Source organism: Equus quagga, chromosome 17 (genome assembly GCF_021613505.1).
Source record: "Equus quagga isolate Etosha38 chromosome 17, UCLA_HA_Equagga_1.0, whole genome shotgun sequence".
Taxonomy (NCBI): domain Eukaryota; kingdom Metazoa; phylum Chordata; class Mammalia; order Perissodactyla; family Equidae; genus Equus; species Equus quagga.
In genome coordinates, this window is record NC_060283.1 from 52,670,034 (window position 1) to 52,803,830 (window position 133,797).

Below are 133,797 nucleotides of genomic sequence, written 5' to 3' on the forward strand. Positions count from 1 at the left end.
CCCCAGCACTCATGGCCAGTAGGTGAAGAAGCTCAGATTGAAACTTAGGCAAACTGACTTCCGAGTCTGCGCTCTTAAGCAGTACTCTGTACTGCTTTCTTATTTCTCATGTTTAGGTGTTTTTGTAATGGGAAACTATTTAGACTCTATGCTGCAGTTTCACACTGCTTCTCCCCAAGCAACTAAATCAAGAATAACTGTGTGAATAGACATGCTTTCTGTCAAACAGACAGACAGCCTGGCAATTGTCACTAGCTAGTCTCATAACGTTGAAGCCTGCATCTTGGAGAAGAAGCCAAAATCCAGGCTCCATCATGGGCACTCTTGCTTGCTCAAAGTAAATGACTTACATCCGGGGAGACTGTAGTACATCAGGGTCATCAGGGACTTCAGAGACAGTCTTTTTCAAAGCCTAGTCCACAGACCATGTGCATTAGAATCAACCCAAGCTACTTCTTAAAAATGCAGATTTTGAGGCCCTACCCCAAACCCATTGAATCAGAATTCCTGGGGCGGAGCCCAGGAGTCTGCCTATTGAAAACGAGCTCCCATCACTTTCTAATTCTAACGTAGAGTGGAGTTTGAGAACCTCCGCTGAGCATTCGCTTTGGAGCCCAACCTGGGTCCAAGTTCCTCCTCGAGCTGTGACCATGACAGGCACATCAAAGCCCCCTCACCTTCCTTTCATGATCTGGTGCCACACACACAATACACAGATGAGGAAGCAAGCCCACAGGAGACAGCCCTCTGCTGGGGTCCCACTGCACCTGGGCTCCTCTCAGCACACCAAGTGCCACCTTGTGGTATAATTAATTGTCTTGATTGCTTGTCTCTCTCCCCATACAGTCTGGGAAGGTAGACAATATTCTGGCTCAGCTTTGCATCCCCAATGCATAACATGGTGCCTGACACGTTCTAATGACTCAATGTTTTAGAACGAATGGATCAATTGATTTGAATTGCTCAGGAGCAACCTGCTAATCACTGACGCTGTGAGGGTTAGAGCCCAACATTTAATTTTCCCAGGAAGCCTTTAAATCATCCAATCCTGTCCTTCCAGTGGACATTTTTCTCCCATTCTTTTAGAGGCAGTTGGAATTTCCTTTTTTGCCGAAAGGAGATCACACCAGCTTTGCCCCAACATCTCAGCCCCAACTTTGGCCAGCTTGCTTAGCATTGCTCTTCTGGGAAGAGGAGACTCCGCCCACTGAAGTCTTCCAGTTTGTTTCCACGTGAAACGTTTTACTGCAGCTCTTTCTAAGTGCAGACAGTGTCTGGGTTCCTCTGCAAGTCACTGGGATGAGGGACTTGGACCGTGCACCCCCTGCCCGACCATTCAGACGGGAAGACACACATGCACACACACTTCACACGCCCTTCGCCAGGGCATCATTCAGGGGACAGTTTCAGGCCTCACCTTCTCCTGCCTCAACAGCTACAACCCTTTGACGTCTCTCTGCAGGTGCCGTATCTTGGGTGGTGGTGTTTTAGTGCTCACAGGCCTACGTGATGCAGGGCATGGAACCTCCAGCGCTGACCGGCACGCTCCAGTGCCGTGGAATCCTAGAAAAGCTTTCCCATACGGGAATCCAGAAACAGCGTCGATGCTCCCACCTCCCTCACACCGCCTCACTCCCACTGTCTCTCTGTGGTCTCTTCCTCTCCCTTGTTTCACCTGTGACTCACACTTGACCGTAGGTCTAAGTTTTCGCTAATCTAGAAGCCTCCTGTGACGCCGTTACAGGGCTATTGCAGGCAGGAGTAAGAATGCTCAGCAGTTATCAATTGTGCTACTGCTCACCCCCACAAAACTTCCGAGGGATTAAGGAAACTGGTGGCTCTCAGGACGCTAGGACCAAGCAGCAAGCGGTCTGCTTAGCAGTTCCTGCCCTCTGTCCATAGACACTGGAGTTTGTTTATTTGTTTGTTTGTTCAAATGGATTTATTTACAACAAAAACGAATGTATGGGCTCAGATGGAAGCCAAAACCCCGGGCATGGAGCTGAGGCATGATGCGTGAACATTAATTATTTCACCAGGCCCTGATTTCTTTCCTCATCTCTCGGCTCTGCTAACCCTGCTGGTTCCATCCCAGCCCTGCTCTCCCTGGGGTGGCAAGGTGGCCACAGCAGCCCAGGCTCCACCTTCCCTCCATCCCAGTCCAAGGCAAGTGCCAGGACCAGTTCTATTGTCTCTGATTGGTCTGGATGGGGTCGCATGACCCCCCTTGAGCCTATTACTATAGCCGGGATGATGCAATTCACCCATTGGCCAGACCTGATACAGTATATATACTATTATCTATATTTAATGATAGGAAAACCCAAATTTCACCCCAAATGGTGGAGAAGGGGTGAGAACCCAGGTCTTTCTGATTTCAGAGCCATTCTCATTCCATTTTCCCTATAAATCCTCCACCTACAAACCACTCAGTCTTGAAAATCCAACGTCTTCTTCCACCTTCTTTCTCCCTTATCCCCCACATCCAGCTGTCACCAGATCCTCTTGTTTTTACCCCCCACCCCGCACACACACAGTCTCTACTCCGTCTGTCTTTGCTCTGCCATCCCACTGCCTCTGCCCTAGGTGGCTTTCATTACCTCTCTCCGAGATAAAGACAGTCACTTCCTAAGGATCCTGGAGTCCCTACCACGGGATCGCACACTGACGGGTTCAGAGTGGACACAGCTCATAAACCTGCCTCATTTAGCCTGAGTTTGAAAAACTTTTGAGCCAGCACTTTAAAATTGGAAGATGCCTCAAACATGTTATTATTTCCAGCTTTTCCTGAAAAATTGGAAGACCTGGCACTATTACACCTGTATCTCCCCGTGCCAATAACGAACGGATAAGAGGGCGCAGCCCCTGCCCGCCTTGAACAAGGTGTCCATGCTTCCGTTTCCAGAGTTCCCACGTCCCCCTGTGGTTCTTCTTTTTAAAAGTAAGCTTAAAATATTTGAAGAAGTACTACACCCACAGGTTTAAAAGTCAGAAGCTACAAAAGGTTATACCGTGGGCAGTGTCCTGTCACCTCGTCGCTCTCTGTAGCCGTCCGGAGACATTCTGTACATGAACAACTAAACACACACACAGCCATTCATACTTGTCTCTCCTTTTCTTTACAGAAATAATAATGCATTAAGTTCTCTGCTCTTTACCTTGCTGCTTTCTCTTAACATCTCCTGGAGATTATTTCACGTCTGTCCAAAAAAAGCTTCCTCATTTTTTCTTTTTAAACTGCTGGATAGAATTCTATTCTATGGATATACCACATTTAACCAATACCCTATTGATGGCCTTTGGGATATTTCCGATCGAGTGCTATTATAAACGTTACCATAACAAATAGTTGCATACAGGTGCTATTCCATACATAAATAAGAACAAATTCTAGAAGTAGAATTGCAGGGTCAAAGACTATATGCTAAAGTGGAGCTTTTATCTGCAAAGGACAAAGCATGATATCAGGAAGATTGAAGACGGCTCTTGCTACATTACACCGACTGGCCCAAATTGATGCCTCGCATGTCTCTCTTCCACCAGACTGTAAGTTCCAGCAAGGCAAGAACCCGTCTGTCTTATTTATCACTGCATCCTTGGCATCTAGCACCATGCCGAGAACATAGTGTCAATAAATAGCTACTAAAGGAAGGGAGAGAGAAAGAAAGGGTTATTTTAAATAGAGTCTGGTCCTTGGGTACAGTGACCCCCACAGAGGTCTTGCTCCCTGAAAGGCCCTGGTTCTATGACCATATAGAGTAAGAAATCATCAAGCCCTCTAAAAAATCTCCAAAGCACACCAGAAGAAAAATGAGAGTAACTCAGGGCCAAGGTCAGGCCATAGGAGAGTGAACATGCTTCCTGCTGAGACGAGGAGCCGTATTAAATGCCACTCTCCTGGTTGGCCTGAGTGAGAAAAGTATTGTGGAAGCCAGCCCCTCTGTTCCAGGATGGGAAAGTTGAGATGGAGACAGAAAAATGGTCCATCAGGGGAAAAGACAGTCCAGCCTCTGGCCTCATGTTCGTTTCAACTAGAGCCACGTTTGCTCTCCAGCTTGGCAGAATGATGTCGACAAATGCCTTTCCTTTTCATCCAGATATCCCCCAGATGGCTTCAGAAGTCCCTGGACAGTATGTTTTGGCACAAGTCTACCCATAGGATCTTTGAGAGGTCCTAGTCCTGAGCAAATTCAATAAAACAAAATGAACAAGCCCTTGGCACTAGCTGGAATTTTCTCCAAACCCAATATTGAGGCCTGATGCACTTTTCAAAAATGGAAGCCACCAGTGGGCCCTTGGTAAAATGTGCTGAATGTATGAATGCATGAAGACAGAGTGGGGGAGGGGAGGGAGATTACACTAAGGGTTTGAGAACTTCTTCCCTCTCAACCCAAGAAAACCAACCAAGTTTGGGAGGAGGAAGCAGAAGAAGGAGTAAGAGAAAAGGGGGTAGGAGAGAGTTGCCCCTGCCTGGAAAGAGGTGGATGACCCTGGAAGGGAAGCAGGAGCATAGTGAGGTGGAAGTTTTCTACATTCTGGTTCAGCCAGGAAGAGAGAGAGCAGAGGAGACGGGGAGGAGAAGGGAAGAGAGGGAAGGGAGGGGAGGGGAAGGGAGGGGAGGAGGAGAGAGGAGGGGGAGGAAAGGGTAGGAAGAGACGAGGGAAGGGGAGTGAAGGGAGGGGACAGGAGTTGGGGACACCCTGAAGACCTGCAGGGCGACTAGGGCACCTTCTCCCCAAGCTGGAAAGAGAGCATGCCTAGATCACCCTGAATCTCCTTCATGGAAAAGGCAGGTCTTCCTGGAGGAAGAGCACGAGAGTCCACAAGGGGCTGCCTCCTGGGAAGTTATGGAAACAGGGGCTGTTTCCGAGATGGTTTGCCTTGGTATGTGAAAAATTTTTCCTGCTTAGATAGTTGGCAAACATCTTAGAGGCAAAATGGAATTTATTAACAGAAAATATTTGTCAAGGATTGTTTCCTCCCCCCTCCCTCTGTTCTTGTCTTCCCTTTCTTTCTCTTTTTTTTATCTTCCTCTTCCCAGGGTGGAGGACTTCATCAACAAGCTTCTTTCATCTTCCTTTGCGGTTTGGATATTTAAGCCTGGCTTGAAAGAAGAGGGAGATGGCTTTAGGGGAAATGCTCGGCCCTCTGCCCACAGGATGGCTTCCTTCTCTAAGTGCAGGTGTCAGCTTTCTGCCCCAGGAAGAGCTGGGACTGATATGCAATTGCCTTTCCAGAGGAATTCCTTCTGTTCACACTGGCATGGTCTGGGAGCCCCGCAGACCCGGGCCAGAATCCATGCTCTACCACTCATTAGTCGTGTAGCTCTCATCTTTCGTGGGCCTCCATTTCCTTAGGAGTAAAAGGAGTGGTGGCTGATCCTTATCTCTTGCTTGTCCTGAGGATAAAATGAGAAAGTGCCCATTAAGTGTCTGGTACAGCATCTGGCCCAGAGTAAAACTTCAGTGGATGTTAGCTCTTCTTCTGACACAGGACAGAGATCCTGGTGGTAACCTGCTCACGGGGGTACCCAACTAAAGATTAGAATATGGTGGCTTTGGGCATCAGAAATAAAGGAGAGGTAAGATCCAGCTTTCATGAAACCTATGGTTAACGAGAGGTAGCAAAAACAAATAACGTTTATTGAGAGTTTACTAAGGACCAAGTGTTCTAAATACCCTACTGGCATTATTTAACCCGCCATCCTACCATTATCCCAAAGTTAATGGTAGGAAGTGGCTGAACCAGCATTTGAACTCAGACCATCTGGTTCCCTAACCTGCTTTCTTAAGCATCGTGAATGCTCCATCCCTGCAGCAATGAGAGGGAACCACGGAATCAAATCATTCTAGAAACTGAAGAGGCTTGAGAGAGCAACTTTTCCAGATCTGTTTTGCAGAGGAGGAAAATGAAGCCCAGAAAGGGGAAGTTTTCACCCAAGGCCATGTAGGTGGTGATGGTGGAGCCAGGACTAGAAGCCCAGCATCTAAAATCTCAGGTCAGCTGTCCCACCACTGAGAAAGAGCGGAATGGTCAAATCCACTGGAGAGAGAAACTGCTGGTCGGCCAGACTGACCTTGATAACTGCCAAGTCTTAACTTAAATTCCCAAATGGGAATTCAACCCAAATTTGACTCGCCAAAAAAACAAAAATTTCTTTCAACCACATTTGATTGGGTGTCTGCCATGAGGGAGGCATCAGGGGGTGCCTACACCACGAGGGAGGCTAAAGATGGAGGACCCCTCATGTGTGGAACTGGCAACAGGCTTTGGGCCATGTTAAGCTCATCTCTGATGAGCTGGAACATGGCAACTGCTGCAACATGACTCCAGAAACTGGTGTTAGGCTCTGTGTGGAGATGCAGCCTGTGCCGTGTCTCTTGAGGGGTCAGGAAAGACTCACTTGCAAGGATCCTGAGAAATCATGGGCAGGGCTCAGTTTTTTCCCATCTGGGTGGAGGCCAGCCATACCTGTACACACGGGTACAGCCATACCAGGTCTTAAAACAGTGAAAACACCTGCCCCACTTGGTAAATAACCACTACCTTGAGCCCCACTAGTGCTCCTGGCCACCCCACTTTCTCTCTGGGTGCCTTCATACCTCCTCCCAGTCCAGCAACTAAAGAGTTAACACTTGCCCCAGCAGGGCTCCTCTGGAAGCCTGCTCCTGCCTTCAGAGCTGGCTATCTGTTAAGATTGGTCCAGAACTAAACTCTTTCCTACTCTTTTTAAATAGTTTGACTGTCACCCCTAGATGAAGCTACCCAAATGGAATGAGGCATCTAAACAGAGCCACATGGGGTCCATCTGGGGTGGCTCCCCGGAGGACAAATTCTGCAAGGGAAATCTGAAGGGGTAAGAGATGCAATTTAGTGGCTAGGAGAGTGAGGGTTTGGACAAAAGCTCTGATTAAGGGGCAATCCTCCTGTGGCGAGCTGGGCTTTAAACATAGGGTTCAGGCGCCTTGCACACCCCTCTGCCCTCGGCTGCCCTCTGCGCCCCTCCCTGTGACAGACTCTGAGGGCAGGCCTAGCAGCCAGCGGCCACATTATTAATACTCCTTGATCTGCTGGACTCCCTGTGGCTTCCCTGCCAGCGGCACCCTCCCTCCCCTCATTGCACACGCCTGGGGCTTATGCTCCTAGACAACACGTGCTGGAAGAATGAAGGTCAGAACGGCCGCAGAGGGCTCTGCGGCAACCCACGAAATCCTCTGCCCCGCACGGTCCTCCGAGGTCATCCAGGCAGGGGCGAGGGCAGGAGGCTTTTACTGGGATGCAGAGTTCTTGCAGGGAAAGAGTTTCAATAACTTCCAGGGGACGATGTCCCATATCTTGTGACAGTTGGGAAAGGGTTCCTTAGGTCTTCATCTCAGTTCCTCCCATTCCAAGGGAGAAGGAGCAAATTCGGACCAGAAGGAAGGGAGAGCCAAAGCCCATTCGCCTCCCTATGTTGCTGTGGACATGCAGGGGCCAGATGGCAGCTCACTGCACTGGCTTTGGAGCTGGACAGTCCTGGGTTCACATCCGGGCTCTCCCCCTCACCAGCTGACTGCGTGCGAAAGCCCAGGCTCCTCGTCTACAAGATAGGAGTAATAATAACACAGGGTCCTTGTAAGAATTAAATGTGGTAAGGCTAGAAGGCATGGACCCATGTGACTATTGTTAGCTCCCTTCTGTTCATCATATTCGGCCAGACAAGAAAACGAAAACTATCTCCCATGCCACTCAAACATTCATTAAGTGAGTTCAGAGGTTTTTCTGCCAGCTACGTACTTTCTCACATCTTCACCTGGTCTTCTCTTCCCTTGTTTTCCCCGTCTTGGTCCCCCTGGGAATAAGAGTGAGAGACTCCCAGACAGTCAGGACGTGGTTCCTGAGGCCATGCTGACGTTTCAGAAGGGTGATCCCGGCCACTGTGTCCTCCACATCAGGAGCCTCCCAAATGTGTATGGTGCTTCACCTGGAACTTCTACTTCTAGGAATCAAAGTGAAAACAGTCAAAGATTCAAAGGTTCAAAGATTTAGAGATCTATGTACAAGGACATGAGAGCCATATACATGTATATATGGATATATAGATTCACACGCACATACATATTTGACACGTTTATTTGACATATATATCACGTATATATGTATATATTTAACATATATATCATACATATATATGTCAAATAAATTATGTTAAACAGATTAAATAATTAATTAAATAAATATTTATTTATGCTAGAACACTAAGCCATTAAAAAATTAGTTTTGGGAAAATATTCTTTTAGAGAGAGAGAAAGACTCTCGATATATAAAGTACAGGGAAAAGTCAAGACAGAACTGTATTCGTGGAATGATCTTAACTATCCAATTAGATGTTTGAGTACAGGCAAAAGGCTGGAAGGAAACTCACCAGAATGTGAATTCTGGTCAACTCTGAGTGTTGAAACTGGAAGTGAGTTTTATTTTCTTCATTATGAAAGTAATCCGTGTCCGTTGCAGAAAATTTGAAAAATGCAGAATGGTATAATCAGAAAAGTTTGATTTTAATTTTAAAATATCTTAAAAGAAGAGTGGTTGGTTTCCAGTTGACCCACCAAAAACATCAGCAATCAAAATGATGGCTCCTCTACTACCCGCTATCTGCCTGCAATGTACGCCACATTACCCCATACACACGCGGGCGCGCTCACACGCGCACCCATCCACATACACACGTGCACACACGCACACTCACATGCATGCACACGCACAGAGCACCCCCTGAGATTTCCACCAGGCCTGCGGTGGAGTCCTTTGCAGAGCTGCAAGACCTGAGGCGGAGAAGAAGGTGTCTGCTGGAAGGAGGGACGAGAAAACAACAGGTGGGGCGTGGGGATGCTGAGGGAGAAGAGAAATGAGAAGGGAGGGAGGATGGGCTCCTGGGAATAGACTTCCTGCTGATCATCATCTTCATCCAGAGAGATGAGCTGAGTCTCCAGAGAAAGGAGTCTCCGGGATGGTGGAGGTGGGCGTTGCTTTAAGGAACGCACAAGTGACTGTCTGGGAGGACTTGCCGGGCTTGCTCCCCACTGCCAGGTACGCCAGCTTTCTCTTGCCCAATAATCAACCACCCTATGACTTAGTGGCTTAAAAGAACAGCAGGCACATCTTGTGCTCGTGTATCTGCTGTCTGGGCAGAGCATGAGCAGGCAGCTCGTCTCTGCTCCACATGCCGTCAGCTGGGGTGGCTGGACTCGGGGCTCCAGCTCGGTTCACTCCTGGGACTGGCACGTTGGTGCTGAGCGTCCAGCCAGGGTCATGGGCTCAGAGTGTCGGTTCCTCTCCACGTGGGCCCCTCGTCCCCACCAGCTCCTTTGGCTTCCTCTCCGCACAGTGGCTGTGTTCCAAGAGCAAGCATCCCAAGAGACAGGAAGTGAGAACTGCCAGTGTCTGAAGACCTGGGCCCAGATATTGGCCCAGCACCTCCTCTACCGTATTCATTTGTCAAATAGTCGCACGGCCAGATTCAAGGGGAAGGGAGACGTCCCACCTCTCAAGGGGAGGAGGATCAAAGAATCTGGGGACCATGTTTTAAAACTGCCACAGAGGAGGACAGACAAGGTCAATTCTTGGGGGCTCCTCTAGGCCTAGCTGTTTCCAACATCATGGCGCTCATGAAGATGGATGGGATGAGAAGTTTGTGGGGTGAGCAACATCACACCACATCCCAGGCCTGCTCTGGCCTAGGAAAGGCAAGCCCAGTTTCTCTCTTTGGCCCACTTCCCCAGCCCCCATGGCACGGATCCCTCCAGCCTCTGGGCTCTCCAACTTCCGCCCGCTCTGTGCCTATTGATTCGGAACAACCCCCCATCCCTGACAGTCCCCAGGGCCTGTGTGAGCACACAGAACATGCTGTGACTCCTCAGAGCCAGTTCTAGAAGCCAGAAGATGTCAGAGACCACTTAGGCGTCCCTGGCAGGAGAATCAGGCCACCGCCTCTCAGTGGGAATGATGAAGGGGAGGAGGGAACCGGTTGGGCTTCGTGCAGTCGGCGTGTGGCCCAGTGGGACTGGTCTTCCCATGGCACTTTAACTCCCATAAGCCACCAGATCTCCTCGTGGCTCCTTTACGCCATTTGGCTCTCTGCTGTAAGAAGGAACCTCACTGATGGAGTCCAGCCGCTCGTACTCAGACGACACTGAGGATCAGAGCAGGGTAGAGGCTGACCTGGATCAGAAAAGCCAGGACCAGAACCCCATCCTTCTGACTCCAAGCAGTGCCCCCTCTGCCACCCCATCTCTGAGGGTGCATTCATTCGCTGCTCTCTACGGAGCTTCCACTGTGAGGGAGGAGCTCATCTTTGATGAGAAAATGTTTTCAATCCAGCTCCTCCACCCAGAAACCCCTAACAAGGCATCTGAACGCCTCCTCTGAAGAAGCCAGTGGCTGAGGAGCGCAGACCTGCAAAGCCAAGGCACTCTGGTTCCCATGCCCAAGCCTGTCATCCGCCCCCCCCACCACCCAAAGGGACACTTCCCCAAGTCACCATGCCACCTTTTGTAAAGGTGAGACTTGTGCTTTCTATGACATGACATAGTCAAGGCTGACATACCGTAACTATGATGCTTCCAGTGAATTGCATTAGATCAAGGGATGATGCGGGAAGCTGTGACACGTTGATAGCACAGCCACTCGTGCCCCCTGCTCGCACACACACACCACCCCAGAGGTCCCATGCCCAGGGTGAGAAGCACAGCCCTGGGTGGGGGTTTGGCTGTATCACTCGAGTACTGTGGCCAGCACAGTGGCGGGAAGACTGACACCTGAATGAGGGTGTCTGGGCATGAGAGCCAGGAGCGTGGGAGTTCTGTGGCCATATAGCACACCCCTTCAGAGCACCTGGATGAAGAGGCAAGTGAAGCTGAAATTCTGCTGGGGACCAACTTGCCCAGACATGCCCCTGCAGGCGGCAGGGATCCTGTGCCTCTCACCCTTCCCCCGTGGCAAGCAGAATCCACTCTCCCAATACGAATCCACTCTCCCAATATTTCTGGTTTACGACCATTTACCAAATACTTATTGAACATTGGCTGTGTGCCTGGAGCTGTTATAGACACTGGGAATAAAACGTAAAAACAGGCAAACAAAATCCCTGCCCCTGTGAAGCCGATGATCTCACGGAGGAGACGCCACAGTGTCAGGGGCTGTCAGTGCTATCAAGAACAGTACGGTGCTGGGGGCGCTGCTATAGACACCCTGATGCGGGCAGGTCTCTCTGAGGAGGTGATGTTTGAGCAGAGACCTGAATGGAGGAAAAGAGCCACGAGGAGACCTGATGGCAGCAAGACCCAAGCTGAGGGGGTATCAAGCATCGATGCCCTAAGTGGGGAGGAACTTGGTATTTGAGGCTAGAAGGAAGTAAGGAACGGGGAGAGAAGTGGGAAGTGAACCTGGAGAAATACTCAAGGGTCCCTGTTCTCTCCATGCGGGTGTAGGACTGAAAGGAGGAAGACGTCACTGGCGCTGTTTAGTGTCGACCACGCACCAGGCATCTGTCTTATTCAATTCTCAAAGCCACCCTAAGTGGGCACATGTAGGCTCAGAAGAGCTACTGGATGACACGATATTTAACAGCAAAATTGGGATTTGAACCCAGGTACATAAGATTCCACAGCCCATTCTGTTTCCACTATGGCATGTCGCCTTCTGCGAAACACGCATTTTCTCTTAGAGAATCGAGGCCCTTTTATCTAAGCGGTTACTGGATGGGACACATTGACCCATTGTCTGAACACTGGACAAACCCAGGACAGACGCCTGTCCTTCAGGCCAAATGCAGACAGCAGAGACTCACACTTCCTGGGCACTGAGAGCTCAGCTTCGCCTTCTTTCCCAGGCTCCAGAAGGGCTGCAGGTTGTGTGGGCACGAGATACCCAGCGGCCAGAACAGAGAGAAATGGGGCTGCTCAACGGGCCTATGACCCCACCTCCTCCAGGTTTCTGGACCTTTGAGTCCCCTCTTTCCTGGAATCGAAGGAACACTGAGCAGGCAAATGAAGAGATACACAGGGGCAGAGCCAGGGAAGCAGAGGGCATGCCGCCATTTTTAAACCGCAGAGAGCTCTGTGTCAGTTTTATGGTAACGCCCCAAAACCTCTGTTTTCTAGAGTGAGGGCCTTTGAGAATCAAGGTCAGGAACCGCTGAGTGACTTAGATGGGATGAGTCAACCATATCCGCTCTCCTCCCCCTATCGTGGAAGGACCAGGGACAGGCCAGAGTAGGACAGAGGCTGGCCAGGTAGAGCCCAGGCCTCCACCCATTTGGTCAGACAGTTGGAGCGCGGTGGGCAGAAAGCACAGGTTGAAGCCAGGTTGCTTTAACTCAGCCTAAATGCCAAACCACCAGCCTATGTTCACCCCGTCGGGATATGAAAAAGATTTGGGGAGGGCTGCCACTTAAGACGATAATTGCTTTCCCTCCAGGTGTGAAGATTCAAGATGTATTTTCCATCCACTTAACAGACACAACCTTCTACCAAGCTGCCTTCCAGTCTTCCTCTACTTCTCTTTTTCTTCCTTAGTTTTTTTTCTTTATATACCTTCCTCATCTGTGCTTGCATGTTCTCTCTCTCTCTCTCTCTCTCTCTCTCTCTCCTCTCTCCCCCTTTTCTTCACTATCTAATGCAATGGAATATTTTTCTTTTGGGTTCATGAGGGAATTTCTGACATCTGGCTGAGGCATATGTATTTGTAATATCTGAGTTCTGCCCCAAGAATCTGCCTTGTGACCCCGTTCCTTTGACATGAGATCCCCGGGCAACATCAGATACCCCCAGGCCACCTCTTACCAAGCAAAAACTTAAGAAGAGCTGAGCTTCCAGAAAGATAATTAGGGTATTTTTAAAGAGACGTCAATCATAAAACTTGCTCTTAGCTTCTTTGAAAAAAGTAAACATTAAAGTAGATCAATTTGGGATTCAAGTTTTCAGGGTGGGATTAAAAGAAGCAGATATAGCAGTTCCTGCTAGCAATGGTTCTAAATGCACACCAGCTTCACGTGTCAGATTGTTTTTCTGACTCAATGCTCTTATGCACACCCTCCACCTCACCTTAGAATCAAGGCATGGAGTAGGGAAAGAGGCTTTGTGACCAAGCAACTCTGGTTTCGAATCTTGACTCAGTCACTTACCAGCTATGGATGTAAAAATACTTCTCTGGGCTTCAGTTTCCTCATCCCTAAAACAGAGACAAAAAATAGCCACCTCTTCAGGTTGAAAGGATTCAATGAGATAATGTCTTAAAGCCCTGGATGAATGTGAATTTCCCTCCTTCCCACATCCTTGCCTTGGGTGCGGTAGAGAGATGATTCAAACAGGTATTACCACACCCTTACCACCAAGAAGATTACACTCCTGCTGAAAAGACGACACTTAGTAATATATAATAAACCGCCAAATTGGTGCTAGCTTGAGGATACTCAGCACACCAACGGGAAGGCATAAAGGGGGTGGGAGATGGGCCTTGAAGGACTGGTAGTTTGGAGCAGAATGGAGGTTGGCACTTCAGGCCCAGGTGTGGAGGGAGGAATCAAACGGACATGCCTGTGGGAGGGCAGGAAGACAAGGCAAGACTGACAGGGAGGAGAAGTTGGGGAAGGGAGCCGCACAAAATGACATGGCAGAGGAGGTGCAGGGGCATGATGTGGAGACCTGGGGAAGCCTGGCAGAGGCTGGTGAGCATGATTTCATTGCAAATGGGGTTAATTGTAGGTTCTGATATCATGAGGTCAGAGTCTTCTGGAATGGAATGACAAAGGCCTCCCCTCTACCCAGACGAGAGGCGTGTAGGAGCCGCGAGGGGGAACCATCAGCAAAGGAGGGAATGGTGAGGCTCAGCGAGCAACAGCTTGGAGGAGGAGGAGGTGAAAGGGAGGAGGCACCAGGGATGACTCCTGGTTTGAGTCTGGATAGCAGGGGAGGCCACTGACAACACTGGGGTCTGAGGAGTTAGAAAGGGGGGGTGCCTGAAGAAGAAAGCCGCTGGGTAGATTTGGGGCAAATCCATGTGAGATGGCTGAACAAGGGCCCTCTTGTGGATGTCTCCAGCGAGTGCGCGCCCCTGGAGGGCAGGGCCGGGTTCCCTGCTGTTTAATCCTATCCCCTCCTCTCACTTTCTTCCAGCATGTTTCTTAGAACCTCAGCTGAATTCATCACTCAGCCTGGTGGAGGCAGGAAGTTGTGCCAGCTGTGCAGAGGAAGGCAGAGGTGTGCTCAACACCTGTGTTTCCTATGTCTTAGTTGGGTCCCTGAAACGGCCAGCTAGCAGTCCCTGAAATGTTCAGAGTGTTCAGACTCCCTCACCTTTTTGCTGAAGAAAAATAGGAGTTTCTGGAAAGGATTTGACTCCATATCAGGCAAAGTTCCATGTCTCAGGGAGAGTCAATGCCATAGAGAATCTTAAGGTCCTAAGGTGACTTGGAGGGGCTCTTTATGAGCTCTGGATAATATCCTTCCTCGATTACGTGTATTCTAAAATTCTCCCAAGGTGGTAAGCCGTCTTTTCTCTTTCTTTCAGGTATCTCGGATGAACGGTCAGGGATACCTTGGATGAGTCCTCTTGCCCATGCAGCTGCCCCCGGAAGCCCACCCTTACCTGCTGCCATAGTTCCCCACAGCTTCAGCTGGCAGAGCTGCGTGAGACTCTGGGCACCAGAATAGCAAGCAGGCCCGGAGGCAGCCAGCACCAGGAATCGAGGAAGGGAGTTCCAGATGGAAGCAGCAGAGTGTAAAGATGCTTGACTGCAGGCCAGCCCCAGGGCGGGGGAGAGGTGCGGGGGCTTGGAATGCCCTAAAAGGTTCCAGACCAGTGGAGAAAGGCTGCTAGGAAAGGCTGAGAGCATCGGCACGCAGACCCAAAGGAACGTCTGGTATTCAGCGTCTATGTTAATAAGATTTGGGGACCTTCGGACTCCCCAGAATTGAAATCACCTTCACCCTAAAATTCTCATGTCCACCCTCCAGCCTCCTGCCAAGACTACCAAAGCAGTGTTTCTTGAACAGAGATGAAAATCTGCCACAACTCTTGCAGGTCATTTGTTCAAGACCTCCTAATACTTCTATTTCCTTCTATGCAATTTTGAGAAGGGTGGAAAATTCAACTTCAGATTTTTCTGGACAACCGGAAGGAAACAGATAAATACAGAGGAAATGACTTACATCAACAAAATGCACAGACAGAAGAGAAAGAAATTCTCAGGAGTCTGAGAGGGTGAGAGTACAGACCATACTCTCAAAAGCAAGTCTCGGTTTTCTTCCGTGGAAGAAGCAACCATATTGGGCCTCCGGTTCCTCATCTATAAAATGGGGAGACCATTGTCTGCCTTGCCTCATTGATATCACAGAGAGTAACGCCCATGTGAGATGCTAAAGACCTTGACATGTCGAAAGGACCCTTCACCTTTAGATCGTCTTCTGGAAGCACTAGATGGTAAGTGGGGCCAGAGCCATCTGTAACATGCTACCAGACTGTGCTTATCTTTTCGGCTGCCAACACTCTTCCTGCTTTCAGATGACAACCTACTTCCTTCCCGCCAAAGGAACTGTAACTTGAGCACTCCCAGGACTTGGTGATCCCAAGCATTCCAAGTCCACTTCCCACCAGCCTCCATCGGAGCTCCTAGGTAGCAGGTGCAGACAGACTCCTCTCGGAGGTGGGAACCAGCCACATGCCCAAATGGAAGTGAAGAAAGATCACTTCTGACTGGCTTAGGGCCAGGGAAGCCTGAAGCACCATCTCAACCTGTGGGTTTCAACTGAGGCTCCAGGGGATCCCGGAGTTCCAATGAGGTGTTTCAGAGGGCGACTGGGGGTAGGCCAGGACTAGTTTTGGGTATCTCACCCCTGCCTCAACCACAGCAGACCTGATGTTATTGGTCTTATATATTGGGGTTCCGTATATGCTTTTGTTTACAAAGCGGGTCTTGTGGTTCTAAAAATGTTTATAAAACATCCTTCTGCACTAATGTATTTTATAGCTAAAGAAACCAAAGCCTAGAGAGGAAAAATTAATTGTACTCAAGACTTCTTTAGAATCAGATACCAAATCCAAGAGAAGAATTCTATTGAAAAAGTACCCATGCTAAATAAAAAGTAGCCACATTGACCCCAAACTAATGTAACACGCCCATACAGACCATCTAACCTTATATTCTTGTTGTGTTTTCAGCTCTCCCCATACCCTCAATTCCTAAGTGCTTCCAGGACAGTTAGAGATGCTATTTAGGAAAATGTCCCCTGTGTGTCCTCACTCTAGGGCACTGCAGACCCTCCCATCAGCGCTGCTTTAGTCTTCCTCCATTGTTACTGTATTATTGGTTGATCTAGACTATGAGCCGCTTGAGGGCAGGGGCCAGGTCTAATTCCATAAGTCTGTGCAGTCTCCATGGTAAACACAATGCCAATAACTCGGGAGAAGCTCAATAGATGGTTCCTGAATGAATGAATGAAGATACTTCTCCTGCACGGACATAATCCCCGGTCTCTCTCCTCTAAGTAAGCTAAACTCCTCCACAGTTTTTTTCTTCTGGGTTACAGAGGGCACCTGCTGTAAATTCTCTCCAAGGGGAAAGCTGGGCAGATGTACTTGGGAACATTTTAAAAAACTAGGTTGGCATTGGAGAGGAAACAGCCAATATATTTAGCTACCCATGGCATGCCAAGGCCTTATTGAGACAGAAATAAGCACTGTAGGAGGAATCTCAATTAAATATTTTTCTAAGCAGTCAGTTCTGGGCTTCGCCTGAACATGGATATAGAGCTGGGGTGAAGCACAGGACAGAACGCCGAGAGGATTCTGAGTGGGGCTCCTGAATCATCTTGGGGGTTCAGCTGCCTACAACATAAAGCTGGTGACCCCAGGGGTAGGGGACTGGCCTACTGTCTATGATCCAAGGAGCAGAACAGCCTCCTGTCAGCCACTTTGCAGAACCCCCTCATTGAAGGGACCCATCCTTTCTTCCACATCTATTCTTAAGTGGCACCATATATCTGAAATATTCTTCCTACAAGCTCCACCCAACCATTTCCATTAGTCAACACTCCCTAAATATTCTGCCTCATCGAGAAAGTGTTTCTGGAATGACCCGAGGGGAAACAATGACCTTTGGGCATGGAACTCCGCCACGCATCCTGCTTATCTTTGTTAAAACATGCAGCCCTTCAATCCAGAAGCATGGGGATGACCAGTCCAACCTGATTGGGATGTGAGGATGGGCTCTCGTGCACGCAGGGTGAGGATGAAAGAGGGTACCTGGTGGTGGCACAGGCAATCCAATGCAGAAGCCAGATCCGCCTGCCAAGGTACACACATGTGAATAATAACAAATGGCTTTCTTTTTCAAATTTTGGATCATACTGTTTTGAAAACAGCTTTTCTCACTTAAAAATGTATCATTAACATTTTCCCATGTCATTGAGTATTCTTTTACAACGTGATTTTTAACATCTATATAGCATGCTCTCATTTGGAAGTCAGACTTTATTTAGCCAACCTCCAGCTGTTAAGCATTTAGATTGTTTCCTGTTATTATAATGCTAAAATGCACACCCTCAGGGCGCAGCCTCGTGTTCACGTCTAATCACTCCAAGAGGCAGGATGGCCTGGTGGCTAAGAACACGGGCCTTGCAGCTGTTTTCCCAGATCTCCATCTCTTAGTTGTCAGATTGTGTTCAGATGACATAACCTCTCTTGGCCTCATTTTCTTTATTTATAAAATGAAAATTTGCTTGTGAAAAGTATTAGTACTTAAGCTTATAGAGTTGTCCTGAGGACTAAATAATTCTTAAATGTAAAGTGCTTAAAACAATGCCATCCTTGACATTGTCATCGGTTGAGAAAGGACTCAACAAACTTTAATTCTTATGATTTGGGGTTCTGTTCCCTGAAGACGTTTTTCTGGATCAGCAATTTTATATATTTTTAGGGCCTTTGAAAGATACTGCCCTCCTGCCCTTCTGAAGGACTGTGCCAATTTACATTCCCACGAGCAATTTAGAAAGACATTGGATTGTCCACAGTCTTCCAAATCTCCTCTTTTAAAATACCCACGAAGTTTGCTTTGATCGACCTGGATTTCTCTATAATGCAGGCGTTTAGCACTATTGAGGTTCTTTCCTGAAACCCTCAATTCCCTGGTTCTCTCTCCCCGTTTTCTAGGTTCTCCTTTTGTATCTCTGATCTTTCCTCCAGTTCTTCTGTCGCATCCTCTTTCCTGGGACCATGTCATGTTGGAGGTTTCCTCAGGTCCAGACCTCAGCAGTCTTCTCTTCTTCCTCCACACCCTTTTTCTCAGAGGTCTCATCCCCTCCAATCACCCCCTCAGCTTTCTAGTTGATACCTCTAGTTCTCACTCGCCACTAATGTCCCAATCCTACATTTCCACATGGGGGTCCAAGTCTAACACCCAATCCTCCATATCCTGCTCCCCATCCTCCACCTCCCCCAGGCAAGTTCCTGGTTTCCATCTTCCTGTCACCAAAGCTTGAAACTTCAAAGGCACCTCGGACTCCTTACCCTCCAAGATCTAAGCAGTCATCAGACCAAATACCTTTTTTTTCCTCAGTGCCTCCTGGAATGTCTCTCCCTTTCTATTTATAACACTATCACACTTATTCAAACTTTCATCATCAAGCAGAGCCTCTTGCCAGCCAGCTCTCTCCTCCCGCACAGTCCTTCCTTTGATCGGCTTTAGGATGGATCTCTCTCAACACCCGGCCACTCTCCTACTCGTGGATCCTCTGCAGCCCTCGTTGCCTGAATGAAGCCCATACCCCTCCATTTGGGTTCAAGGACTTCAAGGACCTGATGCTACTCTATATTTCCAACCCTGCCTTCTGGACATTTTCTTTTGCAATTCTCTTTGCCAGGAATGTCCATTTTCTCTAAACCCTACCCATCCTTCAAGTCATTCTCTTTCCTGAAAGCTTTTCTGATCACTCTAGCCCACAATAATAACTCGTTTTAGTTAGGACAGTTGGGCTACAGGTAATAGTTTGAGAAACAGTCAACTGGCTTTGACTATAAAGATATCTGCTAGCTTGCCTCAACGGAGATCCATAGGTACAGCAGCCAGCGGGGACAGCTGTAGCCAGCACTGTTGCTAACCGATATCCATTTCTTTCTTCCTCTTTCCTAACAGAACTTCAACTCTGTTCCAGTCCCCACCTCTCCTTCTGAGCCGTCAGTCCACCACTGAGCCCCATGCCCCCAGGAGGCTGACCTCATTCTTAACTCGAGTAAGTAGTGATGAAGGAACACAGGTGCTGGAGCCTGAATTCAAAACTTAGTTCTGCCACTTCCTAGCTGTGTGGCCCCAGGCAAATTATTTAAACTCTGTGTTTCAATTTCCTCATGTATAAAATGAGGATACCAACCGTACTTTTTTGAGAGCATTATAATGCATCTAAAGTAAGTAGAACAGTGTCTGGAACATAACAAAAGTCATATGTGTGGCGCACTTGCTGTCTTCACCCCAGCTAAGACAATAAGATGATCATGGCATTCCCATGCCACTTGCCATTGCCTGGTTTGGGGTAGCCATAGGATCTAGTGCTGGCTAAAAAGTCATGAGGGCAGTCTGCTGGGGACCTTCTGGGGAGATTATCCTAACTCTTGAGGACCTTGTATTTTTCTATCTGAAGTCTAAGGTCTGGGATGTGCAACCCCAGGAGGGTGGGCCTCAGTGTTGGCTGAATGACACCATCCAGGACCAGACTCTCTCGTCTCTTTGCTCATCCTCTTCCATGTGTTGGCTTCTTCCAAGCAGCAAGTTGGCTGCAGCAGTCCCAGTCATCATGGTCCAGGCACAACAACCAGAGGAATAGAGACACTGCCCCTTCTTGTGGCTCTTCAGGAGCAAGAGAAGTTTTCCCATAGGCTGCCCCACAGACCCCCATTCCTACCTCATTAGCTAGAATTGTGTCAAATGGCTTTTCTGGAGCCAATTAGTGGCAAAGGAGATAGGATTTTCCATAGTCCAACCAGGGCAAGCTTAGAGCTGGGAGTGGGGTCCTCATCCCCTGAGACAAAAATGGAGCATTCAGCAGCATCTCTACTGGCTCCTCCATCCACTGGGAGTGGTGTCAAGATGAACGATTTCCATGTAGGGCTCAAGACACCCGCGCTCTGGTCCTGGCACTGCTGCTAGCCAGCTGGGTGACTGTGAGCAAGTTACTTAACTTCTCTGGGTCAGTGTGCTCCTCTTTAAGGGGGGGGGGCAGTGACCCTGCCTTCTTGCTGTGAAGACGCAACGAGAATCTGTGAGACAGCACTTTGTGGGCTTGGAGCTGCTCTCTAAATGTAAGGCAAGTGAATTTTAAGGGGCTAGTGTTCTCCTTTATGCATCCGTTCTCAGGCAACAGAGCTCTACAGCCAGCAGCCAACTCGGGAAGTGAGTCGGGAATCCGTCTCCTTCTCTCGGCTGCTCTGTTGCGCTGTCTCATCTCAGAACGCACTCTTGGGTTAGCAGCCCACCCCGGGTCATCTGTCCATCTCCACCCCTGGAACCACAGGCTTCTTTGGACTGGAGAATCTTCAGGGAAGAAAAAATGTCCTGCCTCCTCCAGACGCACACCCCGATCTGCCTGAAATCTCACTGTCTGGAGGGCTGGGGTGCTGCATTTTCACCTGGAAGCTCTGGGCCGTCTTTCCTTTGACCCAGTCCCCCGACATCTGTAAAAGCCAGACAGGAAAAGTTTTAGAAAGCAGCTGTGAAAAGCAAGAGCCCCAGAATCAGGCAGTCTCTGAGTCAGAATCTGGACCTCTATGCTCAGTAGCTGGGTCATCTAAGCAAATCATTTAGCCTCTGAACCTCAGTTTCCCCATCTTTAAAATGGGGCTTCAAATGTGTCCCTCATAAAGCTGCTCTGAGACAAGAAAAAACATGTAAACCACTGAGCACTCTGCTTGGTGTGTGGAAAGAACTCACCAAGCAGAAGCCAGGCTTTCTGTTCTATTTATAACAATGACCAGGGAGCACTTGAAGGACTGAAGCGCTTGAGGGCTAGGAGCCTTGGACAGAGAACAGGAGCTGTGGATCCCAGACCTGGTACTACCGCCGTGACCTGTGTGGCCTCGGTCACCCCTGTTCTCTCCAAGCTTCCATTCCTGATCCATGAAGGGGCAGGGGCTGCACAGGGTGACCTCTGAGGCCCCTCCTGACTCTGGATGCTCACGAGCTTACTTTCGTGGCTTTCAAGCTCTTCCATGACAAGACTTCCAGAGTCTCGTCCTGTCTCTCTGATTTTCAAAGCTGGCTCCCAGGTCTGTCGCCGTGCAGGCGTCTCCTCCGGGGCTTCCTCGCCATTTTCCAGCACAGAGACCACATGTTCAGTGCTGTCGCTGCCCTTTCCCTCTCATCCAGGGCGCTTCCTGGGTTTCCCGGAATGCTGTCCCTTCCCCGCCCCCACCCCAGCCCCCAGGCCTCTGTGTCCTCTCACTTTCTTGTCTTCTGCCAAAATTCCTGGCTCCCTAAGCCAGGTAGGAAAGCGGTTTAGTTCAACCCAATCTGGCACTTTCTCAGAACCTCCCCTGCCTCTGGCACATTCCTTGTGTCTGGGCAGGACCCAGAGAGCTAGAGAATTCCTCTCCCTCCTTAGCGTGGGTCCCCGTGTTGGCATGCCAACAGCCCCAAATATTTAAAGCAATCATGAAAATGAGCTCAGAGTCCCATGCCAGAGCCTTGAAAGGAATTAGGCTAAAAACAGGACAAAGGAAGAGGTGAGGCCAAACGGAAAATGCCATGAAAGGCACTGCCCAGCATGGCCAGGGCCCAGAGTCCTCTTCACTGGCTTCATTCATTTGTAGCCAGGCCCTGTGCTGGGCGCCGGGCATGCAAAGTTAAATGAATCACCGTGTCTGCCCTCGAGGAGCTCCCAGTCCAGCCGGGGAAGCTACACAATCGCAGTCCAGTACAGTAACCAGGGACAAGATGCTACCAAAGGCACAGGGAGCCCCCAAGGAGGGGAGCATCAGCTCAACCCGGGGAGGTCAGCAATGCATCTCCTGGAGTCTGGGCCCAGCCTGACTTAGGACAGGCATTCACCAGGGGATAAGGCAGAAGACGAGCTCCCAGGCAGAGGGGAAATGGCAGATGCAAAAACACAGAAGCATGAGACAGGGTGGAGGAGAGAGAAAGTGCTCATGCATGACTGCTTTGTAAACTGTGAAGACCCGGCGTCTCCATCGGGCATGTTTATGCACATGTCATGCACAGCACAGAGAATGGAATTAGACCCGTCCTTACCATTGAACATTTTAAAAAATACTGACAGAGATGAACACTTGGATGCACGTAGACAGGAGGAAAGCCTCGAGCCCTTTTTTCAGAAGGGGCTTTGAGTGCGAGCCAAGCGTTGTGTGTGTAGGGGAGGGTGGCGGGGCTGCGCACCCCCATGGCAGCACGTTTCCTGTGATCAATCCAGAGAGATTGATCCCCTGCTGGAGGGGAGATGGGATTTCCTAGGTCACTTGAGTGATGGAAGAGTCAGCTTGGCAGGCTAGGAGAGCTGGCAGTCCCCCAGGTACCTGGCGCAGTGCAGAGGAAGGTGCCAAGGTCAAAAGCAGATGCCTGAGTGAGTGAGTTGTGATTAAGGGAGCCCCAGGGCCCACTGGTTACCCAAAGGAGATGCGAGAGGTGGGGCGGGCCCAGTGCCTCCTCCTGCGGAGCGCTCAGAGTCCTCCCAGCAGGAGTGGAGAGTGGCTCTGACATGAATCTTGTGCTGAGCAGCCCCAAAGAAGCCTCTTTCAGAAAGAAATGAGCAAAATGAAAGTGACACGAGCACAATGATCATCAGGTGCTATCAAAAAGGAAATCTGTTACGACTGAGACATCTGCCAACAACAGCGGTGCTGTTAGCATCAGCAACAGCAGCATCTGTGTTTATTTAAATGGTTCCAACATTGACTGGGCACCTACTATGAGCCAGGATATGTTAAGCCTCATAGGCACTTACTCCTCACAGCGACCTCAAAAAACCAGTACTCTTGCCAAGCCCATTTTACAGGGGAGGAAATGCCTCCTCAGGAGCCTAAATGAAGGTCCGGGAGGCCCTGCAACTCGGCATTGGAGATTTAAAAAGTGGAAATGTTAGGGGCCGACTTGTGTCCGCTCAAATTCAGATGTTGCAGTCCTAACCCCCAGTACCTCAGAATGCGACTGTATTTGGAGACAGAGTCTTTGAAGAAGTCATTAAGTTAGAATGAGGCCATCAGGGTGGGCCCTAACCAGATCTGACTGGTGTCCTGATAAGAAGAGACCATTTGGATGCAGACGGGCACTGAGGGAAGACCATGTGAGAACACAGGGAGAAGATGGCCCATCTACAAGCCAAGCAGAGAGGCCTCAGAGGAAACCAAGCCTGTCAACACTGTGATCTCGGACTTCCAGTCTCCAGAATTGCGAGAAAATAAATGTCTGTCGTTTAAGCTGCCCAGTCTGTGGTGTTTGTTATGGCCGCCGAAGCTGACGAATACGGGAGCAGTGGCCCAGAAGAGCCTCAGAGAAACCAGGAGAATCAAGTCTGCAGGGAGCGTGTGGTGCCTACAGAGGGGAGCCAACCACTGCATGCCTTGGCCTTGTCTTGGCTGCAGGGAAGCTGAGGACCCCTTAGCATCCTCAGCTGAGCACTGAGGGTGACAAGCCCCAGATGGCGTGGAGTTGTGCAGCAGCAGCACAATTGGTGTCTTCCTTGACAAGATCAGGGCTTGAAATCAATGGGATGAAAAACTGGGGTTTAAAGAGACTAAAAACACAAGACCTGAAGAAAGCCAAGCCATCACGACCCTTCCACTCTACAGACGTTTACACACCAAACCTCCACGAGAGGTGGGGTCAAGAGGGCAGATCTGGCTTGAGACGCAACACTGGTGCCCAAAAGGAATTCACGTTCTCACACGTAATGAACCAGAGCCCTGAGGATGGACCCGCATGAGAGACATCATTAGGATGGGTCAGTAACTAGGTTAGCAGTCACTCTGTCTGGCCTCTCGAATTCCTTGAAGCAAGTTAATCATTAAAGGGAATAGGCAAAAATATAGTCTTGAGGTTTGGTTAAACTAAAATTGGTCTAGTCAGAGAGTGGGGTGGGAAAGAGGGTTTCAGGAATTCCAACCCAAGTTGCCCTGGAATCTGCAATCAATATGGAAATCACCAGAAGTACAGAAGGGGTGAGGGCTCCGGGTTACAGGATGGCAGGGTCTGGAGATGGGGGCAGAGGGAGAGACATCCTAAACTTTAAGAAAGTTGGATTTCTGTGTTGAGGGCAGACTTTAAAATAGGTACAGGCTACTAGGACAAAGAGAGGGTTAGCCCAAGACTGGGGTCTGAAATAAGGAGGACGTCCTGGAGGGGGCGCTCTGCAAGCTGGACTCTGGAGGAGGAAGGAGATGCAGCTCAGAGGACAGAGGAAGGTGCTTTTTCCCATGGCAAATGGAAGAGAGAAACTCTAGAAGGTTTGGTGGACAGCAGGCAGGAAGTCTTCAACGGAGAGTTTAAGGCTAGCAGGGCGCCACGGGCCGCACCTGAGAGAGGTGTGCGCGCACTTGCGCAAGCGAGCACCAGTCCTGGGGCTTCAACCGCCAGGATTACCGGGGCAAACCTCTCCTGTGGGAAGTCGGGCTAACGGAGCCAGAGCTCACAATAGCGGGATTTGGAGAGAGCTGGAGGAATTCAGCAGGCGCCTGCAGCCCAGGAGGGGGAGCGGGAATAACGGGTCAAGAAAGAGGCCTGCTGGATTTTCAATCAGACCTGCAGTGTCAAGTTTCAGCTCAAGTGATATCCAAATGTCTCCTATTTCTATTTTATCATTTCCACACTTGCTTCCAGTAAGCAGAGAACGCCATCTGCACAACGTCGGGCCAAAGAAATAAAACCCGAGAGGAAATTGCGCTTCGGCGCAGTCTAATCGGTCCGGTATGGCCGGGATGTGAGCTGACACATGTGGTCCTCACTCATCTCGGCACTGACGTCCTGACTGCTCCAGGCGGATGTTTCCGCTTGGGCTGGCCGGGAGGCGGCTCCAGAATGAACGGTGAAGCGCCGTGTTCCGGCTGCGCCGAGCTCCTCTCCCTGCTCCTCAGCCCCATCTCTCCGCAGCTGCTGCAGATGACTCTTTGTGGTGACGGGCTGGACCGCGCAGGGCAGGACGCCAGCAGGAGGCCGGGTTTGAGTGCGCGCAAGCAGCGCGGCAGGGGGCAAGGTGAGACGATGTGAAGTGACACGGGCAGGAGGTGGCCTGCCCGCTCCTCCCTGCCGGCTTCTTCACGGCCCTGCTGACATGCCCTCTGCAGCCGTGGGGCAGTGGCTCATCTCAGGCAAGTCACGTAAACTCCTCAGATCTCAGTTTCTTCCTTTGAAGAGCAGGCTGAGTAAGGCCTGCCTTGTAGGGCCGTAGGGAAGGTGGAAGGGTGACATAGGAACGGCTCTTACACATCGCGCAGCACACAGTGTCCACCCAAGGAATGCTTTGAATAAAAATGCCAAGAGTGAACGCTTATGTCATGCTTACTGCGTGCCAGGATGGGTTTTAAGCCCTTCATATAGATGACTAATTTAATCCTTCACAACCCTGTAAGGCAACTCCCTTATTCTCTCCACTGTACAGAGGAAGACACAAAAGCACAGAGAAGTTCTGTAACTTGCCCATGGTCACAGAGCTGGCAGATCTGGGATTCAAATGCAGGCAGTCTGGTCCCAGAGGCTAGGCGTGAATAAATAAATGACCGACTTAAATAGCCGATGTGTTGGTGGATGGATGGACAAAGAGCACGGGTCCCCTTGAGCTGCAGAGCTGCAGTAAGGGGCAGATTATTTAAGTCGCACACTGACAACTTGAAGGCTGGAAGTTCTAATCCCGGCCCCCACGATGTACAGGAACTGCAGGTGATCCTCTAATGTCGCCGTGCGTGCAGTGGCCTCACCTCCTCTAAGCTAGAAGTGAAGGCTGTTTCCCCCACCGAAGCAGGGATCCTATGCCATAATTTGGAAGGTCAGAACTGGAAAGGACCCAGAGATAACCTAACCCCTAATTTTATGTTTGAGGGAACTGAGGCAAGAGAGAGGAAGTGACCGGCCAGGGTCACTCAGCGCCTGCTGAGACACGGCCTGCTGTCACCATACCACACGGCCTCTGTTGCACACTGGGAAAGTCATCTGGAAGTTGGGAGAGTAATTATGGACGAAAAAAGCAAGTCTGCAGAGCTGAATACATTGCACGGCAGATTGTTCTACAACAAGAAGGTCTCGTTGGCTGCAAGGAAGTTCCTATTTATGTGAGTCTGGGAAAGTCATCAGGCCTTGCCTCTTCCCGGCCTCTGCCGGAAGGCACAGGGAGATCCACGGAGGGCCAGGACTCACGCCCGCCAGGGACATTTGCTCATATTGTTCCCTGAGCCTGAATCCTCCCGCCCCCACCCCTAAGCCCCCATCAACAGTTGGAGAAACCCTCCGCAGCCTCTTTCTGTGAAGCATCCCCAAATATCACAGCCAGAAGGGACTCTGGGCTCCAGAGGCCTCTTAGGCCAGCAGGTAAACTTCTGGTTCCCGCATGGGCCCCACCTGGGTGAACCTCCATCACCGGGGTATGACCTTTGGCAAAACCTTCACAGTCTCCCTGCCTCCATTTTCCCACTTTTCCAGTGGGGATAATAAGCCTCTCCTCGTGGGGTTATGAAAACGAGATTAACATGTGTACAGAAAGGATTTAGCACAGGCCTGGCTCTCAGGACATGGGAGACACCATTGCCTCCCTGGGAGCTCCTCTTCTACACGCCATTTTGCTTTACGGTTGTTAGGGTTTGCATCTTATCTCCCCGCCTAAGGAGGTACCATCTTCCTGGCAGGAACTGGGCCCAGTTCCTCCTTCCACTCCCGCTGCACTCTGAGACCTGCACAGAGGTGGTGGCCGGTGACCGTGTGTTCGATTGAGGTGAACTGGACACAAACAGGATGAGTTCATTGTAGCCACGAGCACGGGATTACAGCTTGTGTGAAAAGCCTGTGGTGACTGCCTTTTTCAATAGGCTTCAGAAGCTCTGGGATAGCTCTCAGCTTGCAGTGCTGGTTCTCCTATGGATGATGAAAGCAACAGTAATAACCTCTGCTTGTCAAGGGCCTCAAACAGTCCATGTCAGGTTCTTCATACTCTCAGCCTCATTTAATGCTTACTAAAACTCTGTGAGGTGGACATTAGTTTCCCTATCCACAGTTAGGGAAATCGAGGCTCAGAGAGATGATGTCCCCTGCCACCGGTCAGATGCCAAGTGGACAGCTGAGCCAGGCTTGGAACCCAAGGCTGTCTGACTCTCAGGTCCGCGCTCTAAGCAGGGGGTCTGGAAACTCCCTCCCAGTGTCTGCCCTGGTGCCTGTTTCTGTATGGCCATCGAGCTGAGAAGGGCTTTGACACTTTTAAATAGTTGGGGGGCAAAAAATCAAAAGGAGACTAATATTTTGTGACACACAAAATCAAATGAAATTCCAATTTCAGTGTCCATAAATAAAGTTCCGTCAGGACGCCACTACGTCTGCTCATCTCTGTATTGTCTGGCTGCTGTTGTGCTAGAACAGAAGAGTTGGGGTATTTGCAGGAGAGACTGCATAGCCCGCAAAGCCTAAAATATTTCCTATCCGGCTCTTTGTAGAAAAAGCTTGCCACCCCCTGCTCAATGCCATGCTGCCTCTTACAGATAGACTTCCTGCAAAGAAAACGTCCCTTTCCATGAAAGCCCAGCCAGAAAGGGCACCCGAGCCTGCAGCCATCCATCTGGGTCTCGGATTCTGACTTTCCCTGTGCCTGCAGAGCCAGCCCGGGCTCTCGCAGCCATCAGCCGGCTCCCAGTGCCATCTGAAAGGCAGAGCTCAGGGCAGCCTGCAGACTCCGCCCGGCGGGGGACAGGCCAGAGCAAGCCTAGCAGGGGAGGGAGAGGGATTTAGACCAGACGTCAGCTCCACTTCATTCACGCCTTCACCTCCTTGATTCATGGTTTCCTGTCGCATCTTGTTCAGTTGTGAACGTGCCTGGGCCCAAGCAGGGACAGGCAGGCCAGAACCAATGAAAGCACAGGGCCCCCAGCCCCACTATGCTTTGTCTAGCCTCCACTCTGGCCAGCCAGCAGAGGCCTCTCTGCGGGCCTCGGGCAACTCCCTCCCTGTCCCGAGCCTCAGTGTCCTCATCTGTAAAATGACAGGTTGGCCGGGCTGTTCTGGTCCCCACCTGCCCCACGCACCTGCAGAACGCAGGCCTTCTCCTTCAGAGTGTGTAAGCACTCCAGGAGACTCTACAAAACCCTTTGCCCTTCCATTGCCCCCTGTGGGGTGAGTTCCAAAGGGCAGATTTTGCTCTTTGTGACACTGTGTTATTCAGCAAGGATCTGTGAGCACCAGCTGTGTGTCCAGCTCTGTAGAGATAGAAAGGAGGTAAAACTAACCAGAAGCTTTCACTTTGTTTCAGGATAGGAAATGTACCAGACGAGAAGCTGCAGAACAGTGCCAGCAAATTCAGATTCCCTGGACAATGCTGAGTGCCCGGTATGTAGCTGGCATGTCCCAGGTGCCTTCACATCAGTGCTTTTACCTAAGCCGCAAAACAATCCTGTGGCCCAGGTGTCCCTAGACTCCTTTTACAGATAAGGGAACTGAGACTCTGAGAGGTTACTTGAGATCAAATGGCTGTTAAGAGATGAGCAAGACTTTCAATGCAGATCTCACTAGTTCCAAAATCTGTGCACCTTCAAATAACAGGGCTGCCCGCCTTTGCCACGGTGCAGCTGAGTGCCTGAGTGGGTGAGGGACGGGGATGTTAAGACAAATTTCTTAGAGCAGAAAAATCTTCTTTTCTTTTTGTTTTTGTTTGCTGAGGAAGATTCGCCCTGAGCTAACATCTGCTGCCAATCTTCCTCTTTTTGTACTTGAGCTGCCACCAGAGCATGGCCGCTGATAGTGGTGTGGGTCCACGCCCGGAAACCAAACCTGGGCCGCCGAAGAGGAGCTCACCAAACGTAACCACTAGGCCACTGGGGCCAGCCCAGAGAAGAATATCTTAATTGAGCCCTTACTCAGTAGCAGAAAGAACATTGGACTGGCAATGAGAAATTTTTCTAGACCCAGCTCTGCCTTTGAATGAGCCATATAGCCCCGCCATGAGATATTTTCCTCCCTGGGTCTCAGTTCCCCATCTGTAGCACTATGTGGAGAAGCTGGACAAAGCTATCTCGGAACACCACCCACATTCATGCTTCTCTCTCTCCTTACTTCACAGAGGCTGCGCCTGGACGCAGGGTGCACGGTTCAGCTCTGACCCTGGATCGCAGAGCTTAACCCTGGTGTCTCTATCAGAACCTTAAAAAGACAGAGCAGTCCTAATAAATCTCAGATAGTTGAGCTATATGGGTTCAAACCACAAAACTAAATTTTAAGAAAAAACTGTTGACTAAAGATATTACGTAGAGGCTGTCTTCCCTTCCTAATTTCATCCTGCCTGGCTTTTATGAAATACTCTTTCCAAGGGTACCTTGGACTTCTATTGAATTTGAGTTTTCAGATCCTCTCACAGCAGGAAACAAGAGACAGGGATGCAGAAAAGGAAGCTCAGGTGGGGGTGGGGTGACAGAAAGACTGAGGCCTGAGGGATGGGAAGGATTTAGGCAAGATGTGGGCGAAGACTCAGAAGAAGGAAGGAAGAGAGGGCGGGAAGGAGAGAGAGAAAGAGAGGCAGGGAGGAGGGAGGGGGAAGGGAAGGGAGAAGACTCCGAGCCCTCCTGAGGAAACAGTGAGGTCACCAGTTGACTTTGATGGGCATATCAGGGGTTAAGAAGGAGAGATGGGAAATATGGGCGTCCTGAACGCTTTCAGTGAATTAAACATGTGACTTGACACCCCAGTGGCTACAAGCGCACCTAGCACCCGGATCTTGGCACCCAGATCATTCTCCAATAAAAGGAACCAGGGCACTTTGGAGAAATAACTGATTCTAAGACTGCAGCAAAAAATAGACGAGATGCACCTAGAACAACTTGTGATGCCAGAAAGTAAGGAAGTCCTCAAAAAAATCAATAAAAGTTTTTTAACCAAATTAATATGGCTGTGTCAAAGGGACACAAGAGCCAACTGAAAGAGCTCCCAAGAGACAAAGCTGGAAAAATCTGAGCAAGAAGATAAATAAAGTAGTCATGATTTCTCACCCAAAGTATAAAACAAATGTCCTTGAGTCCATACTGATATAATATATAATTACATAATATGATATAAATATATGATTAAATACATAAATGGGAAGAAGAGAAAAATCTCTTACTGAAGAATCCCAAAGGATTTATATAGAGAGTCGCCCCTCAAAAAGGGGGAGCATGACCCCCATTCCTTAAGTGTGGGCTGTGCATAGTGATTTCCTTCGAAAGCGCACAGAATAGAAATGGGGGCAGACAGTAACTTCACAGCGCAGAAACTTGACAAAGATGGCTGCCTCCTCGTTGTGTCCTCACACATCTCTTCCTCGTCTTCTAAGGGCACCAGCTCTATCGGATTAGGGTCCCACCCTTGTGACCTCATTTAACCTTTATCATCTCCTCATAGGCCCTATCTCCATGTAAGTTTTGGGAGGACACAAACATTCAGTCCACAATGCTTATGTATAAACCAAATGACATACAGGCTGGAAAATAAAATGATAGAAGAAAACACAGCCAGACTATTCAGATTTTTAGATAGAGATATATTCATGATAAATTATTGTAATAGCAAAGGATTGGAATAAACCCAAATAGTCATCAAGAGGATGTCTCGTTTAAATAAATTCTGGTAGAAGTAGACAAAGAAAATACTACGCAGCTGTTAAAGAAACAAGAATGAGGATGCTCTTTATGTAATGTTATGGAATATCGCCAAGGTAGATCGTTAAGTCAAACAAGTATGTGCATATCTATCTAACTTGCAAAACTTCTGTAAAAAAAGATGGTGTGGGAAGAATAAGTATAACTTCATTTTTTTATATGTGCATGAAAAGACTTGAGAAGGTTATACAAGAAACTGGTCACTTTTTGGCTATGAGAAGGGAGTGGAAACGGGGGGATGGGAGCAGGGCAGGGTCAGGATTCTAACTGTATGTCTTTTTCTGTTGCTTTTTAAAATTTGTGAATCATGTGAATGTAGTACTTTTTCAAAAAATAAATTGGAAAAAACCAAATAAGATGGTTTACAGAAAACTATTAACTTAAATAATAGTGAGACAACATGTGGATGTGGCAAAAAGTCACAAAGGCCCTATGCAAATGACTGGGGGAGAGAAACACTGCCAAGCTCTTGCAGCTGCCTCCCGGTGGAGCCTCCGTCTGGTTCCGATTCATTCACTGATTAGTGATCATCCTTCAAATCTTACGAGCTGAAAAATAAAGTGATAGACGAAAAAACAGCAAGAGTATTCACTGATTTTTAGATGGAGAAGAAACAGGGAGCTTCTAATTCTGCCCCTTCACCAAACAAAAAGAAAGTGTCGGAGAAGAAAAGCTCGTGGGCGGCCGGTGAAGGGCCCCTTGGCCCTGGGTGCTTGTTCTTTTGGTGGCTCTACCTCACATCAAGCACGTCCAAATGTACCCACGGTGAATAAATCTTGTCCGCATAATCTCTAAAGCATATTTCTAATTTTGCTTTTGAAGTGGTTTGACTATTAGTAACTTATTAAATTTATGGCAGCTTGTGATTCCTGGGTATTTTAATAATTGTGTTCCCTGGAATTCCTGCAAAGTATGAAAGCCTCAAGGAAAAGTTGTTTTCATAAGAAATTTTTAAATGTTAAATTTGACAGTTAATGGAGGTGACATAAGGAGAAGTTTTAGTTAAACATATATTAATTTTGATCTTGCGTTTTGCTTTTGGTGTCTTCTTTTTTCAGGACTCAAGTTTCCTAATGCCTGCAAAGCTCCTAAGTCACAGACACTGTGAGCTAGTGGCAGCAGAGGTAGGAGCCCACACCCACTGCCTCCCAAACCAAGGCACCCTCTGAGATCACCAGTCCTCAAAAGGGAAGAGCAGTGTGTGCCCCCTCCATGGGCACTACCAAGCGGAGCCACTCCCCTGCCCTCCCACCTACACAGATGCTGCCGATACTGGAGGTGGGGGAGCCAGGGGGTCTTCCTCCCCACTGCCCTGCCCCACTGTTCCTGAAATAACCTGCTGCCCCTCCCTCTTTCAGTTTAGCCCATCAACCCTTCCGGTGACTCCATAAATCACCAAGGCTCTGCACAAAACCCCCTTCCAAGGTTTCCCAGAAAGAATCACTATTAAGTGAAACAAATGGGGGAGGGTGGTGCTTCCTAAAGGCTGACCCAGGCACAAGTAGAAAGAAATTGAGAATGTCAGCGAGCGACTGCAAGCAGATGCCGACCAGGCCTTCGTTTTCAATAACAGAGTACAGTTGCTCTCCTGCAGCCTCATTTTCATTTCCACTTGAGGTTGGGGATGGGGGAGGGGGAGCGCCTGGGAGTGGCGCTGGGAATATACACACAGATGAAAGTGAGTCAAGGCTGGAAGCGGCCAGATGGCCGGGACGACAGCCTCCTAGTCACAGAGTCACAACTTCTCTTTCCCTTCAGGGACCCGAGGGAGGACTACACGGCAAGAGGAAGAGTCTGCTTCTGTCAGTTATACAGGATGCCGCAGCGCAGGGATGGCTGTGTGAGTGCCTTACTCCCACACCTCAGAGAGCACACAGGGGACAACGCCACCCCATTACATATGCATTTACCATCCTTGGTATGTACAAGTGTCAGGGCGTTATTCCTTGACTGCATCCGTTTTCCACTTAATTAATCCCTGTACTTGCTCAGTGCTTACCCTGTGTCCCTCAGGCCCATGCTGCCCAGGCTCCGTGAGCAGAAAGCACGGGCCTCAGCTCAGTCCACGCAGTCAAATGTAATCTGTAGTAATAGCCACTAACGCTCACAGGCTTCTTTCTCGTGCCAGGTATTTTGCTAAGCTCTCCACTCCTGTCTCATTTAAGCCTCAGAGCACCTCACTGAGATAGGGATTGTATTATCTCCATTTTACAGATGAGAAAACTGAGGTTGGGAGAAGTTAAATATCCTCCCAGAGTCACACAGCTAGGGAGAGACAGAGTCGGAAAAACCCAGGCAGTCTGGCTCGAGCTTACTCACTGAGCCAGTCCCCTCTCCTGCCTCAGTAATGGTCTTCTGATTGCTAGTACAGGTGAGCTGGTGACCTGGCTCACACTCATCATGGGATGAGATACAAACCCTCCCCCAGACTCACGGTGTGCATTCATAGATCCCCTGTCCTCAGGGACTCCACGTGTCCATTCTGACTCCGCACCACTCCCCCGTGGCACCTTTGCACGATGCAGCTGGTCCTTGCTTAGCTTCGCACATCCTCTCCTTTGAGTCTCACAGCCATCCTATGAGGTGGCAGGGCAGGCCTTTCTATCCCCACTCACACATGGGTGAATTGAGCAGAACAGGCGTGAACAGACTTGCTAAAGGCCACTGCGAGCATTTGGTGGAGCTGGATTTCCAGCTCAGCTTTCTACAGCCAAAGCCGTCTCCCATTGCTGGTACTACCTCTCAACATCATGATGAGGAAAGGGAAGGAGGCTCTCCGGCGTCCTTGGTTCTATAGCTTGTCCCCCTCTCACTGAGGTCAGAAAACAGATCTCTGGGCTTCTCCATGATGACTGATGATGGCGATTCCCTCCCAGCCAAGACTGTCCCCTAAATCATCTGATTCTTTGGCTTATGCAGTTCCCGAAATTGGTCTTATGCTCAAAGCCCAAACATGCGCCTGGGGCGAGTAACACACCAGCTCCCTAATTCTTTCAGGTTGAGAGAGTTCACAGTCCCTTTGGGACAGAAAGGAGACCACCAGCTAAAAGTTAGGCAAGAGGACAGGCATGAAGGAGACAGGTTTGGGGTGGGTGGGGAGTGAGGAAGACTGCAGGCCATATAAAACCTCTTTATAGTTTTGTCAAAATTGGTCCAGCAAACTACAGACAGCCTGCTGAGTCAGGGAGTGGGAGGGGAGGCCTCCATCTTCTGACCTTTTCTTTAAACTTCTCTTCTGCGTCCTCTCCCTCACACTCACCTGGACAGCCTCATTCTTGCTGATCTAGCAGTGGGAAAGGATGCCAGAAAAATTCAAGAGAGGGATCAAGTGACCAGGGTGGGGCTCATGGGGTTTTCTTGAAGGAGTGAGCTCTCTGTCAGAGGCAGCCTGGCTGTAAATGAGGCAAACTATTCACCCAGGATCCTTAGAGTCAATGGTGTAATCCCAAAGGCCAAATTCTCAAAGAAGCCCATCAATTTTCAGCACAGCTAGCTTACCACCTCTCTCTGTGACCTTGGGCAGATTGCCTGTCCTCTCCAAACTGGTTCCTCGGCTGAGAAATGAGGCTAGTAAGAGACCTACCTCCACAGTATTAGGTGAAGATCAAATGAGACAATCTAAGGTCTTTGTAAACTCTAAGCCAACAGAGAGACGTCATTATTCCTCATTCACTAATCACCTTTACCCAGAATTGGCTGTTGTACACAAAATGAGTACCAGATTCTGCCATCAAATGATTTTACTGGATGAGATTTAAAAAAAAAAAAAGCAACAAAAACCAAAACAAAACAAATAAAAAACCCAAACATGTTAGCCTAAGAGATCAGGCTTGGAGAGACGGTTGTGAACCAAAGTCAACAGCAGCCTTGACAAAGAAATGCCAAGTTCCCTAACCTTTGTACCACACTTCAAAGGGCATTGGTCCCTGACTCACAGGGAACACAAATATTTTTTACTCCAATGTATTTCTTTGTTCAGTACACTCATCCCATTTTCCCTGGGCCCTCTCTACATTTATCAATATTATGACTGCCTTTTAAGCAGGAACCCTGAAATTTCAAGTGTGATGAAAATATCATATGCACTTGTTTAAAATCCCAGTTTCTGGGTTCCACACCTAGAGACTCTGGGCTGGGCCCCACAAGTCTACACCTGTGGGTGACCCCAGACCCATTCTTTCAGAACCCCTACTTCAGTTTAGCTAAGTCTCAAAGGGCACGGACTCTGTCATTTTATCACCACTGCCCAACACTCAGAAAAGATGCTTGCTAATACATGAGAAACACCAAGAAGTCTGACCACTTGCTTCTTAAAGGATGTAACACTTTGTCCCCAATATCATTTCACAACTTCAACCAGTTGCATAATTCCCACCCGTCCTTAGGAATGAAATTCCAGGAACATCAGCTTTCCCATACTGAACTTTTCTGACCCAGGCTAGATTAAGCGACCTTCCTTTGTGGTTCCACAGCTCCCAGACCATACCAGAGCTTACCTTACATTCTATTTGTTGACTTTACTGCTAGTCTGTCCCTACTAGCAGGAAGTTTGCCCCCTTCCTTGAGGACAAGGGCTGTGTCCCCTTCTCGTTTGTGTTTCCACTGTCTAGACCGGTGGTAATCATTAAATCAGCAGTGGTTAATGGAGTGGACCACAGAGGGTATGGAACAGGATGGGATGTGAGGTAAACACTTAGTATGGGAGAGAGAGGTGAGCCCTCTGTTGTGTTCTAGCACAAGGACCCTCTCATCCTAGGATGAGCCTCATGACTATGTGTGGTTCATTTTCAAGGAATGGAGATTTTGATCTTGTCCATGGTTTGGGGGTTTTGAGAAATTATTTCAAGGTTTGGGCATTAGTAGGTGTTCCCTTTAATGCTGTGGAAGGGTCTCTTAGTTTTTCATACCAATTTTGACATCTTGGGGTAGATGTTTCAATTGGCTCATCAGAGGATGGCTCACACTAAGATTATCTTTAAGTAGCAGATCGTCATAAATTGTACTATTCTTCACCAATATCTGGTTACCTCCTGTAAGGGGATCATGTTTACCCACATTGTTGAACTCCCATATGGCCACGTGCCTTGCTTTGGCTAAGAAATGTGGGCAGTCATGATCAGAGTCACTTCCAGATGGATGATGTAAGAGTAGGTTTGCAGTTCAAATGCCCAGGTCCCAGAACGAGGATAATAATGATAGGAGCAGAACCCCAAGCTGACACACAATGGACACTGAGTATGGGCAAGAAATGTATGTTTTTATTATAAGCTCTGACGTTTGGGAGTTGTTACTGTCACATAACCTGGCCTTTCCTGGCTCTTGTCCAGATGCCCACATGTTCCCTTTTTTTAATCAAGAAAAATGTTCACACACAACTAGGCTGGTTTTGTGATTTTATGAAATATACTTCTTAAAATATACCTGTTTCCTTAGTTTCCATGTCTGTAAAGTGAGGGAAAGAATAATAACATAATAATAATATCAAACATTAATTGAAGGCTTATCATGTGTCAGGCTGAGCAGTTTAGAAAAAGTATCTCATTTTATCCTTACAACAACCCTATAAGGCGGGTATTATTATTATTATCCTCACTTTGTAGACAAGGGAACAGAGGCTTAGAGAGGTTAGGAAACTTGCCCAAGAGAATAGAGATACTCAGAATTATTAGTGATGGAATGCAAACGGTCTGACACCAGAGCCTCAGCTCTTGACCTCCATGCTACATCTGTGGGGTCATTGCTAAGACCCTGTCCCTCTGGATCCACTAGGACGCTGTGACATTGCCGTACGGGAACAATTGACCTAGGTCTTCAGTTATGGAACCAAGACCCATTTTCACCACCGTCTCACTCCTACAGGGTTAAGAAAATCATTTGTGCTGTGCTCGGAACTTCTTGGGGAAACAGAATGGATGCCCCCGTCCACAGAGGAGGATATGCCTCCCCCTGGGTACAGGGGTCCACTCCAGCTACTTTCCTCTCCAAGTGGCTGTCCTGCTGTGTGAGAATTGTGCCGCCAAAGCAGAAAGCCTTTCTGCTCTTGCCGGGAGATTTTTATATATGGATGAAAATCGCTTACTGCAGAAGCGGTGGCCTCTCTTGGGGAGGCTGGGGTGAGGGGGTGGGGCCTCATTGTGTGGCTCTGGACTCAGTTTGCAACCCCTGGTCCCAGGGAATTTTGCTCATTTTATCCTATTAATCCTCACAACAGTCACTCCTCAGCCCCTTAAGAAAGGAGCAAGGGATAGTAATTTTCCCAAGATGGAAGCCCTAGGCCTTTCATAGCATGGCATTGGTGGAACACACACAGACTTCCCCTATTTTGTGCCCAGTTAGACCCTGCAACAGAGACCCTCCTGCATCCATCTCCCTTCTTCTCTTAGGCAGAAATTCGGGGCTTTTTGAGAGGGCATTTTCACTCTCTGTGGCCCTCTCTCTGGATGACCTGGCTCTTGAGAATGAAAAAAGCTCAAGTCCAACTGACCTGAAAAGAGACTGGTTCATTCAGAGGAACAGAAATGTCAAACCAAGGACATCCAGGGTCTCTCAGCCTCTGGGCGGTAACGAATTTTTCACCTGTAACCCTATGCCCCAATGACTCTGAACTCCCAAGGGCTGCTGCCCATTGACCCTGGTTTCTTGTCATGGAATGAGCCCTGAATCAGGCTTTTGGCTCTGTCGCCATCTAGTTGTACGACTGTGGTGAAGTCACTTCGCTTTTCTGGATCTGCACCTCCTCTTTAAAATGATGGAGTTGGATGAGACAACCTCTAAGTTGGCCCTCAGCAATATGACTCCAGGATGCCATAGGTCTATGATTTGGGGAACAACACTGGCATAACTGTCTTGCCTGACTGCTAGCAAGAATAGCATCACTGGTTTACCTCTTCCCAACCACTCCTTCCTCCCTAAATGGTATTGGAAGGCTCATTTCTCTTACCTTCTGTCCCTCTACCTACCTTCCAAGCACATCCACCTCTCCTCCTGCCTCCTCTACCAGTGTGTACAAGCTGTGGATGGTGGAGTACAGAAGGACGCCACCAAATGTCATCAGCCACTTTGTTTTGACCCTCAGCAGCTCTCGCAAAATCAGGACACAGCTGAATTGCTGGTGGGGTGTATCCGAGAATTTCACTCATCTGCCTTCCTCTCACCTTCCATTAGCTGAGTTCATGGAGATTTGGTTTCATTTTGGCATCTCTAAAAGAGTAGCACTGAAGCACGGAAGGGAAAAGACTGGGATTTTTTAGGGCCCTAAGCAATATGATTTGAGTAACCCCTTGTATTCTCAACAAGAAAGTGTCCCACCAACAGCTGATGGTCAATGACATCAACAGGTCAGCCCCCTGCTCAGGCTCCTCTGACCACAACCCCAGTACCCTCCATTCACAGGCGCCTTGCCATGTCATCCTTTGGGCCACTAAACTCCTACTTCTTTCCCAAAGTCCAGCAGTGAGTACTCCCCCTACTCCCCCCTACCCCCAGCGGATCTTGGCCCTGACTCATTGGTGCTGACTCAACAAGGAAAAGCAGACCCCCAGGCAGTCGGACGGTGGACCTGGGCCAGAGCTTGCAGGAGTGGGCAGGAGGGCAGGCAGAAGTGGGGAATCCATCAATCAGCCTGTCACCAAGTCTTTGCTGAGCCCCACTTCCTCCCCTCCCCCCAGGACTTGGTCCCATGCCGAGCTGCACAGTGGGGTCCCAGAAGAGGAAGGGGAGAAGACAGGAGTCTTTATTTTGTAGTAACTCAAGATGTGAAGTTGGAGCACTTTTGCTTGAGGGGTCTCCAAGCTGTGCTAACCCACCGTCACTCACAGGGGGAAGGTTTGAGTATGGCCAGTCAGGCTGCCACAGTGGCGTTTAGGGAAGATTGAAGGGGGCAGCCAGGGTAGGCTTTTGAAACTGTATTTGCAAAGCTTTTGGACATTAGATTAAGATAATGTCAGTTGTTCATAAGAAAGAGACAGAGAAGGCGAATGGAAATTTTGGGGGAATTTTAAAACCTGCAAATCCACACCCTTGGTATTGCCATTGCAACGAGCCCCACATTTCTCTCCTACAGGCTTTCTGGGTGTGCACCTCCTTTGAGTTAAAGCATTGTGTTTTTAAATTGTCCATGCTAAAATGAATCTAGCCAGCCCTGGTGGTCTAGTGGTTAAGAGTCGGCGCTCTCACTGCTGCGGCCCGGGTTCATTTCCTGGTCAGGGAACCACACCACTCGTTTGTCAGTTCAGGCTAAGACAGACTAGGAAGGACCTGGCCACCCACTTCCAAAAGAACTGGCCATGAAAACCCTGTGAGTAGTACTGGAGCATCGTCTGAGAGAGCGCTGGAAGGGGAGAGGATGGCGCAAAAAGAGCAGGCAGGGTTCCACTCTGCTGTGCACAGGCTCAGAATCGACTCGACAGCCCTAACAACAAGAAATGAACCAGCCATGCCACTCTAATACAGTGTCTTTCTAACCCCATTTGTACCCTGGATCGCATTTGCAGAGGGAGAATATCGGCCCATAGATTCAGGGGTACAGAAAAGCAACTTTGAGATGACGAGGCTGCACTTTCAAATCCCAGAGCCCTAAGGACTGCAAGCCTGACTCCACGATTAGCAGTTGTGTAAGCGAACTGGGGGCAGTTAGTCAATTCCTCTGAGGCTTGGTTTCCTCGACAAGTGAAGAGGAATTAAGCAGCAACTTCAAAGGCCTTGCGAGGAGAGGCACAACTGCCAGCACTGCACAGGCACTTCAATTAGGGAAATGATAGGCGGGAAGCGAGTAAAGAGGAAAATGGGTAGAAATAAGCTCACGGAAGGGGAGCACAAAAGAACGTCACTTTCTCCTTCTTCTGAGGCCAGACTTGATGGGCAAAACTTACCAAGGGCTCCCTCTGCTGTCCATTCTCTACACTCATCTTCCTAAAATATGACATGCCCAGATTCCTTAGTCGGAGGCACAGAATGTGCGTGTGCCCTAATTTAATCAGTGGAGTCCTGTGTGTACTTCATTAACATAACTCTTTTTTTTTTATTGAGTTATTGATAGGTTACAATCTTGTGAAATTTCAATTGTACATTAATGTTTGTCAGTCATGTTATAGGTGCACCACTTCACCCTTTGTGCCCACCCCCCACCCCACCTTTCCCCTGGTATCCACTAAACTGTTCTTGGTCCATAAATTCCTCAAATGAGTGGAGTCATACACAGATTATCTTTCTCTTGCTGGTTTATTTCACTTAACATAATTCTCTCAAGGTCCATCCATGTTATTGCAAATGGAATGATTTTGTTCTGTTTTGCAGCTGAGTAGTATTCCATTGTATATATGTACCACATCTTCTTTATCCATTCGTCTGTTGATGGGCACTTAGGTTGCTTCCGCGTCTTGGCTATTGTAAACAGTGCTGCAATAAACATTGGGGTGCACAGGACTTTTGGGATTGCTGACTTCAGGCTCTTTGGATAAATACCCAGTAGTGGGATGGCTGGATCGTATGGTAGTTCTATTTTTAGTTTTTTGACATTAACATAACTCTTGAAAACATTCTTTCCTTTCCATTCTGTTGTTCTTCCCCTAATTTTATGCTTCTGTCTCATGCCTAGGCTGCCCTCCCATCACCAAAATCCTTCACAATGTATTACTCTCAGAGAACATTAGGCTCTTTATCTGTAAAAAGAGAATAAACGTTCTCTAAAGTTCAAGCCAGTAAATGACAGAGCTGAAGGTGGATAACGTAACTGGGTTATGGGTCCAAAGCTCACCCTTTTTCCACATTATCCCTCTCTGAAGTGTGTGACCTTAGACATAACATTTAATTTCTCTTAGCTTCTTTTTCCTCGTCTGTAAAATGGGAGAAACAATCATATTAATCCCATGAGTTTGGTGTGAGGACAATGCAGGAGGAAAGGAAAATTGACAATAGAAAGAACACGATAAATACTAGCTATGATCTTAAAGCACAGTGCATTCAAGAAACCAAAGGAAGTTTAGTATGGCTGGTGCTTAGAGAGGAAACAGGACATGACAACAGATAAGGGTGGAAAGGTTCGCAGGAGTCAAGTCTTGAAAAGCCTTGTGAAACAGGGTCCTACAGGTACCCAGCGCAGGGCCGTTGGGAGGAGTGAGTGAGTTTCTACAAGTCAAGCCATTTGAACACAGCCCAGTGCATGTGTTAGGTATTCCTAATAAAACCCTCCCACTGCTAATGACAACTTAGAAACTAAAGCAGGGAAATATATGAGCACAACAGCCCTGAGTTGATGAGTTAAAGAATAGTGCTTGGGAGGGAAAAAAAATTTTAAAAGACCTAGAAAAAATAGTACCAGGAAAGAGAAGCGAAGATCAATATGTCACCCTATAATACTGGCCTTTGAATCTTAACAAATCACACCATTTCATGCATGCACACACACACACACACCCCTTAACAAATCACACCATTTCATGCATGCACACAGACACACACAGACACACACACACACATACAAACTCCCCCGGGACAGAGAGAGAAGGCCCTCTCCTACTGGCTCCCTTCCAAGTCATACTTCCACTGAGCATCCCATTGGCTCTACACAGTGGTGGTACCATTAGGGCAACTCGACTCCCTGCATCATTGTAACCTTTTGACCCACTTTTGGGCACCGCGCTCTCACTTAGCTTCCTGCATTGGCTCATATCTTCATTGCTCAAGTTACTCAATTACGAAGCCCAGTGTTTATGATTGTATATTTTATACTTTCTTCCTGTACTGATCTTTTTAAGGGGAGAAAATTCTTTTTTCTAAAAAAGATTTTATTTTTCCTTTTTCTCCCCAAAGCCCCTGGTACATAGTTGTGTATTTTTAGTTGTGGGTCCTTCTAGTTGTGGCATGTGGGACGCCGCTTCAGCATGGCTTGATGAGCGATGACCATGTCTGCGCCCAGGATCCAAACTGGCGAAACCCTGGGCCGCCGAAGCAGAGCAGGTGAACTTAACCACTTGGCCACGGGGCCGGCCCCCAAAAATTCTTGAAGACTCTGAAAATGTGGTCAGAGACCGGCACACTCTAGTTTGAGGAGTGCTTGATAAATAAAAGCATATTCAATTAAATACATTTTAACAATGTATCATCACTGCAGAAGAGTTTTTTCAACTGATAAAAATTTTTTTTTAAATTTCAGTACATTGGTTTATAACATTGCATAAATTTCAAGTGTAAAAACAACTTTTAATATTATCAGCAAAATGAAAATATTAAATTAAAATTTTCTCTTCAACTAGCAGACCCTAGAAAACACACCCAAGTTCATCTTGATTATATATCAGAGGGTTGTTTGTCCCAGATCTGTAATTATTAACGCCTTTTGGTCTCCTTTTTTCTTTACTTTAGTCTGTTTGGTCACATTATGGCATTATGGAAATTTAAAAAGAACTTGGTCCCTACTAAACTGTAATTTTACACAGCTCTTAACCATCTTAGATATGCCCTCAAGATGAATCCTGCAACTGTACACCTGCTTGTCAAAGCTGTGTTCCTTTCTTCTACTTATATTGTATCCCCCCCTAGTGTTATATTTGAGTCTTGCAGCCAACACATGCTGACAAAGTTCTTCACTTTGTTGAAGGAATGAATATCTGTAAATAAGTATTTTCCTGATTTACAGATCAGGTTCCCAAAGAACATATATAAATCCACTGGGTTCCAAGGCCAAATTGCACTACATAAACCTTCAAAAATATCTAGAGAACCAGTGACTATACCACGACCCCTTATGAAGGTTGTTTTCCAAAGTCAATACACAAAACAAACAGTGAATATAGTGACACACACACACGACAAGGATTATTCTGTTTTCCCCCGTTGACATTTTTAGGGATACATCAATATTTAATGCCAATCCAGGAGACAAAACGGAGCGGCAGGCTTCAGTAATAGAGAACAAATCATAAACAAACGCAAAAGGAGTTCCCCTTTAAAAAAATTTTTTATTACTTTTTTAAAAATTAGCGTTACTATTATACTGCTGAAACATTTCTTGATATTTTAAGTTTGTGCTTCATAGAGATATCTATTACTTAGAAATTAACTAATTCACATATTTTCTAGCTTATAATGATTCCAACTTGCTGGGTCCTCTCGGTCATTGGGATTGACTTTGTAGAATTTATCAGTTCTTGATTTTCTCTAGTCAGTGTTTCTCTACATTCTTCAATTTGCTCCTCAAAAACATCTTAGGAGCCATCACCACCTACTCATCTAGTGTTTCATATCTTTGCCAATAGCCCAGAAATACTGAAAAATCATCACACATTTTTTCTTTACATTTATATAAACGCCCCTCTTTGTCTCTAGTAATGCTTTTCTGCCTTAGAGTCCACTTTGTCAAACATTAATAGAGCTTTCATTTCATGGATTAGTTTGCAGGTTATATCCTATTTCATCCTTTTAACTTCTCTGCATCCTTATATTTTATTATTTATACCCAATTCTTTATGCTTTAGGTCTCCTTTAATCTTTATTCTTTGGGTATGCAATCCAACTTGCCTGGTTACTTTTTAACTGAAGCATTTAGTCTGTTTACATGTAGCGTTATTTCTGACACATGTATCTGTGTATACGTATACGCTTACACCTACCATCTTACTATGTACCATTTGTCCTACTAGTTCTTTTCCTATCCCTTCTGATTGCTTTTTAATTCTATTTCCACTGTATCAATTTGTTAGTTATACATCATTTTCTATTCTTTTAATGATTACCAGAGATTACAACCCATATTTGTAGTTTGACCTCTTCCTGGACAATGCAAGAACTTTAGAACACTATTTACCCTCTTTCTTGATCTACATGCTGATCCTGTAATAATTTTAATGTTACCCCCAAAATTATTACTATTACTTATAGTCTATATTCAACTGTATTTACCTGCATATTTCCTTTTTTTTTTTTTTTTTGAGGGAGATTAGCCCTGAGCTAACTACCACCAGTCTTCCTCTTTTTGCTGAGGAAGCCTGGTCCTGAGCTAACATCCGTGCCCATCTTCCTCTACTTTATATGTGGGACACCTACCACAGCATGGTGTGCCAAGTGGTGCCATATCCGCACCCGGGATCCCAACCGGCCAACCCTGGGCCGCGGAGAAGCGGAATGTGCACACTTGACCGCTGCGCCACTGGGCTGGCCCCTTTCCCCCCCCTTTTTTTTACCTTCATTCCTTCCTGCATCTTCAAGTCTCCTCCTTAGATTATTTACCTTTTGTCCAATGGGTGGGTCTGCAGTGATAAATGTTCTCAGTGGTTTGTTTCAAACTGTCTTTATTTCACCTCCATATTTTAAGGATATGGTTGCTGAGTACAGAATTTGAAGGACTTTAAAGACAAAAATCTATCTTCCAGAGTCTATTGTTATTAAAAAGTTGACTTAGTGCTGCTGCTTTTAAGGTATTCCTTTTGTCTTTGGTATTAATGCTACGATATTCTTACATGTGCTTTTCTTTGCACTTATTTTGCCTAAGGTTTACAGGGATTCTTAAATCTGTGGCTTGCTATTTTCACTGGTTTTAGAAAATTCTTAGCCATTATCACCTCTCCTCTTTCTCCTTCTGGGGCTCCAATTACACATGGATTAGAGCTCTTCATTGTATCTCCTGTCTCTTACACTTACTCTTTTCCATTGTTTTCTATGCTTCTTTCTGGATTTAAAAAAAATCTATTCACTGATTCTGTCAATCTGCATCTAATTTGCTGTTAAATCCATCTAGAGAGTTCTAACTTGTTAAATTTTTCAGTTCAAGAACTGTCATTTTTTGTAACGAAATCCTCAATCCTGTCTTTTATTTCCTCGTCCATATTAAGCAGTTCCTAAGTCACTGTCTAACTCATTACTTGTATAGCCTATGGATCTGTTTCGGTTGTCTGTTTCTCTCGGTTTTTAAAATCAAACTATCTTGTCCCTTTGTACACTTGGTTATCTCTACTTGGGTGCCCCGACATCACATATAAAACAGTATAGACATAATTTGAAGCTTGGGATGTCCTTTCTTTTTCCAGAGAGGATTTACATTTTTCTTGTAGACAGCTAGGGCACTAGTAATTCTAAATTAACTAAATCATAGATTAAGATGATTTGGAACTCATCTTCAGTCCCTGGAGGGCTAGTTTATTTCTTGCTCACTTCTACCCCAGACTGAAGCCCACTGGAGTCTTCCTCCACACTGGGATCTCACCAAGTCAGAGGAAGAGCTAACACCCAGGAAAGAACCAGGGCTTCAGGGAATCGTAGAGACAGAAAGACATGGTCTTTCTCTTAGTCTTCCACTAAAAGACTCAATTCCAACTACTTACCTCTGTGTGTGTGTGACTCTGGCCAATTTATAAATTCCCAGAAGAAATAATTTGTTTGATCAGTTATGTCAGTTTGTGTCTTGCGACATCCTTTTGTAGCCAAGGGAAAGAATCCTGTTGTCGGTAATCCCACTGTAACCAAATGGAATGGAGGAAGTTGCTCAAAGGAACAGATTTGAGGAGACAAAAATAAGCTGTCTACTACAGAACATAAGGAAGAGGAAGGAATAATAGATGACATAGGATACGAAACAAATTTGGAGGATATAATTTCAGCTCTAAAAATGTCAAAATGGGGTTGTGAAACATCTGATTTGGTCAGGGTCCCAGCAGAAAACAGATGGGACATTCATATAGAGTAATTGAGGTGAGTTGAATAACCTGTCCTTTCCTTCTATCCTGTGAAGGACTCTATTATGCTCCAATAGAATCTCTCTTCTGCTTTAGTTAGCTTGAGTCAGTCTCTACTGCATCCAACCAAATGACACAGGTAGGAATTTGGGCAGCTCTGGGATCTTGGCAGCAGGAGTCCATGAACTTTTCCGACTTAGTGCAACTCAGCTCTTGTATCATTTGATTGAAATTCTCTAAAGAGATTTGCTTGGTTTCATTTACTCTATCAGTTGTCCACACCTTTTCCCACAGTGTTTGGGGCAATCTTTTTACGGTTCCTGTGCAAATGCAGCCAGTCCATAACTTATTTTCTCCATGCCTGGAGTAAACTGAAGAGAGACTAAGTCATCTAGAATTAGACTAAAATACCTATGTACAAAGCACGTGGAAAAGTTACTGATTCTTTGCACAAATTTGCTAGAATTTAATCCACAACATAACAAGTCCACATGACAATTTCACATGGACAACATAAACAGCACAGGCAGATCGGATGCAAAGGAGCAAAATAAACCCTCCCCTTACGAGGAATATCACAGAAACCCAAAGAAATCTCAACCATGAAAAAAGAACACTCCATATTCTGGACATGCCATGTAGTCACATGCATTACACACACAGGACATCACGCAGGCTTCAAATTATCAAAAATCTTGCTTTAGTTTCTTTCCCCTTTGGCCAAAAACATACCTTATAGAAGTTTCCTCAGCCTCCTTCCCCAACATTGTAATTCATCCTTTTGCCACAGGCAGTTTCCCTCCTGATTCTGTCTCCTTTGGTCTAACATTCCCACTGAAAAACAGCACCAGTGTCTCCAAACATCCCCTCTCCAAAGCCCAGGACTCTACTTATCCTGGCTTCCTGGACCCCACCATTAGCGTGAGTTCTGGAACAAAATTTACCTAATTTGTCCTGTTTGAGGGAAAAATTATATCCATCTTACAGATGAGGAAACAAGTTCAGAAAAGGAATAAACTCCTACTTCTGACTCTAGAACCCACGTCCTTAACCACTATGCTACACTGACTTTCTTATTGTCCTAATTCTGTTGTCTCCAAATACATTTTACATTTTGCAGAGTCCTGGGGGAAAACTAGCATTTTGATTGGAAATGCCATATATAATTACTTTGGAATGCTTTTCCAACCCAGAAGTTTGTAAGTTAGTTTAATGAGGCATGTTTAAGGGTGGTGCTCACATGTTGTCCACACTGCAGGGAGTTGTCAATGCACGCTTGTTTAATGAATGCTCTCTACCCTCAACTATCCCCCTTCTGGATTAGTGGAACCCACACAAATACCTGTGGGTGTGTGTTCGTGTCAGCCATACCACCCACTCTCCTGATACTACTCTCAAGGGCCCTGGCCTACAGGGTTGAATGTGGCATGACATTAATTTGACCCTTCACTCATTTTGACTTTTGTATCCCAAAACATATAATCAAAGTTTCCCTTTCCATTGTTGAATTTTGGCCCAAAGTGCTATCAACAAAATGGCTTTTGGTTTTCTAGAGGAAGACAGTTCATAGTGAAGATTTTTTAACTTTGCACAGACTACTTGGTTCTGGTTGCTACACTTCAAAGTTGCTGCTGCAGATGTTTTCATTTCCAATCTGAGTTGGGTCCACCACCCTAGTCCTCCCAAGATACCTCCTCATCCCCATTCTTGATTCCAAAACTTGATCTCTAGTCCTCGTCTCTTGCTGACAAGGCTTTAAAACAAAGCTCAAGGATCCCCATCCCTCATCTCCACACCTAAATCAAAACTTGCAATCGGATGTGCTCCTGTCCTGGCTACCTGGACATTTATCACAGCACATACACAAATAATTTAAGATATGAGATGACCCGTAAACTTGGAGTCTAAATAGTGGGAAACACATCTTATTCACCTTTCTATCCTGATGCAATGTTAAACTACATGACTTAGATTCAAAGGCTCAGAAAACCACTGCGAAAACAAGTCAGAGGGTGAGGGAGAGTAATGAAGGTGGGATCTTTAATCTATAAAGAGCCAGTTTAACAAGGAATATACTCTGAGCCCATAAAATATAAAGCAGCCTAATACAGAAGGAAAAACACGGATTAGAAGTCAGAAATGTAATTTTCAGCCCTATCTCCACCAGCTGCCTCCTGTAATCTTGAGAAAGTCACTATTTCCTTAGACACAAAAATATTTACTATTTCAACAGTCCTCTAAATAGTCTCTGTGGCCCCCATCCACTCCTTGTCAACTATAATTAAAAAACAAGTATGTTAAAAGCAATGTAAAGTGTCTAGGATTATCAGCTCTGAAGCCAAGAACACTGGGTTCAAATCCCAGCTCCAACATTTACAAGTTACCTAACTTTCTCATGTGTAAATGGGAATACTATCTACACTTCATAAAGCTGCTGTGGGATTACATATTCTGTGCTTAGGATACTCAGGCTCAACCAATGTTAAATATCACCTCACAGCTTGCAGAATTCTAATGGTTTTCTACTCCCTACACTCACACTCCAACTCCTAAGCAAAGTAACACAAAGGCGTTCCCCAAGTAAGACTCCAAATTAGTAATACCAGCTCCCATCATATACTCTATTCTACCACCAGGCATTGTTCAGGCAACCGAAGCCGAGAGGTTAAATAACTTAACATGACTACACAACCACCCAGACAGTCTGGCTGAGTTGGAGCCTCTTAACCACAGCCACCTCTCACTTAGTCAACTCTCTATGCTGACGTGAAATCCTAGCCTCTCACCTGCGGATGCCTGCAGACCTGTGCCAAATATTTCTATGAAGTCTGATAATCCTGTCACTCCTGGTCCTAATCCTACTGACCCACAGTACTTTCTGATGTTTCATAGTACAAAATCAGTTAGAGGTGCCATTTTGTTATAAAAATGAGATCCACACATTTACTCAACAAAATACTTAAACCTACTATGTGCAGGGAATTACATTAGGTACGAGGGATACAATAATGAACAAAACTGTTGGGAGCAACAATAATGCAAACAAAAACCCAACAAGTACTACTTTGGGTCTGATAAGAGCTCGACAGTTAAGAAGTGTTACCTTGAGGTAATGTTTGTGCCAAAGCCAATGCGGAAGCGAAGGGGAAAATCCGTGCACAGGCCTTCCAGAGCATTCAAGAACTAGTAATGGGCCAAGTGAAAGACAGGGCCAGCCCATGACAAGCCACAATGGGTTTTACTCTATCCTAAAGGTATAAGAAATCCATGTTTTCCTCACATCAGATTTGCATTTTTAAAGAATTACTGTTTTTGGAGGGGAGAAAGGATAGACATACCAATCAGAGTCCATATTGCAGATAGCAGCTTAGACACGTCTGAAAAGAGGTAAACAGGCAAAACTGACAGAGAATTAACTGATGGACTGAATAAGGCTAACAAAGAAAGGCTAACTCTACTCACAACTCCTGAATTCCTCCAACGAACTTCATTTTTTATTAGTGTGACCATTTGTATCAACTTGAATAATTCAATCCTATGAATCCTCGTGTACAAACTGAAAAATGGAGCAGGCTGTAGATATTTGCAAAATTTGTTCTCAAATTCTTAGTTTCATGTTGATTTTGAAGATGCTGATACATGTGATAAGACAAAACACCAACAGTTAAGAGGCAGTATACATCGCCCTACCTTTTAGAAACATTCTTAAAAAATATTAACTGTGATTTTTTAAAAGTCTGCACAATTTGAACCAATGCATCTCAAATCAAACTCGCAAAAACAGACTTAAAAAAACAGACCATTTCTCCTCCATGTCTTTTTCTTTTTTAAAGAATAGCATCTGAGCTAACTACTGTTGTCAATCTTTTTGTCCCCAAATCACCCCAGTACATAGTTGTATATTTTAGTTGTGGGTCCTTCCACTTGTGCAAAGTCTTTTTGAGAACGCAAAATCAATGCAATGCAACGCAAATCAGAACATCTAATTAATAAAATTAACAAACCAAAGTAATCTTGTTACATAAATTAACCCATTTATTATAGGCCCAGCAATGTTTCAAACGGCGGAGCTTCTACTGGTCTTTCAATTCCTTCAGTCTTCTGATGGCGGACTTTACTGTGACGGCAGAAGTGGTGCTGGAAACAAAAACACATTTGGTTCCAACATAATTCAAACAATGTTAACGTGTGAAACGGCAAATGAGTAAATCTGCCTTATTTTTACATTTCAATATTAATTTGGATGGCATCCCTTAAGAGTCACATCTTCAGGCTCTTGCAGAATTAGGCAATCTCATGCATCTCATTTCTCAAACAGAGCATAAAAAAATTAACAGGGAGGAATGGCTGCAAGAGGCTGACCTAAACCCATTAAAAGGGAATGGACAGACAGACTGAAAAAATAAACTATAAAATGGTACAACAAACGAGAGAGAATCAAGAAAATAATGTCTACAGCAGGAGAGCAGACTAAACTACATTTTGGAAAGACAGCTATCAAAATGAGCACAAGATCCAGGAACTGTCCCTCAAACACCCCCCCGCCCCCACGGAGGGCACGAGCGCGAATTCGTTTTCCTTTCGCGTCGGAGAGAGCACACTAGTCTTTATTTTCCCTTTTGCCCTCATGAAACCCCCACCCAAGGCGCTTACACGATCTTCATACTATCGCTTCACCATCTTCTGATGTTTTACACTGCTTCCGTTTTGAATTTAAATTAACCAAAATTAAGAACCTCAACTCTTCAAGCACACCAGCCACCCCTTCCACACACAGGGGCCAGCGTGCTGGAGGCAGGAGCGCGGACGCGGCCGGGGAAGAGCACCCGGGCCTCGGGGCCAGCGAGCGCCCAGGTCCGAGCCTCCTCTCCCAGGAACGGCTGGCCCCGAGGACCCCAGGGCCACCCCCAGCCCAGGCTCAGCTCGGCGTCACCGCGAGGCCTCGGGTTCCGTCCACGCTAGGAAGCTCCCCGGCTGTTTTCACACCGCAAGTCGAACGGGAGGGGTCACGACGACCCTAACGACTCTGCCAGACTCTAAACCACGTCATCCAGACTTTAACTGTTACCGCCCCAGCTTTGTTTCTATTCCCTCGATAACTGGAGACAAACCGGCGCCTCCAGCGTCCTGAGAAGACGAAGCACCCTTCCCCCGCGGCCCCGGGACTCACTTGTAGGTCCAGGCGCCGCCGGCCACCGTCTTCATGCAGGAGCCGCAGTGCCAGATGCCCACCGCACGCCGCTTCATCTTCGTCTGCAAAGGGCAAAGCGACTCCCCGCCACCGCACCAAAGCCTCTCGCCCCGCCGACCCCAGGCCAGGGACCACGCGGACCCCGCGCGCCCGCCGCCAGGCGCGGTCCCAGCCGGAAGTGTCGGCGCCCACCGCGCCGTCTTCAAGCCACGCACGTCGTGCAGAACTCGAGTCACCAACGTCTCCAGCACCTCCCGCCGGCCGCCGCCCCCCTGGGGACCCCGACACCGCCTCACCTTCCCGCAGAAGGAGCACGTGTACTTGGCGTGCTGGCTGATCTCAATCTTCTTCACCATCTTCCTCAGGGAGGCGCCATACCGCGTGCCGTACTTGCCGACGATCCCGACCTTCTTGGTGCGTTTGGCCTGTTCCGGGTGCGTTCACAGGAGACCCGGCTCTCAAGACCCGGGAACGGACACCCGCCGCCTCCCACACCGCTCCTCCGCCCGCCTGGCCCCCGCCTGCGACCAGACTCCCCCCAGCCCCTCCCGGTAAAACCGGCGCCCTGCGCGGGCCCGGGCTCCGAAGGCATCCTGTCAACCCGGCCGGATGGGCCAGAGCCCGCCAAGCCCCCCCGCCCCCGCCCCTCCTCCCCTCCGCCCCGCTCTGCGTCCGAGAGGAGCGGCGAGGGCACGGAGGCTGGGACAAGGCGGGCAAGCGGAGGCCAGCTGGGTTCAAAAAAATCAAGAAAAGGACAGATGCAAACGGATAGACATCTAGGCCTCACCGGGACCAACACTCACCATCCTGCCGTGAACTAGGTCCTAGCCCAAAGAGGAAGGGATGCAGTGCGCAGGCGCGGTTTTAGGCCGATGAGCGGAAGTGGCGAGCCGGAGGCTCAGCTAGGAACTGAGCTCTATGGTCCGGGGGTGTCCTTGCCCCCGCGGCCTCCTGGGAAATGTGGCAGGACGTCTGCCGGCCAGGGTTATCCTGATTTCGCAGTATAGCAGCAAATTGGAGTGAAAGCGCCTTCGCACACCCACTGTGTCCTACACACATCTCACAAAACCCCGCAAAGCGGGTACGATGTGCTCTATTTTACGGACAGGGAAAGGTTCAGATGTAACGTTGCTTAGGCCAGGGAGAGGAAGCTCAAACTACTGGATGAGCGTGGAAGAGAAGATCCGAGATTTGGGAGCCAAGGAAAACGTGGGGCTGTGTGGAAACTGGTAAAAGAAACCTTAACTAAGTTGGAGACGGGAAGGCCTGCAGGGGGAGCTCTCAGGCCCTGGCGCACACGGTCAATTACACCAAACAGGAAGAGAGAGACGCTCGCATCTTGGACGGGAAGTAAAACCACTTCGCTGCTGCAGGAGGATTTCTCTCCTGGCTCTGTAACCGCCCAATGAGAACCCGCTGCCGCCCTGCACTGCTACTTTCCCCCAATGGACATCCCTTTAGAACAGCCCCTCCCTACTCCCCTTTTCTCTTTTTCTCTATAAAGGCAGCTCCCCGGCTTTGTTTTCTGGATTTGCCTATGGTTTGCCATGCAGGCACGTCCGGAATTGCAATTCTTTTGGCTATTCCTGAATAAACTCATTTTGAGATAAAATAACAGGCAAATTTGCTTTTTCAATTGACAGTGGAAAAGCACTGGGATTACCTGGCCTTGTGTCCAATCAGAATTCTGGTAACAAGTGGCTTCAGTTCACGAAGTTTAGCGTTAACTAATGATTTTGTTTATGTCTCAAATGGTTTTGCACGTGTTCGTTTTACCTCACAGGTATACTAAAAGCACCTTGCAGACAGCTGCATACTTCCTACTTCCTAGGTTTACAATCTTTGGACCTTCATGAGTTGAGTACCATACTGGGAAAATCACTAGAGCTTTAAGGCAGTAGAAGTGGTATTAATAATAATGCCAGCTGGTGTTTGTTAAAAGGTAACAAATGGTAGGCACTGTTCTGAGTGTTTTACGTAGATGTTCTCATTTAATTTTCACTATGATCCTTTGAGATAGGAAAAATCAATATCTTATTATTAAGATAAAGAGAGGAGGTCTCATGTAACAGCAACAAAGGTCTGGGTTCAAAGCAGGGCTCTGCTACCTACCAGCTATGGGACCTCCAACAAGTCATTTTACTTTTCTCTATGTTGGTTTCCTCAGTTGTAAAATCTGGATAATTATAACACCTACCTCATGAAGTTGTTAAGAGACAATGAATTAAATGCATGAAAAACGTTTGCCACAGTACCTAGAATATAAACACTATACAGTTGTAACTATTACTATTGTTACTCCAAATGAAAAAAACCAAGGCTCAGAGAATTTAAGTACCTTGCCCAAGGTCACACAGCAATAGGTGGTGGAAACAGAACTCAAATTCAGGTCTGTCTGATCCTAAAGTCAGTTCTCTCTTTTTTTTGCTTAGGAAGATTGACCCTAAGCTAACATCCGTTGCCAGTCTTCTGCTTTCTGCTTGAGGAAGATTCGCCCTGAGCTAACATCTGTGCCAATCTTCCTCTATTTTGTATGTGGGTCACTGCCACAGCATGCCCACTGATGAGTGGTGTAGGTCCATGCCCGGGAACCAAACCCACTGAGCACACTGCTAAAGTCAGTTCTCTTAATTGTTGGCTTGTATCACTCCAAGTCATAATATTTAGTGCCCTGAAAAATCATAGCAGAAAATGTACTTGATTTGCAGTCTGGTCTCTGGCACTCGGTCCAGGCCAGACTCTGTGACTTCCTTGTGGTATGGCTTTGGGTTAGTCATAGTCCCTGCCTGGCCTGGAGAACCACCACCTCCCAGCAGTGACCATCTTTACAGTGAGGGGCTGGAGCGGCTGATTTCCATGATCCCATCCAGTTCGTATGTTCTGTGGTTTCAGGATGGGCTTCCAGACTTTGAGAGCTGCTGGGGCAGCTGGCTGACCAGGCAGTTTGTGTTGTCAGCATCCGGTAGATTTTTGTGGAACAAAAGAATTTCTCCCTTCACTCTCCCCAGTCTGTTACTCCAGCTCTGGCTGTGTAAACCCAAGGAGGAGAAAAAGCAAAATGTCTGCTTTTTGTGTTTGTGGTTGTGGGTAGTGGGAATATTTAAGATGATTTTTGTCTTTATACATTTCCTCTGATAATGAGCATGCATTTATTTTATAATCTGAAAAAATTACAATTAAAAACAACAGGGGCCGGCGCCCGGCCAAGTGGTTAAGTTCGCACGCTCCACTTCAGCGGCCCAGGGTTGCGCCGGTTCGGATCCTGGTGAGGATATGGCACAGCTCATTAGGCCATGTTGAAGCGGCATCCCACATGCCACAACTAGAAGGACCCACAACTAAAAATATACAACTAGGTACTGGGGGGATTTGGGGAGAAAAAGCATAAAAAAAAAAAAAGATTGGCAACAGTTGTTAGCTCAGGTGCCAATCTTTAGAAAACAGCAACAAACCCACTGGCAACAAGTACACTTAGCACCCAGATCTTGGTTTCTAATACCATTCTTCGATAAAAGGTACCAGGGCTTCAAGGACAAATGGCTGATGCTAGGACTGGGGGAGGAAATATACAAGATGAACCTGGAGCGTCTCGTAGTGCCAGAAAGTAAGGAAGTGCTCAAAAGGCAAAAAGACCCTATATTGATGGAGATATGTCAAAGGGACACGGGAGCCAACTGAAAGAACTCCCAAGAGACAGTTTGGAAAATTTTGATCAAAAAATAAAGTAGTATTGATTTATAGCCCCAAGTTAAAAATAAATACCCAAAATAGAAAACATAATAAATATAAATATAACCCAAAGTAGAAAATAAATAGGGTCCACGCTGATATAAATAAATGAAGGGGGGAGAAGTGGCAAATCTCTCTTGGAGAAGAATTCCAAATGATTTATGTGGATTCTCTGCCTTCCAGGATGGGGGGTTGACTCCCCACTTTTTAAGTGTGGGCTGTGTAGAGTGACTCCTTCCAAGAGCACATGGTGGAAAGAGGGGAAAAGAGTAACTTTAGAGTGGAGAAACTTGACAAATACTATCAAAGCCAGGTCAAGGACGCTATCAACAGTCGTGAGTCATGTAGACAGTATGTACCCTTCATGTGATGCAATGAAGGCAGCACTTCACTTTTATGATGCTCTCCCTCCCTCCCCCAAACCCACAACCCCAGTCTAATTATGAGAAAAAAATAAGACAAATTTCAATAGAGGGGCATCGTAGAAAATACTTGACCAGTGCTCCTCAAAACTGTCAAGATCATAAAAAAAAGGAAAGTCTGAGAAAATGTCACAGCCAAGAGGAGCCTAAGGAGAGATGATGACTAAGTCTACAATGGGACCCTGGAACAGAAAAAGACATTAGGTAAAACTAAGGAGCTGATAAACAAATGGCAAGCACTCGGATATATTGGAGTACATGAGGAAGCCATTTGGTATAAACCTAATTCGGCCTGACCTTGTTCTTCCAAATGGACCCAATGTGGCTGGTGAGCATGCACTGTACATCTGCTTTAAGCATTTGCTATGTCCCAAGGACAAGAAGAAATGCCCTTAAGATCAAGGTGCAACTTCCCTCACATTGGCATGTCCTTAAGGATAAGCTTCTCTCCCTAGGCTAGGAATTGATTGCTGTGCCCACCCGGCTCCAGACAGGAGAACTGCCACCTGCTATGTGAATAGCTGTGCTGTACCCGCTAGCCAATCTCCTGACTGCTGTAAAAGGGACATTCCAATCATACGTGATACATGCTCTTTGAGGGTATATAACCACTTTCTACACCCCCACTTCTTTGGTGCCCTTCCTTCCTTGGGGAAGGAAGACCGTAGGCTAGTCCTCAGATGTGGCTCATAAGAAACTCACTCCAATTTTGATTTAAAGATTGGTTATGGATTATTCGCGTCAACAAAGTTCTGAATAAACTATAGGTTTTAGTTAATAATGTATCCATATTGGTTCATTAATTAAAGTAAATATACCAAACTGATGTAAGATGTTAATGACAGGGGAATCTGGATGAGAGGGTATATGGAACTGTCTGTACTATCTCAACTTTTCTATAAATCTAAAACTTTTCTAAAAAATAAAGTCTATTTAAGAAAACAACCCAAGGTCACCACAAGTCAACCCGATGCGGGCAGGGCCACCTCGGCATCCCAGGACCGAGCACTGAGCCTGGCCTGTCAGTGGTAATGATACTTGTTGAATGGGAAATGCTACCTCGCATAGTTTAACGGTGATGATGGGTTGATAAAGGGTTTCATGTGTCTAGGCTTCTCTGCCCTATACGCTCAATCCACTTACGTTAGAACTACACAAGGCATTAGAGATAATCTAGCTCAAACTGGAACCTGAGGCCCAGGGAAGGCAAATGACTTGCCCAAGGTCGTATAGGCAATAAATGACTTCCAGAACAATGTTCTTTCTACTGTTTTCACAAGACTCAAGCTGTTTCCTCAGCTGCAAAATGAGTCTACTATACACCTTATAAGGTTCTTGGGAGGATGAAATAACTTTTATGAAGTGCCTAGTGGGCATTTCTAAATGATGGTTATCCTCATCGAGATGATGAAGATACCTGATTTCAGTGTCTCTTGATGCCTTTTCGATGCTATCTCCTCCTCTGCCACACAGCAGACCAGCTTTCTACTTTCCCTTAAAAATATGCCCATCCCTTGTGTCCTTAATTTCTTTAGCTTGGGCACGATGAGACTCTTATAGTCACGGCTACTGCAACCTGAGGCCCACTGAGGAGCAGGATGTACTCAAGGTCTCTCACTTCCACCACAGGCTCCATATACCCTCTGCCCCTTCAGGGTGAAGAATAGCGAGAGACCAAGGGAGCAAGTCCCTCCCTGCCAGAAGAGAAACACACTGCGTTGGGGACGATTTCTGGAAACCTCTTCACCAAAACTATGCCCTGCCTCCAGAAAACTACAAATTAAAACAAAAATGTATTCATATTGGTGCAAACGAATGGGACTGGTGGACGGAGTGTGGAGAACCAAGCACTTTAACGGTTCTCCTGCTCCAGTCCGCGTCTCTAGACCAAGCAGGAGTGGTGCTCACTTGCCTGGGGCAGGTGGGTAAGCGCAGCCAGCCTGGTGCTGGGGCAGCCCAGGCAGAGCCCCTGGGCTGGCTCTAGAGTCTAGTTCAGGTCATCATTTAGCCAATTTACCACCTCCCCTCCTCGCACCCTGCATACCCTCCTTCACCTCCGGCCTTTAGAGGGTCTGAGAGATGGAGAGCAAGAGAAGAGAGAATGCAGGAGTAAGAATGCAATAGTGTGGCTGAAAATGCGACTCTCCATAATAGGAGGAAATTGTTCATGTTCAGAGCAATTTTGTCAAAACGGAACAATTCTCTTTAAATAACAAGCTTGAGGGTGTACAAATAGAGCTCTCATGAAATCAGCTCTAAGTGGCTGCAGAGAATTGTGCGGCTCCTAAAGTCTCCATCTGTCTTATCTGTGGGCTGATAAACCTCCGTCCCCATCAGAGGACCATCAGGTGTAGCGATTGTTAACTGTAATGCGTACCCGTAAAAATCTCAGTAAAAATCTCTGTAATGCGTACCCGTAAAAATCTCAGTAAAAATCTCTGCTGAGTCACCCTTGCTCCTGGGGGCACTCAAAAATCACTTTTTCCCTTTAGAAAAACAAGTTAAAATCACTTCCAGAGAAGAGTTCTTTCAGCTGTTGAGTCAACCAGTTCTCTTGGGGGCACGTGGAACGTTTTATTCTCAAAAGAAATCTGAGGAGCAAGTATCCTCCCAAATTCATCTCATGCCGGAGACAGGAGGGTTTATCCTGGAGTCCCAGGCTCCATGTTGTTCCTTCATTTCAAGCCTAAAGAGCTCTGGCTTGCTCTTCACTAAAGTACCCAGAGGCCACAGACAGGGGCAAAGTCTGCACAGAACTGTCAAGAGGCCTGTGGGCCAAGCCCCGCAGGGAAGGGCTGACTCAGCAAGAGGGGCCAAGGCCTGCCAAGGCCACGCCCTGGACACCTAGAATCAGGTGTCTGAAATGGACTCAGCACAGGGATTCTTTCCTTCCTCTCTTCTCTCCACAAATTTACTTTAAATTCATTCTAGTTCTTGTTTTTTCAATGGACATTTCACGGAGCATTGACACAAGCAATACATCCATCAGGATGGGAGTTAGTGACTCTAAAAAGGAATAAGGTAGATCAGTATGAAACAATGACCAAATCTCTTATGTGAAATGAGTCATTTTCAGTAGGAAGAGCTTGACGCAATTTTTGTAAAAACAAATTCTACATATATTTACATATACTTGAATGCATAGGGAATAATTACCAATAGCTCCATCTTAAATTGTTTACATTAGTTAGCATTTCTAGGAAGTAGGGCTAGGAGTAGAAAGGATGAGACTGTACGACTTCCACTTTTTTACTTTTTCTAGATTAGTTAGTTTTTACATCAAATTTATAGTAGTGGAAAGAAGGCACTGCAGAGCAGTGGATGACGGGACAGTCTTTTCCATAAGTGGTGCTAAACTGACTGCATATTCATGTGGCAAAAAATTAACCTTGACCTTCCCTCACCCTATGTACAAAAATAAACTCCAGGTCGGTTGTATAGCTAAACATTAAAAGCACAACAATAAAGCTGCTAGAAGATATTATATTTATAACCTTGGGGTCATGGTTGTACCAGTGTTTGTTCTATAACGTTTTGTTAAGCTGTGAATTTATTTCATGAACTCTTTTCTGTATTATATTTCATCTCCAAAAGGGGGGGACTGTAAAAAAGAGGAAGAGCGTCTGGTGTTCAAGAAAATCTGTTGAATGGAATGCGGGAGGAACGTGGGCAGAGATTGTTGCAAAATCGAACAACTGTTGGCTGTGATAATACCCAAAGACTATGACTCATAGGCTTCTCGATCCTTTCTGCTATGATTAGGAATCCATTTCCTTCACTGAGACACCACAGGAAAACACAAAACCAAAATAAAGCACAGGTATGAGAGACAGCTCCAATAAACTCCCCTTAAACTTCCAAGCCATTTTTTACCTTGTAGTCCTGAACCTGGGAAGGACTAAGAGGATAGGGTAAAAAATAAGGTTGGACTTCTCTTTTATCCCCTTTGCAGTTTAAATTTCAGCTCAAAAGAACTTTAGAAAGCATCGAGGTTCTAAGAGACAAGAATGCACAGACAAGGCAACACCCCAGAGCAGGCAGTGTGGGGACCACATCTCTGGCTCTTTCTCAGCTCTCCCTCTGACCTAGAAAAAGACTCCTGGGAAGCCAAGAAGGAAAAGACGTGATTAATTCAAGCACAAGTGGATCAAGGCTAACAGGATCCCTTGCTGCCTCCTGGAGTCTTCCTGACGCCAGCCCTGGAGGCAGAAAGTAACCAAGGTCACTCAGGGAACAAGACTCCAGTTAATGACCCTGGACAAGGGAGGCAGAGACAGCTCCAGTGGGCCTGGGGGGCCTTCAGTCAAACCCTTTAAGGAGATAATTAGGGCAGGGACCAGAGTAGGATGAGATGGGCCCAGATTTTCTTCATCCCAATTGACATTTCCAGAAAACACAGTGGATGGGGTGTGGGGGGATTATCTAGACTGAGCTTCCAAATAAAGGAGGAAAAGGAGTTGGTGTGGAAATGCTTCCGTAAGCCCAAAGGTATTCACTCTCTCTGTAAATGAGTCCAAGAGCCTTTCACTGAATCACACAGAAATGGCTGGACGGCTCTCAAAAAATTTCAGGGTTACATTTCGGATGTCCTAATTTAAAATACACAGCCTACATGGTATAAATAAAATTTACTTGGGAGGACCTCAGGGACATCTCAGAGAGAGAGAGAGTTTTTCACCAGAGCAGCTGAAACTGAGGTTCAACCAGAGGCCAGATGGAGGCTCCACAGGACGTATCTGCTGAGGCCACAGAGGAACAGAGGTTCACGACCACCAAATCGCGAGGACCAAGGGCAAACCCTGCCCATGGCAGGCACTGGGCCGACACTCTGCAGCCCTGCACAGGCCACTCCGTGCTGCAGGCCACGAGGTGACCAGAGCAAGGATCCATTAACTCAACAATGGTCAGTACTCTCGTAAGCAACGCTGGGTAGCTGTGTGTCAAAATCACCACACAGTTCACTTTCACTTTTCAAGTGTACGCACTGTATCCTAGCCACGTCCTTGGAGTGGGGAGGAACTATTAACAGAAGTAGAGACCCTACCATCACGTTATCTAAGATATTAAGGAACTTGACTAGACACCAGTGGACCCCATAGCTTGAAAAGCTGCACCACGCAGTGAAGTTTGCACGTTCCACTTCAGCGGCCCAGGGTTCACCAGTTCAGATCCCAGGTACGGACCTACACACTGCTTGTCAAATCATGCTGAGGTGGCATCCCACATATAAAGTAGAAGATGGGCACAGATGTTAGCTCAGGGCCAGTCTTCCTCAGCAAAAAGAGGAGGACTGGCAGCAGATGTTAGCTCAGGGCTACTCTTCTTCAAAAAAAAAATCAAAGCTGCACCACCCTTCTCTGGATGCTCTGGGGGCTGAGTGAGCAGTGGGCAAGCGGCAGTGTCCCTGGATATGTCCACAGGCTCGTGGGAGAGGGCTCCTTAGCGTTTCTCCAGCCCGTGATGTCAGTACGCAGCACAGGGGCTGTGGATGGGCACCGGGGCGGGCGAGGAAGAAAACACTTCTTTCTGAAACTCTCTCAGGACCTCACTGTGACCCAAAAACCTTTCTGCTTCCTGGGCCTTAACTCATGCCAGAGATTTTTTTCCCCTAATGAAGTGACTATGTTGTTTCCATTAATGCAAGACTGCAAAAACCACAAGGGCAAAGTTTATGTAGAATTGTCAACATTTCTTTTTGTACAGGTTCTGTTCCCATTGGGCCACCTCCTAGAAGGCCACCCAGGGCACGAGTGACAGCGTCCTCCTCCATCTCTGCACAGCTCGCTGTGTCCATGGCAGATCACGAACCTCCAAGGGCAACAGCCATGACATGATGTAACTGGCTTTCCAGAGCACCCACTCATGAGGACTTAGGAAAGCTTCTTGGGTGAAACAGCAGCCACTGCTCTATGTTAATCACTGCTAGAGAAATATTGAAGTGCCCGTTTGGGGCAAAAGTATAGTAAAATTTAGATAGACCCAACACTTGTCCTCTAGAAGTTTCCACCAAGACTAGTCACTGTTAAAAGCAAACATGTCGAGCTGGTACAGCTACCAAAATTTAAAAAATAAAATAGAGAGCTGGGAGTGAGAGGGTATGAGACAACCTCAGGTGGCCCAAAGGAGAGCCCGACAAGTGCTCTGTCCCAGGCCATTGCCCTGGGTTTTCTCCAGATATCGTCACGTAGTTCTCATTTCAACAGGTGCTGAGGAAGCCAAAGGGGTAATTATCTGTGGAGATCTGGAGCCCAAGCAGAGCCTTCATGGCAGAACATGCCAGCAGGAAGCAGGCCCAGGTGCTGATCTCCACTCTCCTCAGAAAGACGAGAGAAGCAGCTGGAGCCCCTTAGACCCAGGCGCTCAGGCTGGACTTCCTGAAGAGCTCTGACCCTGTGGAGAAGCCAGCAGCAGCAGATCAGCACAGAGATTAACAGGAAGCACAGCAACCAAACGCCAGGTCTGACCGAGGAAGGCAGAAAGGTCAGCATCTTCCTCATTATTTCCCGAGGCTGGAGCCTTACAAGGGACATGGACCCACCCCGAGTCCAGACTGGCGGAGAGGTCAGTGAGCCTGGCCTCCCCTGGACAACGGCGAAGGGGCTGAGGCAGCTCCCAAAGATCCCTTCTCACAACTGGAGCTGTCTGGCAGCCCAGGAAAGAGGACTAAAAGGCACAAGAAAGTGGTCCATTCCAGGGTCGTCATGTTCTACTTTGTTGAGCAGAGAGCCAGCAGGGGCCTGCAGAGGCCAGCGCAGGCTGACAGCCAGGGCTGAGCCCCTCAGGAAGGGAGCCACGTAACACACTTGCTCACCGACCTGCCAGAGCACCAGCACACTACGCCTGCAGGTGGGCTCTGGGGGGCGGCCTGAGTGCAGGTCCTGCTCTGCCACTTCCCAGCAGAGACTCCACGTGTGCAACAAAAATCTAACTACCCTCCTCCAAGGTGGGGTTCACCGTGTCAGTACTTTGGAAGTGCTCAGCCCAGTGCCCAGCACCCAGGAAACAGCACTAAAGGGAAAACGTTCGAGTCTAACAAGCAAATCCACACAATACCACATGGGAACAGCTGGGCATCTTTCAGTGCTGCCAAGAAACTGGGCTAACTCTACCCTTCACTTAGGCCTGAGCCCGCTGTCTTCCTACAAGACCAATTAAAGCAGCAACTCCTTCCTTTTTGAAATACTTAAAAAAAATCCCTTTCCTGGACACCCATCTTGGTTTTCTTCCTCCTTTAATTTCCTGCTTGGTCTCCTTTCTCCTCTTCCCTACCCCAAACGTTGGAGTGTTGGGGGACAGTGAGATCTGCTTTCTTCCTGAAGCCACCAGGCGCCCGAGGCGCTCTCACCCAGCCCCAGGGCTGTTAACCACCACCTCTAGCTGGGGAGCGCAGAATCCACAGCTACAGGCCAAAGACTCGACATCCCACTGCCTACAGAACATCTCCACGTGGATCTTGCCACAGGGTGGGTTTGCTGGAAACACACTGAGATGGAGTCTGGGGTGCAAGGTGTTATTAGAGATCAAGGCCTGTGACAGGAAGCGGGAGGAAGCAGGGCTGAGGCACGACGCAGGCCTGAAAGAGCCTCAGACAACCCAGCAGGGAGTGGGGAGCTCTGCAGCAGACCCAAATGGCCCGGCCTTTATGCCCGCCTTGCTCAGTCACCGATGCAGGCTGCCCCAGGATGGGTGTGACCTTGGACAAAGTGGACTTCCGTGGACTGAGTCCAACCTGGAAGCTGTGGCCAGGCAGAGGCCATCTGCTTACTGCATCCCTGAAGCTAGGCAGCAAGTCCCTCCAGGGAGGGGGAGCTGGGCAGGGTGGCTCCAGGTCTGCCACAGGCCATCTACCAGCTATTCCAAACTCCTCAAGTATATAGCAAACCCCTCACTCACCCTGCCCCCAACCTATTCTTCCCCGTCTTCTTATCTCAGTTGATAGCACTACCACTTTGCTCAGGCAAAACCCTGGGTCTCAGGATTAACTCTTCTCTTCCTCAGATGCCCCACGGTCGATGCATCTGCAATTCCTTTCAGCTCTACCTTCGAAACAGACCCAGAATCTGACCATTTCTCACCTCCTTCACACTGATACTCAGCCCGGCCACCCCAGCATCTCCTCCAAGGTCGCTGCAATGTCTCCTCAGCCTCCTCCCCAGTCGTTCCCCCCGTCCATCCTTCTGGTCTATTTCCTACACACAAACTGGGTGATCCTTTGAAAACAAAATCAGATTGCCTCACACGCCTGCTCAAAACCAGTCAGTGGCTTCCATTCATGTTCCAAGTCAACACGGTCCCACTCCTGACCAGGACCTCGGGGCTCCACATCATCCTGCCCGTCTGCCTCTCGACGTCATCACCTAGCACTCCTCCCACCTCATACTTGGCTCCCTCATCACTCTCTACGCCTGGCTGTCCAGCACAGGAGCCACCAGCCACAAGTGGCCACCAAGCACTGGAAACGTGGCTAGTCCAGACTGAGATGTGCTGTTAGTGTCCAATAAACACTGGATTTTGAAGACTTAGTAGGAAAAAAAAAGAATGTAAAGTTTTTCAATAACTTTTTAACAGTAACAGTATGTTGAAATGACAATATTTTGAATACATTGGGTTAAATAAAATATGACCAATCTGATCTTTATTTTTTAAAATACTCTATTAGAAAATTGAAATCACATATGTGGTTCATGCTGTATTTCTATTGGGCAATGCTGCTCTAAACCAGGGGTCAGCAAACGATGGTCCGGGGGCCAGATCCTGCCCACGGCCTGTTTCTGTATGGCCTGTGTAGCTGGGTGCAGATTTTGCATTTCTAAATGGTTGGAAATAAATCAAAAGAATGACAATTCATGACACGTGCAAATTATATGAAATTCAAATTTCAGTGTCCGTAACGGAGTTATATTGGAAAAGAGTCGTGATCATTTGTTTCCAGATTATTTATCATTATTTTCTCACAACAGCAGCAGAGTTGAGTAGTTTCAGCAGGGATGTCCTGACCCATAAAGGCCAAAATATTTACTATCTGGCTATTTATAGAGAAAGCTTGTCGCCCTCGGCTCTAAACCCTTCCTTTATATTTCTCCACAGGACACACAACTATCGCTTCTCTCATTACATGATCGTCTCAGCAGAGGAGTACGTGCTTCTCTGTTGTTCGGCGAGTTACTGCCAGCACCTAGAACATGCCTGGCGCCTATGAGGTGCTCGATAAATACCTGTTGAATCAATAAACGTTAAATATCCACATTTGGGGGGCTGAGTGGGAAGCACCTCGTTATTTAAAGAATGTGAATTACCACTACAACAACCTCCTGTCTCTTTTCTCAGCCAGAAAAGCTAAGGCTGATTAAGACCCCCGCAAACCCGCACATCATGATGTTGGAAAGGAGACACTGACCCTCGGCCTGGTCCCTCCCCCGGGTGGGAGACCGAGATGCTGCCATAATGACAAGAGAAGCACAGGCTTTAAAAACGAAATGTCTTATTTTATTTTAATGAATTCCGTGATTTTTAAATGCTTTTTTTGCCCCTCTTATAGGGGAGAGGTGAAGCTGTCCCAGTTATCAAAAAATTCAAACCTCCTTTTCTTCAGTGGACTGCCCGTCGACGTGCTTTCATCCAGGGTGTCTTCTGTGTCCTGAGAACCACTTCCGGGGTCAAAGGACTCCACTGCCTCCAGGAGCTCCATGTCACTTCCGTCTTCCTCAAAGGACTTCTGGAATAGGTCATAGATCTTCTGCTGCTTTGGGTCCTTCACCACGGAAAGAAAAGAAAACATGAAAAGAAGCTGCTAGGCTCCAACAAACTGACTCTCCCTTTGCTGCTCTGGCTGGCGAGAAGCCACAAAGGCAAGGGACCAGGCATCCTATCACGTCCAGCGCTGCCCGACGGCCAGTGCAGACCTGCCAGGAAACTATTCATCACTAAAGCAGCCTCACCGCCATGGTGTCTGATATCTTATCTTCCCGGCTGCTTGGTGGGTAAAGAAAAAAAAAAGAAATGGTGGTGAGAGCATCAGAGAACCTGATCTCATACTACAATTTATGTTGGAAAGGTTTTCTCCCTTCTAACTTTGCAAATCAGTATTTCAGTATTGAAATAGCTCCCAAAATCTCACTTCCTCCGAAGCCTTTCTCCGCTGAGCGGTTAGTTCAGTCGTAGTTCACCTGCCAAATCAGTGTGCTTCACCATGGCTTATGTCTAATTTTCAGGATGGTTAATAAAACCACACATACTTAACATACTGACAAGTAGACACCTGTACCTGTTTCTGACCATCTTAAAGTTACAAATGCCCACAACTAGAATATACAAGTATGTACTGGGGGGCTTTGGGGAGAAGAAGAAAAAAGAAGATTGGCAACAGATATTACCTCAGGGCCAATGTTTTTTTTTTTAAAGTTACAAATGATCAAAATGCCCACCCACTGCACCTATGCATTGACAAGAGTCTAGTATCAAAATCATGCCCAGTGGTTACAACCACAACACACGATGGGCTCGCTATCACCCCTTTGTTGACCTCTCCTAAATCTAATTCCTGATCGTGATCATCTGTCAATCCAGAGGTACATTTTCAATATCTCCACTGACATCTCAGCCCTGGTAGTCTAGCTTAAGACTAAGATTCGGCACTGTTGCCAGTGCAGCCCAGGTTCGTGTCCCAGTCAGGGAACCACACCACCTGTCTGTCGGTTGTCATACTGTGGTGGCTGTGTGTTGCTGTGATGCTGAAAGCTACACCACCAGGATTTCAAATACCCCCAGGGTCCCCATGGTGGGCAGGTTTCCATGGAGCTTCCAGACTAAGAAAGACTAAGAGGAAGGACCTGGCCATGCACCTCTGAAAAAAATCAACCATGAAAACCCAATGAAGAGCAGTGGAGCATTGTCTGATAAAGTGCTGGAGGGTGAGAGGATGGTGCAAAAAGACTGGACAGGGTTCAGATCTGCTGTGCACAGGGGCTGCTAGGAGCTGGAATTGACTCGATGGCACCACCAACCACAAACTGACATCCCACAGTTCCCTAACACTAGACTTGTTTGAAAGCCAAAACCCTCTCTCCTCTCGCGCCCACATCCTTAAACCAGCTCCTCGTCCAGAGAAGCCTAGTTTTGACAATCTACCAACATTCTTATAGTCTCCCCAGCTTGACATCCCCAGGGGATCCTGACTCTGTATCTCGTATCTCAAACTGGCCCCCAGTTTGTTTCTCCCATCTGGTCCCTCCCCGACACTTCACAGCCACGCTCCTTACTGGCCAGATCACTTTGTCCCTGTGCGGATTTGCAATGGCTCGATGGCACTGCCCGCTTCGGGCCTCCTCCCACTTCAATCCCTGACAGGTCCCTGTCAGGCTCACACTATCTTTAAGGTTTTCCTGTCACATCCTTGGGTCCCCCTGTGTCTACCTCATCAAGTCTAAAGCTGCTCCCCCAGCTTTCCAGCCTCTTTGTAACCAGGTTCCAACATGACTGGCCTCTCTTCCTTCACAGAAGCCCTCCACACTACTGAAGTGAAGTTGCATGAGAACTGATCACGGGAGCTGGTCACGTAAGAACTCCAGATTATTCAGTTAACCTGCAGCCTTCATTCCCTCGCCTTTCAGACAGGAAGTGATATTAAGGTCATTAAGGTCAAGCCCACACCATCCACGCGTCCTCCTCTGGGACGGCCTCATCAACTTCTGTCTGAGCAACTGAAATGTCCAGGAAATGCTACCCCGCCAGGCAGCCTATTCCACGCAGAAATAATGTCGACATGCCCTTGATTATGACAATGGCAACACGGTGTGTTAACGTGGAGCGAGCAGTGGATGGAAAGTTTCAAGGTCAGGGAAGTATACTTCACTTCCCCTCTCAGAAGGCAGCTTATCTGAGAGACATCACCTCTTTCACTTTTGTCTCCTACATAGGAAGCAACATTTTCTAGCCCCATTTTAATAAAAAAAAATAAATTGATATAATTATTAATCAAAATAAATATTGATAAATCCCATTTATATTATCTTGCACTTGCATTTTAGGCAGAAATTCTTACCTAATTCAGAGTAACTGAGGGTGAGGCCAGTATGAATAAATGAGTTATAAGTAAACATTCTTATTGGTCGAGAATCATTTAAAAATAAGGCTCTTTCTTTTCAAAGGGCATATAATAACCAAGGCTATGTCAAAATATCTGCCATTCAACTGAATTAGTTCTTTAAAAAGCTCAAAAAATAAGGTTATTTTAAAATTGGCTTATTAAACTGTCTATATCTATAAGGATAATTTACACTCTACACTTAAAAAAATATGATCTCGGAGTCTTATTTATTCCAATAATTACATTTGGAAGAAAGGTGCTAAGTGAATGTCAATGAAAGATGGAATTCTCAGATTCTTAAGTCTTAGCGTTACCTACAAGAGTCTGTTGATTAACTCAGCGTCTGAAGCTCAGTAATTCCACAGGAGGAGAGGTGCCTCATTTCCATCAGGCCACCTTTCTGGGTGAGGCTCAGACCTCTGTCCAGGCTCTTGCTAGAATCGATTCACTCGGGTCCCCCCAGCAGGCAGGACCTCCCAAGTTCCACCTTCTGGTCAACTGCCTGAGCTGGGGAAGTCTCTGTGCCTCCTGCTCCTCCCCACTGAGTTTCACTAAAATGGAGGAGGAAGAGGCCGTGGCGGCCACTGGGCTGCAGTGCTAGGCCTGGGCAGACTTGCTGAGCCCCGGCTGTCCTCTCTGGAGGCAAACAAGCCTTTGTCCCAGCACCTCTGACAAGGCCCATGTGGTCACGGAAGGAAGCTCACCGGCCTCTTACTTTCCGTGATAACAAGAGGGGCTGTCACAGAGGGAATGCTGGCTGGGCTGGGCAGCCTTCTGCTTTGGGCTGGCTTCACAGGACCTGTGACGCGGGCAAGTCTTACTCTTCTGCATGTCTCTGTTCACCCCTCTATAACGTGGGGAGACCCAGAATAAAACGCAACAACAGAGGGGGCAATATGTTACCTAAAAGCGACACCCTATTTTGAACACTCCTACTCTGTGCTTGGAACACGTTCCTGTCGCAGCTGTGTGTGCGGCGTTGCTATGTACGTATTGCAGTAATTCAAAAGTTGCCATGGGGAGCTTTCTGTCAGTTTCTAATGGACTGATGGAAAATGCAGCAATTAAAAGCCCTGGTTTTATGAGAATCCAGAGGGCATGTCAGAAGCAGGAGGAGGATTTTCCATAAAGGAAGGTACATATGGATTGAACTGAGAAGGACTGCAGGCCATCATTTTCAGCTCCTGGGCTGGGGGAGGTCCCCAGAGTGATTCACACCTTCCCACTCAGACCCCAGGGCTGGGCAGATGGCTTCACGCCTCCCTCCACCCCAGCGGGGAGAAGCCATGTGCTAGTGTTACCTTGTAGAGGTAATCGGTGGCTTCTGTCATTTCTGAAAACTTGGTCTCAGAAAGCCCGGCTTCACTCAGAATTTTAATCTTCTCTTGAATCAGGGGCCTGTTCGGGAGAAATGAGCTGCAGTGAATACAACCCGCACAGAACCAGCAGACTGAGTGAAACGCCGCCACCCTCGTCTTTCTTACGGGATTGCGACATGCTTACTGCTTCACCTCTTCGCATGCCTTGAGGCACAAACGCCCATCCTGAAATAATGGCCCCTCTCTACTGTGCACCAACCAAGCTGGGCTCATATCACCAGGTTCAAAATTCTTTCTACTGGAAGACATGCAGGAAATAAAGGCTGCCTCATTACAACCAATCTTGAACCTAGTGTTGTTATGAGCCACCCAATTAACAAATCTGCTACACAAAGCGGAGGGGGGGTGGGGGCGTGCAATGTGCACACATTTAAAGGTAAGACCCGTTAGTCATAAGCCTGGGAACAGAGGCGAGCAGTGGAAACTAAAGAGAGAATCAAGAAACTGCCTATCAGGAAAGGGGATGGGATTGGGAAGGAGCATTCTGGGAACTTCTGCTTAGGTAACAGACATGAACCCCCAGGGTTGGAAATGTTACCCCTGCTCTGCTAACGAACCCTAAATGGCCCAGGGTGAGCCACTTTCTCCCGATGGCCCAGCAGCAGCACTGTAAGATGTGACTTTATCATACCAACGTGTGTGACAAAGGGGGACAGGGGCCATCTCAACAAGTGCCTTCACAGCTGGGAACAGTGTTTCACAAATGAAATTCCATCTACACTTCACCACAATCAGTTCCCCTCCCATGTCTCAGACCAGTGGGCAAGCAGCCACATCCCCTTATGCCTACACGATGTCCTCATGCACCCTGCAAGCCACCAGTGAGCACTGTGACGGGGGCCACACGTGGTCATGAGAGCGGGAGGCATGACTAAGGGTCTTCTGTGTGGGTCCCGAAGACCTTGGCAAAAGCAGAAGCACCGAGGGAGCAAAGGAAACACGACATCGGGTCAACTGTGCTCAACCCCCACCGCCGGGCCACGGCCGGCCGTACCAAAGGTAGTCGTCAGCTGTGCCTCTCGCCACGAGGTAGTGGATGCCCACAGATCTCGACTGTCCGATGCGGTGCACCCGGTCCTCAGCCTGGATCAGCACCTGCGCAGCCAGGGATCAGGATGCATGCAGGTCAAGGCCCGAAGTGGCTCAGCCACCACTGCAGGCAGCCCCCTGCCCCCGACCCCATGTCAGCCCTCTCTCCTCAAAGCTCTTTGCTGCCGTGTCCCGAGCCTCTGTCTACAGGAACCCGTCATCTGACAAGAGAGAACCAAACAAACGCTGCCTGGGGAGCTAAGTCTGCAGCTGGATGGCTGTGGACGGCCCTTCAGGGCTGGGCGTGGTGCAGGTCCTGCGATCCTGCGACAGACAGCGGCTTCGGCCCTGCCATCAGGCTGCAACGGAGGGCAAATGAAGGAAACCTGGCTCGCTCCCACTCTTCTCTCCACAGAATAAAAAGTTATCTTCTAAATAAACAAACATATCGCACCCAAGGGAGAAGCCATGTATGATTAGGGGGTAGGGTGGTTTTTCTATATAGTGGCAAGCCCTGCAATAAATAAGGAAAACCAAGAGCCCTGTTTCTATTACAAAATGCCTTCAACCTTGAAGTTACCCATCATTAAAGCAGTCACCGACATGACCCATGTGGCCAGTGAAAGCCACACGATGTCAGAACTTCGGAAGGGAAACAGTCTCTTTCTGGAGCTCAGCAGAAAATTTTATGAGTCCAAACAAATGTCTTCTACCTGTTGTCCCAGCCCTCAGCTGATGAGGTAAGGCCAGCGGGCACAAGGACCATGCTCAGGGAACACCATGGCGGTGGCCCGGTTTGGCTCATTGGCTAAAGCAGCTCACAGGGATGGTTAATAAAAGGGGCACCTGCTGGCAGCCTGGCCCCCTGCGCTCTGCCTGCTGCTGCCACGCGCTCCCCTTCAGGGACAGCTGTGCACTTGAGCTGTCTGTGCCCCGACTTCCTCAGGGAAAGATGAAGTCTAAGATTCCTTCTAGCCTTTAATCAACTTCCGTTTTCCCACTGATGAGATGGAGTCTGTCATCCTGCTTCCTAGCAGGTCGTTCTGATGACCTAATGAGGAGCCAGTAGATGTGCGAGTGCCTCAAAGGCGCGAATACTGACCCGTGGAAAGTATAAACACGGAACCGGCGGAAGAAGATGAACCCGGCACTAGGACAGCTCGCCGGCTCCCTCCTCCCCGAGGCCATGAGCACGCCCAGGAACTCAAGTCTGCTGCGACCCTTACCCCTGGGTTCCAAAACAGTTCAGCGAACACCACCAGGTCCGCCGAGGAGAAGGTGAGGCCCATGTTGGCAGCGGTGATGGACAGCACGGCGACGGCGTGCCTCTCGGACAGCTGGAACTGCTGGCACAGAGCCTCTCGGTCTGCGGAGGAGGTGGCGCCATCGATGCGGATGTGCTGCACGTGCTGCAGGGACAGGGACGGAAACGTGGGCTGGGGCTGCGGGAGAACCACGCTGCTCTCCTCGCTCACCCCCCGGGGGCGTCGTTTGTCACTTGATCCTGCTCCCGGGGCTTCTTTTCTTTCCAATTGAAATTTGTGTTGAGATAATTGTAGATTCACACGCAGGTTAAGCAACAATACAGAGATTCCTTGCACATTTTGCCTAGTTTTCCCCAATGGTAATGTTTTGTAAAACCATAGTATAAGTTCACAACGAGGATATTGACTTTGACCCAATCCACGGGTCTTACTCAGACCTCCCCAGTTTCACTTGTATGTCTGTGTGTGTGTGTTTTCTATACAACTTTATCACTTAAGTTCTCATGTATCCACATTCACAGTCACACCGCTGAGCAGTTCCAGTACCACCAAGATCTTCCTGTAGCACTTTCATAACCACCCCCACCTCCCTCCGGCTCCCTCTGCTTCTCCCCAGTCCCTACTAATCTGTGATGCATTTCCACAATGTTTCAGGAATGTATTATAAGTGGAGCCAGACACTGTGTGACCATTGGGGATGGCTTTTTTTTTTTTAACTCAGCATCATTCCTGGAGATTCAGCCAAGGGGCTGTGTGTATTGGTAGCTCATTCCTCTTTACTGCGGAGTCACATTCGAGGTACATACGGACTACAGCTGAGCCATCCGCCCACTGAAGGACATCTGGGCTGGTTCCATCTTGGGCTACTACAGATAAAGCTGCCACAACACTTGCACGGGTTTCTGTATGAACATAAGCTTTCATTCCTCTGGGCAAATGCCCAGGAGTCAACTGCTGGGTCATATGGTAGCTGCATGTTTATTTTAGCTTATTTTCTTTTAAGAGGCATTTATTTATTTTTTCTAATAATAAACATTTTAAGGAAAACAAAAAAATTAAAATATTACCAATGTATTTTTTTCCTGTCACTCTTTTCTCAATGTGTATAATAATCTTTTAAATAAAAAGTTTTATATCCTGCTTTTCTTCAATAAACATGATACTGGAAATGAAATTACTAAAAAGCTTTCTAAAATATGATTTTTAACGGCTATATATTTCCTTATCAGCAACAGTATAATTTAACCAGTCATCTATTTCTTTACACTTGGGGGATTTCTAATTTTCACCAAAAAAGGATGGGTTGGCAAATGTCCATCGACAGGAGAATGGATAAAAAATTGTACATGTACACAAAGGGATGTTGGTTAACAATAAAAAGGAATGCACTGCTGATACACACAACAATAGGTGCGAATCTCAAAACATGCTGAGAGAAATCAGATTTAAAAAAAAGTGGACACTGTATGATTCCACATTTCTATAAAGCTCTAAGGAATGCAAATTAACCTATAATGACAAACAGATCAGCAAGGCCTGGAGATGGAAAGGCGGGAGAGACAGGAGGATCGCCAAGGGCACAAGGAAACTTCCGGGGCTGATGGCTGTGTTCACTATCTTGATTCTCACTCAATTATACACTTCAAATACGTACAGTTAACTGTATGCTAATTATACGTCAATAAAGTTAATAAAATATTCAAAAAGGATGGATTAAAATAAACCTCGTCATGGTTCTTTGCCCATATTTTGTTATTTCCTTAGACTAGACTACTAAAAATTGAAGTTGTGTGGTCAAAGAGAAAAACGTAATTTAAGGCTCTCAATGTAATCGCCAAACAGCTTTCCAGCAAGTAACGCATGAACACGTCCAGCTCACCGCGCTGTTGTCAACCGGGAGCACCGCACATCTCCAGAATCCCTGCTGACGCGATAGGTTAAAAAAAAGTAGCTTGTTTTAATTTTCATTTATTTGATTACTAGTGGAGTTGAATTTCTTCATATTTCAGGTTCTTAAAGGATCCACTGATCTCCACAAAGTTAAGAACCACTGATCTACATCATTATTTTTTATGGCTGAATGGACTACTATTTAAAAGTACACCTACTGATGAATATTTAGGTCTCTAAATTATTCAATATCATAAATAACACCATGACTAATATTCTTTTATATAATCTTTCGGACTCGTTTGGTTATTTCCTCAGGATAAATTCCTAGAAGAGGAGCTTGGAAAAATTAGTGTGCACATTAAAGTTATTGCCGAATTGCCTTGTGAAAAAAAAAAGTACCAAGTGTTCAAAAAGAACTGTGATTTAACCACTGTGTATGTGTGTGACAGAGTGGATCCACTTTTTAGGTAATCTGAATCAATTTTTCCTTTGTAATTTCTTTCATTGTTTTTATGCTTAGAAAGTCATTCCTCTAACTAGTCATCAGCTATATGTTCGTCTATATTTGCCTCTAATACTTCATGGTTTCAAGGAGCTTTGACTCATCTGGAATTTAATCTAGTAAGCAGGGAAATAAAGTTTCATTTAAGTTTCCCCCCCTCCAGTTACCCAAACTTTATCTGTTAGTAAATTAAACCTGATTTGTGATGACTCCTCAATCATGCATTTGTTTTTAATTTATACTAAAGGGCTACCCCTTATTCCACCACCTGGCCACCAGCTCTGGGACCAGCACGTCTGGGTTTTATCAAATTTTACACTGCGCAGCCTCTCCAAGTCTTCAGCAGTCTCTACACTTCTTGCTGAGATTAGTAGTAGCTACTTTATACTTTTTGTTGCTGTGAACCTACCTTTTTCCCCTTATATTAACTAATTAGTTATAGCTGGTACATAAAAAAATGCAAATTACTTTAGTCTATTTCTTTGGAGTCCAGGCAACCTACTAAACTCCTATGCATTCTAATAGTTTTCCAATTAACTGTCTTGGGTTTCTTGAAAATAGAAACAGCTCTGATTTTTCCTCCCAGGGATTATAGCTTTTAATTCTATTGGCTGGCTTTCTGCATCACATTATTTGAATCCAGGTAGATTAATGGTCCACCTCTAAAATTTCCAGAAAAAAAATACAGGAGAAAATCTTCATGACCTCAGGTAGGGAAAGATTTCTTAAACCAGTCACAAAAACTAAAAAACATATCAGAAAAAATTAATAAACTCAAAATATATTATAACTAAAAATTAAGATAAAAATTTAAAACTTCTGTTCAACAGAAACTTAAAAAGATACAAACATAACTGATAAAGAGTTAATAGCTAGAATTTATGAAGAATATTTTCAAAACAATAAAACAAAGACAAACAATCCAAAAGAAAAACAGCAGAATATTCACAGAAGAGAGCCTGAAATGACCAATAAACACATAAAAGGGTACAGCTTTTTCTGGCAGCCAGGGAAATGCAAATGAAAATAAGAATGAGATGAGATTTCATCGGCAAAAGCAAAAAGTCTGATAACACTAAGTGTTGATGAGCACGTACAATAGCAGAAATCCCCAAATGCTATTATAAATGTGACTGACACCCTGGAGAGCAATTTCACAGTCCCGAGGAGAGCTACAGGTGAGCCTACCGATGAGCGTGCCCAGGCACACCTGTGCACACACGGCATACCTACGCGCGCACACACACCCACGCAAACATATTCACACAATAGCCAAAACTGCAAATGCAACATCCCTCAGCAGGAAGACGGATACACTGTGGCACTCATCCAATGAGATACTGCTCAGCAGTTACAGTGAAAGAACCACACCTGTAACACTGTAGAGAGAAATCTTAAAAATAATGTTAAACAAAAAAGTAAACTGCAGGATGCTTACACTATGCTACCGTTTATGTAAATTAAAAACTACACAAGGGAACACCACATATTGTTTAAAGATACACACTTCTAAAGTATGACAATATGGAGGGGAAGGACTTAAGGATAGTGGTTATCTCCCAGGAAGGGGAATGAACTAGAGGACTACACAGGAGGCCTAAGTGTTACATTACCTAAAAAATAACATTTGAAATAAATATAGCAAAACATTTAATGTATTAAATCTAGGTGGGGGCCATATAGGTGTTTGCTGTGTATTTCTCCGTAATCATCCGTATGTTTGAAATAGTACATAAGTGTAATGAAAGATGAAGGAAGAGAAAGGAAATTTATGGTCCTAGATTTAACCACAAATGAAAAAGGAGGTGAAAATATGATGTATTTAGTTTTAACGAACATCCTTGGAAATCCTAGATATTTCTCACTCAATTTAACAAGAACTATAAAACTATACTGAAGTCTGTACACTGCCATGTACAATTAATAAAGCCACTTTGACAGTAACAAGGAGGAACAAAAGGAAGGAAGAGAGGAGGATGTTCATACAAATACTTGTCCCCACAAAACGATTTTTGCTGCCTCCTCTCTTGACCGTTGTGCAATTATTTACACAGAATAATGCAAGACCCACTGGCAGATGTTCCTAAAGCAAGACTCCAGGGATTTCTGTACAGAACACGGAGGAAGTTAAAGGACACTGCTGGGAAAATATTTTGACCCCACCGTGGTTCTACAAGCAAGAATTCTTCAGAAGTCTTCAGCGATGTTTCAGGAAACCTGATCTCACTTCTTGGCTCAGAACAACTGAGCAGGGGACACACAGACAAGAACAGCATCCTGTGTTGAATTTCAAAGGGGCTTACCTTTCTCTCAAGCTCTTTAGTAATTGCATCCAGAACCACCTTATGGTGTGCAAACACAAGAAACTTCTCTCTTCCACTTTCCAGGAGGTCCAGGATATATTCACTGCATTCGACAATGAGAGCACAATAAATTAAGCACCTACTCATCCAGTTGAGATTAATTACTGCAAACTGACTGCATCTATAGCATAGATCTTCAGAGTACCTGCCCTCCCCAACCCACCTCCCGCTTCTCTAGGGCCAACTTCCCCCCCCGTCTCCCATACATCATGTCAGTCGAATAGAAGCAGCAAAATTGGGAGCTGTGGGGAAGCCACGTTCTGCCACAAACAGAAAGTTCTTCTGTACTTTCTGGTTATCTGCCACACACATATAAATTGAGGCATTCTTATGTTTCATGTGTCTCTGGTATATTACGGAAACATTCTTATGACCTGGGATCATAGGAGATAATTGAGTTTGCACTTGGGCTGCTCCTATCATTATATTGTGTTTTCAATACAAACTGAAGTGTCGTCTACAGATCTGAAAATGCCTGGCAGGGGATTAAGGGATTCTTGACAATAATCAAATTTCTGGAAGTGTCATATTGAGACAAAAGTAGTAATACAGAAGAGACGGTCAGGGGAAGCTCTCCAGCTCCCTCCCACATTAGACTACAAACTACAGGGCCAGCAGCTAAGTCAGTGGTAAGTGAATTCTTGTCCGAGGGAAAGGAATATGGGTAAAGGACTTTATCTGCTTGGTCTTCATTGTCCTGTTAATAAACTTCTCTCCTCTATCCACTGTGTTTTTTCTTGACTTCCCAGCCCTTATCTTTAGCCATGGCCTTAAAGGAAGGCAGCTACCCCATGGGGAGGAGAGTCACCCAGTCAGCGGACCTTGCTGACCCTCAGTCCCAGACAGGTCACTGCTCCTGCACAGGGAGCGGAAAGCGTCCCGACCACAAGGAGCACTCGCTCTGCTTGAGTTCGTCCCCACACGTGCATGGGTCTGGACAGAGAACAGACACTGCCCTCCTTAGAGAAGGACAAAGCTCAAAGTTATCACAGGCAGGCGGTGGAAAGGTAAGTGGACTGCCCTCTAAGCATCAAGAATTACTTTCAAACAACACTATGGCCAACCAGGGCATGGACTTGAGTTCAATTTGTGAATTGTTGGTACTAATAGAATCTTCTTCAATTAGTTTGAAAGACATAAAATTTAGCATGATATAAGCAAAAAACTTTATTGCTACAGCATCAAAAAGTCACAAGGCCATAAAACCAACTTGGCCAGCTCATAAACACCGCAGGCCCAGCCTTCCTAACGCTCTCTCCCCTCTCTATCTCAGGCAAGGCTCTGCTGCTCTGCGCTTCCCAGCATCCCTGTCGCCAGGCTGGAAATACGTGCCTCGCACACCGACCTTGGCTTTATGTTGAAAGAAGTCCACTCAAATGAAAACAAACAGCAAAAAAGGCAAGAAAAACAACTAGCAGAGGAAATTGGGGCTTTAAGATTTTATAATCTAATTTCTACTTACTATCTGTGTGACTCTGAGGTCCAGAGATTTAAGTGAGATTTACTCAGTTTCTGCATTTTAACAACAGGGCCAATGTGACATATTCTACTGACCTCACAAAGAGGCTGTAAACGTGAAATGAGTTAACAGATCTCAAAACTGTTGGAAACTATAAAGCGCTATACAAGTTATCATGGAATTCTGAGAAAGTATGTATAAGGTATGCAATGGACTGATGTCTGTGTCCCCCCTAAGATTCATATGTTGATTAGGTCATGAGATCTAATAATTCAGGACTGGCCGTCATGAATGGGATCAGTGCTGTTATAAAAGATCCCAGAAAGCACCCTCGCCCCTTCCACCACGTGAGGATGTGGCGAGAAGATAGCTGTCTGCAAGCCACGAAAAGAGCCCTCACCAGACACCGAATCTGCAGGCGCCTTGATCTTGGACCTCCCAGCCTCCAGAACTCTGAGAAATAAATGTCTGTTCTTTAAACCCCCCAGTCTACGGTATTTTTGTTACAGCAGCCTGAATGGGACTAAGACAAGGTACGACTACAGTTTATTTATGAGGTGGCAAAATGGTTAAATGGGTGGTTCTGGACGTGGAATTCTGTAGGTCACAAGCTGAGGGGCAAGGGAAAGGACCCTTGCCAGCTGTTACTCAGCAGCACAGGAGAAAGGGGTTGGTGGGGGCAATTCAGATTTGTTTCTGAGAAGTTCCCAGGCCATAAAAACCACATCTGGAGTTCATTAGTCTCGTAACAGTATCATAAAAGAAAAGGGCAGTGCCTGGAGGGTGAAGGGGAGCCAGCCGACATCCCGTGGTCTTTGTGGACAACCTTAGATTTGAATAATGCAGCGAACTCCCCCTCTTACCACATTTAAGGGTGTGGAGGGAGAGGCTGGGGAGGCCGGCACATCTGGAGGCCGAGTGAGAGGGTGGGGCAGCCTGTGTGTGTCTCAATCTATCCACAGAGCTCGGTCCCCACTGGCAATTTGGCACTGGCCAACCCACACTAAACTCACTTCCACTGTAATTTAATCACATGGACCATTACCCTGCCAGAGTCTCACAAGAATGTTAAACAAGAGGAAGTTGGGAAACTGCCGTCATTAGAACTGCCTCAAGGTTCTGCCACAGCGAGATGTGAACGTGAGCGGGTTTCCCCTTCTTTAAGAAAGGTGACAAATTGAGATTTTTCAAGTCAGTGAAAATTTTAAGCATAGAAATTATTACTTCAGCCTTAGTTTATAAGGCAGAAGGAAACATAAGAGTGACAATGGCCACTCGCCCAAATCTTTTGAACGAACTTTGACATTTGCCTTTTCTATGTAGGTAAATAATAGCTGGAACTTCATGTCTTTGGAGAAGACCAGAGAATCCTCGTAAGGCAGCCTTTCTGGTCTTCCACGAAACCCCTAACTTTTACCTACAGGCAAGTGACCACGGTTCTCCTGAGTAAGAGGACAAGCTCCCTTGAGTGTCTGGGTCAACCCCAGCCTCCTTGTAAGTGGGCGGCTCCAGCTCACAGGGTAAGGCAGGATTTCTTAGGGATGGCAGGCACATCCTGGCAGCACGCCGTGACAGGCCTACTTACGCCCGGGGGGATGAGGCCAGGGTGCCCTCAACTTTGTACCAGAGGCAGCTATAATTCTAATCTCTGATCCTGTCTTACACAAACTGCTCTCGCAGACTGGTCGTTGGTGTTTCTTTTTAAAGATGAGAGAGCAAAGTCGACACTTGGTGACCACTTACATGACGCATGGAATTTTAGCCTCAGCTGTTCTGTTGAAGAAGAGAATGAGAGCCTCCTTTTGCTGCTGTTTCTGTGGAAAGAGAAATCAAGGGGTTAAAGACTCCAACTCTGAGAACTCTGGGATAAGCTGACGTAATTATCGCCACTAAGAGCTTTACAATTCCTAACGCTGACAGCCAGAGCCAGGAGACCCTGACTCATCCACTTACTTTAGCCAAGCTATCAGAACTGTCTGGACTCTGGTTTTGTCCTGGAGACATGGCATTATGGCTCCTCCATCATCCTCGGAGAACTGTTGTGAGAATCTAACGAGGCAAGGCACTTGAGAGCTCTCTGGAAAGGCATTTAGGCAGGGCTCCACCACGGAGACCAACCTCCTGTGATCAGCTGAAACGCTGCCTCGCTAGGCACCTGCTTACTCCGCCTGGTGACAAGTTGCACACGACGTTCTCCCAGCATGTTTTTTGCCTCCCCCTTTTTTTCTGCCAAGTTGTGTCCGTACCTGACTGATCAGGCTCACCTCTGTCCAAAACTTACTGAATTAATTCGAACTGATCCCAACTAGTCTATTCTGGTATCATCTCAAAACCATTATTCACATGTTTTTGGCTTCTGTCCCTCATAAGGTAAATGACTTCCCAGAAGAAGAAACCACATTCTACCTATAGTTTGCATCTAAATAAATCCTAATAAAGAATGCTAACACAGGAGATGCTCACATAGTTTCACAATAAGATAACATCTATTCACTCTGGGCTCCCAGAGAGGAAAAATAGTCTTGCCACCATTGGTAGGGCAGCCATCTCCTCGCACTAGCAAGCATGAGAGCATAGGTTTATATATGCCCCCACTTTCTTGCACATGGGCCTATGAGGCCAGTGATTGACATGACACAACTTTCTCACGGAACAAAGAAGTGACCAACAGAAGTAACCTCTGTGGTCGTGAACTCACTCCTAACTCAGGAGAGCAGCCTGCGCCAGACTGCAGCTTCAATGACTGACAACGTCAGGCGGTGGGAAAAGAGGCCTGGTCAACAAAGCTTCTGGGCTTTAAACACTGCCTTTCCACTAGGTCTTAAGGAGAAAGAAGAAAGGTTCCCAGGAGACACAGGCATTCGTGGGGACACTGACAGGGTAGTGGATCCACCTCACGTTCTACGTGTTGTGGCAGTGGCGGCCACCACCCCTCCTATTCTGTGGCCGGAGTCCAAGTGAACCACTCACACTTCCTGGGGACAAGTGGAAGAAGCGACTCCATGGCAGTGTGTCTCAGCTTGTTTCTCAGCCACAGGCCCAGGGTAGACTCTGACAAGGCTCTGGACACCACACAGCCTTTCACCTGTGGCCACTGAGCTCACAGAGTTCATGAGATCTATTCTGTCCCCTCAAAGGGTCCCGTGCAGCAGGGGAGGCCTTCTAACCTAATGTGGTCCCCAGTAGGATGCACTAAAGGGACAGAGCCAGGCTTCCATGTGATGACCTCACCCACAAAGTGTATGCCTCAAACCGACCACCCCCAGTCTATAACTCAGTCTCTAATTTTACTCTGTGTCCTTCAGAGACCGTCGTTCCTCTTGTCAGGTCCATCCCTCCCAGCCACACTCCCGCTTCACACTTGCTAAAAAGAAAGGGAAAATGGTGAAAAGCACTTTCAGAACCTTTCCCCAAGATTTAACACCTGCAGCTGAAGCAGGTGTGAGCAAACAGACACCTTTCTTATCCACGGCTGGGGGGATGGTGCACTGGGCTAATCCTTCGGGGAACAATTTGTCAACTTGCACCAAAAGCCTTCAAAATACGCCCACACACTATGACCCAGCAACTTACTTTTTAAGATTTATCCTCATGATATAATCGATGTTCACAAATTCATATGTAAGCTACTCTTTCAGTGTAGTATTACTTAGATCAGGGAACAACTGAAATAAGTGTTCAACCAAAAATGAATGGCAAAACTATAACACAGCCATATGAGAAAACACTACACAGTCTTTAAATAGTCTATCAAAAGAATCTATGTATCAAAAGAACATTTAACATGGAAAAAGGTTCACGATGCAATTTTGTAATCTGGTTTCTTCCCCATGTGATGTATGTTTATATGATCCCAATTCTGCTTTGAAAACACCTATAAATGTATATATAAATAATATAAACTTTAAAGCAAAATAGACATACATTTTATGGAAAAAATATCCAAATGATACCTGGTGAAATTATGTGACATAAAAGATGAGTGAATCTTTTTTTTTTACAGTATAGTACTAAAAAATGTTTAATAAATGTTACTTATTATAAGTAACTTTCTTTATTTTTCAGGTTTTATACAATAGACATCTATTGTATTTTTAACGTGGGAGAAATCAATAGTTTCATCTTAAAAAAACCTCCCCAACACTGGGTAGACATAATACAAGTCTATTAATGATCTCATCTCTTTTCCCAGACACAGGCCAGGAAATTTTAAATAACCTGCATTCTTTGTTCCTGCCTCCTAGACTTCTATTAAATTAGATCCACTGGGGCTTTGAATTTATTTTTCTATCTTGGAAATTTGAATGGATGGTCAAATGGCAGAAGGGTGAACTGATACTGTCACCGGGACGTCTGCATGGACTTGTTTCATTTTTCTGCTCTTGGTCTTGCTGGTCAAAAAAGGGCTTTAGACAAAAGATGATTAGAGTCAGCTTTTCTTAGCCCGTGTGGAGATATCTATTATTTCAGCTGAAAACGAGACGAAGCTTTCGTTGGACGTTATATTTTATAATTGGCTGCTTCATCTCGGCTTCTGTGATCTCAAGCTTTTTAGAAAACGTCTTCCTCAAGATGGGAAGGTGTGAGAGAACAAAGAAAGAATCACTTGTTGGCAGGTCAGCAGAGCTTTGCTGGAACCACCATAACGTGCAAAATTGCAGGGAAACGTGGGCCCGAAAAGCAACTATAAATACGGGTCTTTCTATAGATTCACACGGCCTCCTTATTTGACTAAAACCTTAAAATCATGATTCCCCACGGTTTTGGGTATCTCAACTCTTTCAACTCAGGACTGTATACCTGCCCAGGGTTTGGAGGGGACGTCAACTCCTTACTGACACTGGCTCCCCTTCCTGAGTTAAGTGAGGGTGGTGCCCCCGATCGGATCCGCACTTTACAGATTCACCAAATTGGTGGCTTTAGAGTAAGAAATGTTCTGATGGTCTAAAGCACGAAGCTCATAAATTTGTTTTCTACCTGGATTTTCCATTATAAAAATGAATTTACATTAAAAAACACAAAAGAGAACCAAATGTTCAAGGATTTATCTTACTACTGTTAGAACTTAGTATCTGGCTTCAGCATCACACTGAAGGCAATGTGTTACCAACTCGATTTCTCTCTTTCAGGGACAAACTCTTAATTTTCCTAGGACTCCATGGAGGCAGATACTGACTCTGCATCAATGGACTGAGAAGAGCTCTAGGCACCTTCTCATCTGGATTCTTAAAGAATCACACTGCAGTTCAGCCTTCACTTTCACATTTGCAGAGTCTTCTGACAAACAGCATTAAGACTCTGGTATGCAGAAGCAGAGACGACAATCACACAACAGGTGGGACTTACAGCAACTGGCACTATCCTTACACACTTTTCCAGCAGGAAGCCTGGGAGGCAAGTTGCGGCTCTCACTCTTAGGTAAGAAAATATCCAAATATCCCCCCAAATTTAAGGGATTTGCACAGCTACCAGAATTTATAAAACACCCAACATTCCTGATTTCCATGGCTCAGCCTAGATAATTTGCCGTCACTGTAAACCCAGAAATTAAACTTTCAGGTTACATCTGAAATCATCTTTGTAAACAGCCACTCATCTACCTTGAAGAATTCTGCAAGTCGGCAAAACGTTTAAAAAATGCTTTCAAACTTTGCTGCGCTAAGTTCAAAATTCCCATTACTTCTATTTCATTCTGTTTCATTTTCTTTTTGGCCATTCTGCACAACTTACAGGTGCCTCTTGGCCAACTTAGGTGACTTCCCTCCTCATTTCAAACACCCACTGTCTGCTTCTCCAGTTGTCTGCATTGGCTGTTCTCATCCCAGTCCAGGAGGTGGACTTCTGGGGAACTGAACGAGACGTGCTGGACTTACTTCCACCCCACACACAAGGAACTAAAACAGAGCATCATAAATATCCAGTTCTTTGCATCTAAAAATATCACACATCTGAATTTTTTCCATTAATATATTTGCTATATTTGTTCACTGGTTTTCTTGTCTGGTAGAGTGCCAGTGGGCAAAAGTTAGCAGACATTAAAGGTTTAAGAAAGTTGAAAAAACTTAAAATTGAGAAAAAAATTTTTCCAACCATTGAATTTTTCTCTCTAGAAATCAGAAAAAGACCACCAAGACCGATTTTACCAACACAATACCCTGGTTCTGCTAATGAAATACAATTTGAGAACCACTGGTCTACATGTCCACATCAACGTCGCAGAACTTGTGTGAAAACCCCACAACAAAGAGATTATGCCTGCTCATTTCCTGCAGACCATCTACACGAATAATTGTAATACAGCATAAATTAAATCCAGCTTCACAATTTACCAGCTCATCCTCTACCCGACCCTCTGTTTCTTAGAAGTTACCAGCTAGCCTCTCTCATCACATAGTAAAATAACGTCAAAGGAAAATCACACATTCTGTCGCCTGTCATTCTTATTTATTTTGTAACCTCCCAGAAGGCTGGGATCTCATCTAGATCTAAGTGCCTTTATACGGGGTAACATCAAGCTCAGATAATACTTTATGATAATGTCAAAAAATGTCAATGACTGCTATTTTCTTGACAATGAAAACTGCAAGATTTTATCCCAAGACGACAGAAAAGGAGCTGGTGTAGATTACTCTATAGCATTCAGCACAGGATGACACTAAAGAGAGATAGGAAAGTGTTTGGAAAAGATAAAACCACCATAGTGGAAAGAGCCCTAAAATACAGGGGTGACAGGCTTAGTCACAGGCTCAGCTCCTCCACGGAGCAGTCATGAGGCCTCAGCTCTGCCACGGAGCAGCCATGAGACCTTGGGCAAATCATAATTTCTATGAGCCTCGGTTTCCCCCAATCATAAATGACCGTAACAAGGATTCAAAGGGTTAAGAGGGTCTGAAAACTCTACTTTTATATAAATGTTAATTTGTCATTTTGACTAAAGCAAAGGACATGGGATGGTGAGAGGGTTAATGTATATATCAAATACATGTAGGACGAATTTCCAACCACTGTCACTAGACAGAGGCATTCTCAAAATACACTAAACTCCAACTTTCTTTGAGGGATTCAGTATATATATCACCATCCGGCAGTTGGCCCGGGGTTTATTTTTATGACCATCCATCAGTAGCGATCTACTCAAGTATAAACTGCAAATTAATATGACATTTGGAAGCAGACTAGGCAGGCTGAGTAACAAACGGGCTCGCTGGCCTTGCCCAGGGACGGGGAGGTTGCGGAGAGGCAAGTTCAGGGACCGCCTGGGGTCTCCACAGAGCCCCTCCAGGAAGGAGCACCTGTGACACGTTGACTTCCCAATACCCGTCTTCAGCCCTGGACTCACAGTCTTGTTCTTGGTGGTCATCTCCTTGGCTGCTGCGTCCAGGGAAGCTCTGGCCTTGGCGTTGATCCGGCCCGGGGCAACCACCACCATCTTGCGCTGCTTGGCTGGAAGCTGGGAAAGGACGTCGGATTTGAGGCGGCGCAGCATGACCGCCTCCTCCAGCAGGAGCTTCAGCTCCCCAAGGTTGGAGGAGCCTGAGTAGTCCCAGCCCCAGGGCATCTGCGGAGGGAGAACACGGCGTTAGGCTGTCCAGGGCCACATTCACAGGGCTGTGACCTCCAGGTGGTTTCTCTCCTCACCACCTTCTCTTCCCTTGGCTTTGAGCAGAGAACGTCAAGTGGCTTTAAAGAATGAATAACATCCCATATAATACAAATGAGAAACAGGAAGGAGAAGGGAAAAAAGTCAGGAACGAGGGGAACGAAAAACACCTATCATGGCATTCCACAATTTCGCACTAAGCTTTCTAGCAGCGAACGCAAGGCGTAAAATGGTTTGGTGTGCATTATATTAAAAAGCAAACAAAACACTCAGCTTGCCAGACTACTGCTACGTACTTAATACAGAAATAACCTTCCCCAGGGCTCATGCCACAGAGTCCACTGGACAATGTAATACGTGATGTTGTCAGTAATACCTTCATTTGATGAGATTTACAGGGATTTAAAAAGCTGGGGTTGCTCAGAATGGGTGACACATCAGGTGTAACACAGCACAGGTAACTGAGCGCTGGTGGTAGTAGTGGGGACCAAAGGAGCCGCTCAGAACATGGATTTCTGCTAATCCAGCTGAAGCCAGCAGTGGGTTCTAGAGTGCCCGGGCAGCCCTTCATAAGCACGGCTCCCTCATTCGGTGGCACATGGGAAGCAGTAAGCAAGAATGTCTACTCCCTGCCACACAGCTAGAGATGTTACAATTTCAATGAAAACCCTATCCTTCACTAACAATCTGACTGGAAACAGGACTGATTTCTACAGTCTTACAGAAAAATCAGGGAGCCAGGGTGTCTGCTGCCTTATATTTTCAGCCACTCAACTCCCTTCCTGCCTTACGCCTCCCCCACGCCTGGAATGTGAACTACCTAGGGTAGGGGCTAGGAGTGTTCATTTTTTTTTTTTCGAGGAAGATTAGCCCTGAGCTAACATCTTCCGCCAATCCTCCTCTTTTTGCTGAGGAAGACTGGCCTTGAGCTAACATCCATGCCCATCTTCCTCTACTTTATATGTGGGATGCTGCCTCAGCATGGCTTGATAAGCGGTGCACAGGTCCGTGCCCAGATCCGAACTGGCAAACCCCAGGTCACTGAAGCAGAGCGCGTGAACTTAACTGCTGCGCCACCAGGCTGTCCCCAGGCTTGTTCATTTTTGAGGGCCAGTGGACACAGTATAACTGTGGAGACATGGCAGGTGTCCTACAAACCTTTGCTAAACTGCGATATAGCAAGAGATGCTCAAAGGTGGAGAAATAAAACGATCAAAAACTGCTTCTTCTATTAAAAAAACACTCAAACCAATGGAAGTTTCAGCCAACGCCTCTGCTATGGGGTCGAAAATGAGCTCAGTATGGGGCACTCTCTTCAGTGGCATCTCCTAATCCTAGAAGCTGCCCGCCCCGCCCAGCCCCAATATACAAAGCAGCCCTGGCCTACCAGCTACATTAAATAAAAACTGTTCTGGGGACAAGTAGATATAATTAATTTGGATATCACACTCCTAAGTTCTAACATTGTCAGCTCTTAATCTTGTGGGTTAAACTCAATAATACCAAAGATTTTAAGTTGGACTCTGGAATAATCACAAGCCAGCAAGGTTTGGTTGAAAACTAACCAAGTACCAGGCATGGGGCTGGGCGGAAGAAAGGCTATGAAGAGGAGGGGACTGTCTGTGTTCTACTGGGTGACATGGGGCGGGCAGCAAGGAGGGAAAGGGTGAATCTGAGGACGGCATGAAACTGGGGGTGATGGTGGTCAGAGATGGAGCACAGGAAGGGGCAGTTTGGGAAGTAAAGGCAATGAATTCCATCTCGGCCCCTTCCATCACTAGCTGAACATCACCCCACAGGCCCAGACAGGCGAGGACAAGAAGAGCCTTTTCAGAAACTGGATCATTTGCAAACAGGATAAAGGTGCAAATCACACATGAAGAGTTTTGAGGGACCATGAAAACTATATACAATCAATCTAATCTGGTCCACGGGGAAAGTGCATTATAGATTAAGGAAGTGTATGGCTTTAAATACATTTAATAACTGAGAACTTATCTGCCTCAATTACCAGCTAAAATTGATTTGCAATTAACTTTGCAAAGCACTACAATTTACATTATAAGTACTTTGTTTGAATATAAGTGGATAGTTTTAAAGTATTTGAAAATTTCTTTTAAAAAAGTATTTAAAAAATAAGGCTGACAATCTTATTCACATCATGAACTTGCACAGCAAGGCTTTTCCCTCTCAGATGGTATAGGCAACAAGTGAGCCAGTGAGCTGCAGCCACTTCTCCAAAGTGTCAGCGTCTCAGATGCAAACAGGGGCTTAGGGATATTTGTGACTTGATCACAAAAACAGGAATCTTCAAGGTCTGAATTAATGAAGTTTTAGAGTCCAGCTAGTCCACTGTGGCAGAGGTACTGTCCACAAGAAAAAAGCCAGGGGCAGCTCAGCATTGGCTTCTGGGTTTATGATGTTACAGCAGACCAACCAGGGGAAAAGGAGAAGCGACGTGCACTTGAGAGGGGCTGAAGTCCGGTGTTCTAATTCAGGGCCAGTGGAACCTCATGGGAACAGAGTTACGAGTTGGAGAAGTCTGACATTGCCAGACAAAGGACTACTGTTGAAGGATGAATTCACCGCCCTGGCCATAGTTTTGAAAGTACAGATTAGAAAGAGAAGTTAGTGAGCCTTCCCTTCTGGTTTTCAGATCGTGGATGTTCCTGAGCCTGGATCAGAGACAGTTACTCAGGGCTCAGGACGAAGATTCGAGTCAGCCCCAGCCACACCCCGATTGCCAACATGACACCGACTGGGACTTCTGCGTCTATCCATCACAGCAAATCAAGATCCCAGCACACAGATGGGCTGCATTCCACTTGTGGGTCTGGAGAGAAGGAAGGAGGCACCAAAGCCAAGGAGAAGGCCATAGACTGTGCTTCTCAAAGAGACAGCAGCCCAATCCCAGAAGGAAACAGCTCAGCTGATCAAGGAAGACAATGAACACCCAAGCAAACAAGGAGCTGTCGTTGGGTCATCATCACTTGGGTTATTTTTGGGGAAGAACACTGGAAATATGTACAGGCTTTCGCCAACCTGATTTATGGCTGCCTGACACTGAGGCCTCTCAGCTCAGGCCAAGAAACACGCTGAGTCCACCAAGAACACACTGCTGACCCGGAAGGGAGAAACGACAAGGAGAAAAAAAAACTCCTGGGGGCTCTGGTCATATTCTACCACACTTTGGGTATGGCCGGCTTCTGCAGAACCATGGCAGAGAGGCCCACTTCACCCTGCAGAGGGCAGAGGGCAGAGGGCAACACGCAGGAACTGAAGGAACTATAGAAGGAGGAATTTGTGGATTACAAGTCTCAGAGGAAGACCTAACAACTGCTTGGGGCACAGCCTCCTTGGCCACCCACAGGTTGTACTAGCCTGGCATACTGTGAAAAAGCAACGGCCAACATTATTAGTGCCCAGGGTGACAGGGCATCAGATCTGATCAGGCTACACCGAGGAAACCGCTCAGGCGGAGCAGCTGAGGAACGCGACCAGGCCCTCGAGCACCCGCAGCAGGTCCATTCTGTCTGTGGTTCTTTGTTCTGAAGTCAGCCCCCAAACCGCAGGGGCTAGTGTGCTACCAGCCTGGGCTTATGCCATGTCTGGAGAGGCCCAGCAGAGGGAGTCTCAGCAAAACTCACCTGCATCAAGAGGGAGAGCACGCACAACATGCACGTGACCTGTGACGTAATGGTTGAGAAGGAAATCCTGCGATAAGAGAAAAACACTGGCTCCCCCCACCCTCCTCTCAACCCCTGACTCTTGTCCTCTGGCTTACAGGACAGAAGGTTTGTAGCAACTAGAATTTTCTTGACCTATATTCAAAAGTGAGGCATCTAGATGCAGAGGAAAGCCAATTGATGAATTTATCCTTCAACAGCAGTCCTTTGTCTGGCAAGGCCATCCTTTTGAAAGTGAGTGGCTTTGAAGACACGCAAAGGAACTGGTAAGGACACTATCCAGTGTCCCAGCTCAGCTGGGTTGATCAGATTAATGAACACTGATGGATTCAATGGTCCATCAGGAGGAATTTGGGATTTGCGAATAATGCAATTTAAAACACTTAAGAAAGGTTGATTTTCTCTGCTTATAAGTCCATTTCGGTGTATATTACCTTCTCGTCACACAAGAGGGAGGAAGAGAGAGAGAGGAAGAGAAAGGAAGAGAAGGAGAGAGATGGAGAGGCAGGAAGGAAGAAAAGAAGGGAAAGTTTTGCATCCTACTTTTTTCCACTCTTGTATTTCTCCATGTCATTAAAAAAATTTTTTTTCAGTTAAAAAACAATTGAGGTTTTAGAAACTGAGATTTTGATTGCAATGGTACTTGTGCGTACAAGGCCTCCTGTGCCATTTGTAGAGAACTGAAGCTGCTCAGATTGTAGCTCCTGAAGGACCTGCTCCATTGGCACCGTATTCCTAGAAACACTTGCAGGTCAGAGGCGTCTGGCCTGCATGATTCACTACAATGAGTAAATACCTACGAGCCAGGCTCACTGATGGGAGCCCTAAGGCAGCTCAACCAAGTTCCCACTCCACCTGCTCAAAGGCTTCCTCTGTCTTTTTTGCACAGAGTATTTTTTCACTTTTCCAGGGGATTTTTTTCAGACTCCCCTCACACTCCTTCACCGTCTCATCTCCTTTCTTCCCTGTGCTGTGGGCCTCGGCCTCGCCGCTAGCTCCCCTCATGGCCCTTCTCTTGGGCTAGAGCTGTTGGTTCTCAGAGCTCCACACACCGAAGCATTAGCCACTGGTCCCTTTATTGCGAAACACCAACCTGGAATCACCACAAGCATTAAAACTGGGAGGGGCTGTTCTCATCGACCCCTTGGGGTCACTCCAAGGTTAGTGTCAGGGGTAAAGCAGAATACAATCTTGGTCCAGCTCCCTGGCCAGCGCTCTTCTGATCATACCAGGGCTGAAGAGAGGGAGCAGGAAGGCCGGGGAAGGGAGAGAGATGGGGGCGCTGGGAAGGAAAGGGGATAAATACCCGCTTGGCGTCACAGTAGCGAAGTCCAAAGGCATGAAACTGAGGGAAGAAAGTTGGCTTGACCGCAAGGATCTGTGTGTAGAGCTCTGCAGGCCGGGACATGGCTGGCGTGCCCGACAGTAAGATCACCCGGTTGGCCACCTAGAAAACAAACAGCCAGAGGTGCTGAGAATACAGAGGAGCACACAGGGAACATCCCAAATGTCCCAAGGAGACAGGAGCTGGACACCCCCAGGAACAGCAAAGTGCCCCAGGAGCCAGCACGAATGCCTGTCGCTTCCTGGACACTCCGACTGCTGGCAGTTCTCCAGTTTCCTCATCTCAGAACCAAGCAGATCTAGATTCCTAAGGCACCGCAGACTGGCCTCACTGCAGAGCTCTGTGTGGCCCACAGCCTGGGAACTCTCAGCAAAGGTTCTATGACCAGAGAAAAAGAGTGCACATGTTCTGAGGACCTCACGGCGGGACCCCTGTAAGCAGCTGGATGTCACCTCCTAAGCTGCCTTTGTCGCACTCTCTGCCCATCTCTGTACTGGCACCTAGCACAGTACGCTAAGTTCTACCTCATCTGTCTCCCTCACTAGACTGCAAGCTCCTGGACACCAAGGACCAGTCTCTACTTTCTGTAGCACAGCACCTGGGACGAAGTAGGTAATCAGTGACTACTCTCTGTATGCTGAAAAACATTCAGAAGGAAGACAATTAGTGTCCTAGAGAACATGGAATAAGCTCAAAGAATCCAGCATTGGAAGAGGAAGCGGAAGTATGAGAGAGAGCAATGGGTCTGAACTTCTTCCAGAATGGATTTTTCACATGTCAGTTGAACTCAGGATCAGATAATGACACCAGGAGCAGCCCTTTCTCACTCCCGGGAGGAAGTCAGGGGAGGCCTGTGTACAAGTGTAAAAGCTGTTTGATTTTCTTTAGAGGTGAAAACAAAGGCCGTCACTAATTCAGCTTCACAATGCTTTGAGAGTAGAGATCCCGACTCAAGCTCATTTTGCAACTAAGAAGGACTTTAAAATGGGGGACCCAGATCCATTTACCCTAAACTCAGCCTTGGTCTGCAGCAGCCTGCTCGGCAGTCGGCAGGATAGAAATAGTTGGTCAATTCCAATGATGAATTCCACGTTGCTCATTACCCTGACCCAAGGAAATCAGACTCAATATCCTACCTCTTATTCAGATGGAAAAAAGGGTGAGAAAAAAGGGGACATTTCCTGTTGTGTTAGAACATGGAATGGCCAAAGATTACTGGAGGTAAACTTCATTTCAGCTCTGGGAAGGGACCCCACCGTGGAGCACAGCTGTCTAGAAACAGCTTGTCAACCACTGTAACCTTGACTTAATGACAGTAGTACAAGGCAATCACATGCAGTGAATCACCGAGGGGAGGAAATCAGGTTTCCAAATGGATACAGTGCCCCATAAAAATAAATAAATAAAGGTGCAACAGAGGGAAGGAAAACGATTCTTTATAAATATACAATATACACAATCCTCAAGATGCACTCTGCCCTCTCAGCAACTGCCAATACCTAATTCCATTATGACAGGAGGGCTACGGGTTTCTCCAGCTATGATCTTCCACAGCTCAATTACCAGGCCTTCTAATTTCCTGCACGGTTTAATGCAGACTCATTAACATAACAATGAGCTTCTTGAATGATGTCTGCAGCATCCCTTGCCTTGGCTCCAGACCATTTCAATGAACCGGGGAAAATGAAAAAGTCTTATCAATAAGGGGAAATCGGCACATTATCCCAAACCCACTCCCCACACGGTCGCCGCTATTGCCTGGGGGTAGAGCCTGGATGGCAGCCCACAGGTCACGGCAGGGAAATTCACTCCAGGCTTCTCTGCCAGCTGTTTATAGGACAGAGTCAATACTGAGTCAGACCTCCCATCTCCCTGCCCAGACTGGTGGGTGATGGACCTGTGGACAATGGACGTTTGTGGGTGTTAAAAAGCAGAGGGAGCATTGCAGAAAAAGAAAAAGGCCAGCTTTGAAAGCAACCAGAACAGCATCTCATCTGTTACGGAATGATGGAGCCTGCTCCCTGCTCAGCCCCTACACGTCTGCATTGTCATCACTGTCACCCACAAGGCCTTTAATCATACCCAGCTGCAATGACTTATGTGTCACCCTCCACTTCTGAGAACTTCCACTCTGGGAAAATACAAATGCAGAAAACTACATAAATCAACACTAAATGGAACACTTTATAATTAACTCCTCTAGTTAAAAAGGAAACCTACAATGAAACAAGGTAAAAAATTACTTCTATCTGGTGTCAGAGAGAAATCATGTGATTCCCACGAGCAGACGCAGCTGCAGGCAGATGACCATCGACGACAGGTTTAGTTTCCTCATGGGTCACGGTGGGGGAGCCCTACAGGCTGACAGCACGACAAGTTGGTATATACGATTTGCCAAAGAGAATTCAATCGAGTAATTCAAAGTAGATAGCCTACACATGGATTTTAAAATATGAGCCAAGAGAATGTTCTGTTGTAGAGAAAAGAGCTGAAATTGTCTTAAGGTCCTATAAGCAGCAGTAGGGGGAATTCCTCGTTGCTTTCCGTCATTACCTCTTTTTCTCCAACTCAACCAATAACTTGCTTTACTGAATTACTCTGATTGGCTTTAATGTATTTCACCATGACCCCAGCCTAGGAAAAACGTCATGGTCCCCAAAGCTTAGTCCCATTCTTACACCCAATATTATTCCCAATGATACTCTAAATAAAGCTTCAGCTACAGGCAAAGTACCCTACGATTTAGAAATAGGACATGAGGAGGAAGATGACATCAAAGAGAAGGTCAAGCCCATACTGCCCAAGTGTCCTAATACGCATTAGCCCTGATGTGACAGGGACACTGGAGATATGTTTTAATTAGTTCAGAAGTCACTATAGAATCTCCAAAAATAAGGACAGTGGCAAACATAGTTTGGGGACAAGTGACCAAAAGTACACAGATCAAGAACAAATGCAGGATCACAGCGATTATGCAAGGAGCAACCAGAGTCACACCCGTAGTCTCGCAAGCCTGAGAACAAGAGGGAAAGCTCAAAGTTGAGGAGAATCCAGTGACTGGAGCTTGGGGAGAAGATCTGAGGTTCCACTCTTCATACTGCTCCTGACTCTGCTCCCCAGGACAAGAGCAAACCAGGACAAACAGATAATTATGACCCCTGTTGACCAGAGCCGCCCCAAGGATCAGCAGAGGGTCACCTCTCAGTAGATGGCTTTTCTGAGTCTCTGGTTTGGTCAGCACATTTCACAAAACAATGGTCCCTTCTAGCTTCCAACCTTTTTCCAAAGAGAGACACAGCTCCAGCCACAAGTCTGGAGGGCCTGCCTGTACTAAGCTGATTTGCAGGATAACCACAGTGCTTTCAGTAAGTATCGCTGCTTTGATACGAGTGAAGTTCTGATGCCACGCTAGGCAACTAGAATGGGGTAAGAACAAACAGAATGGAGACCACGGCTACAGGGGTACTGGGTCAAAACTACCAAAATGTTACCAGAATACATCAAATGGTATAATTACAGCTGATCAGCATTACACCATTTTGACCTTCAAGGTATTCAAAACATCTGTGTATAGGTAATATTAACATAGCACATATGCTAAAATTAAATAATACAGAGGAGTTTGTTCTCTGGGGGAAATAGTCTATTTTAAATTAAGCATTAGACTCTTATAATTTCTTTTTCGGCTGATTCTGTGATGAAATTGAGAAAAATTCACCAGAATGGCTGGACCACACGGGACTCCTCCAGTAGCCTGACTCTGTGGGCAGAGCAGACGCCCCAGCTGATAGCACTCTGCCGTCTGGCCTGAGAGAGGCAGAGCCACTTCTTCCAGATGCAGAGGCACTGGGTTTGCTCCTCTGGATGCAGAGGGACTGGGTTTGCTCCTCTCGATGCAGAGGGACTGGGTTTGCTCCTCTCGATGCAGAGGGACTGGGTTTTCCCCTCCAGATGCAGAGGCACTGGGTTTTCTACTCCTGCTTGTAGATCACATGAAAAGATGGCCATTCCAGTACTGTACATAACAGCCAGAGCCTGGTTACCAATCTATCACAAGGGAACAGATGATACATATTACAATAGATGTATACCAGAGAATACTATTTATAAGAATGCCGCCGAGTCACCTGGAATGAGGTGGAATGATGCCCAGGATACGCTATTAAGGGAAGGAGGTAGGTGTGAACTAGTAGTTAGAAAGAACTCTGAGGAAGAAACAGACCACGTGCACATGCTTTCATGGGCACAGAATAATTTTCAGAAGTGAACCTGAAAATCTGGTAACCAGGCCTCTTTTCGGAAGAGAGATCAAGGGACTGGGGATCCAGAGGTGGGAGAATGAGTTATTTTTCACTGTACACCCTTTTGTACTATTTGAGTACATCATTTACTTAAACTACTTTAATGAAAAAGGAAAACGAAAAAGCTTGTATATTTTAGACCACTATTTTCACCTCGGCTAGCCAATCAGTAGAGATATAAAAAGCACTCTACTCACACAAAAAGGAAAGTTATTTATTAGGAGAGGATGGTGGGATTCTTTTTCACTCTGAAGAAACAATCTATTCTGTTAATAATGTTATAACACTGGTTTAACAATCAAAAGCACTGTAAATAAACCATCAGAAAGAAAACCCAAATGCAGCTCACTGCTCTAAAGGGAAGAGACTGATGACCTTCAGGGCTGCAGTCATGCGGAGGAGGACCGCGTGATGCGAGCTAAGTGGGAGTGAAGATGGTTACGCCTGGCCAGACTGGACTTCAGGGGCATCTATCAGAAGGTAAAATTAGGACCCAGCAATTCTAAGTGTAGGAATCTGTCTAATAGGACAAAGTATGCAAGCTACAAATATATGGATGATGTTCATTTGCAGAAGTATTTATAACAGCAAAACAGTGCCCAACACTAAGGGTTAAATTAGGAGATGATGCATCCGTACAACAGCATGCTCCAGAGCCATGAAAACCATGACCCTGCCCTACAACTGATGTGTTAGAAAAACAACCAGACTGTTAACAGTGGCTTTCTCTCCTGCAGGGATGAAAGGTAACTTTAATTTTGTTCTTTATAGCTTTCTGTTGTGTCTTCTTTCACACATTTATGTATAAAACAGAACCACCTTGCTTAGCAGCCAAGGCAAACAGTGATGTGGGGGAAGAAAGATGTCACATTTCCCAGGGGATGACACCAGTTTCTGACAACCTAAGCAACATGTCCTCTGCACACGGCTGCTGTCACCAGTTAGGAAACCCACATATCCTGGACACGATCTGGCCCTGCTAGCTCAGACTGGAAGATATAACCTAATGACCTCACCATGCACATTCGCTGAAAAGATCTTGGAACCTTAATCATCAGAATATAGTTCTAAGAGACATATGAGTTGGAAGAACAATGAAGTGGTATTAAATCAGGCCCTTTTATGGCTTTTCAAAGGCATATTTTACTTCTTCCCAACTCTCCTCCTATCCCAAAAATATTTACACTCATTTCCTTAGACTACTTAAATCAGTGGTTCTCAACAGAGACGGGGAGGAGCGATTTGCCCCTGGGGGACATCTGGCAATATCTGGAGACAATTTTGGTTGTCACAACTGAAGGGTACTACTGGCATTTAGTGGGTGGAGGCCAGGGATGCTGCTAAACATCCTACAATGCACAGGACAGCTCTACATGACAAAGAATCATCCGGCCCCAAATGTCAACACTGCCAAGTTTGAGGAACTCCAATCTAGATGAAAAGACAGCAGAGATGAAAGGTTTGGTTAACAGAACAACACAGAATGCCTCGTCCCCACCTCCATTCAGTCCTGCAACATGTGAAGTCAAGGTTATGGAAGAGAGCGTCTTCAAGACACCTTCATAAACAGCAGCCTATGTCCAAGGGTCCTATTTTCAAATGTCAATTTATCCAGGTTCTACAGCAAATGCAGAGTAATACACACTAGTTAACAGTTAAAAGATTTGTTTGAAATGGGCCATTTTGAAATACAGCCGAGATATCAAAGATGTGAACGCTGCTTTAAAAGGTCTGGCTCAGAAGCACGTACTTCAGAAACCAATATGTGGTCTAGCTTGCCCGACCAGGCGGGGACGGTGTTAATAAGACGGCTGCTAAGAAGCCTTCCTATTATGCCTTTAATGATAGGATCTATCTATTGTGCAGTTTCTTCCGTCTAAACAATCAGAGGTGCAGATTTAATTTTAGTTATGGCTGTAATATTGGAACCACAGTACTAAGGCCTACTAATATTTTTCAAAAGAAAACATATTAAAGCTTCCCAAAAGAAGGGTCACCACTTTGGGGAAAATAATCTGATTTACGAGTGTCCCTAAGTGGCTCTCGACCTATAAATATTTATCGGTAAAGTGAGCAGAAGATCAAGCTTTTTAAGCAAAGGACTTTCATTTCTAAGTGTGGTGCGTATGACATAACCCTGCTTTGGAAGACGTGTCATATTCTGTTACTTCTAAAACAAAACAAAACTTGAAATGAGTAGACGCTTGTAAGTGTTTTGTGGGGAGTTGGAAAAATTAAGTTAATTTTCAAATGCTAATACGCTTCACCAATACTTAGCACATTTGTCCCCCTAGTTTAGGTACAATTTAAGGGTTCTTTTAAGCAATAAAAGCTGCCGTTTTAAGACGCTGGTGCAACACCAAGGCTGCTTTAATAGAGCGCAAGATGACCACATACTTTTATTCGGTCAGTCTACACAAACCAAAGGAGAGTGCCCCAAAGTCGCTTATGAGACTTCTCCCTTGTTATGAGAGAAAAAGCTACTTTTCTAATTATTCCGTTTTTCCTCAATACTAGGAGACGTCCACTATAAGAAGATGGCAGGGAATTTGGGGGCCTTCCCTCTCTCAGGGGCAGGGGGACTGGGACACAGAACACAGACACAGGTGTGAGCGAGATGAAACAGGGAGCTTAGACCGCTGGTCAGAGCAGACCACTTTCCGATGAAGGTGTGCAGCTATGTTGTGTGGCCCCCTGCCTGCTCTGAAGCCGGGGCTCAACCAGCCCAGCCCGCAGGCCCAGCTCAGCAACACCGGCGCCTCCTGCCCATCCCCCAAGCCTGGTTCTAAGTCTGTACAGCGCATCGCCTGGTTCCCAGCACCACAAGAGCTTTGTGCCCGAAAGTGACCTAGAAGACAGGCTGTTCCTCCCAAGCAGCTCACGGCTGGCAGCTCTCCCTCTGCCTCGGCCAGGAGGAGCCGAGGATGAGCGCGAGGGCAGGCCTGACTCAGCCGTGACCTTCGACAGGTCTTCATCTTGGAGAGACAGAGACGACTGCACTGACCACGAGCTCCTTAGCAGGATGTTAGGAAGGAAAATGAATCTGGACCGAAGCCCTAGCAGAGATGCCTGAGGTCAATGCTAAGTCACGTCCACGCCCAGAGCCCTTAGCCCTGGCCTTGCAGGCCTTGCTGTCCTGGGAGCCCTGGCCAGCCTGAGCGGAACCCTGTGCGGGCTCAGCGCCGAGTGGGCGTAGGCGCCCAGCAGGACTCACCTTGAGGAGGGGAGTGGCTGCGCGACAGCGGGCGGTCTTACTGTTTTTGAGGAAGTGAGACTCATCCTGAAAAGAAACAGTCATGTCAGTGAATAAGGCCAGACCCTGGGTGGACAGAGCAGGGCCCCCATGAAGCCAGGTCCGGCAGGGCACCGAGGAGTCCTCCCTCAGCACATGCATCCCCGGGGAAGCTGTGGGCCCAGGGGCACACCCAGGCTCCGGTGAAGCAACTCCACTCATAAGGTGGGGTGGTGACTCCCTGGCCGCCCTCCTTGCAGGCTGAACAAGCCGCAGAAAGGCGCTGGCTGCTTTGTCGGGCGCACGGCACAAAGCAAAGCACACTAAAGACTGCTGTGCGCCCAACACGGGCTGAGACCCTGGGCCAGCCATGCCCTGGGGCCCTGCAGCAGGAAGGACGGTGCCCACTGACAGCTGGTCACTGTGCTGCGGGAGCTGCCACTGGGCTGGGCATGACAAAGTCCTGTGGGAGCCTGGAGAAGGGAAGGGGACATTCTCCTGTGCTCAGGGACCGACTGCCAGGCTTAGAACACGGACTCTGATTAAGATGATCTGTGAGAAACCCCTGTTCCATTTCAGCTACAGTCAACCAAAAAGGACCTCAAAAGCACAATGGAGGGGAGTGTGAGATGACCCCCAAATGTCACAGGGTCTATTCCCAGAAAGCTGGGGTGTGACATTGGTGGCCCTGTCTCATGATGAGCCTGCATGACAGGCAAGAAAAAGGGGTTTATAGAGAGAATCAGTGGAAAGTACCATCAGGTAAAAATGTACCGCTGTTATAACTAACCACGATGATAACTAGCCACTGTTATAACTAACCATAATTATAACTAGCCACTGTTATAGCTAACCACTGTCATAACTAGCCACAAGCCAAGCCTTGTATCTGAAGTCTCATCCAAGAAGTGCGACACCTCAGAACCGTTACTGTATTACTTCCTGCAACGTCTGTCTGAAGTCAGAGGGGACAGGGCTCTTTCTTAACTGAAGAGAAAACCAACACTGGCGGAAGAGGCTTGTCAAAAATCATATGGCAGGTTCAGTGTTGAGCCAGAAACAGAAAAACATGAATTCTGAAGCTGGATGCCACCCACTTTTGATCACTGACTCTTCATCTCGCTAGCCGCGGGCCCACAGGCAAATTATGCAACCTCTCTCATTGTCAGTCTCATCAGCTGTGAAATGAGGACACTATCTGCCTTAACAACCACACGTAAAGTACCTGACACAGCAGGACACGCAAGCAGTGAGGGCCTGACTCCTCCTACACAGCAGGACCATTGCCATCACCCTGGGATACTTCTCTCAATATTTTCATGTCACATGGATGCTAACATTTTTCAAAGCCACACTTGAACTTGTGCCAAACCAGACATGACTCCCTCAAGGACTCATTACCTGTATAGCTTTGACAAAATATAAACATTTAAGTTTCCTTATGCTAAGCACACAGTACGGTTCTCACGTACTGAGAACCTGAGGCCTGCACCTGTGCCTTCCGTTCCCCTCTCTGAGCTCCCACACTGACCATTTGAACTGTATGGCCGAGCCATTCTGACAAGAGGGCACTGGACAAAGGCACACAGCGTTGCTGTCCCAGCTGCAGTTTCTGGAACCCTGGATGGTCCAGAGTCCACAAGCTCACCTCCACCCATGATCGCATGACCTGACCTCTAGCATGGCCTAGAAACCCCCGGCACAGACACAGTCAATCACATTTTTTAAAAAGCTCCCCAGGAGATTCTAACCTACAGCCAGGGTTGAGAACCGCTGCTTGAGAAGAATGAATGTCGGTTCCCCAAGGAATAAAGGCAGGGATTGCTATTCTCCTAGAAGCCGAGGGAAGCTGCATGAGAGTAAAGATCCGACAGTTCTTGGAGTTTTTAAAAACAAACTGTGCAGAGAGAGAAAACACTTAAAGACTTTGCCAAGTCACTTACAATGATGACAACTTTAAAAGGACTTTTTAGCTGTTTTAGCTGTTTTTCCAACTTGCTCAGAAGGTCAAAACTGACAATGTTGACCAAACCAGCCGTCAGGTGGTCCTTGCCGGTCACCACGACATTGATGTGGTCTGGGCTCAGAGACGGCAGCCACTGAAGGAAGGCCTGGGGATGACAGGAGAACAAAACCGAAATGAGGACCCAGCCCGCAGCTGCCAGCTGTGGCCCCAGCCACCCGTAACCGCACCCTCTCAGTGGGGGGCACCGTGAACGCGCCCTGAAAAACAAGCTTGGCCTCCTTCCCTCCACGTCCTCCTGCATCTGCTGGGAGCTTCGTCCCCACCAACAGCCATCACCTCCACCCACTGTCCTTCACTCTCCACCAACAGGACACCTCCCGCCTTCGGAAGCAAGTGCCTGTGAGCAGTTGCTTTGTGGGGTCTGTGACTTCAATTCTGTGATCTCTAACTGGACGGCAAGTTTCTGCCGGGAAAGAATGCGACTCTTTTTAAGAGCACTTTTATAAAGGAATTTTGAGCAGAGCCTGGTACACCAAAGGCACTGGTGACAATGAAAATATTTACGTCAGCATTTTCTACAGAGCCACCTGCTCTCTCCAGAAATCTTGCCATCTCTACCCAAAGCCACTGGAGCCCATGGAAGGCCAGCAGGTGCCTCCGTGTCAGCAGCTGGCATCTGGGTGGCTCCCTGGCGTGCCTGGGCTGACCCTCTTCTGGTATCGAAGGGCTGGTTCTGACCATCTAACTCTAGTTTAGAATTCCTGATGGTGCTGTGGGAATCAAACACACAAGATAACCATCTTTAAGCTCCCCAGGCCCTGCCCCCAGGCTGCCGTTTCATCACTAACACCCAGGAGAACCTTCGTGGTCACCAACACAGCAGGGAGAGGACTGACCTGCTCCCAGGTGAAGCGCACAGAGGACGGCACCACCACCAGGAGTGGCCACTCCTTCCGGTAGAAGGCCGCGACGCAGATGGCTTGGATGGTCTTCCCCAGGCCCATGTCGTCAGCGAGCAACAGGCGGCCTCCCTTTGCTACAGCAAAACTGAAAGCAGACCAGGTGAGGATGGCAGAACAGCACAGTGTCCAAGGGCGTCAGTTACCTGCCACTACGCCGCCACGGAGAGTGACACACACCGCTCGGCGGGGGCGATGCGCTCACCAGCCTGGGCCCTGCTTGCAAGAAGAGACCTGCCCCACAGAGGGATGACAGGAGCCAATGAGGGGGCAGAATAATAATTTCGAAAGAGTCAAAACAGGGAAAATGTGAAATGGTCAAAACGCAGGAAAAAGCTCTAGAAGATAATGAGGTCGTGGAAGCTGAGGGAGGAAGTTTCCAATAAGAGGAGTTGCCCTCAGCCCGATGAGGCAAGGCCCAGGGGACGTGAGAGGACAGAGGAGGTCCTTAAGGGGCCAGGAGGGGCACGCATGTTCACGCAGGGGTCCGCCTAGAAGGCAGACGAGATGGCGGGGTCGGAGGCTCAGAGGATGCCGTACTCAGGCAAAGGGAAGAGAGAGCCAAGAGCGAAGATGCTGGAGGAGAGGAGAGGGCCAGAGGACAGCACGGGCGACTCACGAGGGAGCACGAGCCCCAGCGAGTCTAATCAACCAGCAGCCTCCGGGGCCCAGCGCCCTCGGTGTAACAACCCTTGCTAACAGTCTGTGAACAGGGCCTATTCCACTCTTTCGGACCCCAACTGGAATCCCAGTTCCCCATTAGCAGCTGTAGCTTTTACGCCATTACACAGCCTCCTCGCACCTCAGCCCTAATGGGAATAGCACAGGAGCTCCCAGAGACTGCTGCGAGGGTTACCAGAGTCAGCAAGCACAGCACTTAACACGGAGCCCGGCAGCACCTAAAGGCTGGTTCGTGTTCCTCTTATAACTATTATCCACAAAAAGGAGAAAAATAGTCAAAGACACAAAGATTAAAATGACCTGCTCGAGTCACACGACACATCAGTGAAAAGCTAAAAGGATTCCGAGTGCCAGATGCCTGGTCTGCTCCGGACCCATCGTCTTCCATCTGAATCCTGAAACACTCAGTTTGCTCAGAGACCGGTAACAACCCAGGTGACTAGCTCTTTTTCTTTCTCACACAGTAAAGACAGAGAATATGACCTCTTCTGATCAGCTGGTACGGCCGACAACAATCCTACGCTGCACATGGCCCCTCCGAATTGCCTGGAAATAGTGTTTCTGGCCTTGGAAAGCCAAAGTTCAACAAAGGTGGAAAACTGAGCAGCAGCACCTCCGTGGGTAACATGTGGGTGGCGTGAGGCCGGTGTGCCTGGGCCCAGAGACAAGAGGCGTCCTGTCACGGCACTTCCTTGCCCTCCTAGCAGCCACAACAGCCCACTCTGTGAGAGGGGCGTCCCTGCCTGCATCCCCCAGACTCCTTCAGTGGGGAGCAAGGGCCCAGCGGTGTGCCAACTCCCCTCCCTGAGCAGGCCCAGCCTCCTCTCGCACACCTACCTCCACTGAATCGTCCCGGCCATTTCTGGGATCACCCCACAGCACAGACAGATGCGGGGAGGGCAAGCGTGAAAAGATTTATTTTTATCTCACTTTCCAATTTACAAATCGGTGGCCAGGGCAGACTGGGCACCCAAGCCACACACCACGGAGGGCCTTTTGTTTGAGCCTCGGCGCCGCCATGTACAATGCCCACGGTTTAGCCCAGCTGGTCAATCTCAAGCAGAATGGACCCCTGAATTTCACGGTCCTTCCTTTTTCCCTGCCTTGAGGTAGCCCAACCAAGGAACAAAGTGGCCAAAAATGAGAACAAAGCAAACACCTGGACAACAGAGAAACAGTCACAGAGCTGAACGCCATCCTCCGCAGGCTGGTTTGGTATAACAAGAAATCCGCTGCACCCATCAACAGAAAACACGGATTTCAGCCCCAATTCCACTTTTGCAAGCTGAGCAACTTCAGACAGATGACTGTGTTTCTGAGCCTCAACTCGCTCATCTGTTGAAAGGGACCCTTTAGATACCAGAGGAAGCTGATAAATGAATGAGAGATTTTACTCCATAACTATAAGGGAGTTTTCCATTGTAGTTCTCACAGAAAAAACAAAACAAAACCAAAAAACCATGGAATTGCCAGCCCCCTTTACCCAATACCAAACCGCTCCTCTTCAGAGAATGAAAGTTAAAATCTGGGTTTAATCAGAAAGTTTTGAAGAAAGACTGTAAGTACCATTAGCAGTTTCAGAGCCACAGAGAGAACAGGTGGAACCCGCTGGCCCTGCTCTGGTGCTGATGCACAGGGGCCCCGGGGGGCCTCACACACACAGCCCCTCAGGGTGTCGGGGTGAGCTGCATGTACGAGGCCAGCACACACCACGTGGGCCCAAGGATCTCTACTGGTGCCAAGAACTTGGGCACTGAAGGCAGGGGCTGCCCAGGGGGTGGGGCGGGTGGCCCCTCTCTCAGCATTAGTGAAGGAGCCAGAGGAGGAAAGATCAAAGGGAAACACCGCCCTGAGCCCAGGTAAAACAAGGCCAAAGAACCTCGCGACAGATGAAGGGCTGCCACGGCAGAGCACGTCATCTCAGAGATGGAAGCTGGAAGGGACAGGAAGACGGGGCCGGCAGAGCTGGAACCCTGGGAACGCAGGAAGGTGGGACTCTGCCCAAACCACACACAGAGCAACATCCTGCCCGAGACATAGCCGAGCTTCAACCAAAACGGACGAGCGGGCTGCAGGCGGGCTGTCTCATCTGCCAGGTCCACTGACAGTTTAGGTTCCTCCCCCGGCCAGGACCCTTCTCCGGTCACACTGACTACTGACAGGTCTAGATCTTAGCATTTCTGGATGGACTATCAACCCTCCTCTTTCCTCTGTGACCTCCCCTATTTTCACTAGAAGGCAAGTTCGAACCTGTCTTTTTGCTTCTCCCAAGAAACTCTGGGAAAAAGGACAGAGCAGGACATGGCTTAATCTCTTTTCCTTCCGTACGAAGAGCACCCTGCCATTCCTTTGGAGAACCACCACCTCGCACCCTCAGTTGCAGTAATTCGGGTGGGGCAGGCCCTACTCTCTGGCTCCAGGGAGGAGCCTATCACCTGGTCTGGCCAAGAAGACTTCCGAGCCCCCCAGGCCACAGTGACCAGTCCTGGGGTGGGCACCAGGTAAAAGGCACATCAGTGTCAGACCACTAGGAAACAGGGGTTTCTGCTGGGTTGCTGAGCCAATGGCTGCAAGTCGAAGTCCCTGGCAGCCCTCGCTGACACACCTGAGGGGTGCCCATCTGAGAACAATGCCAAGGAAGAAGAAAGCAGAGCTGAGAGAGGGACAGAGGGCCTGATGAGCTCTTCAGAGCCCTGGGTTTCTACAACATGCACTGAGAAATCTCTTTTCTGAAACTAGTTGGAGATGGGTTTCCGCACATCTGCCATCCAGAGTCCTGATTAACTCATGGAATTTGAAATCAATGGTTGCAATCAGGCTCTGGTAACAGCACACCTGGCTGTTTAATGCCTAGATGCTTCTAGATGTCCATGAAAGATGAGCATTCTTAAAAGAGGGAGCATCTGAACCCAATCGGTGGTGAGTGATGAAATCCAAGGAAGAGCAAGGACCTACTTGACTCCAGCTCTCTGAAAGGGCAGCAGGTTCGACACGAGCTTGGGGTCCACTCCAGAAAGGTCGGCCTCAGGGATGTCGGCTGCGGGACGCAGAGACGTCTGCTCGAGCTGAGAAGCAAACGCCAGGAGGAGTGTCGTGGGCAGAGGATCCAGCCGAACTTGCGGAAGGCAGCGCACCCTCTCAACTAGAAAGAACAGAGGCGCACGAATTGGAGCGTGAATGCCCAAGAGATCTGGGGAGAGGGCAGGGGCTTGGAAATACAAAGTCCCATGGCTTCGGCTGCATGCCATCTTCAAAAACTAACTGGAGAGAAAACCAGGGGCGGACAGACACATCCTACATAAACCCAGAGAACTGGTTTTCCCTCTCTATTCCTTAACTTATGCAAAAAGAGGACATCAGTAAAGCAACAGTGATTTTCTACACTATACAAACACTGGAAAGAACTGTAAACTGTTTTTGTGACGAATTTTTTTAAACTAATTAAAAAAATTATCTTACTATTTCCATTCAAATTATTAAGGACCTATATTCTTAAAAAATCAGCCCAGAAAAAGCAAGACTTTGAATGAACACATCTTGTTTCCGTTCTCCTTATGTTTTCTTTTGGTTTTGATGTTTGAGAAAGCTGAGAACTCTAAGTTTCCTGCCGTCAGCAGGCAAGGAAGCACTGTGCCCTGTACGGAGAGCTGGAAGGGGTTTCCAGGAAAGATTTGCAGGACAGCAGGGCTATTTACAAACAATAACAAAGGGGAAAGGCCACCAAGTGATGGAAACACAAGTGGCCCTGCACACTTCTGAGACTCTCCACAGGAGAACGATGACCTCTCGTTGAGAGACGGGGGTTTTACAGGAGTGATCTCCACGGTGGAGTGAGCAAGTCCATTAGCTCCCTCCCCATCCTCAAATCGGCCTGCTGCCTGTTTTGGTAAAAGCTTTCCTGGAGCACAGCCATGACAATGCTTGATGGACTGTCCACGGCTGCTTTCACACTACAACGGCAGAGCTGAGTAGCTGGGACAGAGACCACACGGCCCACAAAGCCTAAGATATTTACTATCTGGCCCTTTACAAAAAAAGTTTACCCACCCCTACTAAGCTCAGAGTCTAAACTGTTACTAAGAGTGACCACTACTCCGACTTTTTCAGTGAAAGCTTCTATTTAGGGGTCTTTACTTTCCCTCCAAGCACGCTGGTTCCAGGCCCCTAAGTAATGAATGGGAAATCTCTTCTTCTGGTCAGAGTCATCAACCAAGTGGGAAAAAGTACTTGGGATCTACACGGAAATGAAAGCAAATTACTTTCATTGATTTTGGTTTTTGAAAGAATTTAGCCTCACCGGATTTTAAACCTAGGGGGAAAAACTGTATTGGGGGGCCCAGGGGAAGACAAGTTAAAAATTAAAAAGTTAAAGAAACGATGCTAGACATAGACATCTCTAGGGGTAGAATTACCATTGAACTACTAATCACAGCCTGCTGTCCTACGGGTGGTAGCTTTCAAGATGTGCTTCCCTCTTATCATCGTCCTTTGAAAGATCTAATTAGAAGAGTAACCACTGTTTACAGATCTTCGTTTGCTCTTTACCCTTTACCCTTTCAGGGGCACCCTGGGAGAGCCACAGTAAGTCACAAAGGGCTAACTGTCCTCAGGAATCCAGGAGGGGGAACCAAATAGAAAAACTGGGTGTATTTCATTTCTACCTAATATTATTTGAAATTCTATTAGTTCTCTATTCCATACGGTCACGTTTTCTAGATATCCTAACAAGGTATTCCAAGAGTCTTTTGCCACGACCATCAATTGGATACCATGGCAAATACTGGTGTGAATATGGAGCGCTGAGCCATCTTCAGCTACCTTAAATTGCTCCGCACTTTCGATATATTTAAATTCATTTCTGTCCTCCACTAAATACAGGTACCAGTGATTTCTGGAAACGGTCTGCATGAACAGAATCACTGTAAGAAATCAGGTGAGGCTGGCAGCTTCAATATAAAAGAGACTGTCCACATGGACACAGAGATGTATTTTATGCCTCCAAATTAAATCTGAGCATGATTTCTGCACACCGCAGGGGCCTGAGCACTCCACATGCTTTCAGAAACTATTTGCATTTTAATCCTAGTGCTCCTCAGAACTCAAATACCTGACAAAAGCTAAGAAAGGGTTGACGATCTGCTGGTGTGAAATGTGGGGTTGTGCAAGCATGATGTTCTGTCGGCCATTCAAGAGGGAAAAACCAACCTACACTCTGCTTCCCACCAACTGCTGTCTCCTACCCTACGCTGCCAACTGGGTGTGTTTCTGAGCAAGCCCCATTCTCCATCAACGACTGTCAGCGCTGCCCTTTCCCTGTGCTGGGAGATGACAGCAATGGGCTGTCTGGCTTTGCCGGTCATCCAGCATCGCCTCTGTAAAACAGTTCTTTGGTAGAACGCTACTGAGCCACACAGCAGAGAGATGCTAATGTTTTCAAACAGCAGCTGACAAGACACGATCACTGAGGAGGACGCAGAATCCTTCTGGAGTGTGACAGTCAGGGGAAAACACAAGGCCTGATGCCAGGTTCACGTGGGCAGAAGGCCTCACGTCACCTAGAAAAGGAGAGGAAAGCTCAGATTTGCCTTATCTGGAGAAAATAACTGTCACCACGTCATCAACGAGTATCCTAGATTCAGAAGGTCTTACTGTCATTTCTTAGTTAGTTTCACACGCGCACGTTCACTAGCTCAGGTTCAACAATCTAATGTCACACACAAGGAAGGAGATCCAGTGGCGACGACACAGGCGCAAAGTCCGCAGGTTTGCAGTCTGTTAACGGCAGAGCGAGAACTAAACGGGCAGCTGTGGTATTCTGCAGGGCCTCATCTCCTCGGCTGCCTGGTTCACAGACCTGGCTTCTACATTTCCACGTGGGTCATGTTACAAACTCGAGATCGCAATTTCAGTCTGGTTTCTGTCACTGACTTTACTGCAACCCTGCAATGCTCCCAATGAGGAAAACAACAGTTTCCTTTCTCTGGGTCCAGGCTTTCCCAGTCTATGAAATGGGCAGAATCAGTCCTACCCTCCACAAGACACTGTCATGACGAGACAGAACGTAAAAATGCAATCTCAACTCTAAATCTGGAACCCTTAACTCAAGATCCATGGAATTATTAATATCAAATGCAAAATTTAATGTGTGGCCATCATATGCATTTTCCTGGGTGAATAATCCATCATTTTCATCAGCTATTTCAGAGTCTATGGCCCACAAAAGAGCTGGACCCACAATGTAATGCTACGTGAGTTGCGAGTCATGGTTTTTCAACATTACATTCATCTGTAAAGCCTTAAGTACTCTACTTTTTGTCATTCCACAGAAGTCAAAGCCTTTATAGCTAACATATGTCTTTCTGTGGTTGAAAGACAAAGGGGTAAAAGGGAAAAACCCACTCCTAATGCTCATCAAAGATTCAGCTTTGCCCAAATAATTCCCTCTGACTCACAAGTTCCAAACAGCAGCAGCCATGCGGTCTCAGATCGACACCAGCCACCGTTGCTGCTTCAGCTGGTGTTTGCTGATACTAAATAAGTATCACATCATTTTCAAACTTAACCTTGACTTTGCAGCAAGTCTTTCCTTAAGGAATCAAAAGCTCTTCCCTTATATTTAACTTCTGTCAGTAGGGCAGATATGGATTAAAGACCCCTTCTGTTACCCAAGTTACAAATGGGACCTAGAACGTTGTATTTACTCGACATCATACGGTAAGTCACACGAGGAGGAGACAAAGGGAGGAAACCCAGCTTTTCCGTCTTCCTTAAAGTCCCTGCCTGGTGGGCAAGATGGCCAACGACTTGGAGCTCTGTGGGCTAGATCACATGTCTCCTGGCCTGACTGGTACCAGCACAGGCTGGGAGGCCCAACAAGCCCTCAGAGGGTCAAGCAGGAGGAACAGAAGTTGCACCACCTGCATACCTACTGCAGAATCGTGAGAGCTTGGAAGATGGGTGACAGACTGGCATCCAGGGTAGGCTGAGATAAGCCACGTCCCGCCTTCTCAGCATTTTAGAATTTACTGTCCCACCCAAACAGAGCACAGAGAAGAAAAATGATGAGCGTAAACTGGCTCCTCCTTCTCGTGGTGATATCTCTACACATGTGCCTTCCCTCGGTCAGTCTCCAAAGTGCTTACTACACACTGACGTGCCCCGGCCCAGGGTTCTGCATCCAGCAGGACTCAGCCCACGAGGAAGCCTGTACCCACGGAGACTCTCCCGCCTTCACTGTTATCTGATTCTGGAAGTAAAATGAGCCTGTTCTCAGAGGGAATCAGAAGTAGCTTCCGTTTAAGCTAAGCGATCCCAGCTCACCTCTGATTCCCAATGTCCACACAGCCTCATTTCTAAAACTTCCACGATGGGTGGGAAGGTTGCACGGGCCTCAGGAATCTGACCAGTACTGCCTCACCCCGACGGAAGGAGAGGCCCTGGTTTGCCTGGCTGCTGTAAGGCTGCCGTCCCAGTGGACGTGGATGCAGCTGCCCGAGAACATCTTTACCTTCACCTGTCCCGCAGGCCAGCACGTGACATTACCGCAGCGGAGGGAGGAGATGCCTTTAAACTACGTTACATTTAAGGCAGACAAATAAAGATTAACAATGGCAAGATATAAAACAAGCAAGGTGGGCATCTCACTTAGTTTACTGTGCTCTTCCAACAGAAAGTTCCACTTCTTGGTCTGGACATCTGCAACGAGAAAAAACAAATGAGCAATCACGGCCCCCTGCCCTCCTGCTGCGTCATCACACTTACTCAGCCCAGGAAGCTCGGAGGACAAGGCCGGTCCTGTGCCCAGCCCTGGGGACACAGATATGGAGGGAGTGCATGCCCCTGATGCTCCATAGAATTCAGGGAGGACAGACAAGCAGACACGGTGACAGTGGGCTGGAAGGGCGGTGATAAAGGGTGCTCCCGGGGGACATGACGGGGCATGGCCCCGCAAGGTAGAAATGTCCTGAATTTCCAAGACAATGATAACAGTTGCAGCTTACACGTATCCAGCGCTCACTTTAAACCAGGCACGGTGCCAAGAGACTCACATGCACCATCTCCTCTGCTCCTCACTACACTATAAGCCGGGCACAGTGTTAGCTCCATTTCATACAGGGCAAATAAGCCGCATGTAGTCAGCAAACAGCCTGCGTTCAAATCCCAGCTCTGCCACTTCTTAGCTGTGTGACCTTGGTAAATTATGTAACCTCTCTGTGTCTCAGTTCCCACATCTGAAAAATGAGGAGACTACAGCCCCTGCCTCGCAGATTTCTTGTGAGGATTACATGAAATTTAAATGTAAAATGCTTATAAAAACATGCCTGGCAAATAATGGGCACTCAAAAGAAAAGTCACAACTAAAATATACAACTATATACTGGGGGGATCTGGGAGAAAAAGCAGGAAAAAAAAAGTGAGGAATAGTAAATTATTATTATTACTACACTATCTGCTGATTAGCACAGTGTAGCACAAACTACACACAGTATTGACTAAGAAAGGTGAGCATCTCGCTTATCCGACACTAGCTAATTACTTAGTTTCCTTACCCATCTACCTTCTGGAAAAATCTAGAAAAAAAAAATCTAGAAATCTTCAACTCGATAACTGTTTTCTGGACAGCAAAAGTCAACTCTTCTCTGTATGGGCACTGGGAAAGCAAGCCGGCTGGGGACAAAGCATCATGGACATAGTGAGTCCGTTTCAGGAAGAAGGCAAGGCAGCCAGGTGTAATGTGACAGGAGGAGCAAAGTGGACGCTTATTCTCGATGTGGGACAGTAGAGAAGTCTCTCCTGATGACAGCTCAACCCTGCCGGCTACAGGGCAGCAGAGGGGAAAGCCTGCAAACAGCGGCTATGGCGGAAAAATCCAGTCGTGGTTTTTGGATGTCTGGATGTGGACAGGATTGGGTGTCAATATTTCAGAGGTTCACATTCCCCAAACAGCAGACTACGTCAGGAGTGTGATTTCAAAGTCACGCTTTTCAGAAGACACAGGTCATCAGCAGCGGCCTTTTAAAGGCCACCCCAAGCTGAACGGAACACCTCAGGGGTGGGAGAGGTAAAGACCCCTGGTCCTCGTGTGAGCAGCTCGTCCCGTGACTCAGGGTGGGTCCGGCACATCTCACCTAAGCCCTGCTCAGCAGTTAAAACTGGAGCCATTGAAGGGATAAAAACAAAACAGCCAGCATCGCATCCTTCCAAGAAGCCCCACCTGGAGGAGAGCTCTCACCGAGAAGCCATAGCTCCAGAGGCCTTCCATGACGCCGCCTGCACTGAGGTCACAAAGGCACGAGGTTTTACGGGTTTGCTTTCTACTTGCCTAGAGAAGGGCTAAAGCCATTTCAAGGATGGGAACAGTAATCCATAAAAGCCAGACCATTTTGTAAAACAACATGGCCCAAGCTAAGAATGAAACCCAGGAGTTCAAAGTCCTAAAGCCGACTTCTGCCTTAAAAAGAAAGTCAAACTGCTCTGCTTTGGCCAGCGGTTTTCAATCCTAGCTGATGATTAGACTCACCTGCTGAGTTTTAAAACTACCAGCACCCAGACCCCACCTCAAACCAATTAAATCAGTCCCTCTGGGCAGGACCCAGGGTCAGCATGTACTCTGGGGGTGGGCCCAGCGATCCGGGCTTATCAAGCCCTCCTGGTGGTTCTGAGGTGTGCTCAAGCTCGAAACACTCATTGCTCCATCCAGAGGCATTTATTTTTCTGGCAAACACCCACTTTTCAAGCTTTGCTAAGGACAAAATAAACACAGGTGGGTTTAAATGGCTGAAGCAGGAATTTACCTGCTTCTACCAGGAAGACACTGACCAGGTGCCTGGGGAAAACCGGAGTTTCCTCTTTGGGAGGACTTTAAGGACAAAAGTGGCCCCATGATGTGTTCACTGTCTAGAACAATTTAGGCATCTCCGTTCTAGAGTAAGAGGAGAAGATTAGAAAGTCATTTCTGAATGTTCAAAGAGCCGAAAAACACCCCACTCTGAGATCACAGACCACTATGCATCCTGCAAATCAGGCAGAGGACAATTACTTGCCATAATTTCTGGAATCCATCTGTTTAAACAGTGCAATCAGGTCTTCTGAATAGCCGATGTCTGCTTCGAAGCGGGCCCGGGAGATGAGCACGCATCGCCCTTTGACAAAGCCAAGCGAGGGGGCTGAAGGGAGGTGGGTCTGCGCCACACTGCCCTCGGCCCCTTCCAAAGGCTGCAGGGTGACCTTGGGGAGGCGCTGGGCTGCCTTCACTGCAGAAGAAGAAAAGGACAGAGGTGACAACACGGAAGACTTTCACAGGGTTTTGGGAGGTGCAGGCAGGCAAAGGAGGCGGCCAGGGACAGGGCCAAGAGAAACGACATTGGGCAGGTAGGCAAGAAAAGGCACTGGGAGGGTGCGAGGGCTTGTAAGTAAGTGTCCTTTAACTGGGGCTTCGGGAAATTCAGTATTTACTGAATGTAACTTCTGTTACTTGAGTTTTCAAATTAAAAAACTGAGGATTCAGAAACAAACAGGGGAAAGAGGGATCTCACCAGGATGAGTAAACTTGTTAATTTCCGTTGCTGTGTCAGAGAAGCTACTGAAGCCAGCACACAGAAATCACCCACTTAACCCCACGCCTGGGTCACTACTCTGTCTATGGCTGGGACAACAGGGAAGGAGACAGGACTGTCAGGCCACAGATGCACAGTTCTGAGTTTTATCTTACCTATTACTGATGAATTTCATAGATTAATAGATTTGACTGCATAAAACCAGACTGTCAAAACACACAAACTGAATCGAAAGGCAAAGCTATTAAATACAGATATTTGCAAGAAATATAAACAGAGCTCATACTTAAAAAATTATAAGACCACAAAAGATAAGAAAGAGATGTAACCAATTCAAAAGACGGGGAAAAATGACGAATAAACATTTGCAGAAATGTTCAGCTTCACAAATAATCAGAAATAAAAAGCCATCTTTTACTTATGAAACTTGCAGAATTAAAAAAATAGATATTTGCACTGCTAGTTGGGAACAAAGCCTTTTGGAAAACAATTTGACAATATATAGCAAGAGGGCTAAAAAGAGATCATAATGATTCAAGTTCTGGGAATCTATCCCAACTAACAATTAAAAATACAAAAGTTTAGGGCTCGGCCCTGTGGCCAAGTGGTTAACTTCGCGGGCTCTGCTTCAGCAGCCCAGGGTTTCGTGGTTCGGATCCTGGGTGTGGACATGGTACCACTCATCAAGCCATGCTGAGGCGGCGTCCCACACTGCACAACTAAAAGGACCTACAACTAGAATATACAACTATGTACTGGGGGGCTTTGGGGAAAAGAAGAAGGAAAAAAAAGATTGGCGACAGATGTTAGCTCAGGGCCAATCTTTAAAAAATAAAATAAAATAAAAATACAAAAGTTTATGGACAAACGTGTTCCTTACAGCTTTAATAGTGGAAAAACAGGGAGCAAATTAAAATTAAACAAAAAGAAAATGATTTAAGCAATTTATCACACATTCATTCTTATGATGGAATGTTATACAGCCATTAATGTTTCTTTTTAGTAAGAAATTTTGGAAAAGACAAAAATACAAAAACAAATATTAAGTTCAATAATAGGAAATCATTTTTTTGGAGGTCAAAGTGTCCCAATAATGGACAGGGGACAGCCTCATTTTCATCACTCAGAATTAGCTGTTAACATTCACCATTAAAATAAAAATGCTTCTGCTGGAACACTAAGTAAAAAAGGCAAGATAAAAATTATATTACATATATAAGATTTGTATATTTTATTACATGGAAAAAAGGCTGCAAGGAACAAAACCAAAATATGAACATTGGTTAACTGAGTGGGGAGATAATAAGGGCTAGTGGCTCTTCTCTGCACATTGATATACTTTCCCCTTGACCTACGAGAGGTATGAGGTCGGGATAAAAAGGCAGAATCCAGGGGCTGGCCCCGTGGCCGAGTGGTTAAGTTCGCGTGCTCCGCTGCAGGCGGCCCAGTGTTTCATTGGTTCGAATCCTGGGCGCAGACATAGCACTGCTCACCAAACCACACTGAGGCAGCATCCCACATGCCACAACTAGAAGGACCCACAACAAAGAATATACAACTATGTACCGCGGGGCTTTGGGGAGAAAAAGGAAAAAAATAAAATCTTTAAAAAAAAAAAAAAGGCAGAATCTAGAGGCACACCTGAAGCAAAAGGAGAGAGACTGACAGAGACCATCTTTATCTGTGATATTGATAGAAAGTAAATCTGCTAAGAAGACACGACAATCACACACCTACCTGAGGGTTAAAAATAAGGACAAATTCACAAATCCACAACTGTGACAAGAGCGTTCACGGTCTATCTCGGCAGACAGCAGGTCAAGTGTGCAAAACACGGGTGAGAATCCAGAGCAGCTAAACAAGCCACAATCAGGAAAGTTCATCTAAAAGCTACACAACTGTGTGCCCTGAAACAGTTTTCAAAAACTACGTGGAACACCACCAAAGGCAACCAGACCACACAGAAAACCTAAATGAACTTGCAAAAGCAGAAGTCAGCCAAGGCACCACGCACTGTGGTCAGAGAACACGAGTACACAGGTGACAAACAAAATCATGACGGTTGAAATCACTGGTTTGAAAACAATGAGGAAGCCAGGCGTCAGACCCTGCCCCCCCAACACCTAACACAAGGATTAACATAACAATAAAAATGGTCACCAGCAGCCACCAAGAAAGGGATGCCACCCGATGCCACACATTTCAAGAGGTGGAGGCCAAGGAGAGAAACGGGAAATTCCGTGGTGAGCCGTCTCAGCACACTCCAGAAACAGTACTGGTGACTCCAGAGTTATACCTCAGGCCCCAAACCCAAAGGAGTGACCTCCCCATGCAGCCTCATCTTCTCCTTTTTTGGACGGGGTGGGGAAAGACAGGGTGTAGAAATGGCTGCGAGGAGAGATGGCTGAAATGGGAGATGAGAACACCCAGGGCTGACTCCTTGACAGAGATGGAGGCTCCAGACACCAGGAGAAGGTGACAAAACCCTTGGTGCAGGACAGTCAACAAAATCTGAGAAGACAGAGTGGTATACCCAGAGGCCCGGACAATGACTGGGCATCCAGGTATCAGGCTGGAGCCTGCCTGGCAACCCCCGTCCCTGCACTCTTGAGTTAACCAGCAGCAGAGAGAGTGCCATGAGTATTCGTGTTGTTTGCTGAGCTGTTACCTTCAGGGAGCAGGGGCTGGCACAGCTGGAGCCAGCAGTCCAGTGGGAAGATGCAGTCTGAAGTCAGACCGTCTGGGTTTGAACCCCAGTTGCACAACTTAATGGCTGTGTGACCCTAGGTTAGTTACTTATCCTCTCTGGGCCTCAGTTTTCCCATCTTTAAAATGGGTGTTATGGGGCCAGCCTGGTGGCACAGCAGTTAAGTGCACACATCCGGCCTCGGCAGCCCTGGGTTCGCCGGTTTGGATCCCAGGTACACACCTACACACTACTTGGCAAGCCATGCTGTGGCAGACATCCCACATATAAAGTAGAAGAAGACGGGCACAGATGTTAGCTCAGGGCCAGTCTTCCTCAGCAAAAAACGAGGATTGGTGGCAGATGTTAGCTCAGGGCTAATCTTCCTCAAAAAAAAAAAAAGGGGTGTTATAAGGAATAAAAGAGCTAACATACATAAGGGGCTTAGAACAACATGGCCTGTAGCAGGATCCTTCCATTAAGTGTTAGCTTGTTTTAGTATGACCACAGACTTTGACCCACGGAGCTGTCTCCCTAGGCTGGCCACAGTGAGAAGGAAGAAGAGCACCAGGATGGCGCCTAAAAGCCACAGGAAGCACAAGCCTGACTCCATCTTGCTACTCCAGAGGAGGTCTCTGACACCCGCATCTCCCTGCGTGGGGGCGACACCCCTACTTACTCAGGGTACTGTAGTCGGTCATGCTGAAGTTCCACGTCTTAGTGGCAGGATCTGAAAGGAGACATAAGCACTTGGTTTGCTGCTAACTTTTGTTACCAGTTGTATGTGGACATTTAATAAAAGCTTGTTGAATGAATGAATGAATAAACGAATGCTATGTTCAAAACAGTTGACTGACAAACTCCTACTGATTTACAAAAATTTCTGTAGAAGACAAATAGCAAATAGACACGAGGATAACACTTTGCTTCCACACAGTGGAATTCAAGTCAGGCCCTGGGACATCACGGCCTCCCCTAAAAGGGCTGAGGACAGACGTGGGACTGGAATCCAAGCTCTCTGAGCCCCAGGGTACTCAGGTAAAGTGGTATGAGAAGGAGTGTGCGCTCTGAGCCTGGCCGAGCTGGCCACATCCCGCCTCTGAACCAACCTGAGCATGTCACTTCACCTTGCTGAGCCAGTTCCACTGCCTTTAAAATGGAAATCACATCTACTTATCTTAAAAGACCGTTGTTAGGCTGAAGTGCTACAATGCACATAAAACAGCTGGCAGGAGAGCTGGCCTTTCAGCAAACATCCATCCACCCTCCATACGGCCCACCAGGCAGCCCCCTAGCGTGGCAGCTGTTTGAACAAATGACTATTACAAAAGGAAACATGAGCTAAAACAGAATTTGTAACAACGGGAAGGACAGAATGTGCCAATGCACTCTCTTCATATTTATGAGAAACTCTTAGATTAAGCGACTCTAGAGATAGACCAGAACACGTGAAGAACTAGCCAGAAGCCTCCTCACCATAACTTCTGCTGGGTAGACTCTTAAACACTGCGATGAGCTCCGCATTGTACCCGATCTTCACCTGGAAACGGTCCCCATTCCTCACGCACACCCCGTTCTGGGAGCTCACTGCTTTGTGGAGCGAGGCCCCCAATTTCTGTGGGAGTCCTCCTTCCGTTCCGGGGGCCACGCTCCCTGAGCCACAGGGGATGTCAGGAATATGCTGCCTCAAGGTGGAAGGACTCATCATATTCGCCCCTAATTCAGGATCCCTGGGAGGCTGTCCAGAGAAAGGAGCTGGTGTCTTCTGGAAACTCCTTGCTTTGGCCAAAGGCTTAGGAGTCGTGTTCGCAAAAGGTGTCCATTTGGTCTCCTGTGAAGCCTGAGGAGGACCTTGACCTAACTCACAACCCAAGAGCTGTTGGCTGGGCACCTGTGGAGGACTTTGTGCCAAGGGAGGGGAGATCCCAGTGAGAGTCGTTTGACTTGGGGGGCTGTGACTTGGGCAGGCTGTGGGCGTCTCTTCTTGCCTCTTCCACGTCCCCTTTGCCTGCTCTGGAGTGCTGGGATGACAACTGTGGGAATTATAAGGTCTTCGGTCACCATTAGAAGAAGTACTGGGATTCTGCTGCTTGAAAATGACACCATGGCTTCCTGGCTTGGAAGGATCCCTGGGGACATTCTGGGAAGAGCTCTGCTTGGACTGGGCAGGCTGGGCAGCAAAGGAAGAGCCCACGCCTGCTCTCTGATGTTGTTCTGCTAATAATTTCTCAGCCCTACGGGCCAGAGCCTTCTGTCGATTCTCTTCAATTTTTTTCCTCTGCTCCTCTGTAAGAGGCAAGGACATTTTAACAGGGAAATGCTTATGCAGGAACGTCAATCTTTAATCGGAAACTCTGCAAACGCTGAGGAAGGAAACAAATATTGAAGTCAACATTAAAAGAATTTATTTGCCATGCTCCTACCTTGATTTTAACAAGCTTTTGTTTTAGGAAATGCACAAGAGCATAACCAAAGGATATATTAATGTTTCTTTTATAATTAAACATACACACACAGGGACAGAAGGCAGCATATGCTAAAAATAACGACCCTGACAAAACAGGCAAAAAGCCAGGTCAGATGAAATCCAAAGCCGAAAAGGTATTTTAGCTGCAAGATTTTTCTCCCTCTTATCCCCCAGCCAATGAGAGTTATCAGATCCCAAGGAAGCGATGCACTGCCACCTAAATCCATCACATAATAAGAAGGGCGACATTTCAAACTAGAAAGGATAGTGGATTAGACATAGACCAAAACAACCACGTACCATGGTGTGACGCCTGCTAAAACAGCCTCTTTCCAACCTGGAAAAAGGAAAAATGCATTAGCCTCGCACAGGCTGCACACTGAATTCACCCTTCCAATTCCATCCTCTTATCTTTCTGGCAAATCAATCTGCAGGTGGTTGGCTGCCAGCCACAGAGCAGGTGGCCTTAGTGCCTGTTTCCCGAAACACACCACCATGGGGTAACCGACTCGGAAAAATAAGGGGAAATGCTACATAAAGATGTAAAGAAAAGAGTAAAGTTAATCTGTAATCTCACCATCCATCAACAACCAGTGTGCATAGTTTAGAGCATGGTATAGTTCTGATTCTTTTCTATCCACAGATAGATGTCACATATTTGGAAGACAGATGTATTTATTACAAAATAGGATCAGTACATACATTCTGTTTTGTATCCAGATTTTTTTTTTTCAATTACTTTACTCAGGTCCTCCTTCTATGAGCTGAGCCACTTTTGCAATATTCTAGACCCAGGGAGCTGGATACCAGATTCTGTGGTTTGGTTCAGACTAAATAGCCTCCACCCAATGTAATGCTCATAATGATGACATAGCGGGAACTCCCGCAGCACCAAAGTTTAGGCCTCTAAGAAAAGCCCGAGGGTTTAAAGGTTTCCTTCTGCTGGGGCTCCCTTTGGCCAGAACTCCAACAACATCGATCTCCAGACCTTCCACCTCCCGCAATCACAGCAGTGAAGGAGGGGTTAGGGAAAGGCTTTGTCCCGGGGCACGGCTGCGGCGCTCAGGCTCCCCGGGCAACACACTCCTGCCTGACTTTCCAACCAGCGCTCCCCGGCACAGGGCCGAGGCCTGGTGTGCCAAGTGCCTCCAGTAGCCAGGGGAGGCGAAGCCGCGGGATGAAGTCCCACTGATCAGCCCCAAACCATAGCGCCATCGCACCACATGGACGCCCCTCTTCTCTTTGCTAGGACCTCAGATCCACTCCATTTAGGGGGCGTTCTTCACCCGTGCCAACAGGAAGGAAGCGCCACGCCCCACTCCCACCCCTATCACTCCACTTGGATTCACCCTTCCCCCCCGCTCCACTCCCTGCTCCAAGCTGGCGTTTGGTCTCGTCCCACTCCGTCGCCTTCCTCCCAGTTTACCTTTCTGCTCCGCGAGGCCTAGGGCGCGAGCCACGTTTGCAGCCGACGGCGAACCCAGGCACGTCTCCAGAGCCCTCCGGAGCCAGATAACTCTTCCGGGTGGGCGATTACAAGAGGGTATTCGAGTGCCGCCAGTTCGCCCGCCTAATTGTAGCTCCCAGGCGTGGGAGGTGGAGGCAGGGGAGAAGCCTCACCGAGGAACTACACTTCCCAGCGGGCAACGCGGCCGGAGTTACGCTTCAAATAGTGAAGAAACCGGAGCGGTCCTACAGTGTCTTCTGGGATTTGTAGTTTGGACCCGGAGCCTGGCGAGAATTAGAAGAGACGCAACGTCGTGGGCGGGGCGAGAGTGGTGCACCCTGGGAATGGTAGTTCTAGGTTCCCCCAAAGGTTTAAGCATCCGCCGGATCACGAAAGCCTGGGACTTTGAGGTTTCCCAAACTGGGGTCTCCCTGTTAGAGCTGTCTCAGAGAGCTGTCGGATTGTCTCCAGAGGGTATGCTAGACGGCCAGACTGATTTGGTAGCTTTTAATAAAAAGTATACCCTGGGGCATCCATTGCTGGTATTGATCACCTTGCAATTTGAGCCATCCCTGCTGTCCCAACCTAGACCTGACCTTCATGGACAAAGGAGAATCAGCATCGTCGTCATTGGCATCGTCCTCATCATCAGTCGTCGTGCTGAGCATGTAATGTGAATTATTCTCATTTAATCCTCACGACGACGTTATTATTCGTGTCCCATTGTACAGAAGGGAAAGCTGAGACTGAGTTATTCAATAACTTTTTCAAGGCCTGGTTAGGCTATTTGTGATTCGGATTTTGATGCCCCTACTCTTGAGAGAAAATTAGTAAACTGATGCTATTAGAGTCAGTTTACCCCATTTCTGAGCACGAGCACCTTTTCCCTTCCACAATCAACTCCACTATTAAATATTGGTGGTAAATATAATATTCCCCCATCATCAGTGTACACATGAATGTTACTATTCTGTTTTCAAACGTAGCTTATTTAAAAACAAAGAGGTAGGTCTCTACTTAAGGATTTAGAAAAATGGCCATGACATATTGTTAAGAAAAACAAAGCGCAGCAATGTGTATGTGGTAGTTTGACCATTTAAAAAAAAAAAACCCTTTACCTATAAATGCATGTAAACTCACAGAAAAAGTTCTGGAAAGGAAACTCAAAAACTCACCAACTGTTCAGGACCAGGGTAGGATGGGACAAACTCTTCTGCTTTTTAATCTATATTTTTCTGAATTATTTGAATTTTGTTGTAATAATCGTATAGACCTGGTGTGACTCTTGAAAGAGTAAATCCATTTTTATAAATGGCAAAGACATTGGCCTGGCTTACCAGACTTGAGTAAAGTTTAGTCCTAGAAAGAGTTCAAATCTCAGCTTTTTCCCCTCTAAAAAAAGCCAATAATGTTTAGTCTATGAAACCCAAAGATCTGGCAGGCACAATTGTAAGGGATTCTGGAGATGAGTAACACACCGTTCCTGTCCCCGCAAAAGGCTACAGTATTTGGAGGATAGAAGACGAATGGCTAAAGCTGTCAGATTTAACAAATATCCTAAATATTTGTCCCAAATGGGACATATTTACACTAAAAAAGCATTTGCTGTTTATCTGAAATTCAGATTCAACTGGGAATCTGATCTGACAGCCATAGAAACAGTCACTCCTATTAGCAGTGGCTCAGGACTTAGAACAGCAACAAAGATACGTGGCTAGGTGGATGACTGACAGATATATTGATATGTTGAATTTTGAGGCTAGAAGGGACTTCAGAGCCTATCTCGTTTCACAGGTGAGAGAATAGAGGTGGGATCAGCTGGTGGTCCTTTCAGGGATCGTAGAAACTCACCTGCAGAAGTCAGCTGTGCCTGACGTCACAGACCAGGCAGAGGCTAGGCTGCAGGGGGAAGCTGGTCCCAATGCAGGGCTCTTTCTAGACACTAATCACACACACAAATAGTTGTTGCCTGCTTGCCCTTGCCTAGTAGTCTGTCTGGGCACCTACAACAGATTAAAGTCCCTCTCCCTGAGCTTACGTGCCAGTGATGTAGATGCTGGGCTTCCCGCTTCCCTCCGTTTCTGATCCCCTAGAGAGGGCCTGGCAGCCCTTGGGGAGGGAGTTTTTGACAGCCACCTCAAGGGCATGTCACCACTTGAGCTAATTACTCCTAGAACACTGTGATAAGATTCGGGAGCAGATGCAAGACGTCGGGTGGATAAGGAAGCTGGTCCCTGCTCAGAGCTGCCAATCGGCAAAGGCATTTGCATATCCAAAGCACAGAGGAGCTGTGTGAAGGTTTATAAGCCAAGAAATTCACCTTCCTTAGCAGTTGTTCCGTTCTGATGGACTTAATTGCTCTGAGTCTGACAGTTCAGTTTTTCTCTCTCCTCTCATCTACCTCCTGATAGCACTCCTCCCCCCCAAAACTCAACACATATCTTATAAAGACAGGAACTCTGGTATCATTTCTACACGGTGCATTCCATAGTTTCGTGTGAGGGTTCTCCAGGCATCTTAAATTCTCTGTTTGGTCTTGGTGGCTGTGACTACATCATAGCCTCTTTCTCAAGTCTGGCACATTATCTGCTGGGACGACTTTGTGCTTTGTTTCCAAAAGCATCCCCCGTGACATCTTGCTCCAGTTTTCTCAGACCTGTTAAATTTCACTTCTTTTATTCTTCCCATATCCCAAATTTCACTTTATTTATCCATCCCTCTGTATATCCATTTAACAACAATGCAAGTACCTACTATGGGTTGCCGCAGTGAATAAGAACCCAGATGTCCCCCTTTCTTCATAATGCTTAGAGTCCAGCCGGGGAGGTAGACAAAAAACAAAACAAAACAAAACAAAAACACGACACAAACTAAATGATAAGTACTCGGAGGACCGAAACAGAGGGTTCTATTAGAGGTATAAGAGGGAAATATTTCAGAATGTTCTGGAAAGACCTCTCTAGGGGGAGGCACTGAAGCTGAGCCCAGAAAGAGGAGAAGAGGCAGCCATGCAGGTGTCGGAGGGAGGAGGGTTTTGAACCAGAGGCAAAGGCGAGCACACGGCCCCCAGGCGAGAAGGCGCTGGGCAAGTTTGAGGAGCTGAAGGAAGGCCAGTGTGGCTGCAGGACAGTGTGAGAGGAGGAGAGGGGCACAAGATGGGGCTGGAGAGGCAAGCAGGACAGGTCATCTCAGGGTCCTGCAGGCCAGGGAAAGAAGTTTCAGCTGTGCTGTGAGAGCAGTGGGAGCCACTGAAAGGACTCACACTGGACGGTTTGATCTGACATGTGTCTTAAGAAGATTGCTCTTGCCACTGAGGGGAGCATGCCCTGGAGGAAGATAAGATGCCAATAGGAAGGCCTTGTGGGGAAGCCTTGGCAGGAGTTCATAGAAGAGATGATGGTGGCCTGGCTGGATGGTCACTTTGGAAAACTTCTTGGAGGGAGACTCCAGACCATGTCTCCATCCCAAGGGGCCTGAATGTCTGAGTTCAGTGCACACACACACACACACACACTCGGAGCCCCATTGCTCACCTCCAACTGGCAGCAATGGAGGTGAAGCTGGCTGAGAAAGTTAGGGTGGTAAACTGAACTTTCTTACGGACTGCTATTTTTTTCTGTATACTAGGCAGCTTCTTTACAGAAATATGAATTGAAAAAATTGTGTTCTTTCATCATTATTAAAGGAAAATCAAGACAAAGAGGAGCTCAGCAGCTTGTTCAAGGAAATAGATTAACACTGGGGCCCAAACTCCCTCTCAGATGTCCTCCTTTCTGCTCCTCACCCAGGGTGCTGCTCCACAGGTCCTACAACAAGGGGAGCCCCAGACTTCGCTCAATAGTCTACTCTTGATGTGGTTATATCCATCTCATGGGAGATTGCCCAAGTGGTTGATCTGGAACCTGAAGTGAGTTTGCTCACCTGTCGCACAGCGAGCCAATCCCTGACATGGGGCAGTGAAAGAAAGTAGGAATTTATTGCAAAGCACTGAGCAAAGAGAACAGGCAACGAATGCTGTAATCCTGATCTCCCTGAAAAATCTCCAAGCAAGGGTTTTTATTTGGGGTTTTAGGTGAGGGAAGGGGAGCAGGTGGCCTTGGGGCTCAAGTCCTGAGTCCTCTGCACAGGCGTGACTGCCTGTTCTATGTGCTGCACCCGGTGGATTTTTAGCCTGTGACGTCTAAAGTTTACAGTCAGTCGTTTCAGCTTCTCAGTGCTCCTGCACGATGCTTACTCAGGCAGGGGCTGTCAGCAAGTTCCTCTCTTATCAGTGGTCCTCCTGCTCTTCTGCAAGATAAGCTCAGAAACTTTGGTTATTTTGTTTCCCACGCCAACCTTGTGGGTACAAGGCACAGTTTCACCCTAATCCAGGGAAATTTTAACTTTTTCATCCTCAGTTTCATGGTGGCACCTCATTTGTGACTACAGATGTGAAAATTTAATGTTGGATTGAGTCGTTGGCTTGGTGCAATATCCCTGAAGGCCACCAGGGGGCGAATAATAGTCCATGAAAGCTGCCTGTTTCACTGTTTCCTGTCCGTCTCTCTGGACCCCTCTTCCCTCTTTGGTCCTCTGTGTTTCTCTGTCTCTTCTTGTGTCTCTTTTTCATTTTATGTTACATTTTTATCCTTATGTTACCTTTCAGTCCTTCTCTTTTTTTCTCTGCTCCTCTAATCCCATATCCAGCCTGCCCACATCATGGGACGAAAGCTTATTTTTAGTAGTTTGTTCTATGTGTTGAATTGCTCCTGGTTTTCAGGTCTCAAAAAGTAAAAGTGAAACACTTTGTATTTTTCTCCCTAGGCTTTCCCCACTCTCATTTGTTCGATTTTTACATATATGGCCATCAATTCCCTTCCTCTTCAAGAGAAAAAGAAAGGGGATCCACCCCTGACCCAAATAAAGCATCACACAAACAAAAGGTCATTTGATTGTTAAGGAATTTCAAGAGTAGGGAGAAGTTTAAGAGGGCTTGAGGGCCACACCCTGTCTCCCCTGTAACTAAGACAGCATCTAAATAACCACCCCAAGTGTGGGGTCCCTGCAGATCTGGGGAAAAGGCCTCTCCTTCCTTCCCCGACTCCAGTTCTTCACAGTTCTTACTGTCAGGAGATTCCCCTGAGTGTCTGCTCCAAATTCTCTGCAAGTTCAGATATGTTCTGTCCACAGGAGAAAGAGATATGGAGGGAGCTGCTAGCTATATGTTCCTGTTGACCCGAGGGGCTGGTGATCACTCCCTTCCGCAGAGCCACGCTGCAAGCTGCAGGTCCAGGCATTGGGGGTGAGGACACAAGGTTGGCTACCTGCTGCAAACAGAACTATTTGCTTCTGCATTAGATGGAGGCGCACTCGGACCAAATCGGAGAGAAGGAACAGCCCCATTCATCACAAGGGTAAATGATCCTAATTAAGCGGTTAAGAGGATGAATGCTTTCTAGGTAGTTTACAGTAAGGGACCTCCTCCTGGATGCAATAATAGAAAACCACCAGCCATCAGATCCATTTGGGAAAGAGCATTAGCATCCAGTGCACTCACCTCCTTGGTCCTCCAGCCCTTGTTTCCAGGAAATCAGCTGCCTCTTAGCAATCAATTCAATACTATTTGAGTTTTTATTTTATTTTTCTCTTGTAAGCTTCTGAAAGAGCAAGGACTCTCTTCTTAACCCTTCTCGTACAGGAAGTGATGTGTGGTCCGGTAAGTATAACATACTCAAGCCTTTTAGACTTGCGGCACAAGTCTCTGCTTCTAAATGATGGAAGTAAATCCCCACCTTCTGCTACCTGGCTTCCGTTAAACATTCAACTCAAGAACTCCTTCTCAGCGCCCCCTCCAGCTTGCTACAGGCATATTCTTCTCTGCTTGTAAACAAATGAAAACAATTGTTTGCTTCTTGAAAAATTTAAAAGGCCTGTTTCATGCTGTCAGTTGTAGAGATAGTATGTTAAAATAGTAATTTAAAAACTATTTTTTTTTGGACTAGGCAATACATTCACAAGATTCAGACTCCATCCACATGCAAGCGCACATACAGTGAAATGTTTTCTTCTGGCTGGAGGCAGATTTAACATGGAGCTATATAACGCTTTAGCTTCCGGGACCTTCATTTGCATCAGCCCCCTCTGAGGTCCTGTACTTAATTCTGTATTTGTCATTTTGTATTACTTTTTCTTTAAAAGTTCTCCTGCCCCCAAATTGTGTGAACTTCAGTGCCTCCAAAACTTGAATCCGCCCCAACCACATCCCTGTCGCTTAACCACCAGATCCCCTTCCCAGCAGACATCCAGTATCATCATTTTCTTGCATATTTTTCTGGATATATTTTATGCATCTTTAAGTAAAAACATATTTATCCCTCTTTCCTTTTTTTGTAGGTGGTAACATGCGGTACACACTGTTGTGTACTTTGCTCTTGGCATTCATCTTGAAGGAAGGTAATTTTTTTGTATTTTGTTTCCTGGTCTATAAAATGGAAATAATTGTACCTGTCCCAGATGCTTCCTGTTAGAATTAAATGAGATAATTTAAAGAATGCATTTAGCTTATTGCCTGGAATAGATTATTGTTATCATTCTATTTTAAGTTATTATTCTATTGTTAATACTTAAAATATGCTGCAAAGCTCCAATACTGAAAACAGCGTGGTGCTGACAACATAACAGCAGGTGGATGAAACAGAGTAAGAAGTCTCTGCAAGTCGGTCCTAATTATTTGTGGGCAAGATGCTGTTGTCCATGGGTAGAATACAAACACTAAAAAGAAAAAGTTTGTCTCAAGGAGCTTAAAGTCTAGGGGAAGAGGGAAGACGTGTCAAAAATGTAATCCAAAAAGAGTAAATTGCGGTGGGAAGGGGGAGGAGCTCATTGCTGGCTAGAGCGGTGGTGGGTGCATAGGGAGCACAGAACAGGGGAGGCCGAGCCGGTGAAGTGGTCTCTGAACTGGCCTTTGAAGGATAAGTAGAAACTTGACGTCCAGAAATAATAGGAAAAAATGGTAGTTACAAGGAGGACCCAATCTGACAGAGTCGCAAATGCCGAAGAAAATTTGGTTAATTAGATGGAATAATGTTTAAAGGAGAGACTTATAGATTGACAGGATGTTTTCCTGATGACGTGATCTTTGGGTCCCTTTCATCAAGTCTGAAGGAGGAAGGGAGGGCCAGGAGTCCCTTGGTGGGGGTGTTATGTGAGCTTTGATTGAATTTGGCATCTCAGTCTCACAACTCTCAACTGCAATTAAAGGGGAGAAAAGTGTCAATATTAACAAACCAGTCCCCCATGAACAAACTCAAGGTCTAAGTCTTTAATACTTTATCAATAACGTGTTCTAATTACAGTTGAGGCTTTGAAAATATGCCTGCATATGATACTTGCTGTAAAGCAGATTTCAGTCACAGGGCCCTATAAATTGTGATTGTAGAGAGGGAGCAGGGAGCTTATTAAATAGTATTGTTTGGCTGCAGCTACAGATCTTGACAGCGCTTGGAACAATAGGCGCGCCCCACCCCCTCCCACCACCACTCCTGTATATCAAGTGTTTAAGTAACGTTACATATACAAAATGGTCCATAGGCCATCTAGTCACTCCCCAAGGCCAGATGGGGCTTTGGGGAAACTGAGTGCCAAGCCACGCGTGAGATAAAATGGTACTTATATCTTGATCCCAGAAATTCAAAAGCCCTCTGGTTAAGTCAACTGCCAGACAAACAGACTCCAGAGAAGAGCCAGTTCCCTGAGGCTCTGACGTTGGATTGAACACATTCCAGACCTGCAGGGGGAGAGAGCCCTGAAGCCGGCCCCGGCGTGTGTCCCGTGGGCTGCTTCTGCCCGTCTGGCACCTCCTTTTCCAGCTCCCTCTCCCCTCAGTCCAGATTTCTCTTGGCCCCCAATCCTCATCCAACCAGTGTGTGCTCTGGTGTGATCAGCAAGTCATTGAGGGGAAAGCCTTTTAATTAAGAGGAGAGCAACAAATTATTAAATCAGAGTCATTTATTACCCTGCCATCTGGCCAGAACTCCCCCCGGCCCCGCTTTTCCTCCAAGCCTGTAAAGGCATAAAATGGGACAAAGAGAGGAGACCTCTCTGTCTGAACTTGGAAAGGACGGTCCAGCCCTTCCTGGAAGCAGGGTGCGGGTTCTAGGAGGGTTTCTTGGGATCTTTTCCATACTGTAGGCACTGAGACTCAGTTTCCTCACCTGTAAAAAGGGGACAGTAATGCCTACCTCGCTGCTTACGAGATGTGCAGCATGGTGGCTGGCATAGTGGAGGCGCTCTGGAAATGTGAGTCTGGAGCCGGTACACTGGGAGCTTTGCTATGAAGGTGGGTGCTGATGATGGTGGCAGCAGTGGCAGTGGCAGTGGTGGCAGGAGTGGGGTGACAGAATGTTTCCTCCCGGCAAGCCCTAGCTGGCTCCCTTTCTGCTGTGACCCACAGGGGCATGCCCTCATCCTCTCCCCGCAAGTGTCAGGGGAGCTCAGGAAATCCATGCCCTCCTCTGGCCCCTACCCATTCCAAACCGGGATATCAGGCCTTATCCTAAGGGAAATGCAGCTGGAAACTTCCTGTCGATTTGGGCATAAGAAGAGGGGCTGGGAGAGGCTTAGAGAGAAAGAGGCTGGGAAATGGAGCTGAGGTGGGCATTTCAATAGCAGCAGCTCAGAGAGGAGCACGCTGGCAGACGTAATGAAACAGAGGCCAGTTCCTAGAAGTAGAATCACCATGTGTGACGGCTCCGAATGAATGAAGACTGGTACAGGGATGCTGGCAACTTGGTTACCATGAGCAGCGCTGCTGCCGCTGATGAGATTTTCCAAAATGATGAGCCACTCCTGGTGAAGCACCAAACCAAATAAAGTGCAGTCTTCCTCTAATCTACACAGTAGTTGCATTCTTAGCATACACTTGGTTGTTAGTGCTGTGGAGTTGATTCTGACTCCTGGCGCCCCTGTGGACAGCAGAGCGGAACCGTGCCCGGTCTCTTTGCGCCATCCTCTCACCTTCCAGCGCTCTGTCAGACAACGCTCTGCTGCTCTTCACAGAGTTTTTGTGGTCATTTTTTTTCAGAAGTAGGTGGCCAGGTCCTTCTTCCTAGTCTGTCTTAGTCTGGAAGCTCTGCTGAAACCTGTCCACCATGGGTGACCCTGCTGCTATTTGAAATCCTGGTGGCATAGCTTTCAGCATCACAGCAACAGGCAGCCGCCACAGTATGACAACTGACAGACAGGTGGTGTGGTTCCCTGACTGGGAAATGAACCCGGGCCGCGGAGGGGAGAACACCGAATCTTAACCACTGAACCACCAAGTGTGTACTTAGTGTGTATTGAAAGTCATTTTAAAAAGTGCTTCTGTTTGCATATGATATGAAGTTACGTTCTAAAGCTCAGATTATTATAAATAAGTTTCCAGCTCTCTACACATCTGGTGGGACAGGCGCTGGCCCGGTGGCATAGTGGTTGAGTTTGGCACACTCCACTTCAGCAGCCCAGGTTCGCGGATTTGGATTCCGGGTATGGACTTCCACCACTCATCAGCTATGCTGTGGTGGAGTCCCAGGTTAAAAGTAGAGGAAGATTGGGACAGATGTTAGCTTAGGGCTAATCTTCCTCAAGCAAAAAAAAAAAAAGAGGAAGATTGACAACAGATGTTAGCTCAAAGTGAATCTTCCTCAGCAAAAATAAAATGAAGTAAAAATAAATAAATATCTAGTGGGACATTTGAAAGTCATGTGGCACGTGGGGTAAGCGTGGGCAGCGTTGTCTCACAGATTGCAGAAGATGAAGCTGCCCAGGTCCCAGCCTCTACTTGCCGGGAGTGGGAGCTCTACCCATCACTGGGACAACCCAAGACACTCCACACTTTTCCAAGATGCGCCCTCAAGGAGTGATCCTGTGCTAGACTGAAAATTAAAATGTGAGTCAAGTTAAATTAAATGCAAAACAATTAAATGACAATCAAGAAATTTTAAGTGTAAAAAAGCCACCTTGAGACAATACAGAACTTTTGAACTGGATATTAGATGATATGAAAGAATTTTTGTTTATTTTGCTTAGTATAATAATGAAATCATTTTATGTAAAAATACAGACAAACGAGCATACAATAATACAAAAAAGTAAATCCATCTTGGGATAAAATCTCAATAGTGACCATCTGAGCACAATATGTCTATGGGCTTTGTAGAAAATACTCCCTGGGGTGGCTGCTCAGCTCGCAGACTCACTCTTCTCTGGGAACTTCCTCCCTGCCTCACTCAAGGTGAGCCCCGGGTGGTGGAGTTGGTGTCACATCCCGCCCCCCGTAGGTGATTGGTCCAGGTGGGAGTAGGGTACACCTGACCCGAAAATTCAAGCCCATCCTCTTTCACAGGAACTCGGCATTTTTTAAAAAAATGTTTTATTGTGATTATATTGGCTTATAAACATTGTGTGAATTTCAGGTGTACATTATTATATTTCAGTTTCTGTATAGACTGCATCATGTTCACCACCAATAGTCTAGTTTTCATCCGTCACCATACATATGCGTCCATTTACCCTTTTCGCCCTCCCTCCGCCCCCTTCCCCTCTGGGAACCGCTTGGCTTGGCTGAGAGATGGGGAGCCTGGGGTGTGAGAGCTGAGTCACATCAAAGCGGTTCCTAGAGAGGAGGTGTACACCACAGGTGCAGAGGCCTCCAGAGCCGCCCTGTTTCCTGCCCTTCGGTCCTTCCTTGGATTCTGTGAGACACCACGGAATCCTTCCCCAAAATTCCATTTCTTTGTGCTCAAGCCAGCTAAAGTTGATGTCTGTTATTTACAACTAAAGAATCTTTGTAAGATTCTTTGATTCTGGAAACAAGTAGTGTATCAGGAGGGCATTACAGATGAAAGATCAAAAGTCAGAATTGGAGAATTATCAGGTTCCTCAATTTGGTTATATTTAAATAAACCCTACAAAGGGGATGCAGTTGAACTTGGCAAATTGTCCATCTTTGCATACATTGGAAATTATCATTTAAATAGAGTAACTGTGATAGCCAGCCTCTAAAAGGACCCCCACTGATGCTTGCTGCTTGGTATTCACATTCTTATTCAGTCCCTCCCATATTGAATAGGGCTGACTGGTGTAATCAATAAAATCTTGCAAAATATTGTGTGTGTAATATGACTTCTAAGGCCAGGTCATAAAAGATATTGAGGCCTTCATCTTGCTCTGACTTGGATCACTCACTGGGGAGGAGGCTGGTCTCCATGTCACGAGGACCCCCAAGCAGACTCACGGGGATGTCCATGTGGTGAGCGGCTGAGGCCTCCAGGCACACTGCTGCCTCAGATCCTTTGCATCTTTGGGTTTCTCTGCTTGAATCGCTGTCCCCACAGACACTCAATGACTTGCTCCTTCACCTCCTTCAAGTCTTGGTTCAAAACTTGCCTTAGTGAAACCTTCCCTGAACACTGTATTTAAAATTAAAACTCTTGGGGCTGGCCTGGTGGTGCAGTGGTTAAGTTCACACGTTCTGCATCTCAGCGGCCCGGGGTTCGCCGGTTCAGATCCTGGGAGCGGACATGGCACTGCTTGGCACGCCATGCTGTGGTAGGCGTCCCACATATAAAGTAGAGGAAGATGGGCATGGATGTTAGCTCAGGGCCAGGCTTCCTCAGCAAAAAGAGGAGGACTGGCAGTAGTTAGCTCAGGGCTAATCTTCCTCAAAAAAAAGTTAATTAAAACTCTTGCCCTCACCTGGCAATTCCAGCTCCCTCTCCTGCTTTATTTTTTCCATAACCTTTATCATCATTTAACATACTGAATATTTTTTTTTAAAGATTTTATTTTTTCCTTTTTCTCCCCAAAGCGCCCCAGTACATAGTTGTATATTCTTCGCTGTGGATCCTTCTAGTTGTGGCATGTGGGACGCTGCCTCAGCGTGGTTTGATGAGCAGTGCCATGTCCGCACCCAGGATTCGAACCAACGAAACACTGGGCCGCCTGCAGCGGAGCGCGCGAACTTAACCACTTGGCCACGGGGCCAGCCCCAACATACTGAATATTTTATTTATGCATCTTCTTTATCTTTAGCTCTACACTGCAAGGATTTTTGTGGGTTTGTTCATTGCACCCTTAGGGTCTAGAACAGTGCCTAGCACACAGGAAGCGCTCCACATCTGTTAGTTAAGTGAATGAATGAATGAATTAATCTAGTCATCTTTAAAAGTGCAATGCATTATATGGATTTCTTGCAGAAAAATTAGAAACTATGATCAGCCTTAGGAATGAAATAAGAGCCACCATCTGGAAATAGCCAGTACTGACATTTGTTATGTGTCCGTCCTTGTTGTTCTCATCAATGCCCTTTGAGTTGCATGGAATGGAAATCCACTCTGGCTGACCCAAATGTAGGGATATTTATCAAAGCCTGCAGTGGACTCTGGGAAATGCACAGAGCACAAAGAACCCCTGGGCCTCAAAGGGATTAAACTCTAACAGACACTGAAGTTGCTCTTTGGGGCTTTGTGGGGCCTTAGGACCTCCTTTCCATGGCATCTCTGCTTCATCTCCCCACCTGCTCCACCCTTCTCTCTCTGAAGACTACTCTCCTCTGCTCATTCGTTAATTCACGTGTGGTCCTCATGTCTGCTCTGGAGCCTCTATGATTTTTCAGTCTCGCTTGCTCGGTCTTTCATTGTCCCAAATCCAAGTTCTAAGAGGACTCTGGTTGTGCCAGGTTGGGTCAGAGAACCTCATCTTGTAGACAGGGTCACAAATCTGTATTAGTTTGCTAGGGCTGTCATAACAAAGGACCGTAAACTGGGTGGCTGAACCAACAGAAATTTGTCGTCTCACAGTTCTGCAGGCCAGAAGTCCAAGATCAAGCTGTCGGTAGGGTTGGGTCCTTCTGAGGGCTGTGAAAGAGGATTTGTTCCAGGCCTCTCTCCTGGCTTATAGTGGTTAGCTGGCCTGTTTGGCATTCCTTGGCTTCTGCTGCAACACCACAATCTCTGCCTTCATCTTCACGTGGTGTTCTCCCTGTGAGCATGTGTTTGTGTTCAATGAGGATACAATCATATGGCATTTGGGCCCACCTTAATGACCTCATCTTAACTTGATCATCTGCAAAGATCCTATTTCCAAATAAGGTCATATGCACGGGTCCTGGGAGTTAGGACTTCCACATCTTTTGTTTCCTGACAGTCACATTGAAATAGCCAGTAGAGCGGGGCTGGCCCCGTGGCGCAGCGGTTAAGTGCACACGTTCCGCTTCGGTGGCCCGGGGTTCGCCAGTTCAGATCCCGGGTGCGGACATGGTACTGCTTGGCAAGCCATGCTGTGGCAGGCGTCCCATGTATAAAGTAGAGGAAGATGGGCATGGATGTTAGCTTAGGGCCAGTCTTCCTCAGCAAAAAGAGGAGGATTGGCAGTAGTTAGCTCAGGGCTAATCTTCCTCAAAGAAAAAAAAAAGAAATAGCCAGTAGATTTTGCACCTTCAAGTGGTTATAGTGGAAGCAATGACATCTCTCTGATACCAACGTTGTTTTCTATGTAAATATATATATTGGTCTTGCAAAAATGGAATCATATGGCATATTTTTCCCTTAATATATTGTGAAAATTTTCTCATGTCACTAGCCTATTTTACCTTGTTTTTAATGGCTGCATAGTATTACACTATGCGAATGTATCATAATTTGTTTAAGCAATCCCATTTTATTTTTATTTAGCTAACATTGGTTTATAACATTATATGGGTTTCGGGTGTACGACATTATAATTCGACATCTGTATATACTACAGTGTGCTCACCACCAAAAGTGTAGTTTCCATCAGTAACCATATAATCAGCCCCCTTTACCCATTTCTCCCTCCCCCGACCGCTTTCCCCTCTGGTAACTACCAATCTGTTGTCTGCTTCTATGAGTTTGTTTCCTTTTAAGGAATCCCTTTTTGTTCAATTTCTTCTCATTTTTTTGTTACTTTGTACAATAGTGCAATGAATGTCTTTGTCTCTAAATGTTTGTGTACACTGTCAATTATTTCCTTAGGATAAATTCCTGGAAGCAGAATTAATGGTTCAAAGAATAATGACATTTTAAAAGCTTTTGAGATATATTATCAAGCTGATTTCCAGGAAGTTTGTTGAGAATGTCTGTCTCCCCATCATCTTTGCCAGTATCCAGTAGAGTATTTTTGGTCAGCCAAAGTCAAAGAGATTACAAAATATCTCATACTGGTTTTAATTTCTAGTTTTGGCCTGAGATTGAATTTTTCCACATATTTATTAGTCATATGAATTTCTTATTTGGGGGAATTGTCTATTCATTTATTTTGCCTAAATTTCTATTGGATGTATTTTTTCCTATTTATTTATATTAATTTTCTACCTTAGAAATGTTAACTTATTATATATTGTAGTTATTTTTTTTACGGCTTGAGTTTTATTTTTTTCTTTTGGTTATAATGCTTTCTAAATACAGAGATTTGAACTCTATCAAAATTTGCCTCTCTGGTTTCTTTCAATCCTCTTATGTGTAGAGAGTTTCTCCATCCATAGAGGGGATAAAAAAAATCATGTATATTTGCTTTTATTTTTTTCCCCCAATGGTTTCTATTTTTACATTAAAAACGTTGATTTGCGAAAAATGGGCAGAGGATCTGAACAGACATTTTTCCAAAGAAGATATACAAATGGGCAACAGGCACATGAAAAGATGTCAAACATCATCAATTATTAGAGAAATGCAAATCAAAATCACGATAAGATACCATCTCACATCTGTCAGAATGGCTATTATTAAAAAGACAAGAAATAACAAGCTTTGGACAGGATGTGGAGAAAAAGGAACCGTCATACACTGCTGGTGGGAATGCAAACTGGTACAGCCACTGTGGAAAACAGTATGGAGACTCCTAAAAAAATTAAGAATAGAAATACCATACACTCCAGCCATTCCACTTCTGGGTATTTATCCAAAGAACACAAAAACACTAATTCAAAAAGATATGCACCCTTGTGTTCATTGAAGCATTATTCACAATAGCCAAGACTTGGAAGCAATCCAAGTGCCCATCAATGGATGAATGGAATAATGGACTATTACTCAGCCACAAAAAAGACAAAATTGTGTGATTTGTGGCAAGATGGATAGACCTTGAGGGTATTACACTAGGCAAAATAAGTCAGACAAAGATAAATACTGTATGATTTCACTCATATCTGGAAGATAAACAAATACATAGATAAGGAGAACAGATTGACGGTTACCAGAGGGGAAGGAGGTAAGGGAAGGGTGAAAAGGGTAAAGGGGCGTGTATGTATGGTGATGGATGGAAACTAGACTATTGGTGGTGAGCCCGATGCAGTCCATACAGAAGCTGAAATAAAATAATGTACACTTGAAATTTATACAATGTCATAAACCAATGTGGCCTCAATAAAATAATTTTTTTAAAATGTTGTTCTGTATGCTCTCATTACCTCTGGTAAATTAAATGTGGCTGCAAATTCTTTGCTACTCTTACCTCTGAGAGGTGGAGTCTAATTCTCCTCTTGGGTCTGGCTGTAGTGACTGAATTGACCAATAGAATGTGGCAGAACTGATGTCCTGGGAATTTCTGAAGCTAGGTTATACTCTTTTTGCATAGTCTTGTAGAATACTGAGTCTCGATGTAGGAAGTCTGACTAGTTTAGAAGCCACCATACTGGAGAGGTTACTTGTAAGCACTTGACCATCCCAGCTGAGTCCAGAATTCTAGATATTTGCACCAGAGCAAACCAAGTATCAGCAAGTAACCTGTGTCAACGCTAAATGGAGCAGAAGAATCACCAGCCAACCCTTGCCCAAGTTCTTGACCCATAAACTCATGAGACACAACATATACAGTTGCTGTTTTAAGCCCTAAATTGTAGGGTAGTTTGTTACACAACAGTAGCTGACCGGAACATTACCTCTTGTCTAGAGTGTCATAACAGAAGCTGTGAGGTACAGGAGAAAGCATTAGAGTTGCAGGAAATGGAAGAGTTGGGAGCTTTCACAAGGATCTTCTCATCAATTGGTAATGACTCATG

General features: G+C 46.8%; 2 protein-coding genes and 1 long non-coding RNA gene across 7 annotated transcripts; all 3 read right to left on the minus strand.

Moving 5' to 3' along the window:
- Window positions 1-4,981: 4,981 nt before the first annotated feature.
- LOC124228436 (uncharacterized) lies at window positions 4,982-14,702 on the minus strand. Its single transcript, XR_006885714.1, has 4 exons — window positions 14,626-14,702; window positions 13,163-13,209; window positions 7,777-7,978; window positions 4,982-5,398 (listed from the first exon to the last, which is right to left on the minus strand). It is a non-coding gene; the product is annotated as an uncharacterized LOC124228436 (long non-coding RNA).
- A 34,828-nt stretch (window positions 14,703-49,530) lies between these two features.
- Window positions 49,531-51,630, minus strand: RPL37A (ribosomal protein L37a). Of its 2 annotated transcripts, XM_046643696.1 has the most exons (4): window positions 51,513-51,624; window positions 51,006-51,134; window positions 50,689-50,771; window positions 49,531-49,655 (listed from the first exon to the last, which is right to left on the minus strand). In XM_046643696.1, the coding sequence occupies exons 1-4, from the start codon at window positions 51,513-51,515 to the stop codon at window positions 49,592-49,594; spliced, it is 279 nt and encodes a 92-aa protein (XP_046499652.1). In that variant the 5' UTR covers window positions 51,516-51,624; the 3' UTR covers window positions 49,531-49,591. The 2 variants fall into 2 exon arrangements, with proteins under 2 accessions (XP_046499652.1, XP_046499653.1); XM_046643697.1 differs by lacking the exon at window positions 50,689-50,771 and having other exon boundaries at window positions 51,513-51,630.
- A 12,707-nt stretch (window positions 51,631-64,337) lies between these two features.
- On the minus strand, window positions 64,338-117,933 carry SMARCAL1 (SWI/SNF related, matrix associated, actin dependent regulator of chromatin, subfamily a like 1). Of its 4 annotated transcripts, none has more exons than XM_046644023.1 (18): window positions 117,741-117,933; window positions 116,615-116,651; window positions 115,324-116,210; window positions 114,527-114,577; window positions 110,649-110,858; window positions 108,250-108,300; window positions 103,561-103,747; window positions 99,862-100,012; window positions 98,943-99,110; window positions 96,982-97,047; window positions 89,428-89,568; window positions 84,175-84,393; window positions 78,579-78,649; window positions 75,317-75,419; window positions 70,580-70,762; window positions 69,319-69,419; window positions 68,247-68,343; window positions 64,338-64,611 (listed from the first exon to the last, which is right to left on the minus strand). In XM_046644023.1, the coding sequence occupies exons 3-18, from the start codon at window positions 116,150-116,152 to the stop codon at window positions 64,393-64,395; spliced, it is 2,847 nt and encodes a 948-aa protein (XP_046499979.1). In that variant the 5' UTR covers window positions 116,153-116,210; window positions 116,615-116,651; window positions 117,741-117,933; the 3' UTR covers window positions 64,338-64,392. The 4 variants fall into 4 exon arrangements, with proteins under 4 accessions (XP_046499979.1, XP_046499982.1, XP_046499980.1 ...); XM_046644026.1 differs by lacking the exon at window positions 117,741-117,933 and adding an exon at window positions 117,535-117,585; XM_046644024.1 differs by lacking the exon at window positions 117,741-117,933 and adding an exon at window positions 117,303-117,493.
- Window positions 117,934-133,797: the final 15,864 nt, after the last annotated feature.

Excerpts from the sequence above, each read along its gene's own strand:
- RPL37A (XM_046643696.1), bottom strand. Across the intron at positions 50,772-51,005 it reads CGTGCTCCTTCTGCGGGAAG|ACGAAGATGAAGCGGCGTGC; the intron begins GTGAGGCGGTGT and ends TGCCCTTTGCAG. Across the intron at positions 49,656-50,688 it reads GGCGGCGCCTGGACCTACAA|CACCACTTCTGCCGTCACAG; the intron begins GTGAGTCCCGGG and ends TTTTGTTTCCAG.
- SMARCAL1 (XM_046644023.1), bottom strand. The coding sequence starts at position 116,152 with ATGTCCTTGCCTCTTACAGAGGAGCAGAGGAAAAAAATTGAAGAGAAT. Across the intron at positions 108,301-110,648 it reads GATGGATTCCAGAAATTATG|ATGTCCAGACCAAGAAGTGG; the intron begins GCAAGTAATTGT and ends TTCTCGTTGCAG. Across the intron at positions 103,748-108,249 it reads GGAAGAGCACAGTAAACTAA|TTGAGAGGGTGCGCTGCCTT; the intron begins GTGAGATGCCCA and ends TGTTCTTTCTAG.